This window comes from Nyctereutes procyonoides, unplaced genomic scaffold (genome assembly GCF_905146905.1).
Source record: "Nyctereutes procyonoides isolate TBG_1078 unplaced genomic scaffold, NYPRO_anot_genome, whole genome shotgun sequence".
NCBI classification, from domain to species: Eukaryota; Metazoa; Chordata; class Mammalia; order Carnivora; family Canidae; genus Nyctereutes; species Nyctereutes procyonoides.
In genome coordinates this window covers 12,149,143-12,293,321 of record NW_026575030.1, presented here as the reverse complement: position 1 = coordinate 12,293,321, position 144,179 = coordinate 12,149,143, and the positions used below count along the sequence as shown (strand labels likewise).

At 36.2% G+C, this 144,179-nt stretch overlaps 1 pseudogene; it reads left to right on the top strand.

The window, feature by feature from the left end:
- The first annotated feature begins 138,566 nt into the window (after positions 1-138,566).
- Positions 138,567-140,494, top strand: LOC129503819 (heat shock cognate 71 kDa protein-like; annotated as a pseudogene).
- Positions 140,495-144,179: the final 3,685 nt, after the last annotated feature.

Here is a 144,179-nt window from a genome sequence, read left to right as displayed (position 1 = left end):
CAATAGGTTAAATCTGGCCACCTACTTGTTTGCATATTATGTAGAACTTCCTTCACATGATAACAAAAGTAAGTTTTTGTGACAGTGATTTTTGTGGCCCAAGAGGCTAAAAATGTTTACTACTATCTGGCTTTTTACAGAAATAGTTACCCATGTTCACATTAAACTCTTCCGGAATCTCATTTTTGTTGGTCTATTTCCTGAGATTACTCTTGTTACTAATTTCCCTAATCAAGCAGGACCTAGGTTAGAGACAGAAACCATATTAGATATTTTATCAGAGGGGAAAAAAAGTAATTATAAAGAATTAAATAAGTATAAAGATTAAAAATATAGAAAGACAGCACTGAGATTTTGATAAGGTAGTTGCCACCTCTAGGGCTGGCTAAGCAAAGCAGATGAAGCTAGGATCATTTAAACTTAGAAATGTGGAGTAGGAACTCTACAGTGATGAAACTCTGGTTTCTATGAATGGGTTGGATTGGGACTGATGTCTCTGCAGGTTCCCTGGGGATGAGACATCTGAGGAGAGGGCCTGAGGGGATTCCACAACACTAGTCTTGCAACTGTTGGAAAATTGAATTAAACAGAGGCTCCTACTGTAAATCACAGCCACCAAAGCAAAGAAACAAGGCTGGTGTGTTCCTCACAGATTAAGAAGAGAAGAGGTTGAATAAGCCCCTTCTCTCTCTAGACCTTGTCGGGTCCTCTACGTTCTCCACAGGCAGAGCCAAACAGAAAGCAGCTGGGAAAGTGTCAATGTAGTTTTGAGTCTCAGTTCCAGCATCACATAGCAGAGTATAAACTGCAAGCTTTAAGCTGAGAGAGAAGAGCTTAAAACTAGCACACATTTCATGGACTAGATCATAGGATCAGCTTGAGGAGAGGTACCCAAGAGAAAAAAAAAAAAAAAAAGAGCTACTTAAAGGAAGGTATAATCTGTGCAAAAGAGGAGGAAGCACATATTTATTTCAAAGCCATAATCATTACAAAATGGAAATAAAACTCATATGGAATGAGAAGTAAGCCCTGGAAAGTGAGGTATGTCTGCCAGAAGAAGACAAGCTGCTGGCAGGGGGACTGGTTGCAAGAGTGCAAACATTCAAAACATGGTCCAGCTATAAAATTAGATGGTGCAAATATGGTTTCCCAGGAGCCCATAGCAACAGGGAATATGTAATTTGTGACTATTCTTTTTCACAATTAATGAGAATTATATGAGAGTACCATAAGATTTATAAGCATTCCAAAGTGAGAAGTGTTTTGATACAAACATCTAAACAGAATTAAAGGATGTGTAGCACTGTTTTTAAAGTATAAGAAAATAGTGCCAACTTTACCAGGGATTGTCTTCACAATCAGAGAGCCAATGAGTGATATGGCAGTGCAGCTATGAAACATCAATGTAGATATGCTTTTCCTCCTGGATGTATTCTTGTAGCACCACATTTCTGAACTGCAGAGGATAGGAAAGCCAGGAGCAATTCTCAGTGCAATAAGGATATATGATTTCAGCAATATTATTATTATTATTATTATTATTATTATTATTATTATAACTATTATTATTATTATTTTGGTCACTGAGAGTACAAATATGACCTCATTTTTACTTTTAACTTTGAGCCTTTTAAAGCAATTCCACTTCCATTGCTTCACTGACTCCTTGAATTAACTATGTAAGTTGGATACAGAAGATCATTTATCCATTTACAAAATGCTTTTCAACACTATATCCCAGAGCCAAGGAGGTAAATATAAATTATGTAATTCCTGTCCTTGTGTTTTATGCCATGTTACAAAGACTTAAGTTTATGTTGTGAGAAAGGAGATTTCTGAATAGTTACATCCAGGGATTTATATGATAGAGCTGGCACTTTTTTTTTAAGATTTTATTTTTATTTATTCATGAGAGACACAGAAAGAGAGAGAGGCAGTGACACAGGCAGAGGGAGAAGCAGGTTCCCTTTGAGGAGCCCGATGTGAGACCTCATCCCGGGACTTTGGGATCATGACCTGAGCCAAAGGCAGACACTCAACCACTGAGCCACCCATGTGCCACTAGGGCTAGCATTTTAGAAGGATAGAACTGCAAGCATCTTTCACCTTTAAAAATATATTTGAAACATTATAGAAAAGAAGATGCAAATGAACAAGTAGAGGGAGTTACCACTACTATATGTTTCAAAACACACCAAACAATACTATAGTGATTGTGATCACTTGTACATGGAGTAAACTTAGTTAAACATACAGAGAGACACAGCAGCACCAGCTTCATACACCTGCTATTTCTGGAGAGGATGGGAGGGAAATGTCAATTCCAAGAGTTAAAAAGCACTTCCACTGGTGTGTTTCTTTATTTTATTTTTTTTAAGATTTTATTTATTTATTAGAGATATAGATATAGATATAGATAGAGAGAGAGAGAGAGAGAGAGAGAGAGAGAGAGGCAGAGACACAGGCAGAGGGAGGAGCAGGCTCCATCCAGGGAGCCTGACATGGGACTCAATCCCGGGTCTCCAGCATCCTGCCCTGGACCAAAGGTGGCACTAAACCACTGAGCCACCCAGGCTGCCCTGGTGTGTTTCTTTAAAAGAAGAATCAGAAACACTATTACTAAAGGCAAACACATGTCATATCTGCCTGATATGTACTTGTTATATTATTTCCTGTAACTGTATATTTGAAATAATGTGCCAATTCTTTAAAAAAAAAGTTTCTATATCAAAGAGGAAGTGTATACACTGGATTAGGTTTAGGGGATAGGACAGTGAAATTTAAAGCACTTGAAAAAAGTAGAGGGCGATTATAAGAGTTAATGATTTTGAACAGAAAAGAAAAATGAAGACGCAGTATCTTTCCACACTGACTGCCACAGTTACTGCTGTGAATGTAACTCCTCAGTTCCTGTTGCATCAACTTGTCTTCTGAATCCTAATCTATCCCTCCAGTGTCCATGGACTCAACTCTGGACAGCTACATTTTCTAAGAAAATGACAATCTCCCCATCCCACTCTCATTTTGTGTTCTCATTGGAACAACTCATAGATTTCATGCCTGGTCCAGCCCCAGAACACAGGAAGCAATTATTAATAATACAGCAGCATTGTGGCAAAAAGAATATTGACATTCACTCATTCTGTTGTAAAGAAACCTGGCATGATGGCAATTTTGATTGTTAAGGGAAAGGCAAAGACAGATAGATCTATCTATTGACTATTTGTCTGCCTCAGGAGATTTCTACATAAGATCGTGGGCTTAATTTCTTAAATGTATATTAAAGAGACTGATTACCTGAGTCCAATCGAAGAATCCAGCTACTCTGATTTTAGTGCTGGAGTAATAAAAAGAGCAATCATAGCTCTCAGCAAGCAAGCCAATGTGTCTCTTACTTGAAGAATGCTATATGGATGATGGATGAGGTACCCCATGGTTATTAAGAAATGGAGGTCTGAGTGCACCAGGAAAGATGAAGTGTGCCGTTCCAACATTCCATGTACGTATGTCCCTCTAGGGCGCTTAGTTTCCTAGTGTAGTGCCACCATGTGCCGCTTCTAACTTCCTCCTCTTAAGACTTTTGTGAATATTGACAACTCATCTCTAGACAAATTAACTTGAACAAACCTTTCATTAATAAAAAATAACATCTAGCAAGTATCGAGGCAGTCATGACACATGGAACCAAATTGTTTGAGGCCAACAATTGTCCTATTTTCAAAGCCAGCATGTATCACTGACTAGAGAAGAAAGGCTTTGGATGTGAGGATGATCCTTTTGGAACCACCATCATAATACAGTTTATGGACGAAAGTATTTATCTGCCACCTGCAAATTCTTTCTGACCTACCTACTTCTAGATAAGACTCATTCTGACTCACAAATTCATTCTAGATATAAATTTGCTTATATAAAGCAAAAAGATTTATTCGTTGAAAATATAGATAGAACCTATCACTTGATCTATCATTGTATCTATCATTTATTTATTATATCTATCATCTATCTATCATCTATTTATCTATCTATCTATCATCTATCATCTATCTACCATTTTTCTCTATCAGTGACTTCTGAACACATGCTGTTCTAGGTATTAGCAATACAGCATAAACATGCTCACAATATCTGTCCTATCAGAGAGCTTCAGTGAAACCAGGCTCTGACTGGGGAGAATTTAGCTTGAATCACATGTTTCCAGTGATGTTCATTCCAGCCAGGAAGTGGGACACTCCAGGAATAATGTCAAAGCCAAGAGAAAGGTGCGTCTCAGGTGCTTAGGGCCGCTAAGAGCAGCATGCAATTCCTCTGGCAGCTAACTCTTGTGAGAAACTTATAGCACTCCACTGCCCAGGTGTGCTTAAGCAAGACAGGGATAAAGAGATAACCCCTGGAGAACTGAAGGTGGGAAAATCAATCTTCATTTAAAGAGAATATTATAGGGAACCCCGGGTGGCGCAGAGGTTTAGCACCTGCCTTTGGCCCAGGGAGTGGTCCTGGAGACCCGGGATCGAATCCCACATCGGGCTCCCGGTGCATGGAGCCTGCTTCTCCCTCTGCCTGTGTCTCTGCCTCTCTCTCTCTCTCTCTGTGTGTGTGACTATCATAAATAAATTAAAAAAAAATAAAAAAAATAAAGATAATATTATAGGCATTGAATTAATGTATTACCTAGGGTCCTAGAGAGAAACAGAACCAATAGGAGGTGTGTGTGTGTGTGTGTGTGTGTGTACGTGTGCATGTGTGTGGATATGTGTATAAAAAGATTTATTATAAGGAATTGACACAGTTATAGAGGCTGGCAAGCCCCAAGATCCGCAGAGTGGATCAGCAAGCTGGAGGCCCAGGAGAGCTGATGGTATAGTTCTAGTCTGAAGGCACCAGCTATAAGCCAGGAAAGATCTAGTTTCAGTTTGAGGCCAAAGGCAAAATCAAAAAACAACAAGCAGATATACTAGTCTGAAGTTAGGCAGGCAGAAAGAATTCTTTATTACTTGGGAGAGGATCAGATTTTTTGTTGTTGTTGTTCAAATCAGGCCTTCAACTGATTAGATGAGGACTAGCCACATTAGGGAGGGCAATCTGATTTACTCAATCTACTAATTGAAATGTAAATCTCATCTAAAACATTCTCATGGATATCTAAGAACAAAAACATCTAGAACAATGTGTGACCAAATACCTGGCCCACTCAAGATGACACATGAAAAATTAACCATCACAGCTACTTAGATCTTACTTATCTCTATCTTAAAAAACTACTATGCCACTTGGCACACTGGATACTTATTAGATTCCTATTAAAATTTATTCCAATAGAATAGAATAAATTAATTATAGCCTGTTGCTACCTTACAATGCCTGTAACTTCAAAGTAACTGCAATGTTCTGTGTTTCAGTCATTTTTTAGTAGAACGAGGTATAATAATTATTAAAAAATAACATTATTTTTTTAAATAAAACTATTTTGAGATAATTATAAATTCACATGCAGTTATAAGAAATAATACAGGAAATCATTCACAAAAGCACATGTACCCTTTACCCAGTGTTATGGGCTGGGCTGTGTCCCTCAGAATTCCTATGTTGAAGCCCTAATACTCAGTGCCTCAAAATGTGTCTGTTTTGAAGATACGATTATTAAACAGGTAATTAAGGTAAGCTGAGATCACTTGGGTAGGCCCTAACCCAATCTGATTGGCATCTTTATAAGAAGAGGACACTAGGGCAGAGACTTAGAGGAAGGATCATGTGAACTCAGAGGGACAAGGTGGTCATCTGCAAGCCAAGGACAGGAGGCAGAACCCTGGCCAAACCACACCTGCTGACACCTTCATCTCAGACCTTTAGCCTTCAGAACTGCAAGGAGATACATTTCTGTTGTTTAAGTCATAGAGTCTGCAGTATTTTGTTATGGTAGCCCTAGAAAACAAACAGGCCCAGTCTCCCCTTATGGTAACATCATGCAGCAGTACAGTAAAATACCACAACTGCAATATTAACATTGACGGAGTCAAGACACAGAACAGATCCATTACCACAAGGGTTTTTCCTCTTGCTTTTTTAGCAGTACATCCATCTTCTTCCCACCTCTTCTGGTCCCTGAATGCCTGCAACTACTAATTTGTAAGAATGTCATATAAATAAATCATAGGATATATAAACTTTTGGGATTTTGTTTTTTGTTTTTTTGGTCCCTGCTCAGAAAATTACATAGAAATTTACCCAAGCATTGTGTGCATCAACAGTTTGTTGCTGAGTAATATTCCCTGATATGGTTGAACCCCAGGATATGTAACCAATCAGTCGTTAAAGAATGTTTGTATTATCACCCACTAAAGAATGTTGTATAACAAATGGATCTGCTTTGAGTAATTGTGTACAAATTTTGGGGTAAACTTAAGTTTTCACTTCTTGGGGATAAATGTCCAATTATGCAATTGGGTCAAATGGTTGTTACATAATTAGTTTTATAAGAAACTAACAATCTGATACACCAGGGTGCTCAGTGGTTGAGGGTCTGCCTTTGGCTCAGGGCATGATCCTAGAGTTCCGGGATCGAGTCCCACATTGGGCTACCCACAGGGAGCCTGCTCCTCCTTCTGCCTATGTCTCTGCCTCTCTCTCTCTCTCTGGGTCTCTCATGGCTAAATAAATAAAATCTTAATAAAAAGGAACTAATGATCTGTTTTTAAAATCACTGGACAATTGTATAGTCCCACCAACAATGTATGAATGATCCAGTTTTCCTATATCCTCATGAATATTTGGTGTAAAGACAACTGTTTTCAATTTCAGCCTTTGTGGTACATGCAAAGTGAAAATTCATTGTGATTTTAATTTACATTTCCATGATTGATGATGATGTTGTTGAATATTTTTGTGTTTATTTTATATTTATATTCTTTGGTGAAATGTCTATTCATATCTTTTGCCCATTTTCTAAATGAATTATTTCCATATTGTTGAGATTTGAAATCTTTTTTATATTTTAGACAACAATCCTTTGTCAGATATGTGATTTGCCAATGATTTATCCCATTCTGTAGCTCCACTTTTTTTCCCCCGTTAACACGGTCTTTTGTAGAACAAATATTTTTAAGTATGAGGAAGTACAATTGTTCAATTCTTACTTTTATGGATCATGCTTTTGGTGTCAAATCTAAGAAGCCTTTGCCTAGATTTTGGATCCTAGAATACTTTTCTAGTTTTGTCTAAGACTTTTATAGTTTTAAATTTGGGGATACAGTTTGCACTAGTTTTTTTGTACAATGTTGAGATTTAGGCTGTGGTTCTTTTAAAATTTTTGCTTATGTGGGCACTTATGTGGCTCAGGCAAATAAGTGCTCAACTCTTGATTTGATTCAGGTCATGATCTCAGGGTTGTGAGATCATGTCCCACGTTGGGCTCCACACTGGGAGTGGAACCTGCTTGAGAGTCTCTCTCTCTCTCTCCTTCTCTTTCTGCCCCTCCCCCTCCCTCTCTAAAGAAATACATAAAGATAAAAATAAAAGTAAAAATTTTGCTTATGGATGCCCAACTACTCCAGTGCCAATTGCTGAAAAAAATCTCCTCCACTAAATTGTATTTTGTTTGTTTGTTTTTTCTTTGCATTTTTGAAAACATATCATTTGAGCATACCTGTGTGGGTCTGTTTTGGGGTTATCTTGTTTTATTTCATTGATCTATATGTTTTTCATTCTTCCAACATCACATTGCCTTGATATATAACTATAGATACATATCACACCTTATATTTGGTACAGTGATTCCTATCACTATATTTTTGTTTGTTAAGTTTGTTTTAGCTATTGCAGGATGTGTGCCTTTCCATGTAATTTTATTATGAGGTTTATCTTTGCAAAAATGCTTGCTGAGATTTTGATAAGAATTGCATCAAATATAATGAACAATTTGGGGAGAATTAACAGGATCATTGAATCTTGGACACATATTTGTTTAGATTTACTTTTTTTATCATCAGCATTTTCTAATTTTTAGCATATACATTCTATACATGTTTCATTAAGTTTATAACTATGTTTTTAATTTGCTGTGCAGAATTACAAATGGTATTGTGTGTGCTTAATTTTGGTTTTCACATTCATTGTTAGTATATAGAAATGTGATTATTTTTTTGTGTTGGTCTTGTATCTTATGACCTTGCTGAACTACTAATTAGTTTTAGGGTTTTGTTGTTGTTGTTAGTTCCCTATGGATTTTTATGTTTTTTTTTTTTAAGATTTTATTTATTTATTCACGAGAGACACACACAGAAAGGCAGAGACACAGGCAGATGGAGAAGCAGGCTCCCTGCACGGAGCCCGATGTGGGACTCGATCCCAGGACCCGGGGATCATGACCTGAGCTGAAGGCAAAGGCTCAAAGATTGAGACACCCATGTGACCCCTCTATGAATTTTTAATAGACAATAACACCATCAGCACATAGGAGTTTTATTTACTTATTTCCAATTTGTATATTTCTTTTTTATTTCATTGCAGTGGCTAGAGCCTCCATACTTTGCTGAATAAGAATGGGTGAATAGGGACACCTGGGTGGCTCAGTGGTTGAGCATCTGCCTTTGGCTCAGGGAATGATCCCGGAGTCCCAAAATCGAGTCCCACATCCGGCTCCTTGAATGGAGCCTCCTCCTCCCTCTGCCTATGTCTCTGGTTCTCTCTCTCTATGTCTCTCATGAATAAATAAATTCTTAAAAAAAAAAGAATGTGGTGAATGGATCTTTTCCATGTTGCCAATCTTGTTAGAAGCACTCAGTCCTTCCACTATTAAGTGTAATGTGGCTTATAGGAGGTTTTCATAGATAGTTTATTAAGCTGAAGAAGTTCCCACCTGTGTCAAGTTTGGTAAAAGTTTTCACATGAATGGATTTTGGATTTTATAAAATACTACTCCTACATCAACTAATATCATAATATGATTTTTTTAGTCTGTTCATATATATGGTAGATTACAAAGATTGGTATTTGAATGCTAAAACACTTAAGCATAACTGGAATAAATCCTGCTTGATAATGGTACACATATGTTTTTGTAGACATAACTGTATTGAAATTGCTACATTTTGTTGAGAACTTCTGCATCTAAGTTCATAAGAGATATTATCTCTGGGTTTTTTTTTTTTCTATTTGTACCGTTTTAGTCTGGTTTGGGTAACAAAATAATACTAGCCTCATGAAAATGAATTGAGAAGTGTTTCCTCCTCTCCTATTTTCTGGAGGTAATTGTATAAAATGGGTTATTCTTCTTTAAATGTTTGGTAAAATTCTCCAGGGAAACAATCTGGGCCCAAAGACTTCTTTTTCAGGAACTTTAAATTAAATGGAGGTAATGTGAGAAAGACTTTGCTTGCTTGGGAGGGTGAGAGAAGGGGAAGGAGAAGAAGTGGAAGAAAAACCATCAGCTTCTTGCTTAGTCCCAATGAAACCACAGTGGGGAGGGAGGGCCACATCCTGGTTTTTCTGCTGATATTTATCTGGAGTAGGAAGTAGATTACCATTAAAACACCTCCTATTGCTGGGTTGTCCTATTTTGGGCCACTTGACTAGGGTTAGCAGGCTTTCTTGGAGACTTTTCGGTTTGTAATTGGTGGTGGTTCAGGATTGGATGCTTCTGAAGGGCAATAAGGAACCCAGGGAACTCCCTGCCATGCTATTCCTCAAGTCCTCCATTCTCAAAGCAGCATACATTCCCCTTCCCACCTTTCAGAGAATTCCCATGTGCGTTTGTTGCTTTATGCACAGGGCTTTCTAGTTGTACTGAGGAAGACCCCTGAGGAATGGGACTACTCCACTCTGACAGAACTAGAAACCAAAAAAAAAAAAAAAAAAAAAAAAACTAGAAACCCATCTGCTTCAGCCTATTTTTGTGAGAAAAACAAAACAAAAAACAAAAAAGCGAGATAATGTTTGTGAGGATTACATGATGTGATGCTCAACTCAAAGCCTGGAATATTATAAATATATGGTGTGAGCTCTCAGAGGTCTCCTAAAGACTTTGGTGAGAAATAAATTCAAAAACAAGAAGGGTGGGGAAGAAATGAGAAAAATGGAGAGAGAGCAAGGAAAGCCAGGGTATGCAGTGCAGGTTAAAGCTGTAAGGGATTGAGGTGACAGAGGCCTCCCCATTGTGGTACCAGATACTCAGAACCAGAGTACATCTGGTGACTGGAAAGTGCTGGCAGGACCGGACAGGCCTCTCTCTTGTCTTTGAGTGTTAATCCACTTCCCTGACATCAGATATTTTGCAATGGAAGCTAATGGCTAATGAGAAGAAAGTGAAGATGAGTTTTTATTTTCATCTGAGGGTAAATAAAAACGAATTATTTTAAACATTTGCACTTTCTTCTTGCACAAACTCACATCCAAAATATCTACTATAATCTAGTAGTGAAAAACTTAAATTTATAAGTTATGTCAACAATCATGCAATAATTCATAGAGGTAGGAAAACACCCAAAAACCTGAGACTTGAAAACAAAAAATTAAAGTTTGGAGATTTAGCACACTACTAATAATTACAATAAAGCAAATTCAGGAAATGTGAACATAATCTCTGTATCAATATTTAATCATAATATTTTATGAATCCATAATTCTTTTCCTTTTTCTTGAATTCTGATCGAAATTTATTTGAACTACAAAATTCTCATCTATCTTTTATAAGCTTCACTAATGTATACAAATGCAAATATTGATAGTAAAATTAATTTTGTAAGTACATCAGATAAATGTCTTTTTTTTTTTTTTTTTTAACCCAGATATAAGTTCACTGCTAATAGGCTGAGGAAGCTTTCAGCAACCTTTAAGGGTCATTGAATTCAACATCTCCTCTTTTTAAAAAGGACCATAATATCCACATGCTGCTAGATAAATTAAGTTTTCCTTTCCTTTTTTTTCCACTTGTTTTCTGACTTTATGGCAAGCATTTTTATTTTGAAACAACTTTAAGCTTACATAAAAATGACAAGAAAAGTATCAAGAATTTTTTTATGCCCTTCACCTGGATTCAGCAATTGCTGACATTTTGTCACATTTGATTTTACTCTCTGATTCATTAGAGAGCAGGCAGGAATCACTGGACTCCCTTCTAATTAAGTATGTCAGTGCAACTCCCCAAACTATTCCAAAACTGAAAATTTAATATTGATATAATACTATTGGCTACAGTACAGATTTCAAGTTTTGTTAATGTCTCAATAAGGTCTCCTACAGCAATTTATATTTCTGCTCCATGATCCAATCAGGAATCACACCTCACATTTAAGATTTGGCATCTTTTTATAGATATGTAATTCACATACGATGACATTCACCATTTTAAAGTATATGGTTTTGCATTTTTTATGTTTTTAGTATATTCACAGGGTTGTGTAACCATCACCACTATTTAATGCTCAGAATATTTTTATTAGTCCCAAAGAGAAAACCCATATCCACTAGTGGTCATGTTTCCTTCTCCCCTCCCCCAGCCCTGTCTGCTGCTATTTTGATTTCAATCTCTTAGACCTGCCTATTCTGGACAATTCATTTATATGAAATTATACCATTTGTGGCCTTTTATGTCCAGCTTCTTTCTCTTAGCATAATGTTTAAAAATTAATCTATGTTGTAGTGCATATCAATATTTTATTTCTTTTAATGGTCGAATAGTATTCCACTGTATGGATATACAACAAATGTTAAGCCATTCCTAAGTTGATGGACTTTTGTGTTGTTTCCATTTGAAGCTATTATGAATAATGTTACTATGAACATGTGGTTTTCTTGTATGTGAACATGTGTTTTCAATTCCTTTAGAAATATACACCTAGTAGTAGAATTGTTATGTCATATGAAAACTCTATATTTGACTATTTGAGGAATTGACAATTTGTTTTATAGAGGAGCTTCACCATTTTTTGTTTTAACAATGAATAGATGAGGATTCTAATTTCTCTACATACGTGGCCACACTTTTTATTTGCTGACTTTATTGATGATTGCCATCTTAATGGGTATTGAGTGACATTTCATTGTGGCTTGTATAAGTATTTACCTAATGGCTTGTGATGTTGTGCCTCTTTGCATCCCCTTGTTGGCTATTTGTATGTATTTTTTGAGAAATGTCTATTCAAGTCCTTTCCTCATTTTCTAATTGGGCCATTTTTGCTTTGTTGTAAGAATTCTTAATATATTCTGAATGTGAAATTCATTAGATATATGAATTGCAAATATTTTCACCCTTTCTATGGATAGTTTTCATTTCCTTGATAGTGGGGAAGTTTTTAGTTTTGGCGCAATCTAATTTACCTGTTTTTTGTTTGTTTGGGCTTTAGGAATCATATCTCAGAATCCATTATCTAATTCAAGGAAAAAAAATATTTACACATATGTTTTATTTTTTTTCTTTTTTTATTTTTTTTAATTTTATAAATTAATTTTTATTGGTGTTCAACTTACCAACATACAGAATAACACCCAGTGCTCATCCCATCAAGTGTCCCCCTCAGTGCCCGTCACCCATTCACCCCCACCCCCCGCCCTCCTCCCCCTCCACCACCCCTAGTTCATTTCCCAGAGTTAGAAGTCTTTATGTTCTGTCTCCCTTTCTGATATTTCTCACACATTTCTTCTCCCTTCCCTTATATTCCCTTTCACTATTATTCATATTCCCCAAATGAATGAGAACATACACTGTTGTCCTTCTCCGGTTACTGTGGCCAAATTCAAAAAGGGTGTTGCCTGAGTTCTCCTCTGGGATTTTGATGGAATCTTGTCTCACATTTAGATCTTTCATCCATTTTGAGTTTATCTTTGTGTATGGTGCAAGAGAGTGGTCCAGTTTCATTCTTCTGCATGTGGATGTCCAATTTTCCCAGCACCATTTATTGAAGAGACTGTCTTTCTTCCAGTGGATCGTCTTTCCTCCTTTATCGAATATTAGTTGAGCATAAAGTTCAGGGTCCACTTCTGGGTTCTCTGTTCTGTTCCATTGATCTATGTGTCTGTTTTTGTGCCAGTACCACACTGTCTTGATGACCACAGCTTTGTAGTACAACCTGAAATCTGGCATTGTGATGCCCCCAGATATGGTTTTCTTTTTTAAAATTCCCCTGGCTGTTCGGGGTCTTTTCTGATTCCACACAAATCTTAAAATAATTTGTTCTAAGTCTCTGAAGAAAGTCCATGGTATTTTGATAGGGATTGCATTATACGTGTAAATTGCCCTGGGTAACATTGACATTTTCACAATATTAATTCTGCCAATCCATGAGCATGGAATATTTTTCCATCTCTTTGTGTCTTCCTCAATTTCTTTCAGAAGTGTTCTATAGTTTTTAGGGTATATTTTGAGAACCATTTGAATGGTAAATGGTTCTCCAACCTTTTATTTTCAGGTTGTAGGTGTCCTTCTGTCTAAAATGAGTCTCTTGTAGACAGCAAATAGATGGGTCCTGCTTTTTTATCCAGTCTGAAACCCTGCGCCTTTTGATGGGGTCATTAAGCCCATTCACGTTCAGAGTTACTATTGACAGATATGAGTTTAGTGTCATCATGATACCTATTTAGTCCTTGTTTTTGTGGATTGTTCCACTGAACTTCTTCTTAAAGGGGAATTTTAAGAGTCCCCCTTAAAATTTCTTGCAGAGCTGGTTTGGAGGTCACATATTCTTTCAGTTCCTGCCTGTCTTGGAAGCTCTTTATCTCTCCTTCCATTTTGAATGAGAGCCTTGCTGGATAAAGTATTCTTGGTTGCATGTTCTTCTCATTTAGGACCCTGAATATATCCTGCCAGCCCTTTCTGGCCTGCCAGGTCTCTGTGGAGAGGTCTGCTGTTACCCTAATATTCCTCCCCATGAAAGTCAGGGACTTCTTGTCTCTTGCTGCTTTAAGGATCTTCTCTTTATCTTTGGAATTTGCAAGCTTCACTATTAGATGTCGAGGTGTTGAACGGTTTTTATTGATTTTAGGGGGGGATCTCTCTATTTCCTGGATCTGAATGCCTGTTTCCCTTCCCAGATTGGGAAAGTTTTCAGCTAGGATTTGTTCAAATACATATTCTGGCCCTCTGTCCCTTTCGGCACCCTCGGGAACCCCAATTAAACGTAGGTTTTTCTTCCTTAGGCTGTCATTTATTTCCCTTAATCTGTCTTCATGGTCCCTTAATTGTTTGTCTCTTTTTTCCTCAGTTTCCCTCTTTGCCATTAACTTGTCTTCTATGTCACTCACTCGTTCTTCCACCTCGTTAACCCTTGTCAGACTTTAGTTTGGATTGCATCTCATTCAATTGATTTTTAATTTCTGCCTGATTGGATCTAAATTCTGCAGTCATGAAGTCTCGTGAGTTCTTAATGTTTTTTTCTAGAGCCACCAGTAGCTGTATAACAGTGCTTCTGAATTGGCTTTCTGACATTGAATTGTAATCCAGATTTTGTAACTCCGTGGGAGAGAGGGCTGTTTCTGATTCTTTCTTTTGAGGTGAGGTTTTCCTTCTAGTCATTTTGCTCAGTGCAGAGTGGCCAAAAACAAGTTGTATTGGAACACGGGGGAGTATCACTGGTCCGTCCAGCTGGTCTTCTGGGGGAGGGGCCTGCTGTGCTGATTTTCAGGTGTTAGCACTTGGGGGAGCTGCTCTGCCCCTGCCTGGTGCAGGGCTCAGTGGGGCTTGTTTACCCGTGAGGCCCCAGGAGGAACAATCGCAGTGGCGGGGCCAGCTCTGCAGCCTGGAGTCAGCCCCCGTAGTAACTCCGGAGCTCTCCGTCCGCAGGGCCTGGAGGCTCCGGGGCGGGGCCGCTGATCTGCTCAGCTCGGGGCGGGAGCGTCCTCGCTGTCCTGGGCCCTCCCGGCCTCTGCCTGTCCCGGGGGAGGCCGGATCCTGGGCTGTGTCCCGGCGCCCTGTGCTCCGGGGCCTGCGCTGTGGGATTCGCGCTCCCGCCCTGCAGCCCCCTCCGCGGAGCCGCTGCCCGAGCCCCTCCGAGCTGCTCCGGTCGGTCCCGCCGTGCGCGCTGCAGCCCTTAGGGAGCTCGGCGCACTCCCCTGAGCTCGCAGGTGTCTGTTAGTGTCCCAGGGAGCCCGAGGGCATCCCCGCCCTCCTGGGTCCTGCTCCAACTCCCTGCGAGCCCCTTTCCGCCCGCCGGAAGGTTGGTGCAGCTCCTGCTCCTCCGGGACGGGGCTCTCCTGTCCTGGGGACACTCGCCCCGGCCTCAGCCCGGCTCCTCGCGGGGCCCCTCCCCCTCGGAGGCCTTTTGTTCCTTTATTTCTTTTTCCCCGTCTTCCTACCTTGATAGAAGCGCGAACTCTTCTCACTGTAGCATTCCAGCTGGTCTCTCTTTACATCTCAGGCCGAATTCGTAGATTTTCAGGATTATTTGAAGGTTATCTAGGTAATTTGGTGGGGACAGGCGATTTGGGGACCCTGCTCTTCGGCCATCTGGCCCCTCCTCCTACACATATGTTTTATTTTAAGAGTTTTATAGCTTTAACTCTAATTTTTTTTTTCATTTTTAGTTAATTTTTGTAAATGATGTAAGGTAGGATTCCAACTTTTTTTTTTTCATTATTGTTTTGACTATTCTAGATCCTTTGCCTTTCTATATAAATTTTGAAGACTGGCTTATTAAGTTCTTAAAACTTAAAAAGAGACCCACAAAACAAACTATATATGGGATTGAGAGAAATTATATTGTATCTGTATATCAATTTGAACAGGATTGCCATTTTAATAATATTAAATCTTCCAATCTATGAATATAGTATATCTTTTTATGTATTCAGTATTTTAAAAATTTCTCTTACTGATGTTTGGTAATTTTTACTGTACAAGTTTTGTATATCTTTTAAGTTGATTTCTACTTAATTTATTATTTTTTGCTATTGTAAATTGTTTTCTTAATTTCATTTCCAGATTATTCATTGCTAGTGTATAAAATCACAAATAATTTTTGTATATTGATATAGTATCCTGAAAAGTTACTTATTTATTAGCTCTAAATGTTTTTTTTTATATTTTTATATGTTTCTGAGGACTTTCTATACACGAGATCATGTCATATGAAAATAGAGATAGTTTTATTTCTTCCTTTCTTATCTTAATGTCTTTTTTTCTGTTCTTGGATAATTGCCTTATCTATAATCTTTGTAAAGTATTAAATATAATTAATGAGAGTGGCCATCCTACTGTTGTTTTTGAATTTAGTGGGAAATTCTAAATCTTTCACCACTGAGTATGATGTTAGCTATTCACTTTATCAAGTGATTTATCATCATGCATTGATACAATTACATTTTCTCCCCTAATCTATTAATAATATGTATTACATAAATATATTATCTTTGCTTGAAATACATTATATACTTGGGATAAAGCCTATTTGGTCATGGAATATTTTTTTTCTAAATATTCTGTTGTCTTTGGTTTAGAATATTTTGTTTAATATGGAGTTGAAATATAATAAGTAAAAACAAACATTTTTCTTAGATTACCTGGTTTTATCAAAAGTAGGTGGTACAACAAAAGTATTTAATCTCCTTGTCACATATGTCTCTCCTTTATAAAAAGTAAAATAATATATTTAACTCACAGTGGATTTTTAAGGATTAAATAAACTAATATAGATGAAATGTTATGTGTTTTCTATTTCTGTAATTAATTATTATTAATGCATTTTTTCAGGAAGAGAGTTGGTCTAATATTTATATTTTTAAACTATTTTGTTGGGTTTTTTTATTTTGTTGGTTTAGATCATATTCTATCCTTATAAGGTTTGGTAGCTATTTCCTATTATTTATTAAATATCAAACAGTGTTTCTCTGAAAAAATTGTATCATGTAGGAATTGCTACTTTTCTTGTTTTCCTAACGCTTGCTTATAAAACATTTTTGAACGTGTAAATAACATTTACTGGTAACTTTTACTTGCTGTTGTAATTTTTTTATGGCTCGGATATGTTTAGATTTTATATTTTTTGTCTAGTTAAGTTATAATCTTTTTTTAGATATTTTTCTTTAAGATTTTATTTATTTTTTCATGAGAGACACAGAGAGAAAGAGAGGGGAGAAGTAGGCTCCATGCAGCAGCCTGATGTGGGACGCGATCCCGGGACCCCAAGACCATGCCCTGAGCCAAAGGCAGATACTCAACCACTGAGCCACACAGGAATCCCTATAACCATATATTTTGATAGAAACTGTCATTTTTACTTTTTTATATATCATTTGAAGTTAATCATAATTTTTTCTTCTGATTTTTAAATCTCAACCAAAAATCCCAAATTATTTACAATTTTCAAACCCACTATTTTTCAGTCAGTTCTAATAGGAGTTTGTCTGTGTGCAGGTCTTCAGTCTTCTTCCGGGCTTCACACATCTATCAGTGTACAAATGGCAGTTTACTGTTTAACTTCTATATGCATATAACTTGTGTATGTGTATAGCTTCTGTGTTGTATAACGTGTGTGTGTGTGTGTACAACTTCTGTGGAGTTCAATAGGAGATGTGCTCTTTATTAACTATAAATCTATATTATCTGTTTCAATGACAAAATATCCTTAAAATCTTATGCACAGTGGGACATCATTTTTATAACATATACACTTGTGTAATAGTACAATGTACTATACACATGAAAAGAATCTCGATTTAAGTGCATGAAAGCATTAGTACTCATTACTTTGCTGTAGTTGAATTAGAGATGATTTTATTTACCTCTTATCTCAATTTAACATTTCTCAGGAGCAACCATTACTGATTTTCATTTTAAGTGGGAAAAAATTCTTTTGTGTTGTTGTACTGATATTTTCCAAAATGATTCCTTTTAATTATATCAATCATTTTCTCAAAATACTTCAATGATTTGTTGTTGCCTAAAGGGTAGAGTTTAAATTCTTTATTCTGATATTCAAAGTCCTCTGTCAGCTGGCAGCAAGCTGCATTCCCTCTCTTTCCCTAATTCTCACACTCAATACAACAGTTCCAACCAAATGTTTTTACCAGCTGTTCCCACAAATTTCCCTCTCCTATCTTCATCCTTTTTTTCACTCTGTTTCATCTACCCAGCTGAAATTATTTCTATGATTCTTTCTACCTATGCAAATCCTACCTATCCTTCAAAATGCAATTACCCTTTCTTTATCATTTATAAAGTCTTGCTGGGGGGGGGGGAGCCTAAAGGAGTTTTTCTTTGAATATCTCAAAGCCAATATTGCTTTACTAATTTTCTAATTAATATTTTACTACTCTGGCATCCATTTCAGTGGCACTAACTCAGGATTGCACATACTCCCCTGTGTTTTGGGACTTGTCCAAGGCTGCCCAGCCAATAGGGTGAGTGGGCAAAGATATACAGCACATATTATTAGCTATTCAAGCTGTGTGTCCTAGTATAAAGTTGCATCTACCCAGAGAAAGTAAGGACTATTTTAAAAAATTTCCATCTATAGAAGAAGTCATGTTGCAATTATAATCTGTCCAAAGACTGCACCCTTATGTACTCCACAGGATGTTCTGATAAACAAATGATTTCATAGTTCCTCATAATTATTTTAAATGTATTATACCTATTGCATTAAATTAGGATATGGAGTGTGTTCTAAAATTTTTTGTATATAACAGATCACCTAGCACAATGCCACATGAATTGTTTATGAACAGATATGCACAATTCAGATATGCCTTATAAGGAAATGAAATCTCAGGAGCATCCCTGAGAGAGATTCTTACATTTCAAGCAAATTGTAGCCGCAGAGACTTTACCGTCTACTTTTCCAAACACCAGTGAGCAGATGAGAAGAGTTTGGAAGATAGTAATCACCATAACCTTTACTCATACTCAGGCCTGATATTTCCATTATTCTTGTTCTAGTTAAAACATAAGCATTGTCTAAGAGCGATAACAATAGTAACTAGTTTTTAAAGGCTATTTTGTAGGTTTAAGGTCATCATCATTGGATAATAAGTGTGTCCTTTCCATTTTCTTCTTTGATACCTAGGTTGGTACCTGGAATAGTAGCCACCCAGGAAATATATCTTAAAGGAATAAAATAAACTCAATATTAATTATCACTACATTTACAAGTCAGACACCGTTGACTTTTTCATACAGTTAAGTATCCTGACATGGGAACAGGAAACATCAGTCATAAGACCAGCAAATGGAACGTTCTTTCTTCTACAGCTTCCCTACTAAAACAGGGAGTGGAGAAGGCACATTGCCTACCAAACATAGGTAATAAAGAGTATACTAGGCTATAAAAGTCACTTAAACATTCCCTTTTAAAAAAAAGATTTTATTTATTTATTATTCATGAGAGACAGAGAGAGGCAGAGACACAGGCAGAGGGAGAAGCAGGCTCCCTGCATGGAGGATCATACCCTGAGCCAAAGGCAGGCGCTCAACCGCTGAGCCGCCCAGGCGTCCCAAGCATTCTCTTAAGTGTACAAAATGGGACTTGAAATCAAATAGTTTATTTTCCTCCAAATCAGAAACTTTTGCTGGAGAGGCAATGCTGTCTGTGTTGATTCGAGCAATGAGCACAAATTAATATGCCTGTAGTTAGGGAGCTTCAACCAGTGACCCTAAAAAATTATAATGACTATACATCGTGCTGACTTTTGTGATCAATGTTATTAGAAATAGCTACTTTGAAAGCCTTTTCATATTAATTGTGGAGATGTCATCAAATCTGCCACATATGTTTACAATGACTGAAAAGAATACAGGTTGAAGAGCTCTTCACACAGATGTGATGCAGGATCATACTCCAGTTTCCTGCTGTTGCCAAAATAATATATACAGCTCCTTGCAGGGAGCCTGCACTTTATTCCACACATTGTCACTAAAAATGCCTTCTTGCTTTGAAGCACCAGAAAGTGGTACTTATTGACAACACAAAACTTGTGACCTCCAGTTGTTCTATTGGCATTAGCATCTAGGAAATTCTGAACTAACTTAATATTCCGTCATTAAGAATTATGCAAGTCCTTGCTGCATGCAGATGCTTCTATGTACTCACTTTCACTGTGGTCGAATACTTCACTTTGATTTTACTTTGAGTTAAAAAAATAAGTTTGATCTTAATTTTTCATGTTTTTGGAAAATTGCCTACAAGTCCTTTGGAGGAACTGGTTCAGAAGACATGCAGAGAAAGTGTTCTCTAGTATAAGCTATCACGTTAAAAGTAGAAACAGAAAAATGTGGGAACCTGTTTTACAGATAAAGAACCTGAGGCATTGAGCGATAACATGACCTAAGGACAACACAGATTTCTAAGCTGTAGTTGCATGAGTCTTCACAGTCCCATTCATTTTCCTCTTCTCACAGTGACATGTGACAAGCACTCACAAACTTGCACAGTTTCCCCTTCACTGCTTTCCACTCTGTCCTCAGCTTTGCCCTCCACCCTGTTTGCAACAGAAGCTGCAAAGAGACAGAGGAAGACTCTTGACCTAGCTTAGACTGTGCTCCCAGTGTGTTTCCAGTTAGAAAACAGGCTGACTTATTTTTGAGTTCGTGCTCCCAGACACCCAGTGTGTTTCCAGTTAGAAAACAGGCTGGCTTATTTTTGAGTTTGACTTTTCTTTTGTAAAATTTCAACTAGGAATATTAAAATATGCCAAATATTAAACTTTGAATTTGAAATATTTTCTGCAGATTTCTTATTGCTGAGTAATGCTTGGGACAGGGTTTACTTAATGGAAAATATTGTTCCATAATCCCCAAAGCCCACAAGTTAAAGTTCCCCAGTTTGACCAATGTGGAAAAGGAAACAAAAAATTACATCTGCATCAGGACTATGTCAGAAACCGTGCCAAGGAAGGTCTGAAATGAATGAAGATACTACCAAGTGCCCCAAAGCCAATTAGCATGCTGAATCTTCCCATAGAAGGAAATTTGCTGGCATCACCCCTGGGTCCTAATTTAAGAATTACCTCAAGTCATACTCCCCAAGGTATTGTTAAAGAAATACTATCTCAAGGACCCACAAAGCAATATTTATCTTCTCCTTACATAAATAAGTTGGTTTCTTTAACTGTTAAAGCTAAATGGTTTATTTTTATTACAGTTTTCTTTTTTACAGACTGCCTGAATATGTTAATAAACACTGTCAGTCTCAAAGAAAGAAAGACGATGATCAGTCCGTGTCTAGCTTCTATGGCCAAAGATGAAACTTCCTGGTAATAGTGCCCCAAAAATCAGTCTGTGAAATACTAAGACACATCAGAGGTGATTAAGTCACTTTACTTATTCATATTCTAAAAAATAAAAATGTAAGCATGTAGATAGTCTTAAATGCATATTTAATTTTATCTTGCTGCTTGGGTTTGTACCCAGTTCTACCTCTTACTAGTTGTGTGAACTAGAATAAATAATTTAGCTTTCTGTTCTTTGGTTTACTCATAGGAAAAATAAGGATAATGTTAGAACCCATACTACAGGCTTGTTATAAAGGCAAATTGCAATGATACATGCATTTAGAGGCTATAGGTGCACATTTTTCACATTCCAATTCATTTTTCCTCCTCTCATATGAACATATGTGTGGTGTGTGCATTAACTTGGCAGACTCCTTCCCCTTTTCACTGCTTTCCACTGACTTTTCAAGTGTGCCCTCCTCCTCTTTTGCTAGACAGAATTAGGTTGTTTTGATGATTCTTATTTATAGAAGAGCCTAGAAATATACTCAGTGAATATTAGCTAATGTACACATGATTTCTTTTTCTTATATATACACTTTATATGTATTGTAATTATATATAACATTATTTAAATATGTATGTTTATTTATATGTTAGTATACTATTATAATTTGTTATGTATTATAATTTACACATTATAACACATATTTAATATTTATATTTTATTATAATTATGTATGGCATAAATATTTCTACAGTCATAAATGAAATAATTTTTAAGATAATTAGATTTAGGGACAACTGGGTGGCTCAGTTGTTGAGCATCTGCCTTTGGCTCAGTTCATGATCCTGCAGTCCTGGGATCGAGTCCCACATCAGGCTCCTGATAGGGAGCCTGCTTCTTCCTCTGCCTATGTCTCTGCCTCTCTGTGTCTCTCATGAATAATAAAATATTTTTAAAAAAATAATTAGATTTAAAAACATCTCTGAGTCATTTAGTTTTTATTTTCATTGTTGTAACAAATAAACATTAAGTATGTATCTTTAGTTCTATAAAATCTCTCTATCATGCCTTCAAGGCTCAGAGGTCTTTCCAGAGTTGAAGAAGTCTTGCAGCCATAATCTTTGCATATTTAGCCTCTATGTACTGTTCTGAGAATGAGTCCAAGCATGTGTCTCCTTAGGAAGCATTTAGCACAGCATCTGCTACCATCAACACAGTCCATGTGATGTGCACGATTCTTTACACTTGCTATTTCTAATCCTCATATTAGTCCTATAATAGGTCAATAACTTCACTTTCAGTTAAAGAAACTGGGGCCAGAGGAAGTTCCACAGCTAGTAATATATGAAACTTGAGTTTAAACTAGGACTTACTGATGTCAAAATTTATATCTTTGAGCTCCCCACTGCAGCCATAGGAGCTCTGAAATCCAGTCCAGCCACTTCTCACAAGGAGAGTCTAGGTGGCAAGGAAACAGAGGCACACCAACCAAATTAAGTGCAGCAAAACATGGAGGCAGGACTTATCCCAATGAATCTGAATACTTCATGTCATCCTGTAGGTTTAATGTGAAATGTGAGAAAAATTACTAAGGATTATTTTCCTGATTTTCTATTCATTAGAGTTTTGAAAAAAATCTTTCTAAGTTCTCCCCATAAATCAATTGTATGTCTTGGTTTGACCATGAGGCTCACTTACTTGGTTGTGTTACTTGTTATGTGAAATTGCGCAGACATACACATATTAGCACATTTTCTTTTTTTAAAGACATTTTATTTATTTATTTATTCATGAGAGACAGAGAGAGAGACAGAGAGAGACAGAGAGACAGAGAGACACAGACAGAGGGAGAAGCAGGCTCCATGCAGAGAGCCTGACGTGGGACTTGATCCCGAGGCTCCAGGATCAGGGCCTGGGCTGAAGGCGGCACTAAACCGCTGAGCCATCTGGGCTGCCAGCATTTTCATAAGAAGAAATAAAGTATTTCATATTTTACCTCATTAATCTCCTTAGTACTCCTAGAATTTCTAAGGAAGTATCCAGTTGTACATACAAATCAGGTACATTGGGCTCAGTAAGAATTGATATTAGTAGAAGCTTTAATCTGTCAAGTTGACAAGGGTATTTCCTTGTTCTCAATTCCATATCTAAAACTCAGGCCTTCTTTAGTGGTCACGTATCATTAAACAGATTATAATGAATCAGGTTTGGACATAGAAGAGACTATCATGTTTTCAAACGATGTGTTACTTATTTACACATTTTATAATAGTTACCAAACACCTATTACGTGCAGGCATTGTTTGAAGGATTGTAGATACAGCAGAGGACACAGTAGGCAAAAATCCCTGCATGTGTGAAACTTACATTTAATGGGGGGAAGAGGATAATAAATTGGTAAATTACACACACACACACACACACACACACACACACCTCCCATACACCATACCACCTTATGTATAAAGGTGATTAAATGCTATGGAGAAAATGAAAGCAGGGAAGAAGAGCAAATATATTTCAAAGACAGAGAGGTCTAATTTTAAATAGTGTGGTCAGGAAAAATCACTGAGAAGATGCTTCCTTTTTAAGTTTTTTCCCTTTCTTTCCTCCCTCCTCCCCCCACTTTTTTGTTGCTCTTGTCTTATGTTTGTTTTAGTGTTTTTAAAATTTGAAGGAGGTCAAAGTGTTATCTATGCTGATATTGGCCAGGAGTATTCCTGTCAGGAGAAATGATTGTAAAAGTAAGGAATGTGCCTGGTGTGTCAGAGGACTAGCAGAGAGATCAGTGGGGCAGAATGAGTTACTGGTGAGACTAGGGACAAATGAGATCAGACAGTTAATAGAAGCCCAGCTCTTACTGGTCTGGAGGACATTTCTAAAGATTTGGTTTCCGCTTAGAGAAGATAAGCTACCTAGTAATAGATTATCTAGTAAAGCCTTTGAGAAGAATCATGTGATAGGATTTTTATTTTAAAAGATCACTCTGGACCTTTTTTCCCCCTAATTTATAAAAAGTGGCAGAAGACTGGCCCACTGATCTTATAATGATAAAAAGATACTTAATCAGAAGACACAAAGAAACATACATAAGCTAAATTTCTGAAGGGACTAGGTTGTTTGTAGGAGTGTAGAGACCCAAGGATGTTTTTATCATTGGTCCAGAGCTAGATAGAGCAATCACAACAGAGGATTTGAAGAAAAAAACCCAACCCACCTTCAAATGACCCAGAAGCCTGGCATGAAGAACTGGGTTTCCAAATATCCTGACCACAGAGTGAGTCTATAATAATCAGCACTTTCATTTATCCCCTGGGCCTTCCACTGTGGGCAGCAGTACAGAAGAGACTCAGGAGTAAGCAATAAAGTTGATAGAACATCTAAGACCATTGCTTGGTACTTGGCAGCAGGCTAATGAAGGGTTTTATAATGACTATGGTAAATATATAATAAATCCAAGTGGAAAAGAAAAGGGATATATGAGACCAGATGAAGAATTTCAGAAAGTCAAGGGAAACCGCAAAAGGAAGTAATAGAATTAAAAAAATACATTAGAAATGAATAGTCCTTTGATACACTTGACAATAGGCAGGACACAACAAAGAAAAAGATCAGGGAACTGGCATGCAAATACCAAAATAGAATTTTAATAACCTGAGGGGCACCTGGATGGCCCAGTGGTTGAGCATCTGCCTTTGACTCAGGTTGTAGTCCTGGGGTCCTGGGATCGAGTTGCACATCGGGCTTCCAGTGGGAAGCCTGCTTTTCCCTTTGCCTCTGTGTCTCTGCCTCTCTCTCTGTGTCTCTCATGAATCAAAATTTTAAAAAATTTAAAAAATAAAAACAACTCAAAAAAAAAAAAAAAACCACAAAAACACCTGAACTGACCATCTGAGACTTGTGTGAGAACATTAAATGGTTTAGCACACATGTAACTGAAATCCTAGTAGAAGATGTGAAAGGAATAGAGATATAAATTTCTTTTTTAGTGATGAAGGAAATAAATCCACAGATCCAAGAACAGCAATAAACTCCGAAACACACTTAAGCACATTAGAGATGAACTTTGAAAAACCTATGATAAAATGAAAACCTATAAATCAGCCAAGGAATCAGACACATGACATTCAGGAAAACAAAAATAAAACAAAAATAAATAATAAAAATAAACAAAATACTATATCTACTCAGAAATAGTAGACGCCAAAAGGCAGTGGCATGGAATTTTTACCTAAGGTAAGAAACACTCAATGTATATACAATGGACATGTCTTTCAAAAATTTCAAAAGGTGATATAAAATTATTTTATGACAGACAAAAGCCAAATAAACTAATTTTCAGGCTAATGAAGATAAATATATTCATACAAATTAATGTAGAAAAGCATTTAACAAAATTAAAAACCTATTTATAATGAGCAACTTTCCACAAATTAGGAATAAAGAGAAAATAACTCCATTTTCTTGAAGAGTGTCTACAAAAATTCTAAAGATAGCATCCCCCCCAAAAAAATAAATAAATAAAAATAAAGATAGCATCCTCCTCAATAACAAAAGACTGAATGCTTTTCTCTCTTGAGATTGGGAACATTGGAGGATGTTTGCTCTCACCATTCTCATTCAACACAGTATTGACATTTCTAGCCACTGCATTAAGATAATAAAAGTAAAAAGCATACAGATTAGAAAGGAAGAGAAAAAACTACTTATATTTATAGATGACTTCAAAGTCTGTGTGAAAGATCCCAAAGAATCTGTAAAAAACAAATCCTAGAATGAATATATGAGGCTGTCCAGGTCATATGATCCAAGACCAGTACACTAAAATCAGACACATTTCTGTATACTAAAAATGAACATGTGGAAATCAAATTAAACAAAATACTAGGGCGCCTCAGTGATTCATTTGGTTAAGTGTCTGCCTCAGGCTTGGGTCATGATCTCAGGGTCCTGGACTGAAGCCCTGCATCAGGCTCCTGTTCATTGGGGAGCCTGCTTCTCCCTCTTCCTCTGCTGCTCCCCCTGCTTGTGCTCTCTCTCTTTCTTTCTCTCTGTTAAATAAATAAAATATTTTTAAAAAATGTTTGCGATCATAGGAAAATGGAATAGCCAGGTATACCCTTAACAAAACCTGTGTAGAATATACATGCTAAAAAAATATGAAATGTTGATAAAAGAAATAAAAGACCTAAATAAATGGACAAATAAAAGAACATCATGTTCATAGGTGAAGAGACTTGATATAGTAAATATGCTAATTCTTCCCAACATTATCTATAAGTTTAATACAATTTCTACTAAAATCCCAGAAAGATGTTTTTCTTTTGCAGACAAAACCAAGTTTTTGATTGTGTTTATATGAAAAGGCATTAGAATTTATATGAAATCTATATGACAAGGCACTAGGATAACTAAAAAGAAATTCTTGTAAAAGGAAAGTAAAGTGGAAAAAATGACTCTCTCCTTATGAAAGAGCTAATATTTATCTAGACTAATTAACATAGTGTAGGTTTGGTAGAGGGAGAGGCATTGAGGTCAGTGAGACAGAAAAGAGAACCCAACAAGAGACCTGCCCAAGAATGCTCAGTTGAGTTTTGACACAGGTACACAGGCAATTCAGTGGAGGAAAGACATCCTTCTCAGGAAGTGATGCTGGAACAATCAGAGCTCCTTAGGAAAGAAAGCAACAAGGAGAAGCTTTTGTGGAGAGGTTGGGCCAAAAGCCTAACTGCAGTGGCTGCAAGAGAGAACAGGGGAAAGACATTTGAAAACCAGATGAACAAAATTATGTTTGGAACATATTTATAATAAGGACCAGAAAGAATTATAAGAATGGCATGAAAAGCATGTCAGATCGAGAAAGTAACACTAACACGACTTTTGTTCTCATTTAGAAAAGGGATTATAGATACCAGGCTCTTGTACTCATTAAAAGTCATGCTTATAATCCATTTAATTAATAGAAGCTATTTGCTCCTACCAATTTCTGTTATTGCACATTGTCATTATAATTGGATTTTACTACTTTTAGCTGATCGTCTCCTCTGATATACTAAAATATTATTTAACAACCTTTACTGTGGTTTTCTTCTTCATAGTTCTAATGTGTAGTAACTACCAAGCACATAGCTGGAATTGGAGAAATATTCATTAAATGCATTTAAACTAAATGAAGCCAAGTTACCAAATGGCTTGATTTCAGTTTTAAAGCCATTGCTCTTGTTCCCTTTACCCCTGACAACTTTACTTAAGCAATTTTCTCCAGGACTCTGTCCAACTGAATCTGACTTCAGCTATAGGTCTTCTTTGCTATCTGCAAACAAGTTCAACTTAACTCTTTCAAATTCATCTCTTGTAGTTACTAACAAGGTTCACTGCATGATTTTCTCTGTAAAATGTAGTGCTTATCTCTCCAACTTATATAACATCCCTAGAACTGCCTGAAAGTTCCCACAGCCCTTAGATTTTGTTGGCTGAGCTAGATTTTATCTTCCCAGAGAGGAAATATGAATATCCCATTTCCTCTGTTTTTTTGTGTTCATCCTTTCTTCAGTGTTTCATCAAAAATGAAATCAATGTTGTGGTTATTCCATTCACGTACTAGATATTTGACTCTATGGTGAAATGGTGGGAGAACATAACATTCCAAGCCGTGAGTCTAATGAAATAGACTCCTTTTTTGGATAATTTATCTTAGCAATATTTTTTTTCTCTATATGTCTACTGCTTATCTTCACTAGATCATTCACTTAATATTCACATAACATTTTTAATAGCTACTTATAATCTGGTTAAGATATGTAGTGTTAATATAGTTTCTTTTTTTCTTTTTCTTGTCCCTATCCACATGCCTCTGATTGAGTAGAAATAACTGTGGGCTGTTTAAGCCCATAGACTAACAATGGCATGGAATTCTTTCTAGGGACAGCATATCTCAATGACTGTGATTGGATTGTTTATAGATAAACTTTTGTTTATTGTTGATTGATAGACAAAGGAAACAAAACAAGGGCTAACTAGGTCTACATAGTAACTAATGGCATTTATGAGCTATATGTTTGTATTTTTTAGATGGTTGATGAGAATCTAAACAGTGAATGAAGAGAGAGTATTTCAGGGCAGAGTAAGAACAATCCGAGGAAAAAGTGATAAATTAGACCTCAAAAAATTAAAAATTCTTGCTCTGTAAATGATTAAGCAGACAAAGATAAGCTTAAAGAGTAGGAGAAAATATTTGCAAAAATATTTAGCAATTAAAACATATAAAGAACTCCCCAAACTCAACAGTGTGAAAAAAGAAAAAAAAAATCCACAAATAATCCAATTAGGAAATGAAAAAATAAAACAACATAAACAGACATTTCATGGAAGAGGAAATACAGCTGATGAATAAACACATAAAAAACGTTCAACACTGTTGGCCATTAGGGAAATGCAAATTAAAATTACAATGAGATATCACCACACACCTATCAAAATGGCTTTTAAAAAATAGTGATAACCAAATGTTGCCAAAGATGAGGAAAATCTGAATCACTCATGCATTTCTTAAATGCACCAAAATAAATTCTTTATGGCTCAAATATTTGCATAAAAATAACATATCTTGTATAAGGTGTTTAGAAAAAAATTCTAATTATTTTGATCCCTTGGTATCAGGAGAAAAGAGAAGAAATTGAAGATAAATAGAGCATAAACTATCAGATTCGACTACATTAAAATGAAAGACAAAGAGTTTGCATGCTCACTCTACAAAAGACCCCTTAAAATTGTGACTAGACAAGACAAGCAGCTTATTTGCATATTGTTTTTTCTTTTGTGTGCCTGTGTTTAAGATTTTAGTTATTCATTTGACAAAGAGAGAGAGCACAAGCAAGGAGAGAAAGGGTGGCAGGCACAAGGAGAGGAAGAAGCAGACTCTCTGCTGAGCAGGGAGCCCAATGTGGAGCTCAATCAGATCCTGGACCCTGAAATCATGACCCAAGGCAGAGGCTTAACCAACTGATCCACCCAGGCACCCCTTATTTGTACATTGTATAAACAAGAAAGAAGCCAATAAAAATGAAAATGTGATTTCACAGAGGCACTAGAAATATAAATTAAAATAAATAAACAATGATGTTTGCTTTTCAGCTATTTAGCTTTCTATTCTATATGTTCTTTGATTTTGCCACATGGACATCCACTCAGTTCTTAGTGCATGTGAAAAAAATGGATGGTTATATGAGAAAGTGTTTGCTGACCTAGAGGACACATGAACATGGGCAATAGGAACTGGTAAATAAATGACTCCCTTTCCTGTTAACTTCTCAGACAATTCTCAGCTGCATTCTCTATAGGTTCTCTAGCAGGATCTAGTCATAGCTGTCCACAGTGGTAATCAGCTGTATAACATATCTTTGGATAAATTTCCTATACATAAGGCTATTTCTCTGTTTTTGCTTTTTTCAGGAAACTGAGCAAAGACATCTGTCTTTATTATAAAGCAACATACATTAATTTTGTAACTATAGTCACTTAATCAGCTATAAAATTATATATCTATATCTATATATGTATCTGTATTTCATTCAAAACAAAATATTTCTTAAATGCAAGTCCAGAATTATGTGACATATGGATATAGTAGTAAGCAAAACTAAAAAACAACAAGGAAACTTTGTTTTGAAAGAGTGTAAATCTAGTGGAGAAAGTGCACTTTTAACAAAGAATCACACAAAACAAATTAGTAAATGTGAAAAAGTAAATATGAGGGGCTATAGACTGGTAAAATAAAGATAACAGATCCAGTCGTGGAGACCAAGGAAGGCTTCTCTGAAGAAGTGGTGATTGGTTGGACAGAAGCCCAAGGAAGAGTAGAGGTTATTGAGACTATGAATGTAAGATTAGGGGAAGAAAAGACATTGTGGAAAGAACAGCAGGTGCAAAGACTTGGAGGCTGAAGGATTAATGATACACATATTATGAACACACAAAATGTGAAACAAACAAAAATAAACAAACATAGCATCTGAGGCTAGGTATCAAGAGGAAGCTTTGTGCAATGGAATATTAAGGATATAAATCGGGACAATGCCAGGTGATCTTGTAGGCTATGTTAATGACTTTTTTAAAAAAAATCTTAAGAGCCATGAAATTGATTGAAGCATATTCTTTAGTAAAGAGTTGAAATTATAGATTTCTGTTTTCAAAAGACCATTCTATTATGGCTAATACTCAGTAAGAGTTTACCCTATGCCAGATACTGTTCTGAGCACTATGAACATATTACACTTTTGATGCTTGTGACTTCCCTACAGGGTTTGTAAGAGTGAGGAAATTGAGGAATAGAGTATTTATCTTGTTCAAGTTCACACAGAGAAAGTGTGGCAGAGCAGATCCCAGCTGTCAGACTTCATCACTCACACTGTGAACTCCCAAACTAAACTTCCTCTACAGTGTGAGAAGAGGGAGAGTGTATAACAGTAGATGTGGGAACCCAGTTAGAAGTCTATTTTTGCCATCCAGAGAAGGGAGACGCAAGCTTGGTCTATGTGACCAAAGTGAGTTGGATAGAAATGGATGGATACACTATGATTCTCAACCAGAAGCAATTTTGCTCTATACTTCCATCCCAGGACATTTGGCAACGTCCGGAGTAATTTTGGTTGTCAGAACTTGGGAGGACCTCTAGTGGTAAACCTCAGGGATGATGCTAAGCCTATAATGCATAGGAAAGTGCCCCAAATATAGAATCATCCAGCCCAAAGATCAATGGTGTTAAGGTTGAAAACTCTGGCATAAAAATATTTTAGGTGAAAAATTGATAAAACTTGATGGTGGATGGGGTATGTGGGATTACAAAGGAAGAGGTATCAGGGATTTTGTGTAAAAGAAAGACTGCTATAACACTATAGGGAACACACCAAACATACTGGGTTTGAAGGAATTTAAATTGCTGAATTAGCCAATCAAAGAGAGGTGTCATGTGATCAGTAAGTTTTAAAGAATTGTAGAGCACAAAAGAAAATTCTGCATTAAAAACATATATTGTAAGTCATGCGAGTATAGACAGCATTTGAAATCATGAGGACAAATAATGTCTCTTAGGAGTAGAACATGAGGTAAAAGAAAATAATGTTTTAGGACTAATTGTTAAAGAGGTCCGATGTTTAATGGCCTTTAAATGAAGGAAAAAAGAAGTGCAAGAAAGAGAGCAAAAGGAGAGAGAGAGAGAGATCAGAGGAGTAGGAATAAAAACAAAAGAATTTGGAAGGGGCGGGGCAAGACAGCGGAGGAGTAGGGTCCCTAACTCACCCAACTCCACCAACTTACCTAGGTAACTTTCAAATCATCCTGAAAACCTATGAATTCGACCTGAGATTTAAAGAGAGAACAGCTGGAACGCTACAGAGAGAAGGGTTTTTGCTTATAACAAGGTAGGAAGGTGGAAAAATAAAATAAAAAAGAACCCAGTGGGGGAGGGGCCCCGCAAGGAGCCGGGCTAAGGGGGGTGGCGAAGTCCTCCAGGACAGGGGAGCCCAGCCCCCGAGAAGCGGGAACTTTAAAAAATTTGCACCTGATTCTTCCTGGACAGAAAGGCGCTTAGCAGGGAACTTGGGCAGGATCGCAGGAGGGGCAGTGGAGCCTCCAGTCTCCCAGGGTCACTACCAGAGGGAGTGCGCCCCGGGGGAGCGCGCCCTGCACCCCGCGAGCGGTGGAGCGGGTAAAGGACTGGAGCGCGGGGAGGGGCCTGCACAGCCCTGGTGAGCGCGATACCAGCGGCGCAAGGCCCCGGAGCCCAGGGTGCCAGGGGACACAACCCAGGATCCTGTTCCCCCCCCACCCCCCACAGGTGGAGGCAGGGAGGACACAGGACAGCGAAGACGCTCCTGCCGCTGGACACACCCAAGCTGTGCAAATCAGTGCCCCCTGCCACCCCGGGAACATCCAGGCCAGTGCAGACTGGGAACTGCGGGAGTTGCTGCGGGAGCTGACTCCAGGGCTGGAGAGTGGGCCGCCGCCAGTGTTACTGTTCCTCCTGGTGTCACCCTGTGCCTGGGACGGAGCGGCTGCCAGGGAACAGGGGCTTCATGTGGTCAACAGCTCCCATTGATCCCAGCACCGGGCAAGGGGCAGGGCAGCTCCCGCAGGTGCACACACCTGAGAATCAGCACAGCAGGCCCCTCCCCAGAAGACCAGATGGAAGGACAGGGGAAGAGCGAGTTCTGGACCGAGCAGCACTAGAAAGCTCCAGGGGGAGTCGAGGGATTTACAGTATATAGAACGAGAGGGTACCCTTCTTCTTTTTTTTTTCCTTCCTTCTTCCAGAACAATTCGTTTTTATATCAGACTGTAAATTTCCAATTTTCTTTTCTCTTTTCCCACCTTAACTAAAATATTTTACCACCTCTTCACTTTTAAGATTCTTCCTTTTTGACTTTCATATTTCTACAATTATAGACCTTAGATATATTTTCCACATCTAGATTCCCTTCAACATACTCAACTTAATTTTGGGAGATATACAAGATATGTTTTTTTGTTTTGTGTTTTTTGTTCTCCCTGCCTTATTTTGTTCTACAGTGGTGGAAGTTAATACCTTCTAAAACATGACCCGCATTCACCCAGAACCAAGTGGTATACTGTACTGTGTTGGTTCATTCTGTGAGATTCCTCATTCCTATTCTGCCCCTGTCTTTTTTTTTTTTTTTTAAGATTTTATTTATTTATTCATGATAGACATAGAGAGAGAGGCAGAGACACAGGCAGAGGGAGAAGCAGCCTCCATGCAGGGAGCCCCACACGGGACTCTATCCCGGGTCTCCAGGATTGTGCCCCGGGCCAAAGGCAGGCGCCAAACCACTGAGCCACCAAAGGATCCCCCTGCCCCTGTCTTTTATTTAATTTATGTTTTGGTGGTCAATGTTTGGGACCTCTACAAGTATTTCTGGTTTATATAAATTTGGGACTGAGCATCTTCTAACAGACAGAACTTAATATACTCAGAAACAAGAAGGTCACCCTCTAGAACCTCTCAGGTGGACTGCATTCTCCCTCCACTACAACTTCGTCACCATCACCATCTCCCAGTCCCCTGCCTGCCTTTTTTTTTCTCTTTTTTTTCTTTTTTCATTTTCTTTTCTTTTTTTCCTCTCTCTTCTTCTTTAGAATTCCTAGCCTTTTATTTTTTACTACTTTGTTTTAAAATTTGTTTTTCACTTTACTGCTCCTTTTGTTTTATTTCGTTCTGATCTTTGTTTTCAATTTCTGGTCTCTGACCTTGGCAGAATCATCTAGGGTGAAATTTACTTAGGTCGTAGTTGATATACTTGATGCAGCCCACTCATACAGCCGTTTTGCACTGAGCAAAATGACTAGAAAGAATAACTCACCACAAAAGAAAAGAAACAGTACCCTCGGCCACAGAGTTGCAGAATTTGGATAATTATTCAATGTCAGAAAACCAATTCAGAAGCACAATTATAAAGCTACTGGTGGCTCTGGAAAAAAGCATAAAGGAATCAAGAGACTTCATGACTGCACAATTTAGATCTAATCAGGCTGAAATTAAAAATCAACTAAATGAGATGCAATCCAAACTGAAGGTCCTAAGGATGAGGGTTAATGAGGTAGAGAGAGTGATATAGAAGGTAAGTTGATGGCAAGGAAGGAAGCTGAAGAAAAAAGAGAAAAACAATTAAAAGACCATGAGAAAAGGTTAAGGGAAATAAATGACAGCCTCAGAAGGAAAAATTTACATATAATTGGGGTTCCAGATGGTGCTGAGAGGGATAGAGGGCCAGAAAACATATTTGAACAAATCATAGCTGAGGACTTCCCTAATTTGGGGAGGGAAACAGGCATTCAGATCCAGGAGATAGAGACATCTTCCCCTAAAAATCATAAAAACAGTTCAACATCTCAACATTTAATAGTGAAACTTGCACTTTCCAAAGATAAGGAGAAAATCCTTAAAGCAGCAAGAGACAAGAGATCCCTAAATTATATGGGGAGAAATACTAGATTAACAGGAGACCTCTCCACAGAGACCTGGCAGGCCAGAAAGGGCTGGCAGGATCTATCCTGGGTCCTAAATGAGAAGAACTGCAGCCAAGAATATTTTATCCAGAAAGGCTCTCATTCACAATAGAAGGAGAGATCAAGAGTTTCCAAGATAGGCAGAAACTGAAAGACTATGTGACCACCAAACCAGCTCTGCAAGAAATATTAAGGGGGACTCTGTAAAAGAAAGAGGATGCCCAAAGAAATAATCCACAAAAACAGGGACTGAAGAGGTATTATGATGACACTAAATTCATATCTTTCAATAGTAACTCTGAACATGAATGAGCTAAATGATCCCATCAAAAGATGCAGAGTTTCAGACTGGATAAAAAAGCAAGACCCATCTATTTGCTGTCTACAAGAGACTCATTGGAGATGCAAGGACACCTCAAGCCTGAAAATGAACGGTTGGAGAACCATTTACCATTCAAATGGTCCTCAAAAGAAAGCTGAGGTAGCCGTCCTCATATCAGATGAATTAAACTTTATCCAAAGACTGTAGTAAGAGATGAAGAGGGACACTATATCACACTTAAAGGATCTATCCAACAAGAGGACCTAACAATCATGAATATTTATGCCCCTAATGTGGAGCTGCCAAGTATATCAATCAATTAATAACCAATGTAAAGACATACTTAAAATAATACACTAATACTGGGAGACTTCAACATGGCACTTTCTGAAAATGACGGATATTCTAAGCACAACATCTCCAAAGAAACAAGAGCTTTAAGTGATACACTGGACCAGATGGATTTCACAGGTATTTACAGAACTTTACATCCAAACAAAACTGAATGCACGTTCTTCTTAAGTGCACATGGAACTTTCTCCAGAATAGACCACATACTGGGTCACAAATCAGGTCTTAACAGATACCAAAAGATTGTGATTGTCCTCTGTATATTTTCAGACCATAATGCTTTGAAACTTGAACTCAATCACAAGAAGAAATTTGGAAGAAACTTAAACACGTGGAGGTTAAAGAGCATCCTGCTAAAAGATGAAAGGGCCAATCATGAGATTAGACAAGAATTAAAAAGATTCATGGAAACTAATGAAAATGAAGATAAAACCATTCAAAATCTTTGAGATACAGCAAAAGCAGTCCTAAGAGGGAAATACATTACAATACAAGCATCCCTCAAAAAATTGGAAAAAACTCAAATACCCAAGCTAACCTTGCACCTAAAGGAACTGGAGAAAGAACAGCAAATAAAACCTACACCAACCAAAAGAAGAGAGTGAATAAAAATTCGAGTAGAACTCAATGAAATAGAGACCAGAAGAACTGTAGAAAAGATCAACAAACCAGGAATTGGCTCTTTAAAAGAATTAATAAGATAGATAAACCATTAGCCAGCCTATTAAAAAGAAAAAAGTCACAAATTGATAAAAATCACGAATGAAAAAGGAGAGATCACAACCAATACCAAGGAAATACAAACAATTTTAAAAACATATTAGAGTAGCTATGTGCCAATAAATTAGGCAATCTAGAAGAAATGGATGCATTTCTGGAAAACCACAGACTACCAAAACTGGAACAGGAAGAAATAGAAAACCTGAACAGGCCAATAACCAGGGAGGAAATTGAGACAGTCATCAAAAACCTCCCAAGACACAAAAATCCAGGGCCAGATGGCTTTCCAGGGGACTTCTATTAAACGTTTAAAGAAGAAAAAGTACCTATTCTACTAAAGCTGTTCAGAAAGATAGAAAGGGATAGACTACTTCCAAACTTGTTTTATGAGGCCAGCATCACTTTAATTCCAAAACCAGACAAAGATCCCACCAAAAAGGAGAATTATAGACCAAAATCCCTGATGAACACAGATGCAAAAATTGTCAACAAGATAGTAGACAATAGGATCCAACAGTACATTAAGAAGATTATTCACCATGATCAAGTGAGATTTATCCCTGGGATGAAAGGCTGGTTCAAGATTCGTAAGGCAATCAACATGATAGATCAACAAAAGAAAAAAAACAAGAACCATATGATCCTCTCAATAGATGCAAAAAAAGCATTTGACAAAATACAGCATCCATTCCTGATCAAAACTCTTCAGAGTGTGGGGATAGAGGGAACATTCCTCAGCATCTTAAAAGCCATCTTTGAAAGGCCCATAGCAAATATCATTCTCAATGGGGAAGCATTGGGAGCCTTTCCCCTAAGATTAGGAACACAACAGAGGTCCACTCTCACCACTGCTATTCAACATAGTCCTAGAAGTCCTAGCTTCAGCAATCAGGCAACAAAAAGAAATAAAAGGCATTCAGATTGGCAAAGAAGAAGTCCAATTCTCCCTCTTTGCAGATGACATGATATTGTACATAGAAAACCCAAAAGACTCCACCTCAAGATTGCTATAACTCATACAGCAATTTGGCAGCGTGGCAGGATACAAAATGCCCAGAAGTCAGTGGCATTTCTATACACTAACAATGAGACTGAAGAAAGAGAAATTAAGGAGTCAATCCCATTTACAATTGCACCCAAAAGCATAAGATACCTAGGAATAAACCTAACCAAAGAGGTAAAGGATCTATACCCTAAAAACTACAGAACACTTCTGAAAGAAATTGAGGAAGACACAAAGAGATCGAAAAATATTTCATGCTCATGGATTGGAGGAATTAATATTGTGAGAATGTCAATGTTACCCAGGGCAATTTACACATTCAATGCAATCCTTATCAAAATACCATGGACTTTCTTCAGAGAGTTGCAACAAATCATCCTAAGATTTGTGTGGAATCACAAAAGACCCCGAATAGCCAGGGGAATATGAAAAAAGAAGACCATAGCTGGGGGCATCACAATGGCAGATTTCAGGTTGTACTGCAAAGCCGTGATCATCAAGACAGTATGATACTGGTACAAAACCAGACACATAGATCAATGGGACAGAATAGAGAATCCAGAAATGGACCCTCAACTCTATGGTCAACTAATATTCGACAAAGCAGGAAAGACCATCAACTGGAAAAAGGACAGTCTCTTCAATAAATGGTGCTGGGAAAATTGGAAATCCACATGCAGAAGAATGAAACTAGACCATTCTCTAACACCATACACAAAGATAAACTCAAAATGGATGAAAGTTCTAAATGTGAGACAAGATTCCATCAAAATCCTAGAGGAAAACACAGGCAACACCCTTTTTGAACTTGGCCACAGCAACTTCTTGCAAGATACATCAATGAAGGCAAGAGAAACAAAAGCAAAAATTAACTATTGGGACTTTATCAAGATAAGAAGCTTCTGCACAGCAAAAGAAACAATCAACAAAACTCAAAGACAACCTACAGATGGGAGAAGATATTTGCTAATGACCTATCAGATAAAGGACTAGTATCCAAGATCTATAAAGAACTTATTAAACTCAAGAGCAAAGAAACAAACAATCCAATCATGAAATGGGCAAAAGACATGAACAGAAATCTCACAGAGGAAGATAGACATGGCCAAAAAGCACATGAGAAAATGCTCCGCATTACTTGCCATCAGGGAAATACAAATCAAAACCACAATGAGATACCACCTCACACCAGTGAGAATGGGGAAAATTAACAAGGCAGGAAACCACAAATGTTGGAGAGGATGTGGAGAAAGGAGAACCCTCCTGCACTGTTGGTGGGAATGTGAACTGGTGCAGCCCTTCTGGAAAACTGTGTGGAGGTTCCTCAAAGAGTTAAAAATAGACCTGCCCTACAACCCAGCAGTTGCACTGTTGGGGATTTACCCCAAAGAAACAGATGCAGTGAAACGCTTGGACACCTGCAGCCCAATGTTTATAGCAGCCATGTCCACAATAGCCAAACTGTGGAAGGAGCCTCGGTGTCCATTGAAAGATGAATGGATAAAGAAGATGTGGTCTATGTATACAATGGAATATTACTGAGCCATTAGAAACGACAAATACCCACCTTTTGCTTTGACGTGGATGGAACTGGAGGGTATTATGCTGAGTGAAGTAAGTCAATCGGAGAAGGACAAACATTATATGGTCTCATTCATTTGGGGAATATAAAAAAATAGTGAAGGGGAATAAGGGGGAAAGGAGAGAAAATGAGTGGGAAATATCAGTGAGGGTGATAGAACATGAGAGACTCCTAGCTGTGGAAAATGATCAAGGGGTGGTAGAAGGGGAGGTGGGGGGGGTTGGGGTGACTGGGTGATGGGCACTGAGGGGGGCACTTGATGGGATGAGCACTGGGTGTTATACTATATGTTGGCAAATCGAACTCCATTAAAAACAAAGAAAAATAAATAATTAAAATAAAATAAAAGTACCAATTTTAAAAAACAGAACTAATTTGGAATGAGAGCTTTTTGGATTGGAATTTATTTAGCGGTATGCTCCCCACTACCACCACACATATATCATTGCATAAACAAGTCTAAATACTTTATTGAATATTATGTGGTTTAGTATGTTCTAGATGCTCTACATGCAAAAATGACAAATGTTTACACAAATAGTACAAGGCATGTGTTGGAATCCCCATTTCACAGAGATGAAATGAAATGCTCATTGATGTCAGGTGATTTGTCAGAGGCCACATAAAGGCATAACCTGGTTCCTAACCCAAGATATACAGTATCCTATGCCCACATTCTTTCCCTTCAACACGACAATAAGGAAAAGCTCTACACTCAATGGCACCTGTCTGTTGACTTTAATTTAATTTTATTTTTTTTAAATTTTTATTTGTTTATGATAGTCACAGAGAGAGAGAGAGAGAGGCAGAGACACAGGCAGAGGGAGAAGCAGGCTCCATGCACCGGGAGCCCCATGTGGGACTCGATCCCAGGTCTCAAGGATCAGGCCCTGGGCTGAAGGCAGGCACCAAACCGCTGTGCCACCCAGGGATCCCTGACTTTAATTTTATTTGCAAAATTTGGATTCATCTCACTTAGATACAAGATTGTTTTCACAATGTTTTCTCCCTTTTGTAAGCAAGGTGGACCATGGGGCCATTAATCATTGCTACAACAGATAAAGCTGACTTGTAAAAAACAATCTCCATTATTCATTTGGAAACACTTTGTGGACTGAGATACAGTATCACCCAAGGAAACAGATGGTCTCTGTTCCGGGCAAAAATGCTTTATAAAGGCATTCCTATCTGCAGTTCGTAGGTTCTGAATCCATTCCTAGCAAATGTGATACTCACAAGGTCATCACCTACAGTTGACCTTTAATTACTTTGCAATGGAAAATACAACATATTTGTAAGTGACATTAGAAAAAAAACTCAGTAAGTTCAGTATTGATACATACAACAATTAAATATGGTGTATTCTGATTTCAGGTCTTACAGTGAGAAAAAGCTAATGAAATGACTAAAATCTGTTCTATAAAATCTGTTCTATAATTCTTCCTAACTGTCCTTTGTTTATCCAACTGGCTTCCTCTTGGTTAAGTTCAACCTCTTAGTTAAAAAAGATTTTTCTAAAATGCAAATCATACTACTCCACTGTTTTGTTTAAAATCTTTGACTGACTCCCTATCACCTACAGGGCGGATGATCTTGAGCAAGCTACTTAAGCTCTCTCTATTGAGCTCAAGATTACAAAGATAATAGTGACTGTGTTGTGAGTAAATCCCATGCCATCAGCCTTCTGCATTAGCTTTCAACCACTAAGTTGTCATGATTTTCTAAAACAGGAGTTGGTAAACTATGTTCTGAGGACCAAATCCAGCCCACCACTGTTTTTTACAACCTACAAGCTAACGAACTTTTCTACATTTATAAGTAATTGAAAAACAAGTCAAAAGAAAATAAAATTTCATAACATGTGAAAGTTACATGAAATTCAAATATCAGAGTTCATGAGAAAAGTGTTCTTGGAACACAGCCATGCCCATATGTTTATGTATTGCCTATGGCTGCTTTCATGCAACAATAGAGTTGAGTAGTCACAACAGAGATTATTTGGCCCACAAGCTCTAAAATATTTACTATCTGGTCCTTCATAGAAAAAATATGTCCACACCCAATTAAAGACTATCATTAGGGAAGAGGGAAGTAGGAAGAAGAGAGATAAGTGGAGTGAAGTTATCAAAGGTCAATTTCTTCAACAAGAAATTTGGACTTATAATAAATCTGGGCTTTATGCATCAAAATATATTCTTTTGATTTTTCACTTCTCTTAAATCTAATTGCCTAAAATACATAGATGAATGTGTACTTCAATGTTGCATATTGTAGTTAAACACGTGTAAATTATGCAGAGATAATCACTTGGGTGCCTTTTGCTGTTTATATCTTTTGCCTTCAAAACACTATTCTTTATTCCTGAAATCTTCTCCTTTACTATCTCATTAATACTGAATTTTTTCAAAATTTATTTTAAATAGCACCTCCTCTAGGAAGGTGTCCCTGGCCTCTCCTTCCCCTACTGTTTGGTATCCCTTTTATATGCTCTTATAGCTTATGCTTCTGTATGATGGATATTTTCAAATTGTTTTGTCATGATTGATTTTCATAACAGCTCCTAAAAGCCTAAGATTTTTAAAAAAATTATCTCTTGTGATTAAAAAATTGCCTAGCATATAGTAGATACTAACACAAATTTGTGAATTAATATTCACGAAAGGCCACACACATCTTTTATCCAATATGATCCTGTTTTCCCTCAAAAGCAAAGACTGAGATCCATTTCTAATAATTGCTCTGGAGATGTCAGAGAGTCTAGTCAACTGCTTGCAACTTCAGGAAAACTAGGAGCCTCTTGGGAAACTTATAAAGAATCTCCATAAGGGGCTCGAACTTTGTTTAAGCTAAAATATCTGTACACATGGTGGGGGAAAAAAGTTGTTAATCGTACTTCATATTCTCCATTGTCCATCAATAGATAAATGATAAAGATGTGGTGTGTATATATACTATGGGATATTACTCAGCCATAAAAGGAATGAAATCCTACCATTTGAACAACATGGATGGAGTCAGAGGTTATTATGCTAAGTGAAATAAGTCTGACAGAAAAAGACACATATTTTCAGTTATATGCAGAATCTAGAAAACAAACAGGCAAAACAGAGAAAGACTCATAGATATAGAGAACATGATGGTTGCCAGAGGGAAAGGAGGGTGAGGTGGTGGGGGAAATAGGGAAGCAGAAGGTACAAACTTCCTATTATACAATAAGACCCAAGGATGCAGTGTACAGCATAGGGAATATAGTTAATAATATTCTAATACCTTTGGTAACAGACAGTAGCTAGATTTATAATAGTGATCACTCCATTATGTATATAAATAAACTATATTGTACACCTGAAACTAATATAATGAAATAGGTCAGTTAGCTTCAATAAGAAATATAGTCACCAAAAGCTTACCACATAGGGGTAAAATAAATACCAAGAAGAGAGCTTGTGCTATCATATAGCACTCAATATGGATGTGGCAAGTGCATTTTTTGGATCAATAGATCCAGGCATCACTAATTACAGATATAGTAGAGTTATTGTAGAGTATCATGAAAGTTTAGGCACAGAGAACATCTTCATGAAAGTCTATAATTAAAAATACAATAATGATTATTTTCATTAGCATTTTCTGACTTTGTCCTTGGAACCAAGCACAATTCTAAGTGTCATAAATGCACTTCTTAAATTTTTGCAAAATACCTGTGAGGCAAGTACATGTATCACACCCAAACTGCAGATGATTTCTTTCTTTTTTTTTTTTTTAAGATTCATTTATTTATTTGAGAGAGAGTGGGGGAGGGGAGGCAGAGGGAGAGAATATCAACCAGACTCCCTGGGGAGTGTAGAGTCCATGAGGCTGAATCCCAGAGTCCATGAGATCATGACTTGAGCTGAAACCAAGAGTCAGTCACTTAACTGACTGAGCCACCCAGGCACCCTGTAGATGATTTCTTGTAAGCACACATACTGCTTTTTCTTCTTGTATCTATCCGGCTTCTGCCTCAAACACCAAGCACTTACTCTCCATATATCTTACACCCAGACTCCTGAGAAAGATTTTTTTGGTTCATTTAAACACAGTCTTCTTGCTTTTACCTATGTTGGGTCAAGTTCTTCATGCAGGACCTTTTCATAAGCTCCTTTCCATCCTACAGATTGGCTACAGAGTTATCTATGGAAGACATCCATGAATATGTTCTTCCATTTACCCACTGTTTCACTAATATACCATATATTTAGCTTGTGCATGACAGGTAGTGGGAATTCAGAAATGAAAAAAAGTGGTCCCTCATAGCCATGGCCTTCCTAAGCTCATAGGCAATCAATATGGTAATAGGTGCTCTGAATGAAGCTTCACGGATCAAAGCTCATGATAGAAAGTGTGTCTAGGCCAGACTGAATGGCCACAGAAGTCTTTATGTAAGCAACAGAATCTGAGTAGAGAAGCATCAAGGGAAATGAAGTGTTGGCGGTGGTGTCTGGAATAGAGACAGAAGTTCTACAAATATATAGAGGCATGAGTCAGCCTCACGTAGAAGTCCTGGTAGTTTCTTGGTCATGGAGTGAGAAAAGGGGGACATGCAGTGGGAAGGAGCATAAATGGAGGAGAGTGGTACCTGATCAAGGTGGACTGATAAATAGACCTGGCTGTCACAGCTAGGAAACTGACAAATGGAGAGAGGTGGCCTGGAAATGTGGCAAGCAGTGTTGTCCAGGGATCATGGTGCCACATGGGAGCTGATCATCTTACGCAATTTTGTGTTTTGCTGCCCTGGTAAACAGTCAGGGCTACAATCCCCCAGGAGACATTATTCTATCTGATGTGGGAGGTGCTGAAATAGCATGGTTAAAGGTAGGTAAGATTACAGAAATGGGATTTGAAAGGTGAATCATTATCTGGGATTTCATAAGCAGTTACTTAGAAGAATGTGTTGTTTCACTGAAATGTTTTCTTTTTAATTGTGTGAGTGTGTGACAACTTGCTACCAATTTTGTAGTTTTCTACTTTTTTTTTCTCTTATTCTCATTTGGCACATCACTATAAAATTGAGTAGATGTTTCAAATTGTGGGTGGACGATCAGTTGACTGAAATAGAAAAATTAAAGGATATTTTATCTTATAAGCACATGTTTTCAAATGTTGAATCATTAAGAAAAAAAGGTCTTTTAGTTAATTTGAGTAAAATGTCCTTCTTTGTAATAACCTGCTACTATTTTTAAATATAAAAAGAATATTCTTAGGAATGAATGAATCAGTAAATGGATGGAATGAATGGATGGATGAATCTTTTAAAACATGCACTTCTTTATTTGTTCATTGCGGAGTGCCCTGAAAAGACCTGCATATAGGAATGAATGAAGCTTTCCAACCTCAACTTGTTGGAAATTTAATTAAAATGGAAACTTATGTAAGAGAACATTTTTACTATGTAATTTCATTCTTATAACAAACTTCTAACACATTTGTAAGTCAGATCATGTTATATCTACTTCATATATAAAGTAACTGAGGAAGGCCCAGGGAAATTAACTGTCTTACCTAAGGTCAAATGAAGGTCTATCTCCAAAGTCCAGGACTATTTCTGTGTTGCCCAACATGCAGAGAAATTGGTTTCAGGCAGAGATACCCTGCTTTTTACAGCCAGAGCTTGAATGTAAATACCATAACTTCAGGGCTTTTTGAGATTTTTTTTTAAAAAGGTTCTATTTAATGTCAAAAATAAACCTTCAGCTATTAGAGGGTACTTATGTGTGTGTAAAAAATGTTACCTGCCCCCTGCACATGGATTATCAGTAGCAGCATCATTGCACCAGAACCACACAGAATCGAAGTCTGTTTAAGAGACAGTTTATAAACCTAGCATTGTTTTAAGGTGAAACTTCATGATTTTTTAAAAGCTTCCAATTCACAAAAATCATATCATCTTAAAGCCAGAGAAGACCTCTGAGGTCACCTCTTCATAATGCCATAATTTTCCCCTGCTGATGAAACCAAGAACCAGAAAGAAGGAGAAATTATGCAGAATATTTGATTTCAGCCCATTTGGTCAAAATATGTACTTAGAATTTGCTAAGTCTTTTATGAATCACATTTATAGTGCCACAACATGTCAAGATTGATACTAATATCTTTATAATGGAGATAAAGGCCCTGAAGCTGGAAAACTTTGGTGGCTGTCTCAGGGTTGCACACCTAGTCCAATGTTACACATCTACTGCATTGACAAGGCTTGTATTGACACTGACCTTGTTTGGTTCTAATATTTGCCTCATCGGATTAGAATCACGAGCAGAACACAGATCATGTCAAACCCTAAAGTTCTTCGTTTCCCATGTCACCTGCCACGTGACAGGACGGGGCAGGAGAGATGAGCAGGGACAAGGAAAGATCATAAATAATAATCCTAGTTTATTGTAATTGTGATCCCCCTCTATTTCAAAGCCTCCACCAAAATTTATTCCTGGTGAACTCCACTCCCCTGCCCCACACACATACCCTAAATGCACAGAACTATTGGTCACCAGTTGTAAGTTCTGTGCTTGGCTTCACTGGTGATTCATTCCACAACCTTGACTGAACCACTAAGCCTTTCTTTATCTCAGTGTCTCCATCCATAATGTGATTATAAATAATACATGCTCCCTTACTACTTCACGGGGGTCACAAAGGCATTAATAATGTAATTATTTCTAAAGTACTTTGAAATCCTTGAGTGAAATATGATATTAAAAATATCACCACACTCAAAATATTCCCTGACAGGCAGACTTAAATGAGAAAACTATTGCTCTCTGAGTGGAAAATATGTCTGACAGGGTACATAGTTTTCCTGGAGAAAAATGCCATTCATACAAGGGTCTCAAAACCTCATTAGCTTTGTTTAAGGTACTGAGACTGTGGTTTGTGCACGGTGGTAAGAGGCCTCAGTGGGCTCTGCTCTTTTCTGTGTACCTTTACAACTCTATTAAAACCAGAAGAGAGAAAGAGATTATAAAAAGCCCCCAAGCTAGGGTTGTCAGATAAAAATACAAGACACACAGATACATTTGAGTTCCAGATAAACAACAAATAATATTTTATATAAGTATAGCTCAGGTATTACATGAGGCATACACTAAAAAATTCATTACTTACATGATATTCAAATCTGTTGTGTGCAATTTTTATTTGCTAAATTTGGCAAGCCTACCTCAGATCCTCCTTATTTAACAAACTTGATTAGTTGTCAGTGTGAATCGGTAAAAACCTTGTGTGGAAAGACTGTAAAGATAGACAGCCCCGTTAGTTTCTGATAATATAACAATTAAGCACAGTATATCAGTAGTCTCACCAAGTTGTGATTTCTGAAAGGCAAATGCTGTGTTAGATTCTCCTCTATATTTCCTGGATTCGGCAGTTTCTGTAACACTGTAAACAGCAGATAAATGAATGAATAAATGGTGGAGCTTGAATTAGACTGAAGAATTTAAAGCACTTTGGGAAGTTATTTAAAAAAATATATTTGCATCATAGTCAGTTACCATGATAATTCTATGTGGTAGTTTCTTCTAAGATAACTAATTTAGTTTAGTCACTTGCTTTCCTTACAAGCTTTTATTAAATTCAGCAAACATTTATTGAAGGTCTTTTTATGTATAAAGTGTTTATCTTGGTGTTAGGTTACACTATTTATTACCTTCCACGTTATTTGTTATGAATTTTGCGGCAAATTTTACCATCTTCGATTATAGAAATAATTACTTCATAATATCTGCTTACTTGTAATTCATTGCAGAGTAACGAAATCCTAAACAAAAGCAGGAGTGGTGAAACGGAGGGTATGGAAAGATTTTGAAAAACTATTTTTCCAGCTTTATTATGATAGAACTGATAAAAATTATATATATTTACTTTGCAAAATATTTTGATGTATGTGTGCATCCTGAAATGATTACCACAATCAAGCTAATTAACATTTTCATCACTTCACATAGCTATTTTTGCGTGTGTGGTGAGGACTTTTAAAGTCTATTCTCAGTAAATTTTGAGTATACAATGTAGTTATATTAACTATATATAACTATGGTTTTATACAGTCATCATGCTGTAAATTAAGTCTACAGAATTTATTCATCTTGCATAACAAAAACATTGTATATTTTGATCATCTCTCATTTCCCCCACAGCCCCTGAAAATAGCCATTCTGCTGTCTTCTATGAAATTGTTTTTTTTAGATTCCAAGCATGAGTAAGATCATGCAGTGCTTTTGTTTATTTCTTTGTGTTTTCCTGTGCCTGGATTATTTCACTTAGCATAATGTGCTCAAATTTCACCTATCATATGGTTGCAAATGTGATAGACACTTAGGTTGAGCTCCATGTCTTGGCTATTGTAAATAATGCTGCAATGAACATGGCAGTGCTTTTATCTCAAGATACCAATTACATATCCAGAAGTAGTATCACTGGATCATAAAAGTCGTAATTATTTTAAAATTTCTGAGGAATTCTTTTTTAAATTTAGTATAGTGTTTTCCACAAGGGTATACTAATTTACATCTTCACTAACAGTTTGAAAGGGTTCCCTTTTGTCCACATCCTTGCCAATAGTTATCTTTAATGTTTCTAACAGGTGTGGGGTGATCTCTTAGTTTTTAATTTGCATTTCCTGAGGATTAGTGATAGTTGAGTTTTTCATACACTTGTTGGCCATTTATATTTCTTCTTTTAAGAAATGACTCTTCAAGTCCTTTACCTATTTTTAAATTTTTATTATTATTGCTATTGAGTTATATGAATTTCTTTTTTTAATTTCCTATATATTTTATGAGATGTATGATCTGAAAATAGTTTCTTCCCTTCTGTAGGTTGTCTCTTTACTCTGTTGATTATTTTCTTTACTGTGCAGAAGTGTCCTAGTTTGATACAATACTACTTGTCTATTTTTGCCTTTGTAGGGTCATATCCGTGTTGTCACAGGAAAAATAAGGTTTTCCCAAATGTTTTATTCTAATAGTATTACATTTTTAGGTCTTATATGTAACTCTCTAACACATTTGAGCCAATTTTTATGTATGCATGAGATGAGAAACAATTGCATTCTTCTGTATGTTGATAACCAGTTTTCCCAACATCACTTATTATTAAGGAGACTGTCTTTATCCCTTGTGTGTTCTTGGCAACTTTGTTGAAAACAAATTGTCCATAAAGGTGTGGATATATTTCTGGGTTCTCTATTCTGTTCTATTGGTCTATATGTCTGTTCCTATGTCAGTACCATGCTATTTCAATTACTATAGCTTTGTAGTATATTTTGAAATAAGGTAGCAGGATGACTCCAGCTTTGTTTTTTATGCTTGAGATCCCTTTGGCTGTTCAGGGTCTTTTATGATTCTACATCAATACTGATATTATTTTTTTTCCATTTTGTTTAAAATGACATTGGAGTTTTGATAGGGATTACATTAAGTCTGTAGGTTTCTTTGCGTAGTATGACATTTTAACAATATTACTTATTCCAATCTATGAACACAAGATATCTTTCCATTTATTTGTATCATCTCCAATTTCATTCCAGTGAACAGTGTTTTATGGTTTCCAGTAGTTTTTTAAATTTAATTAATTAATTGATTAATTAATTAATTAATTAATTTGGTTTCCAGTGTTTTATAGCCTCCAGTGAATGGATTTTTCACCTCCTTGGTTAAATTTATTTCTATTTTACTATTTTTTTAAATTCTTTTTTTATTTATTTATGATAGTCACAGAGAGAGAAAGAGAGAGAGGCAGAGACACAGGCAGAGGGAGAAGCAGGCTCCATGAACCGGGAGCCCGATGTGGGATTCGATCCCGGGTCTCCAGGATCGCGCCCTGGGCCACAGGCAGGCGCCAAACCGCTGCGCCACCCAGGGATCCCTATTTTACTATTTTCATATTATTATACATAGCATTATTTTCTAAATTTCTTTTTTGGATATTTTCTTGTTAGTGTATGGAAGTATAGTTGATTTTTGCGTATCAACTTTTTTATTCTGCAACACTACTAAAATTGTTTTATTGCTAACTTTTTTTAGCAGAAACTAAACTGCTACAAAACTTTACAGTTTTCCATATATAATATGACATCATCTGCAAACAGGCACAATTTTACTTCTTCCTTTTCCATTTGGATGCCTTTTATTTATCTTTCCTGTCTAGTTGCTCTGGCCAGGATTTCTAGTGCTATGATGAGTAGCACTTGTCTTATTTCCAGTCTTAGAGGAAAAGCTTTGAGCTTTTCACCTTTCTTTTTTTTTTTTTTTACGTTTAACTTTTTTATTTTTATTATTTTTTAATAATAAATTTGTTTTTTGTTGGTGTTCAGTTTGCCAACATACAGAAAAACACCCAGTGCTCATCCCATCAAGTGCCCCCCTCAGTGCCCGCCACCCAGTCACCCCCACCCCCCCTCCTCCCCTTCCACCACCCCTAGTTCATTTCCCAGAATTAAGAGTCTTCATGTTCTGTCTCCCTTTCTGATATTTCCCACACATTTCTTCTCCCTTCCCCTCTATTCCCTTTCACTATTATTTATATTCCCCAAATGAATGAGACCATATAATGTTTGTCCTTCTCCGATTTACTTTATTTCACTCAGCATAATACCCTCCAGTTCCATCCACGTCGAAGCAAATGGTGGGTTTTGTCATTTCTAATTGCTGAGTAATATTCCATTGTATACATAGACCACATCTTCTTTATCCATTCATCTTTCGATGGACTCCGAGGCTCCTTCCACAGTTCGGCTATTGTGGACATTGCTGCTAGAAACATTGGGGTGCAGGTGTCCTGGGGTTTCATTGCATCTGTATCTTTGGGGTAAATCCCCAAAAGTGCAATTGCTGGGTCGTAGGGCAGGTCTATTTTTAACTCTTTGAGGAACCTCCACACAGTTTTCCAGAGTGGCTGCACCAGTTCACATTCCCACCAACAGTGCAAGAGGGTTCCTCTTTCTCCGCATCCTCTCCAACATTTGTGGTTTCCTGCCTTGTTAATTTTCCCCATTCTCACTGGTGTGAGGTGGTATCTCATTGGGTTTTGATTTGTATTTCCCTGATGGCAAGTGATGCAGAGCATTTTCTCATGTGCGTGTTGGCCATGTCTATGTCTTCCTCTGTGAGATTTCTCTTCATGTCTTTTGCCCACTTCATGATTGGATTGTTTAACTTTTCACCTTTCACTATGATGCTAACTGTGGGTTTGTCATATATGGCCTTTATTATGTTGAGGTACATTCCTCCTTTAATTTGTTGAGAGTTTTTATCATGAAAGCATGTTGAGTTTTGTCAAATACATTCTCTGCAACTATTAAGATGATCATGTGATTTTTATCCTTCATCTTGTCAAGGATGATATTTATTGATTTGAATATGTTGAACCATCTTTGTATTCTCAGGATAAATCCCACTTGATCATGATGTATGATCATTTTAACGTGTATTTCAATGTAGTTTGTTGCTTTTTTGGTGAGGATTTTTGTACCTGTAGTTATCAGGGGGTATTGACATGTAGTTTTCTTATAACCTTGCCTGCCTTTGTTTTTAGGGTAACTCTGACCTCATTAAATGAGTGTAGAAGTATTCTCTGCACTTCATTTTTTGGAGGAATTTGGGAAGGATTGGTGTTAATTCTTTTATAAATTATTGGTAGAATTCACCAGTGAAGCCATTAGATCCTTAGCTGTTCATTTGGAAGTTTTTGATTATTGCTTTAATCTAATTTGGTATTGTCTTTCAGATTTTCTATTACTTCCTGATTCAGATTCAGTATGTTTCTAAGGATGTATTCATTTCTTCTAGGTTATTTGATTTGCTGGCATGTCATTTTTTATAGCAATCTTTTATCATCCTTTGTATTTCTATGGTATCAGGTGTAATGTCTCCTTTTTCACTTGTAGTTTTATTTATTTGAGGCTTCTCTCTTTTTTTGGGGGGGTTAGCTACAAGGTTACTAACTTTATTTTTTTAATGGGAAAATTCAAATTTATATAGAAATTAAACAATACACTCCTTATGAAGTAGAAAAAATAATCTTAAGACAAATGAAGACAGAAACAACATACCAAAATTGATAAAATGCAGCAAAAACAATTCTAAGAGGGAAGATTACATCTATAAATGCCTATTTTGGGATGCCTGGGTGGCTCAGTTGTTGAGCATCTGTCTCTGGCTCAGGGTGTGATCTTGGGTCTGGAGATTGAGTCCTGCATCAGGCTCCCTTCGAGGAGCCTGCTTTTCCCTCTGAATATGTATCTGCCTCTCTGTCTGTGTCTCTCATGAATAAATAAGTAAAATCGTAAAAAAAAATAAGTGCCTATATTAAGAAACAAGACAGAACTCAAATAAACAACCCAATCTTGTAACTCAAGGAACTAGAAAAAGAACAAAATAAGACCAAAGGTAGCAGAAGGAAGGAAATGGCAAAAATAGAACAGAAATAAATGAAATAGAGACTAGAAAAACAATTGAGTTCAAAGGAGAACTCAGAAATAAACATGTATAGGTGAGGAGAGAAATCAAAGGAAAATAAAACCTCCACTGGGATGTGAAATGGAGCCTGGCATTGTAGGCTGACAACCTGGGTTCAAATTCTGACCCCTTTTAACATTTGCAATCTTGAGTTTACTTAAGCTCTCAGTGTGCATTGTTCTTAACTAGAAAGTGAAAATAACAGTGGAATCCACCACATGAAATTATTGTGATTATTGAACAAGATAATGCAAGGGAAGCACTTCATCAGGTCCCTGCGAGGAATGACACACTCTGCTTTCCGATTAGTTTTTGTTACCATTCATTGTAATTGAAGCCAGTGGGTAAAGGCAACATGTTTTTGATTACCTATTTACTTGAGCTAAGTAATTTTAAAAAATATATTTTAATAAAAACAAATAGAATCATATTTCAGAGTTATAATTCACATAAAAATTAACACAAGAAACATGTATTCATATAAACCTAATGCTATCTATAGGTCTCACTGGGCTCTGTCTCTGGATTGTTGTGGTATCATTTTTATCCCCTTTGCTATTAAAGCTATTACAGTGGAAATGTTTGAGAAGCTCTAGAGCAAAAAAATATTAAAAAATAACTAGTGTAGAGTAGGTGCTCAATAAACCTAGTTATTATTTTGTTCCATGCTGTTTATATCTGTTATCATGTTTGACTCCCACAAGCAATAGTTTTGTTAGGATTCATTATTCCTGATGTACATATTTGATAAGAGAGGCTCCAAGGAGCCTCATTAATGGACTAAAGACCTCTATTTCCCTGATGCCAAATCTCATTGCTTTTTTATTTTACATCATATTTTAAAAGGGAAAGTGTGACTGGGTTCTCTGGGGTGGGGGTGGGGGGTGGAAAGTGGCCCTCCCTGAATATATAGAAAAGGATCCAAGGTGGAGCTCTTACATTTATTTTACTCCATAACAAGCTAGATGATTCAGATGTGTTCCCTTTCCTAACACTAACCAGTAAAATAAACTCATAAACTGAAAAGTGATCATTACAGACCTTGAAAACAAGCACTAATAACAAAAAAGGATAATGATGTTAGGAACCTAATTGTTTCTGAGTCTATCACGCAGCTACTCTGGCAGCATCACCACTGACAGAGGAGCATGAGGATACTCTGTAAAAGGACACTTTCTGCCAGGGCTGGAGGCACCGTCTGTGAGTCTCGGTCTGACGACAGTGTTAATTTCAAGCTCTGTTAAATACATAAAATAATAAGTGTATAATATCTTATTCAGAACAAAATTACACCACCATTAACTGCTTCACTAACAGTGAATAAATTACCTTTTGACACGTAGTTTCCATTGATCAAGCAGAAAGAAGATGCTAGAGGAAAAGAAAACCGATGTACCCACAACTATTTTCCCTAAGCCTGTCTTGATTTTCTGTAGGTTCCTCGTTTTACTTTCCTGCAGCCCCACATTTTAGCCTGGCTTGCTCCCTGCATTTCCCTTGCTCACCCAATCCACTTAATTACTAATTACTTCCTTTATGACCTCTCTCCTGTCCTCCCTCAGAGCCCAATTTTGTCTCCAGTTCAGTAGTTTAACTTCAGCGTGCATCTTGGTCTCCTGGAGTTTGCTAAGATAAAGCCTGCTCTGCTCCATGAGATCCTCTTTCTTGAGCCCAGAGTTTGCAATTTATGACAAGATCCTAAGTGATGCTGTGGTTCATGGCACACTGAAAATCATTGCCTTGGCCAGGGAGATGCTGGCTCGGAAGGGCTTTGGGCTCACTGTTCAACCGTTTGTTGTGGGTAACTTACTCTAATCTTTTGCTATGGGTAAACCACTTTTAAGGATTCTGTTGTCAGAATCCAAAACACTTGCAGTCTTGACCTTTATAACTCCCTGCTTAACTCATACTAACTCTTCACTGAGCCTTCACACCTTGGTGGGTTATGTAATACCTCTGCACCCCTTACATCCATACCAGATATTTATAGTGCCTATTGGGAATCAGTGTGGGAAAAATCAGACAGGAAGCAGGTTCTAAAGCAATCCAGATCTGGGTGTAAATATTAGCCCAGAGTTAACATTTTACATGTTCCCTAATCTCACTGAGTTGCTTCCTTATCTTAAAAGTCAATGTAAACAATCCTCAGCCCGCAGAGCTGTTATAAAGATTATATAAATTAACACTGAGTTTCTCAAATTAGGGACACATCAGAATCTCCTGAAGATTTGTTAAAGCAGAAATTTCCAGGCTTGCCCTAGAGGTTCTGAATCCAGGTGCGGGGTAGACCATGAGAATTTGCAATTATGCTAAAAATTTAGCAATGCTGATACAGCTGGTCCAGAGATCATGTTTTGAGAGCCCCTAAACTGATAAAAACAAAGGCCTTAGCACAGGGTCTAACCATCTGTAGAGTGTAAACATTTGATTTCCCTCTCTTCCTTTCTATTTTGACTGATCCTTCTGGTCTTTATGATTTGGATAGATCTTTCTAAACTTCCTTGTCCCAAGGTTTGCTTAACTTGATTTCTCTAAATTTGACATTCCCACTTTACCAGTTCAAACGTACATTCCATTTTTATTCTTTATCCTTATGACTAGCCTGGTCCTATTGCAGTGCATTTCTTTGATAGTATGCCTTCTTTATTCAAATTGCAGACTCTTACTATCCTCCCTGTTTTTTACATTTTCAGCTACATGCAGCCTCACCTCAGAAACTCAGTCCCATAATTAGTCACACACCTTTGCAGTAGTGGAGGTGTGAGCCTGGGTTATTTTCCGCTCCAGGTAAAGGCGGAAGATCATCTGAACTCTCACTGTTGGACAGACTTTGAATGCAGTGTTCTGTTAAAACAAACAGACTGTCTCAATGCAGACAGCTATGCCTGCCCCTAACCACTTTCAACTATTGAAAAACAACAGCAAGATAAAAGAGAATCAAAATCATTCGTAAATTTGTCTGCTGGCAAGAGGCTTCTTGTTTCACAGTCTGGAAAGAAGCTTTTGAGCCTCCACTTCTCTTTTCATCGCTCTGGGCCCATTTCCCTTCCCCACACTGTGTGCCTGTGCACTCTCACACTCCTCCCCTATCTCATTATGTCTGGATGAAGAAATGCAGAAAGCAAAGATCAGACTGTCCTTTTAAAAGATAAAAGCCACCGTACTCCATTTATAATGCTTTCCTCTTTTACTACAGGTTTCATCTCAGGATCTCCAACCACTCCATAAATGCTTTACAAAACTTGCTATTGTCCTTCGTTCCCAAAGGGGAAATTGGATGCAAGCCACTCTCTTTATGATATTGCATTGCCTGAATGCATTCTAGACTAATGGAAAGAGTCCATGTGCTTGCTGGAGCTGTTCCTGTTTCTTTAAAATGCATGAATTGTTTAAATGGCATTGTAGGTAAATATTAAAATGTAGTTTCTGTGTAAGAGTAGTGTTTTAAAAGGGCTCTTGGAGGATGAAACTTTAGGACCAACTATATATGATAAATGAAATATGATAGATGGAATGATTACTTGAAAAAAACCCAATTCTTAAAAAGCATGTTATAACAGAATCCACAGAAGGGAGTCAAGAGACCTAAATACATTAAGAATCTAAAGCCCGTCATGAAGTTGAATAGACAGATGCACTTTAAATGTACACACACACATGCACACACACACACACACACACACATACGCGGTGGATTCTTTAGAGAATAAATAACGGCGAGAATGTCACCCTTCTTGTGCAGTGTTTCAAGGTGTGTTAGACATCCAATGTGGAACTCGACCTGCTCTGCCTTCCAAAGACTTATGGAATGCTAAAGAATGAATCTGGAAGCAAAGACCTAACCCCAATGTTCAAAAAGTTTCATCTGCCTTCTCACTAATATTTCCTGTCACTAATCGTTCTTTTTCTCTTTTGTGTTAATACAAAGTAGAGCGTATAGAGCAGATTTCACCTTAAATGATTCTGTCTATAATTAGCTAGAAGTGGATCAATCTACAGAACTTATTGTGTACTTACTGAGATGAAGCCACACAGACACAATTCCTACAGTCAGTGACATGAAGTCCATTTACAGAAAATTATCCGTCATTGGAAGTACAGTGACCTTCGTTGGCTGTCTGCTCTGGGGCATGGTAGTGTATATATACATATATATACTAAACAAAAATTCAGTGTACCAAAATTCAACAACCCAGTCTATCAAGTGGTCAGAGGCTTAGGGAGGATATGTAACTTGATTGATTTTATATCCTACTGAGAGAATCAGATTAAAAACCAAACGAATAGATCAAAAACCTATATTCCTTATTCTTGGCAACTACTGCTTCTATCATAGATGATGTGAGAGATATTGACCCTAGCTTTATCAAATTTAGTTGTTTATTCTTATACACACATCATGGTTTTGTCTATGTGATTTATTTGGACTGAGCAATTAGATGTTGGTATTCACTCAGCTTGAACAGTAACTGGTTAGTGACTTGTAAGGTTAAGATTTAACTACACTTAAAATAGTAGTGACATGTTTAGATTTGATTTCAAGGATCACTTAGCCAAGCCAATAGTTTTCCAGATCTGGGAGATGTTTTGGTTTATTGAGGGGTGTTGCTGCTGGTTTCATGGACAGAGACAAACATAGTGGAGCATGGGGGAGATCACCCAAAATGAATTACCCTGCATTCTGCATCATTTTCAAACCCCTGAATGGACATTCATACAGGAGGAAAAACTCATTCAAAAATTTTGATCCTAGAAACTAAATCCATTTTACATTTAGAAAACAGGTTTTTTTTCATGGTTTCAATATTACTAGTTTTTTCAATAATGTAACTAACCTGTAAATTGAGGCAAGGTTTTACTTTCTTTTGTTAAGAATGCTGCCAGGAATCGTTCACTCTTTTGGAAAAGCACATCATGAGGAACAATGCTGTAATATTTGAATTGCTAACAAAATACACCTGTTTCAGGCAGCTTCCATAGCTGTTGTTTCATTATCATTCTATGCACAGATGGGAGCATTTATTACTTTATGTCTTCTTTACTAGAGTTTCCTGGTCATTTGCAAGTTGAAAAGCATACTATTTCATTATGAATTACTTTCCTTTTGTTTCTCTTTTATATTAGTCTTAGAGCATAGTTTAAAAATATTGTGTTGGTAAGTTACATTATCTATAAATTTCACTTGAAAATAATAAAGGAGTATTATGAAACATTTATTATGAAGTGGTATATTGGTCATCGTAGGGTTGGAAGCCACTATGCTAAGGTCTCAATTGCTTGCTTGAGGTCTTTGACTTTTGCCTTCTTTTTATCTTCCAAACCAAAATGAATTAAATGCAGACTTCAACCTTCCCCTTGGCTAGAATAGTCCTTATCTGTTTTATCTTAACTGGAACCATAGAGTTGTGGTCCTTAAGAAACTATAACCTGCATAATTCAATTAAAAAATTTTGAGATAGTTAAAATAATACCATCTAAATAATATCATCTAGAATCACAATACCATTGAAATACTAGGTTGTAACCTATTAATTTGACAAAGATTATAAAGATGGTGAAACCCCAGTGTTTGCAGTGGTTATGGACAGTTTCATTAAATATATGCATATATTTGACTTGACAGTTCTGCTTCTGGGTAAGTATCTCAAATATATCCCAATAAATATACACCAAATAAATTTTCACCTAGGTCCATAAAGGAATATATACAAAAATGCTAATTGCAGTAGTCTCTATAGTGTCTGAGAATTGGGGGCAATCTGTGTGGCTAAAACCAGGAGAGTGGGCAGGTAAACATTTGGAGTTTTTTTGCAGCATTACATTAGCATAACTAATGAAAGCACTACATTAGGAATATACATAGGAATAAGGATGAATCTTAAAATCTAAGTGATTAATAAAAACATTGAAGAAATCATGTACTATATAACCATATACTATTAAGTAAATTAAAGAGTATGCAAACAACATATGCATTTTGTATTAATATATAACAACAAAACTATGTTTTATGCACACTGAAAAAGTGGGCTATACTGGACAAATGCTTTGGTAAGGTAATATCAGGCTAAAAAAGAATGGAAGGTTAAGCCTATTCAATCAAATGGAATTATAAATTTACGTGTTCTATTTGTGTTTCTTCATAGAAAAGATGCACAATTTCACAACAACAACAAAAATAGTCCTGTTTTGTAAGCTTTTTAAAAACCAATTGCTTCCCCCTTAAAATAAAGCCAATACATGCTACATGCTAAGCAAGTTCTTACAGGGTGGTTTCACCTGGGCTACTCTCCTCAGTGATCTTGAAAAACTGCCCCCAGCCCTGGCTCTCACGCACTCCCAGTGACCTGCTACCTTCTCTATTTTCACTCTATTTTTCATGGCAAAAGTTTAAGAGTCAATGTCACAAAGTCTGGAGAGACAGGAACTGCTGTAGAACAGGTCTGGATTCTCTTAGTGGGAACAAGAGAGTGTCAGGGGCATCCTCCCATGGAACACCCATCCAATCAGTACCCCTGTAGGTCAGGGCAACTGCATGGACGCCTACAGACTCCTTCCACAGGGAGTGAGTTACAGTCAGTCGCAGAAATCTTCTGCAAAGAAAAAAAAATAGAAATGAGTAAAATGATTCTCGAGCAGTGTTATCATTACAGAGGCTATTATTTATAAAAATGCAGAGGATTGTCTTGACCTAAATATTCCGAACCCTATGGTCGTATATCCTATTGTGGGGAAAACTTTTTCAACAAAGCTTACCTTAGATCTGGTAAATATTACTGAGACTATCCATTTTCCTTCGCTTCAAAATTTTGATTATGAATTCAATTTTCAGTGGCCCTAACTTCAAAAAGGAAGGGTCAAATATTTCAGTTATAGGAAAGGAAAAAAACCCAATTATAAAAGTCACCCTGAAATGTAATTTATATATGCGAGTCAAGTAAGTTCAGTTTCCGACACCTGGGTGGGTGGCTCAGCAGTTGAGCGTCTGCCTTTGGCTCAGAGCGTGATCCTGGAGTCCCTGGATCGAGTCCCACATCCAGCTCCCTGCATGGAGCCTGCTTCTCCCTCTGTCTGCTTTTCTGCCTCTGTGTGTCTCTCATGAATAAATAAATAAAATCTTAAAAAAAAGTAAGTTCAGTTCACATAAGTACACTTGAATCCAATCATTAATTTCTCTGATGAAGTCAACTTATGAAATTCCAAAATTGAAACTCATAATTGGAATGAATGTATGACCCAGCCGGGGGTTGACTAGAAGTGAATCTATGCCTGTATGGTCAGTTCACTTTTGGATGTCATGTCTCCTTCTCAGCCTTTTTACTGTGGTTAAGGGAGCATTTAACAACAAGCAAGCATACCCATAATTGAAAACTGTCTAAATAATGGAATTGCCTTTGTATCTTACTATTTTCTTTCTTTTTTTAAATTAATTTATTTATTTATTTATTCATGAGAGACAGAGAGAGAGAGAGAGAGAGAGAGAGAGAGAGAGAGAGAGAGAGGCAGAGACACAGGCAGAGGGAGAAGCAGGCTCCATGCAGGGAGCCTGATGGGGAAACCGCCCTGGGCTGAAGGCAGCGCTAAACCGCTGAGCCACCGGGGCTGCATTCTACTCTTTAAATGAAAGAGACTATTTAATTTAACTGTGCACTCTACCATATACAGTATATGCCTATACCGTCTACCAAACCTAGTATACTGCTATACTGTGTACTTAATGAAAATTTGAAATGAATCGAAAGTTACCAGAGCCAAACACTGTGTTTTCTATTTAGTATCATGTTCCATATCAAGAAAATTCCTTAGCTGTTGTAGATGAAAAGAACACTGCAAGTACTCACCTTAAGAAAAAAAAAAAACAAAGAAATAAGATAAAGAGCTATAGGGTATTCTAAAGATTCCTTAATGATTGCCCCCTAACATTTTCTGTAGGTCTTCACTTCTCCCTGTGGAATCATCTGAGTCATCCTGGCTTGAGATGGATTTGATTTACATATTTCTTTTCAGAGTGGGTTCAGAACACCAGGTGCTCACTAGAGTGAGGGACACAGGGTTGCCAGAAGGCAGGTTGCTTTCTTTGGTATAGGAGGTAATTTAATTAAAATGAAACAAAGCTCAAGTTGAGATTATGAATGATCTAAACATGTGACCTTCACCTCTTAGGCAGTGAGGAGTCAGTGATGGATATTTTATTGGAAAATTGGATGGGGGAGAAAGAATGTTTTAGTGACCATAATTTTGCAGTGCTGTGTACTATGAAACCTCTGAGTCTAGGGGTTAGGAAAACAAACTTAAAGTCTAGCTCTGTTGGTTTCTGGGTGTGAAATATTGACAAATTATATATACCCTTTGAACCTCAATTTTCTCATTTGAAAATAAACATACTAACCTTTCAAGATTGTTATAAGGAATTAATGTGTTAAATATATATAAATCATTTAATACATTGCCTCACACATGGGTATTTTTTAAAACTTTTAAGATATTATTGAATGGAAGCATTGGTGTTCAAAGTATAAGCTGAGCTACAGCAGAGGAGAAACTGCAAGCAGGGAGAACACATGGTCCAACCCATGCTTTACTCTTTATCCAAATTGTTTTAAGTATCTGGGCTTGAAAGGGAGATTTATCTAGTTGAATCTGATCCAGGATACATAACTTATTTGGATTAAATGAGTAAACCATATTGATGACTGTTTTATGTCATCAACAACTGTGCAATCATATTCATGTCTGTTTCATGCAAAAAAAATGAATGTGCTTTTGAGTGCTCAGTACTTCAGGGACAGAATGTGAGATCATAGTTAGTTAGGATATAACTGAGAATGTCAGCCAAATAAGCTGAAAGCAAATGTTCCTACCTAAGAAATAGCAGCATGTGCCAATAACAGTACATCTGCTAATTAAATGAGGATGCTAATAAAAAAAAACCCTGAAAATTTATAAGGATTTTGTGATGTCAAATTATGCATCACTTAAAGGCACAAAACTTTCAAAATATATTTTTTTTCTGCAATCCATTGCAACAGTAGCTGTCATTGAGCCCTTACTACATTCTAAGCTCTTGGCACACATCGTTCCATATCATCTTCAAAACCCCTGTGTGTGATAAGCATGACCCCATATTGCTATACAGGAAACTATAACAGGAAAGGTGAGTTTCCTTCCCAAGGTCGCACAGCCATTAAATGGTAGAACTGGTATTTAAATCTCATTCAGTTTTTTTTTTCTTTTAATGTCCATGTTTGCTCCACCAAATGGTAGTGTTATTTTCTGCTATTATTTTTGGAGCCGACATTACTAAGTACTATAAAGTATAGCAAAATATTAAGCAGGAGTGATGAAAGAAAAAAAATGCAGACAAAACCACTGAATTATTTAGTAATTATTTTTAATAGCATTTTGGTCTATAAGAGGATCATCTGGGAAACTTTTTGCTTCACCAACTTTGATTTTATCATTCTGATTTCCTAGTAAATATGAAACTTTCAGTCATCATCCAAGAATGTCTAAGACCTTCATACACATGTATTTAAATATCCAAAGTATATATCCAAAGTATATATTCATGCTTTCTTCTTTGATTATCCCGAGGACAGATCTCTGGAGCTTGAAAGAAACATTTTTATATATATATACCACAGCACATAAAAGAATAACAACATTTAAAATTTCTTGTAGAGATACAGTTGCTTTCCACTGACATTAATTTCTATGTGCTCATTACACACAGTATTCCATATTGTCTTAAAGACTGCAAATGGCAGTCTTGATGTGATCATCTCCCTAGCATGCACATACAGTGATATCCTTCAATGACTGTGGGAGAGAAGCTACTAACAGGAAATAATGATATCATCCTGTGATACCTGCCCATGCTGGTGGCCCCTAGAACTCTCTGAACCCTGCCTAACCCCCACATATCACTTGGATAGCTTTGGAGAATCCATTGCTCTCACATTCCTAATGTATAGTGCCAGCCCTAAGGTTCCACCCAATCCTGCATTTTCTATTGCTTACATCACATCCATTGACTTCTTTACCATCACCTCAAGCACACTGAATCAGAAACTTACATCATTCTTCTATCTTCTCTGCCAATGTGAGCTCATCTCATGACTAATTGACTTGTGTCAGTGAGAGCCTCATTTTGTTTTAAAGAAATGAATGGACGAGAATTTGCAACTATGCAGTCACTTCAATATGTATATTCTAATTTTACCAACTCAAAGCAGATTGGCATATTTTAGTACCAGGAGAGATTAAGTGGGTTTGACAGCCTTGCCTGTGACTTAGGAAGTCACCTGAGTTCCATACTGAAGACAGTGGAGGGAGTTAAGGATTTCCTAAGTAAATCGGATGCCAGGTGGAATGAATACAAAAGACCTATATTCTTTTCTGTTTTCAAAATGTATTTTAAAATAAAGGTATTATATTTCATACAAATAAAGATACTATAATTTTATAAAGATGACTCCTGATCCTTATTAACAACAATAACAAAATCTCAACAGTATTAAAAAGTCTAAAAAAGAAAAAGAGAAAAAAATTTTGTCACCTAGCATAAATTAGTATTAACATTCCAAAAATCTTGTCATAGGTATATACTGAAAGGGATCTATAAGTATTCATAAATAGCTTAATAGGTATTTAGAAATAATTTTATAAAAGAATAAAATTATATCACTTCATATACATCATCAAATTTGAAAATAAAACAAAGGTGATTTTTAAATAATGGATAAATATAAATATTTAATCAAAACAAGAAATATTAAAAGAACAAAAAAAAAACAAGAAATATTGATTTCTAAAATACCTCACTATCATAAAAATTATCATAAAACTATTATAAAAACATTAGTATCTTACATTTACAATAATTTCACATTAATTACATATTTCAATTTTACACATAGCGATTTTTTCCCTACTTCAGAACTTGAGAAAATAATCACCATAAGATTTCTCACCTCTTCCACCCTCTGACCTCCATATTTTTTTAGTTAACTAAAAAGAAAAAAAAATGTTAGAGTTCAGAACATTTGCATTTGTTTCTGTAAGTATAATTACCAGATGGTTTTAATCCTATTTCAATGTCTCAGAGGATGAAATATTCACTGCCTGCTTGTTTGCCATAGGTTTTTCACTCTTCAGTCATTTATTTTGGCTTATATTTTTCCTAGTTCATCACAATATAGCTATTATAAAAATAGATTAGATCTGGCATATTCTAATTTCTTGTGTTATTGGCTTTGTCTGCATGTTGTTTTTATATAAGGAAAAGCTGGCTAAATATAAATTTATTCAGCCATTCACAATTGCTTGGACACTTGGAGGTGTGGCTTCTTATGCTCTGTAGTTAAGATAGCACTTTTACTGCAGCCATTTAGGTTGTTTGGATTTTGCCAATTTTCATTTCTTTTAAAGAACGTTACATGCATACTATATATTTCCAAGTTCTTACACATTAATTATAACTTTCATGTCCACTGTCAATCAATAAAAGATTGGGAGTATTTTTGCCTACGATTTTCTCTCCTGTCATTCCACTTTCTTCCTGCAAACTACACTTGTGTTTCTCTTATAAGTGACTGTTTCAAACATTTCTTTATCATTATTATTTTAGAAATGAAACTGCTCATAAAAGTTCCCTATACTTGCTTTCTTCACTTCACTCGTTCTCCTGTAGCTACTGTCCATTATGGTGTTCTCTCCACCCTGCTCTAGAGGAACAGTTCTGGTCATTGGTCATCCCCTCAGCACATCCAAGGATCAATTTTCAGTGCTTATTATATTTGAAGTGCCAGGAGCTAGGGATACAGTTCTTCCTTGTCCTGACATCTGTTACAGTCTATTTTTATTAATCTCTTGTCTTTTTCCTCTGCATTTACTTTGTTTAAAGACTCTTTCTATTTCAACATTTCCATTTTTAGCTCACATCTCTTTCCTTATTTTTTTTTTAAAGAGAGAAAGAGCATGCATAGGGGCATGCATGAGTGGGGAAGGGTAGTGGGAGAGGGAGAGAGAGAATCTTAAGCAGGTTCCATGCATAGGGTGGAGCCTGTGGGGGAGTTGGATACCAGGACCCTGAAATCATGAGGTGAGCTTAGTGGACTGAGCCTCCCAGGGGCCTCATCTTTCCTTACTACTTTTAACTGTTATTCCTCTTGCCATAATAATGCCTTGTTTTTCACTTTAGATCACGTCTGCCAAAAGAGAAACTAGTTTTTTAAAAAATTAACATTTTTATGTTAAGCACTTTTTGACTAAATTCACGTTACTAATTTCTTCTGAAGTGCGCGCGCGCGCACACACACACACACACACACACAAATAAAAGGTGGAAAAAAATCTAACAAGCCAATAATGACTATAGCTATGTTAATGATAGTAAGGCAAAATATATTTACAAAGAAGAGGACTAAATGCTGAAAATAATGGATAAATAAAATAAAAAGAAAAGTAAAATTTTATATGTAAAACAATATAATATCAAACTACACAAAGTAAAAAGTAACAAAATTTGAAGTAGAAATTAACAAACCCACAATTAATATTATTTCAGTAATATTAATTTCCATATTACAACAATCTATTCAACCAAGCAGGGCTAGTAGAAGATTTTAATAACCCTATCATCAAGCCTAATATAGCATAGATAGAGAATTATAACCAACAATTAATTTATAGAACACACATTCTTTTCAAACACAAAGGGAAAAATGATCATGTACTAGGTCACAAAGAAAATATCCAAAAATAATAAAGGATAGTTATTCATATAGATCTTGTTTTCTAATCACAATGAAATAAAATTAGAAACCAATAAAAACTTCTCTGAATTATTTAGAAACAAAGATTTTCTAAATACTTATGGAGAAAAATAAGAAGCAATCTTTTAATAATTTCAATTAATGGTATAATTTTTCTTCTAAGTACTATTTTAGCTGTATGTCATTGTAGTATGTGATACATTATGGAGCTTTATGAATGCTTTCTAAATATCCATTAGGAAGAAAACTAAAGAGTTGTTTTTAATTTGACCTCAAACTCAAGGTCTTGAATTGTATGGGAAAAACAATTCAAAGACAATAATTCTCAAATACTGGCATGGTGTGGTGTCATAGGGAGAACTTATTAAATTGTAGATGATTGGGTCTCACCCTAGAGTTTCTGATCCACTAGTTCTTGGATCGAGATGAAGAATTTGCATGTATAACATGTTCACAGGAGATATCAGTGATGCGTATATGGGAACCACAATGTGAGAAGCCACTGGAGTAGAATGGTGAATTCAAGGTGATAAAGTGAAGAGAACAAATAGAAATTATTCTCCCAAGTGATGAAAGATATTTTGAGTTATTAGGAGGATCAAGAAAATGTCTGTTGAATAAGGGAGATTAAAGACATATTAAGCTATAAAAAAAAAGAATGATAGAAGATAGGATGTGTTCCAGACAAAGACAGGGAATAATTTGTCCATGAATAAGCATAGAGAAGGATAAGAAATAATTTTTGCTTGTTTGTGTGCATGATACAACACATATTTATTGAGAACTTCCTCTGTGCCTGATACTATAAAAAGCATAAGAAAGACCAAAGGCAGCCAACTATTCTCTTCAAAAAGATCACAAGTGAGTGGAACCAGCAGTGTAACAGTGAGTGGTAATTACAGTTGAGTTTGCTAAGGGTCAGCATGTGGTCTCTGACTGCACAGAAAGGGAGAATCCAAGTCAGCCTAGAAAGTTCAGAGAACACTTCTCAGAAAAAAGTTACACCTGATTAAGACTTTAATTCCCATTTTAGGAAGAAGAGCGACATTTACTTCAAGATAGAAGGGAATTTGCATTAGATTATAAACCCCGGGATTAATAAACCTCAGAGCAGATGCTTGTTAAATTTAAATAAAAATAGAAGGAAACACAGAGGAGAAACTGAGTAGGGTAGAGAAAAGAAGGATTGAAGAAAATATAAAATGGACAAGGAAGATCATTTTGAAGTAGAAAAGGTATATAGAAAGGCCTTGATAGTCTTTGGGAAGCACTAGTATATTTTCATCTGTGGCAAGTGAAAGGATTTTATCATTGGAAATAGTGAAACCCCTTTGCCAGAGGTATGTTGAGAAGCCAACTGGAGATGAATAGAGGGATACTAAGGTTCAGTGGGGCCCAGCTGTGGTTAGCACAATTTTATGGTGTTACCAGTTGTGGATGACATTTTCCAGCATAATCCAATAGCCTGAGGTTGTCTCTGAACTTCTCATGGCAATCAACCCTGCGGAAGGGCTGCCAAATGAAAGCCTAATAATATTGGATGCTTTTATGAGGTCAGTGGGCAGTGTATGATGTTGCTCATTAAACGTCTGTGTCCAAAATGGAACACTCTGAAGTCTGTCAATAGATTTGGCCACTCTCTACTGGAAATCTGAGCGTCCATAATTTTGGTTAGTAACTAGAGGATTTGGGCCACTGAAGGCAACATCTGGAGATAAAAGTAGGTGCTTTTAAAACTCTTGGAGACAAAGTAAATATTGTTGCCATTTCTCCAAAGTGAATTCCTAATACCTAGGAAGAGTCAGAGCATTTCCTAAATGGATAGACAGCTACTTGCTTATAGCTTAAGTAAGCTTAATGTAACTAAAGAAAGACTGTATCTGGTAGGGACATGGAACATTAAGAACAAATAAGCAAAAAGAACAAAGGCAGCCCAGCATCCTACACCATGAAGAGAGATGCTAAATGTGGCCAATATGAGCTTTTGAGTCAACAAATAGTTCTTCTCCAGGTAGTTGATATGCTACCTGGAGCTTGTATGGAATTCTCTTTATTACTAATCGTTCCTTTTCTCAGGAAGTACAGCCTCAGAGTGAATCATTTGGAAAGTCATCATAGATATGCAATGGAAGTTTACACCTTTCATTTGCGTATATTGCTTGCAAACGTGCAATAAGCAAGACTCTGAGCAGCAATCTGGCCTCATTATCAGGCACACAGGGTTACCTGGCTCTTTCTCCAGGATGACCTCACCATTGCACAGCCCTGCAGAAAAGACACTCTCTCTTGGCTATATCCCTTGAACTAACCAGGTCAGCCACCTGCCCTCTATTTGCAGCATAGGTTGACTTGTAATCTTCCTTCATCTATCTCAAGCCTTTTAAAAAAACATAGTTTCCAACTCTGCCATCCACTTCATCTCCTTTTCCTTAATCTCCAGTATGCTCTGTGATAGCCCAAAGAATCAGATCCTGATACAGTTTCAGTGATGTGGATTTACAGTTTTGACTCTGACCCAGCTCTAAATCTGATCCTCTATTAAATATCCAACACACACATGCACGCTCATGCTTAAATTTAACAAGAGAATAACCAATTCAGTTGGTCTTTTTTCTACCAAAGTGGCTGAACTTTCAGGAAGATGAGAATCATACCAGATAATACAGGACAATAAAACTTGCAGGAATGTTTGTTTTGAGTATCAAAGTTGAATTTCCTGCAGGAATTATGATGTGCATGAAGCTAACTGCATTAGAGAAAGGAAAATATATGCGACACTAAGACATTCATTTACAGGAAAACTAGTTATAGCTTTATGTGTCACTCTCTGTTTAATTTCAACAACTTCTAGCCAAAAATAAAGCAAAACATTTTATGGATAATGAACAAGGAATTTAATATTGTATGGGTGACTAATTTGGTTACTTAAGAAAAAAATTGGAAATGAACCGGATGTTCTAAACTTGATTAGTGTTTCTGTCATAAGGATGCAGCATTAGCTTGACAACAATTGAAACTCATAGCTCATTATTTCTGTATGGCTTCTCCATTAGCTATACTTCTTAGAATTTCACTGCTCTGTTGGAATTGTTAATGTTTGCTTCTTGCAGAAGTTTTTCTTGGTAAAGTCAGTTATAAGAAGCCCAAATAAAACAGAATTGAACCAATTATATAGATCATTTAGACCTAAATTCTATCCCCTTCTCTTTTCCCTTAAAGCTACCTCAAATTTCATATCTGCTATGAAGACCTAGACTAAAAATGAACACTTGCATTAAAAAATGAAATTTAGAAAATTGTAGGCAGGTACTGTCCTCCTTTCTCATATAAAATTTTTTACTTCCACTATCATTGTCAGAAAGGTGTTCATTAAGATTCAGCACCCATTGGTGCATCAAGTGAGTTATGAGTCATTCACACCTTAACACAAACTATTTTAATCAACCATATTTCTCTATAACACTTTACCAAAAAATGAGCATTTGAGAATGAGGAAAGGGGAAGATAATTTTTAAAACAGACACATCAGTGAAGAGGAGATGCCTGAGTAGACATCCAGAGCAGAGGTATTTAGGGATTGGGGATAGTAGCTAGGTCCCCTCTCCCCAACCTGAGCTAGACATATAGCAACTAGAAGAGAGAGAATAATTGAAATGTATCAGTGTCAAACATATTTACTGTACAAAACTAGCAAGCAAGAGTTTTCTGCTGATCACTTTTGTTTTACATGTCTTAAAAGAAAAAAAAAGGATGTGGAAAGATCTGTCTTGTCCCCTGCTTTGGTAGAAGTAGAACAATTTGCCAACAATCTATAGGTTAAAAAATAATTCTTCACATGACTAAATCACCAAATAACTACTTCATGGGACACTGTATCTAGGGCAGTTTGGGTACTTTGCTCAAAGTTTACCATGGGGGTCTAGCTAAAAGTGTCCCAGAAAGCCCCTCGTTTGGTTTCAGAATGTGTGTGTGTGTGGGAGTGTGCATGTGCACACACATGCAGGTATGTACCCAGGACTCCTAGGGAGAAAATGCAGAAACCAGGCCCAAGAGGCTGTTCCAGGGCACTATAACATTTTGGTTTTATTCCTGATTTTTCTTTATAACCTTAACCACTCCCCCATCAGGTTTAGAGTCTAAAAGGTTAAAGCTCATTGTTCTCAACTCAGTTTGACTTCCCTTTTCTCCCGACAGGTTGACAATCACAGATCTTAGAGCCAATTAATAAGTTCAGTAAATCAATATCAGCAAAATGGCCTTGGAGGTATTAGAGTTTTCTGGAAGTCCTTTGGTCCCCTACTTGGAGTTCTATCCCAGGGATGAGACTGGAGGAGTCCTTTTAGGAAATGGCAAGTTAGTACCCAGAGTCTCCATATCAAGTCAGCCCATGTGGATCACACACTAATCATCTTCTCTTCCTTCAGTAAATGGAAGATTGCCTTTCCCAGTTCAGTTGCTACATTTTCACAAAATTAGTTCCTTTTTTTTTTTCACATATTAGTATCATTGACTAGGAGTGTCATTTTTTTCTAATATTGGGGGGGGCAGGGAATGAGGATGACAGAGCTTCCTTCTGCACCCAAATTGCTACTCACAGTCTTCTTTGGGACCACATTCCTATGCAAATATCTATGCTCCTGAGTCTACTAAGCATCCACCTCTGGTTTGAATTCTCTGTTTATTTTCCATAGGCAGACTTCTGAGAGTTGGTGCTAAACTCTTACCAAGACCTACTCTTAATATCTTCTGTTCACCTCTTCATGTACTGCTATCCTACTTCTCAAAATTGAGGGAAGGAGAAAGGAGAGAAAATTGTCATATACCAACCTCCAGGCCCTGCTCTTCATATACATTATTTGCCAGAGGGTATTATGCTAAGTGAAATAAGTCAATCAGAGAAAGGCAATTATCATATGATCTCACTCCCATGTGGAATTTAAGAAACAAAACAGAGGATCACAGGAGAGGGGAGGGAAAAATAAAACAGGATGAAATCAGAGGGAGACAAACCATAAGAAGCTCTTTATCATAGGAAACAAACTGAGGGTTGCTGTAGAGGTAGGGGGATGGAGTAACAGAATGATGGGCATTAAGAAGGGCAAATGATGCAATAAGCATTGGGTATTATATAAGACTTATGAATCACTGACCTCTACCTCTGAAATTCATAATGCACCATATATTAATAATTGAACTTAATTTTTTTAAAAAAGAATGTTACACCCCCCCCCCAAAAAAAACCTTATCATAGCTCTAGTTGTTAACTGTTTGTCACCCTTCTCCTACTGTTGTGACTTGCTGAGAGATTATATTCTCTACTGCATCCCCAGTGCCTACCGAAGTGGTTGGAACATAGTGTGATTGGTACCTATCATATAGGTAGTATGATAAGTTTACAGAACTTATAGTCTTGAGAATTAATATTTGGGAAATGCCTGGAGTTGTTAAATGATATGGTAACTGTATATACTCAAGCATACTTCGGACAGTTAGCAGTCAAAATTACCTATATATTAAGCCAAAAGCTATATTAACCTATATATTGGTGCTTCCCAAGTGCATTTCATGATATTCCATCTCGCTGCCCTGTTGGGTGGCAAATGGTTCCATGCTACAATAACATCAGTAACAACAAGTTAAACAAAATCAAGCATGTTCATTTACAAAAGGACATCTCAGACCCTTAATGTGCTAGAGTGTATGGTATGCTCTAAGAGAAAACATATTTCCTATATCCTTTTGACCTCAGGGCATTATCTGGAACTAGTGTCCTGTAGAACACAAATTAGAAAAGTCTGCTTTCATGAATATATAATGATGTAGTTCCGTGGAAACTATAATGTACAAGAAAGGGCTTACATCATTGCCGAAGTTGATCTGACTCTAAAAAAAGACACCACAGGCACAAACTGTACTCAATTTTCTAATATTAGTGTGCCATCAGTGAGCGTAATAGAAAAACTTTCATTAAATTCCAAACTTTATCAAAACTATCTGGATTATTTGCAGAACTAAATCTCCAGCCAGGATACACCTATGGTTTTCTAATTCAACATTGAGTGAGCATGGTGGGTGGTAGACAGAAAGTGACTAACAAAGCAGTTTGAATAACAACCTAAATATAGTTCCTGTTTTTTATTTTAAGTAATAATTCCCTTCTGTTTCCTCATCATGAATTCTTTTTTCCCCAAAAGTTAATCCTTAATTCTGATATTTTAAAAAAGAAAATACATGCACGCTTGGGTTGAAATTGGCAAAAGTTTTTGTTATATATAAAAAAAAAACATACCAGTGTTATCAATTAAACACTGAGTATTATAGAATAATGTCAAAAACAGATATCACTTGTGGGTTTAAAGAAAAAAACTATCAGTGTTATCTATTAAACACTGATTATTATAGCATAATATAAAAACAGATATAACTTGTGGGTTTAAGATATCAAGAACAGACTTCACTTAAGGGTTTAATATTAAGAACAGATATCATCTGTCGGTTCTAAAAGAACAGTATCTTACCTGGTAAACCAATTACTTTAAGTAACCTGTAAATAGAGGTGTGGTTTGGATATTTTGCATATAAACTTAAAAAATCTAGAATGTATTATTCTTGCTTATTTGGAAAGAGATTGTGACTTACCTATATCGACACAACCTTACAATGATGACATAATAAGCTATATGCAGATATGTTCTGTAGACATCCATATTCAAACATCTGAAATAAAAATAAAGTGGTGGCTAGAACCCTAGCAGTAATGGAGTCCAATTATAGTTACCATGGAGGATCATCTGTTCTATCACCTTATTCCTTTATAATCATCCATCATTCACCCAGCTTTGCTTTGAAATAGTGATTCCAAAATTTGGGAGTGCATTAAAATCATATGCCCTTGTTAAAAATTCTTAGGGCTCAAAGCAAAAAACTCTGATTCTATAGGTCTTGGAAACATTTCATCAATAACACGATATGCTTCAAATGCCAAAAGTCACTGACAATTTTAGTGGAATGTGTAGACAGACCATCCAAAGCCTCAAGTTTTACTGAATAATAAAACAACGTCACAAAACTCTTCAAACATTAAATGAAATAATTTATATGAGATTCTTAACATAGTATCAGTCATGGAGACACTATAACAAGAGTTAGTTTTTTCTGTTCAAGTACTTATTGACCACTGGCTATATGAGACCAGTACTTTGATCAGGATATTTTAGAGATACAAGTAGAATATAGGTATGATATGGCCTTTGCAGAATTTGCAATTTTGGGAAGGAGGCATGAGGGCAGCAGAATAATTTCTTCCACTGTTTTCTGTATACTTATTAAAGCAATTTCTTTCTCCTGATGGTTTTGACCAAAGACCTTGTGTCACTCTTTTTTTTAATAAATTATTTATTTATTTATTTATTTATTTATTTATTTATTTATTTATTTATTTATTTTAGAAAAAGAGCATGCAACCGGGAGGAAGGGCAGAGAGAAAGGGAGAATCTGCCTCCCTGGTGAGGGTAGAGCCCCATGCAAGGCTCCATCTCAGGACCCTGAGATCATGACATGAGCCAAAACCAAGAGTTGAATATTCACATTTTATGTCTAGTGTATCTGCACTGTATCCAGATTCTGACCCATTCTAATCCTTCTACTGCCCAACCCCCCCCCCCATCCTAACTAGTGTTCTTGCTAGTCTGTTCTCACAAGACAGCCAAAACTACCTTATTAAACCTATCACCTGTCAGGTGACACTACCTCTCTCTCTGTTTAGTTCCCTTCACTCTTCCCGTGTTACCTAGAAATAAAGCCAAAGCCATTAAATTTTTTCAAAGACTTCTATTTATTTATTAATGCAAGACACAGAGAGGCAGAGACATAGGCAGAGGGAGAAACAGGCTCCCTATGGGGAGCCTGATGCGGGACTGAATCCCAGGACCCTGGGATCAGGACCTGAGCCTAAGCAGACACTTGACTATTGAGCCACCCACAGGCGTCCGAAAAACATTAAATTTTAACTGTTTGGCCACACTCCCTTTCTCAAATCACCTTTAGCTTTCCCCAGCTCCCTGTATTCTGACAATGCCATTTTCTTTGCTGTTTTTAGATGAAGTCTGGCCAAACCCACCTCATGCTATAGCACTCTTCTTTTCTCTGACTGGAATGTTCTCTCTGACCTTGAATGGCTCAGCCTTTCATCCTCTTTTTTTTTTTAATTGGAGTTCAATTTGCCAACATTTAGCATAACACCCAGTGCTCATCCCGCCAAGTGTCCCCCTCAGTGCCCATCACCCAGGCACCCCAACCCCCCATCCACCTCCCTTTCTACTACCCCTTGTTCATTTCCCAGAGTTAGGTGTCTCTCATGTTTTGTCACTCTCACTGATATTTTCACTCATTTTCTCTCCTTTCCCTTTATTCTCTTTCACTAATTTTTATATTCCCCAAATGAATGAGATCATGAAATGTTTGTTCTTTTCTGATTGACTTATTTCACTCAGCATAATACCCTCTAGTTCCATCCACGTCAAAGCAAATGGTGGGTATTTGTCATTTCTAATGGCTGAGTAATATTCCATTGTATACATAAACCACATCTTCTTTATTCATTCATCTTTCGATGGACACCGAGGCTCCTTCCACAGTTTGGCTATTGTGGACATTGCTGCTAGAAACATCGGGGTGCAGGTGTCCCGGCGTTTCATTGCATCTGAATCTTTGGGGTAAATCCCCAACAGTGCAATTGCTGGGTCGTAGGGCAGGTCTATTTTTAACTCTTTGAGGAACCTCTACACAGTTTTCCACAGTGGCTGCACCAGTTCACATTCCCACCAACAGTGCAAGAGGGTTCCCCTTTCTCTACATCCTCTCCAACATTTGTGGTTTCCTGCCTTGTTAATTTTCCCCATTCTCACTGGTGTGAGGTGGTATCTCATTGTGGCTTTGATTTGTATTTCCCTGATGGCAAGTGACGTGGATCATTTTCTCATGTGCATGTTGGCCATGTCTATGTCTTCCTCTGTGAGATTTCTCTTCATGTCTTTTGCCCATTTCATGATTGGATTGTTTGTTTCTTTGCTCTTGAGTTTAATAACTTCTTTATAGATCTTGGATACTAGTCCTTTATCTGATCCATCATTTGCAAATATCTTCTCCCATTCTGTAGGTTGTCTTTTAGTCTTGTTGACTGTTTCTTTTGCTGTGCAAAAACTTCTTATCTTGATAAAGTCCCAATAGTTCATTTTGCTTTTGTTTCTCTTGCCTTCGTGGATGTATCTTGCAAGAAGTTACTGTGGCCAAGTTCAAAAAGGGTGTTGCCTGTGTTCTCCTCTAGGATTTTGATGGAATCTTGTCTCACATTTAGATCTTTCATCCATTTTGAGTTTATCTTTGTGTATGGTGTAAGAGAATGGTCTAGTTTCATTATTCTGCACGTGGCTGTCCAATTTTCCCAGCACCATTTATTGAAGAGACTGTCCTTTTTCCAGTGGATAGTCATTCCTGCTTTGTTGAATATTAGTTGACCATAGAGTTGAGGGCCCATTTCTGGGTTCTCTATTCTGTTCCATTGATCTATGTGTCTGTGTTTGTGCCAGTACCACACTGTCTTTATGACCACAGCTTTGTAGTACAACCTGAAATCTGCCATTGTGATGCCCCCAGCTATGGTTTTCTTTTTTAATATTCCCCTGGCTATTCAGGGTCTTTTCTGATCCCACACAAATCTTAAGATGATTTGTTCCAACTCCCTGAAGAAAGTCCATGGTATTTTGATAGGGATTGCATTAAATGTGTAAATTTCCCTGGGTAGCATGGACATTTTCACAATATTAATTCTGCCAATCCATGAGCATGGAATATTTTTCCATATCTTTGTGTCTTCCTCAATTTATTTCAGAAGTGTTCTGTAGTTTTTAGGGTATAGATCCTTTACCTCTTTGGTTAGGTTTATTCCTAGCTATTTTATGCTTGGGTGCAATTGTAAATGGGATTGACTCCTTAATTTCTCTTTCTTCAGTCTCATTGTTAGTGTATAGAAATGCCACTGATTTCTGGGCATTGATTTTGTATCCTGCCACACTGCCGAATTGCTGTATGAGTTCTAGCAATCTTGGGGTGGAGTCTGCCTTTCATCCTCTTAAAAGTGTGGGCTTACTGTTAGTTTTTAGGGAGTCACTCCCTAACTACCTTATTTAGAGTTATAACCCCTCTGCCTCTGACACTCCTGTGGTTTCCCCTGCTTTATTTCCTTTCCCCAGTAATTACCATTTATATAGATATTATATGGTTTACTTCTTTATTTCACTGTGGTTGTTATTTCCTCTCCTTCTCTCCAACAGAATATAAGCAAAGGAGAGTAGGGATTGTTTTTTACTCTGTTTAATTTATTGATATATTGCTAGCACATAACAATAGAACTAAACACACATAGTTATCACACAATATATAAATAGGAAATACTTGAATGTCAATGCATAACTGAATTATAATAAATAAAATATATGAATTATGAAAAATGCATTTATTGGTGCTAATATATGCTGGATACTATACTCAACACCTTAAATAAATTATTTCTTTTGATCTTAATAGTAATTCTTGGAGGTAAGTATCACAAGGTAGGCATTTACAGATGAGAATCAGGCTCAAACATGTTAAGTACCTTCTGAAATAGTAAGTAGTAAAGCAGCTATTTGAAAGACCATCTGCTTCCAATGCATATTCTGGCTTTTCTGGAGGAAGTTATCTCTAATATCCTTGGAAATATCCTAGTCAGATCATATAGTAGTGGGTAGACAAGTTCTAAATCTTCTTATTTGGTAAATTTCTTTTATTGGCTTTGGTAGAGATTACATAAATTGAACTAAATTATCATTGTCTAAGTCATGTTTATGAAACCTTATGTATTTCTAGATAATATTGCCAAAGAAATTTTATTAACTGCTAATTTTCCTCATTGCTACATCTTGTGGAGTGTGAAAAGTCTATTAACAAATCTGTATTCCCATTTAGCACTAATTAGACAAGTAGAGATTAACCTTGTGTAAAGACTGTTGTAGAAATTTGTCATTGCATCACTAGGCAATGACTGTGCTTGATTGATTAAAATGTGAGTATTAACCTATATCTCTTTAATGTTTCTCATAATAAACCATCAAGAGCCTATAAGATATGGCATGTGAATCACACGTAGGTTTCCCTGTTCAGACTTGCCCAACCCATATGGTAATATCCCAAATGATGGATCTTCAAATATTCCAGCTTCATTCTCACCAATATATCATTGTATTAGTTGTCTCCCACTTGAAGTTCTTAGCCCTTTCCTTGATGTCCATCCAAATTTAGGGTCTTCCAAGGTCCAGTTAATACCTTCTCATTATCTAAAAACATCCTTTGTTGTTGTTGTTTTAGTTAATGTTAATATTTTTCTTCTTTATTATTACATTAATGGTTCCCCTCCAATTTACCTTCCATTCATTCACATTTATTCATCAAAATTATTGAGTTCCACTCTGTATCAAGCTCAAAATCCTCTAATGCCAACATGAATATAACACAATCCCCACCTATATAAATTGTACAAGTTAAGTCCAAGGTGGCAGAGGAGTAGGAGACCTTAGTGTGTCTGCTCTCCGGAATTCAGTTAGATAGCTATTAAGTCATTCTGAACACCTGCAAACTCAACCAGAGATCTAGGAAAAACGAAGCTGCAACTCTACAAATAGAAAAGAGTCCACTTTCTGCAAGGTAGGAAGTGCAGAGACATGAATTCAAAAGATATACAGGAAGATAAACCCTGGGCGGAAGTATCCTGGAAAGTGATATAGCGGTAGAGCACAAAATTGGAACTTTTAGAAGCCTGCTCCCATGAGGGATGTTCCTGCCTGAAAGGTGCTCAGGCAATGAAGTGGGTGCAGAATCCTAGGTGGTCTCAGGTTTCTCAGGGTGATAGGAAGATTGGGGGTGCCTGAGTGCAGCAGAGTTCCCAGAAATTGGGGGCAGGGAAGCCAGCTGCAATCAGTGAGCCAAAGATTGGGCTTTCAGATCAGGGATGACATAAGTTATGAACCCTAGCACAGCTCATGTGACTGCTCTCAAAGCAGTGGCCCAACAAACCGTCAGAATCATGGAGAACCCCCATCGTTCCCCAGGACAAGCGCCCTAGTGCACACCATAGGGGTCTGCAGGGTTTGGAGGCTCAAAATGGGGTCATGTGCCTGAGAAAGAAATGCTGAGTCACAGGCTGGGTGAGAATGGAGTGCCAGCAGAGACCAGGGAGACGGGAGTGATTGATGGCTTTCCTCTGAGGGCGCACTGAGAAGTGGGGCCCTGAGCTCTCACCTCCTGGGCTGGAGATTAGGAGGCTACCATTTTCACTCTCATCCTCTAAAGTAGCCTGGAAAGCCTTTAGGGAACAAAAGCCACCTAGAGCAATCCAGAGCAGATTGGTTAGCCTGGCCCACTGGTAAGGGTGGTGCAGTTCCACCCCTGGGGGCAAAGACACTTGAGAATCAGGCAACAAGACCCTCCCACTGAAGATCAGCAAAAACATTTGGCAAAGACCAAGTTTACTGGACCATTTAGAACTGCAAAACTCCAGAGCTGGGAGAATGTAGCATATAGATTTCATGGGTTCCCACCCCATCCATTCTTTAGTCTTTCAATTTTAGGGTTTTTTTTCTCTTTCCTTTTCCAAACCATTTCTTATTTTATCAACTCTTTTTAAAAAATCTTTTTTAATTTTCATTTTTACAGTTACATGCTATCCTTTCATTGTATTTAATTATGTGTGTGTGTGTGTGTGTGTGTGTGTGTGTATGTGTGTGTTTCTTTTTATGCAATTTTGGGATGCAGTTTCTTTTAACAGACCAAAATACACTCAGAATCTAGCGTATGGTTCTGTTCTCTTCATCTGTATGATCCTACTTGCTTTTTCCCTTCTTTTTCTTCTTTATTTTTTCTGTTTTAAGTCTTTTTTTTAAATTGTCATTTTACAGTTACGGTCTATTCTGTCAACATATTTAATTTTATTTTTGTAAAAATGTTTTTCTCTCTTTACAGTTTTGAAACGTAGTTTCTTCTAACAAACCAACCAAAATACACTCAGAATTTAGTGTATGGCTCTGTTCTTGTTCTCTTCATCTGTCTCATCATACTTGCTGTTTTTTTCTTCTTTATTTTTCTGTTTTGCTTAAATCTTTTTTAAATCTTCATCTTTACAGTTACATTCTATTCTGTCAACATATTTAATTTTATTTTTGTATATATGTTTTTCTCGCTTTACAATTTTGAGATGTAGTTTCTTCTAACAAACTGGCCAAAATACACTCAGAATATAGTGTATAGCTCTGTTCTCTTAACCTATTTATATTCCTTCTTTTAATTTTAATTTTTACAGTTACATTCTACCTTTAATTGTATTTTTTTAAGATCTTATTTATTCATTCATGAGAGACACAGAGAGAGAGACAGAGGGAGAAGCAGGCTCCGTGCAGGAAGCCTGATGTGGGATTTGATCCCAGGACCCCAGGATCATGCCCTGAACTGAAGGCAGACATTCAACCATTAAGCCACCCAGGTGTCCCCTTTTATTGCATTTAATTTTTTTTCTACATATATAAGCTTTTATTTCATTACAATTTTGGGATCTAGTTTTCTAACAAATGGACCAAAATATACACAGGATTCATTGTATTGCTTTATTCTGTTCAGCTGTCTGATTATAGTCCTTTTTTTTCTGGTCTCTTCTGGTTTGTTTATTATATATTTCCCTGGAGTTGTTGCCATTTTAGTAACTTCCTCATCTATTCTTTCCTAGACAGAATGACAAGATGGAAAAACTCACCTCAAAAAAGAGAACAAGTGACAGTATTGACTGCCAGGACCTAATCAGTTGGAACTAAAGTTCAGAATGATGATTATAAAGATACTAGCTAGGCTTGAAAAAAGCATAGAAGACACTAGAGAATCAATTTCTGAAGAAATAAAAGAACTAAAATCTAATCAAATAGAAGTAAAAAAGGCTATTAATGGGATGCAATAAAAAATGGAGGCTTTAACTGCTAGGATAAATGAGACAGAAGAGAGAATTAGTGATATGAAACACAAAGGAATGGACAATAAAGAAGCTGAGAAAAAGAGAGAAACAACTACTGGATCACAAGGAGAGAACTTGAGAGATAAGTGACACCACAAGGTGAGATAATATTAGAATAATTGGGATCCCAGAAGAAATTTAAAGAGGGGGAGACAGAAGGTATATTGTAGCAAATTATAGTGGAGAGCTTCCCTAGTCTGGGGAAGGAAACAGGCATCCAAGTCCAGGAGCCACAGAGCACCCCCCTCAAAATAAATAAAAATAGGTCAACACCTTGACATAGGATAGTGAAACTTGCAGAACTTAGCAACAAAGAGAAAACCCTGAAAGCAACTCAGGGCAAGAGGTCTGCAACCTCTTGTAGAATGTAATGTTTCTGCCAGTCTATCCATAGGCAGCAGAACTATCCGCAGAGACCTGGCAGGCTGAAGAGGACTGGCATGATATATTCAAGGTGCTAAATGAGAAAAATATGCAGCCAAGAATACTTTATACAACTATGATGTCATTCACAATAGAAGGACAGATAAATAGCTTCCAAAACAAACAGAAACTAAAAGAATTTGTGACCACCAAACCACCCCTATAAGAAATATTAAAAGGGATCCTTTAAGCAAAGAGAACCCAAAAGTATCATAGACTAGAAAGGAACAGAGACAATATACGGAAACAGTGATTTTATAGGTAATATAATGGCAATAAATTCATATCTTTCAATATATACTCTGAATGTAAATGGGCTAAATGCCCCAATCAAAAGACAGAGGGTATCATATTGGATAAAAAAGCAAGACCCATTGATATGCTGTCTGTAAGAGACTCATTTTAGACCCAAAGACACCTCCAGATTTAAAATGATAAACTACATTTATCATGCTAATGGACATCAAAAGAAAGCTGGGGTGGCAATCCTTAAATCAGAAAAATTAGATTTTAAACCAAAGACTGTAATAAGAGATGAGGAAGAACAATATATTGCAATTAAAGGATCTATCCAACGAGAAGATCTAACAATTATAAATATGTATGCACCTAACATGGGAGCAGCCAACTATATAAGCTAATTAATAACAAAATTAAGGAAAACAGATAGATAATAATACATTAATAATAGGTGACTTTGACACCCCACTCACTGCAATAGACAGATTATCTAAGCAGAATATCAACAAGGAAACAAGGGCTTTGAATGACACACTGGACCAAAAAGACTTCACAGATATATTCAGGATATTCCTTCCTAAAGCAATAAAATACACATTCTTCTCAGGTGTACATGGAACATTCTCCAAAATAGATCACTTACTGGGTCACAAATCAGGTCTCAACCAGTACCAAAAGAAGAGGATCATTCCCTGCATATTTTCAATGCTTATGCATATTATGCTTTGAAACTAGAACTCAATCACAAGGCTAAATTTGGAAAGAACTCAAATACATGGAGGCTAAAGAGCATCCTACTAAAGAATGAATGAGTCAACCAGAAAATTAAAGAATAATTTTTAAAAATTCATGGAAACAAATTAAAATGAAAAAAAAAACTGTTTAAAACCTTTGGAATTCAGCAAATGTGGTCCTAAAAGGGACATATATACAGCAATACAAGCCTTTCTCAAGAAACAAGAAAGATCTCACATACATAAACTGACCTTACACATAAAGGAACTGGAGAAAGAACAGCAAATAAAGCCTAACCCAGTAGGAGAAGAAAAATAATAAAGATTAGAGCAGAAATTAATGAAATAGAAACCAAAAGAACAGCAGAACAGATTAATAAGGCTAAGAGGCAGTTCTTTGAAAGAATTAATGAGATTGATAAATCCCTAGCCAGATTTATCAAAAAGAAAAGAGAATAAATAAATAAAATCATGAATGAAAGAGGATATCATAGCCAGGACTGAAGAAATACAAACAATTATAAGAACAAATTATGAGCAACTATATGCCAAAAAATTAAGCAATCTGGAAGAAATGAATGCATTCCTAGAGACATATAAACTACCAAAACTGTAAAAAGGAAGAAATAGAAAACCCAAACAGGAGCATGACAGCAAGGAAATTGAAGCAGTAATCAAACATCACCCAACAAACAAGAGCCCAGGGTGAGATAACTTCTCAGGGGAATTCCACCAAACACTTAAAGAATTAATACCTATTCTTCTGAAGCTGTTTCAAAAAATAGAAATGGAAAGAAAACTTCCAAAGCCTTTCCATGAGGCCAGCATTACCTTGATCCCAAAACTAGACAAAGAGCCCATAAAAAAGGAGAATTACAGATGATTATCCCTGATAACATGGAAGCAAAATTCTAATCAAGATACTAGTCAATAGAATCCAACAGTACACTAAAAGGTTTATTCACCAGAACTGAGTGGGATTTATTCCTGGGCTGCAAGGGTGGTTCAATGTCCACAAATCAACCCATATGCTATACTACATTAGTAAAAGAAATGAAAAAAAAAAAACAACATACGATCCTTTCAATAGATGCAGAGAAAACATTTGACAAAGTACAGTATCCTTTTGATTAAAATTATTCACAGTGTATGGATAGAGGAGACATTTCTCAATATCGTAAATGTCATCTACAAAAAGCCCACAATGAATCATTCTTAATGGAGAAAAACTGAGAGCTTTTCCCCTAAGGTCAGGAATAGAGCAGAGGTGTCCACTATCATTGCTGTTCAATGAAGTACTAGAAATCCTAGCCTCAGAAAGCAGACTACAAAAAGAAATAAAAAGCATCTGAATCACCAAAGAAGAGTCAAACTCTGACTCTTTGCAAATGGCATGATACTCTCTATTAAAAACCCAAAAGATTTCACCCCCAAATTACTAGAAGTCATATAAGAATTCAGCAAAGTTGCAGAATTTAATCAATGTGCATGATTTTAATCAATGCGCAGAAATCAGTTGCATTCCTATACACTAGCAATAAGATAGCAAAAAGAGAAATTGCAAAATTTTTCTGTAGCAAAAAGAGTCAATCTCATTTACAATTTCATCCAAAACCATAAGATGACCAGGAATAAACTTAACCAAAGAGGCAAAGGACCTGTACTCAGAAAGCTATAGAACACTCATGAAAGAAATTGTGGAAGACACAAAGAAATGGAAAAAAGTTTCCATGTCAAGGATTGGAAGAACAGACATTTTTAAAATGTCTATGCTACATAGAGCAATCTATACATTCAATGCAATCTCTCTCAAAATACTATTTATTTCAGAGTTGGAACAAATAATCCTGAAATTTGTATGGAACCGGGAAAGACCCCAAATAACCAAAGGAATGTTGAAAAAGAAAATCAGGGATCCCTGGGTGGCGCAGTGGTTTGGCGCCTGCCTTTGGCCCAGGGCGCGATCCTGGAGATCCGGGATCGAATCCCACGTCGGGCTTCCAGTGCATGGAGCCTGCTTCTCCCTCTGCCTGTGTCTCTGCCTCTCTCTCTCTCTCTCTCTCTCTCTCTCTGTGACTATCATAAATAAAAAAAAAATTTAAGAAAACCAAAATTAGTGGCATCACAATTCCAGTCTTCAAGCTACATTACAAAGTTGTAATCATCAAGACAGTATGGTACTGGCACAAAAATAGACACATAAATCAATGAAAAAGAATAAAGAACTCAAAAATTGACCCTCAACTCTGTGGTCAACTAATCTTTGATAAAGCAGGAAAGAATATTCAATAGAAAAAAGAACACCTCTTCAATAAATGGTGTTGGGAAAATTGGACATCCACATGCAGAAGAATGAAACTGGATCATCTCCTCACATTATACACAAAAATAGACTCAAAATGGATGAAAGACCTAAATGTGAGACAGAAATCCATCAAAATCCCAAAGGAGAACACAGGCAACAACTTTTGTGACCTCTCTTACTAGACATGTCTTCAAAATAAGGGGAAACAAAGGCAAAAATGAACTACTGGAACTCCATCAAGATAATAAGCATTTGCACAGCAAAGTAAACAGTTGGCAGAACTAAAAGCAACCAACAGAATGGGAGAAAATATTTGCAAATGACATATTAGATAAAGGGCTAGTATCCAAAATTTATAAAGAACTTAATCAAACTCAACACCCAAAGAACAAACAATCCAATCAAGAAATGGGCAGAAGACATGAACAGACATTTCTCCAAAGAAGACATACAACAGACACATGAAAAAATGCTCAACAATACTTAGCATCAGGGAAATACAAATCAAAACCATAATGAGATACCACCTTACACCGGTCAGAATGGCTTAAATTAACAAGTCATTATGGATATTGGTGAGGATGTGGGAAAGGGGAACCCTCATTCACTATTGGTAAGAATGCAAACTGGTACAGCCACTCTAGAAAACAGTATGGAGGTTCTTTCTTCAAAAAGTCGAAAATAAAGCTACCCTATGACTCAGCAATTGTATTACGAGCTATTTACCCCAAAGATACAAATGTATTAATCTGAAGAGGAACCTACACCCCAATGTTTATAGCAGCAATGTCCACAATACCCAAACTATGGAAAGAGCCCAAATGTCCATTAACAGATGAATGGATAAAGAAGATATGGTGTATATGTATATACAGTGGAATACTACTCAGCCATCAAAAATGATATTTTGACATTTGCAACAATGTGGATGGAACTAGTAACTATTATGCTAAATGATAAAGGTCAATCAGAGAAAGACAATTATGTGATATCACTCATAAATGGAATTTAAGAAAAAAAAACAGAAGATCATATGGGAGGAAAGGAAAAAATAAAGTAAGATGAAATCAAAGAGGGAGACAAACCATAAGAAACTCTTAATCATAGGAAACAAACAGGGTCACTGGAGGGGAAGGGGGTGCCTGATGGGCTAACTGGGTGATGAGCATTAAGGAGGTCGCATGATTTAATGAACACTGGAAATTATATAAGATTGATGAGTCACTCACCTCTACCTCTGAAAAACCAATAATACATTATATGATAATTATTGGAATTTAAATGATAAATAGTGCAACAATTGGGCACGTGTTTAATTTTCTTCAGTTATTTATTGTGTGGACATCTACAGCACTCTACATTCTTTCATTCAGAATGTAAAAAGTGTAAAATAAAATATATTCCTTGACCTTCAGAAGTTCACAATCAGATGAGAGAGAAAGACACGTATTATTTCAGTCTGATGTAGTCAGTACTATGGAAGTATGTAAGAGTGACATCAAGGGCACAGAGGAAGAACATAGTATCCATTTGGGAAGGTTAGGCCAAGAAAGGCAGAGAAGATGATACCTGAGTTGAATCTTTAAAAAAATCGTAAGAATAAACACAACTAAGGCTAATTGAGGTGGGGTATTTTACAGGCTGAGAGATAGGCTGGTATTTGGTTTTTAGGTTTTCCCCCCTCCAACCTTAAGAGATATGAGGCTCTAAATGAAGAGAGAGCTTAATGGTCTATCCAAAATAGTAACACAATATAAGACTTACTGCTAAGTACTCAATTACTATTTTCTGAATGACTACTTTAACTGCTTATAAGAATGCCATTTAGGTAAGGGAAAACTATGTATTATGCAAGGTAGGAGCCTTAGCTTTTTGAAGACACAAATAACAAAACTAAAACTATACTTCCAATCCAATATGTGCATCCTTTCATCAAAAACAGAAAGAAAAAAAATACTCTGTTCCTCTATTGTGCTAACATATATTCTGGAAAGAATGAGAGAAAAAACTAATAAGTCAATATATTTTTTTGTCTAAGTTTCTATCTAAAGAATTCTTCCAACCTTGATTTAAAGTTTTGTTTTCTCTATTTAGTGACCCCACAGGTGAGCTGACTTCTTTGCATTGAGGTTTTCCTGTCACCTGTGGGTTTTTCCTAGTAGGGTCAATTGTAGTGTAACCTTCTGAGGATACATGGGGACAGGGAAATGAATCTATTCCCAAACACATTTGGCAGCACAAAGCCTTGAAAAAGACTCTAGGATAAGAACATGTCCCTAAAATACCTCACCATTATGTTATAGGCCTTTTACTTTTTCTGTATGGCTTCAGTTCCTGCCACATGCTGTGGAGTTAGGAGGCAGAAAGTCTGGTTCTGGCTAAGGAGCTAATTAGTTGTGTAGCCCTTAGCAAGTCACTTGACCTCCCGAGGTCTCAGCAAATTTTTGTCATAAAATGAAGAACACGTTGCTGAGATTCTGATTATGAAATTATATGAAAATTTCTATGGAAGATATTCCTGATCTTCTCATTTCCTTGTGTTCCCAGCCTTTTTTGCTTAGGTGTTAGGTGTGGCAAGAATCTCAGTGAGAATAATGCCATCTACTTCTTTTAGACTTCTTTTAAGTGTCTTTTTCTTTATAAAGCCTTCAGGACTCTGTCTACTATAGTTTCCCTCTTAGGTGTCTTCTTAAGGAAGTTTTATGTGTAGCTGTCTTTGTGTGGTAATGATGTGTCTGTCTTTATATGGCACCCTCACTTCTGTAGTAAAACCTTTCATACAATAAATCTGACTCTTTATTACATCTTGTGTATGTATAACACAGTAGCTTCTTAGTAAATACTTCATAGATGAACAAATGAAGGATATGGTGTTTGCTATGCATTGAACATATATTACATGCATTGTATTATCTCTCCAATACATTAAAGAAGAAATATTTTATTACATTTCCAGTTAGTTCCATTTTCAACTTCAGTCTCCTAATATTGTATTGTATTATTGCTGAGTTAGTTTTTTTTTTCTTTCCAAATATGTTTAACATGGGTGATTGGTCACTAATCAATGTAAATGTGTCTATTATCAAATTTCACGACAAAACTATGCCAGTTGAGCTAAGGTCTGTAGATTTTTAAAGAATATACATGTTCTATGGCTTTCTTTTTTTTTTCCAGAAGACTCTGTTTGATGAGAGAGTAGCAACAAAGCTCTTCTTTTACCAACTCTCTGACATGTGGTTGAAATGTCATATATCCACATTTGTTCAGTTTGTGTGTGTGTGTGTGTGTCTCCTTTACTGATATTTGAGTTCCATTAGAGCCTGTGTGTTCATCATATATTCAAAAATAATAAAAATAACATAATTAGTTCCAACAAGAAACCAAATACTGAGTGTTCTTCATAAATGAAATAAATCATATAACTATTACACCAATATAATTCATTTTCCGAAATCTAGTGAAGATAAAATATCAACTTGGATTAATTGGCTTATTGGCACAATGGAACCAGAAGCTCCTATTGGTACCTCACTGATTTATGCTGATGGTATGTTTTAAAATAAAGTGTGTTACTAGAAAATTGAAGTATAGCAAGAACAATAGATTATGAGAGGATTGTCATTGAAAAAATAGTTTACTTATCACAGATTCCAAGAGGAAGTGTACATATCATGGCATGGATGTGAAAGGGGGTCATAGAGCAATCAGGGAATCACCAGGATTGATTATAAGACAGAGGGAAAGGGGAGAACTGTGGGTAAGAGTCTTAGTCATTATTTATGAAAGAAAAACAGGTAAGGCAGGATGAGTAGTCTTAGGATTGGCTACTTTGAATAATTTCAACAGGCTCTGAAGCCTAGGGGATGTTCCTTGTTGTCTGGTACCTAACCTCAGGGTAAATAGTACTGATATATAGTAGCTAGAGTTTGAGAGCCTGATAAATGAGGAGGTTGGAGTGTGAACTCTGGATTGGTTGGTTTGTTTTTGAAAATTATGCCTTTTGGAGGAGGGCTTCTCCTGAGGAGGAAGGGAGCCATATAGAAGACAGGAGGTCAAGGGCAGATAACTCAGGCATATTATCATATTGTCCCAGAGCAAGTGTATCCAGCATATGTATGCAGGGCAGATGTTAAAACACATATTTACAGAAGCTAGAAACATAATCAACACAATTGTTTTCCACTAGAAGTGAATGCAAGTTGGCTGAAGGGTAACAAAGACAGAATACTCAGACTCTCAATAAATCAAAATTTTCCCTGTACATTGACTTGATGGCTACAAGGAGCACCTAAAACTTTTCATCTTATACTTTTTTTATTCATAAACTATATACATTGAAGAGAAAGAAGAAACATAATTGCATTTTGATTTCTTACCTTATTTAATCCTCTCATTATTGAGACATATAAAATAAATTTGGCCAATGAAGATACTAAAGTGCAGAATAGTTAAACGATTTACTCCAAATTCATTCAGTAGGCAGCTAATAGAATCTAGATCAAAAGCTTGTTTTTCCATCGCATTCTACCTCCTACATTCTGCTGCTGCAACCAAAAGGACAACATATGTTCTCTTAGCATGCAGAACAGTCCCTGCCTACCAAGAGTAGTGTGTTTAGAGTGCTATTTTAAATGAAATATAAGATTCAAAGGAGTTTAAAATATGATATCATTCATAAAGAATATAGAGTCCATCTGGGAGACAAGGTATATATATGACTTTTATTGTTAAATCATCTGTTTATTTACATACCATGGAAAAGTAAGACTGTATATCATCTTGAAGTTCATGTCTAAAATTTTTCTTTCTTTTAGAAATATTATTAAATGATACTTGGGGGAACAAATAAAACTCTAGGAGCTTAATTTATCTCTAGGCTAGACAAAGGAACAAAGATTCATATGTGAACAAATCATTTGACTGGAAATGGATACTGGAACCTGGGGATTAGAAGAGAGAGTTGAAACAAGGAAGGAGGGTAAAGGACATGCAAGAATCCATTATCTAAATTTGGGAAATGACAGTAAAATTTTTATTGAAGTATAACGGACATGCAATATGATATCAGTTTCAGGTATACAACATAGTGATTTGACAGTTATATACATTACAAAATGATCACCCTTATAAGTCTAGTTACCATCTATAACATACAAATTTAATATGATATTATTGTTTATGTTCCCCATGCTGCACATTACATCCTCATGACTAATCTATTTTATAACTAAAAGTTTCGACTTGAACCTCTGTTCTCTGTATCTGTCAATGTTTCTGTTCTTGTTTTGTTGTGCTTATTTGTTTTGTTTTATAGATTCCATATATCAAGAAAATCATGTGATATTTATCTTTCTTTGTGTGACTTATTTGACTCAAAACAATCTGCTCCAAGTCCATCCATATTGCTGCAAATGGCAATATTTCATTATTTTTCATCGCTGAGGAATGTACATATTATATATATGTATATAAAATAGGGAATATATATATGTTTTAATTGTTTTCTAGGTTTTTTCCTTTATTCTTGTCTTACTGTCTTCCCTTGCAGTTTAATGACCTTCTTTAGTGTCATGTTTAGATTTCTTGGCTTAATTTTTTGTGTATTTATTCTAGGCTTTTGGTTTGTATTTACCACGAGGTTCATATATAATAACATGTATAATAACGTGAAAATATATATATATATTCAGTCTATTTTAAGTTGGACCACATTATAAAAGCATGACTTTTTACTTCTTCCACCTACATTTCATGGTTTTGGTGACATATTTAAATCTCTTTATTGTGTTTATCCCTTATTTAATTTTGTGGTTATAGTTAATGTCACTATATCTGCTTTCAGTCTTCATACTAGCTATGTAAGTGGTTGATTCAATACTCTTACCATATATTTGCTTTACCAGTGACATTCTTTTCTTTCATATATTTTCTTATTTCCAGTTATGATCTTTTCATTTTAGCTTAAAAAAGTTCCTTTAACAATTCGTGTAAGTCTGGTTTAATAGCAATGAACTCTCTTTTCTTTTCTGAGAAACTCTTTAACCTCTCCTTCAATACTGAATGATCATAGATAATATTGCTGTATATATGATTTTTGGTTGGATTGTTTTTCCTTTGGCACTTTGAATGTATCGTGCCATTCTCTTCTGGTCTGCAAAGTACTGAAAAATTTGCTGATATTCTTGCAGGGCTTCCCTTGTATTCATTATCTTTCACTTGATGCTTTTAAAGTTCTTTCTTTATCCTTAGCTTTTGATATTTTAATTATAATATGTCTTGCTGTGGATCTCTTCGGAGTCATCTTACTTAGTACTCTCTCTGTGCCTTATGAAGGTAGGTGTCTGTTTCCTTCCTCAGAGTAAGAAAGCTTTTAGTCATTATTCTGTCAAATAAGATTTCTGCCCATTTGTCTCTCTTTTCTCCAAGACTCCTATAAAGTATATGTTAATACACTTGATGATGTCTCACCAATCGCTGAAGCTATTCTCACTTTTTCAATTTTTTTTTCCTGTTCCGTTTGGGTGATTTCCATTACCCTGTCTTCTAGGTCACTGATCCATTCTATTGTATCACATACGTGCTACTGGGAACATATTTCTCCAATTCTTTATTTTTCTTGATTCTCTGTGTTTCTGTAGTAGGTGAAATAGCTGTCCCTCCCTGTATTAAAGGAATGGCTCTGTGTCAAAGATGCACCTTATCATTTAACCTTTCCATAGTGCTTTGTTATATCTTGTGTTCACTCTGCTTGTTTCAGGCTTGTGTGGCCCAGCAATACAATTCTCCCTGAGTCTGATCCTGAAGGGGAGTCTTCTATGAGCACTGGAATACTTGTTGACTCTGTTGAGGTTGCAAGAGCAGCACAGGGAGGCAGAAATTCTCACCTGCTACATCTATCAGAGCTGCACGAGTGTTATGTGGTGGGGGATCCACATGTCTCCTCACTTGCTGTGCCTGTTGGAGCAACACAAGCAGCATGGAGGTGTGAAACTGCTCACTCTCCATGCCTGGCAGTACTGCGTGAGTGGTGGGGGAACAGGAGGATTCACCTGCTGCTGTTAGGTCATAAGAGAAAAGGTGAACAAATGGTACCCACCAGCACCAGTGTTGGTAATGCAGAGGGGGCCCAGAAAAAGTGTCATCTTCCAGTATTCTGTCACTGGAGAGAGTGCCAACAGACTTCTGCCCCTCTGGCAGATGCTTTAAACTTAGTAAGTGAATCTTCTTTACTTACAGTCTTGGCTCTTTTCAAACTGATGCTTTTTGTGCTGAGTCCTGAGGTAAATGGGTCTGCACACAAGCCCTCAAAGAAGAGAATCTTCATTCTCTACAGCTCTATATTTACTTTGAATGTAATAATTATAGATTTTCAAAGCCAGATGTTTTGGGGGCTTTTCTCTAATGCCAGAATTGAGGGTTGGAGTGCGTAGTGTCGCATTACTCTGTAATATAGAGTAATATGAGACTCCATTTATATATGTATATATTTATGTATTCTTTTGAATATTTGCTTGTTTTGTTGAGATTCCTGGAAATTGTGAGCTGCCACCCCAGGGGTGGAGTTTTGGGCACAAATGTTTCTCTGTTTCTCCTACCTATCTCAGTGTGGTCCTTCCATCCTTTGTTGTGGAACAGGTGTTCAGCAAGTTCTCAAGGTTTTTTTGGAGTGAATTACTCCATATGTAGCTGTGTATTTGTTGTGTCCACTGAAGGAGCTAAGTTCAGGATCTTCCTACTCCACCATCTTAAACCATTTCTAAGAGTGATTTTTAAACTATAGAAATGTCTAATACCGAATTTAAAGTTGTTTGCATTGCTACAACATTTTTAAGTTTTGAGTTCAGTGGCAGTCAGAAGAAATAGCCTAACAGCAGGACCAATTGAAAGGGGCCACTGAGAAGATAACCTTGAGTTGACACATTAGTAATGGTTTCAGCGGAAAAAAAATTAAAAAACCACAACAACTCAGAACCAGAATAAACATAAAACTATAACATTGTTCAGAATATACAGAAATTCAGAACATTTCTACAGGGGATGAAATGAGAGTGCAAAGAATGCTCTATAGACTGTAATGATGGAGAAACTGACATCAGGGTCAACCTATTCCACCATAACCTTAACAATATAGTCCACAAATTCTATCCTGACTTTTGAATGCTTCAGATAAATTAAGTTCTTCAGTTTTCTCTGCCCTGCCAAATTTCTCCAATACCTAAACTTTAGATGAGAGGAAATATTGAGGGTACAATATGGAATTCTAGCTCATTTCAGCAGCCCATCCTGGTTCCAGAACTGGCCTGCAAATATTTCCATCCTCTCACACTAAGACAAATATCAATTGCAAGGAAAATCATGCTTATCTCTACTAGACGAGAGGTTCTGCCAGAAGCAAGCTGTCTGCTTGGTCGTTGCTGAACCCTCACTGCCAAGCAGAATGGCAGATGCCTGGCAAAGGCACCAACACCAAATGGTGTTGAACTGAATTATGTTGGGGTTGGGTAGATTTGACAAAGTGACCAAATTAAAGGGGGAAGTCAAAGAGAATTAAATTCGTTCTGAGTTAGCTAAGTATAAACACCCAACACTTGTTTTTCTTCTCTGGAACTTTTATTTGGAGGACCGCTTTGAAGCTTATTTGAAAACAGGCCAGGGATGCCAAGCTGGCTCAGTCGGTTAAGCATTTGACTCTTGGTATCAGGTCATGATCTCAGTGTCATGGGATCAGGTCCCATATCTGGCTCTGTGCTTAGTGGGGAATCTGCTGTGATTCTCTCTCCCTTTTCTTCTGCCCATCCCCCCCATCAGAAATAAATAAACATTTAAACAAATAAAAAACAAAATAGGCCAAACCCTCTATTCCTCAAAATTTTTATTTTTTAAATTTAATTTAATTCAAATAAACAATTACAATTATTTGACTATGATTATGTAATTACAGCAGTTATTACAAAATAGACTGTAATTATTATAAATTATGACTGTGATTTTAAAATTTTACAACCTAGCCCTTTTTAGCGTATGAAGGGGGATTATCAGTGTTTTATGTACAATTCACTTCATTAATATGTTTCAGCATTAGAAAGAAACAGACACTAAATGCATTCCACTATGCACTCTAAGCCCAAGACATTTCAAATTTCAAAGTGGAAAGGCCAGTCCTGGAGTCTGTTTTAAGTGTTCAACATGTATGATTTTTTTTTTTTGAGTTGGGCATCACTATATAATGATCTCCACCCAGTCTGTTTGCTTAAAGAAAGCTGGCTAGCTGGCTGTTCCAGAGCTAATTACCAGCCCTGGTGGTTCTATAATCCTTTTTCATTCACCATGTCTTTAAATAGGCTCATTTGCTTTCTAGGTATTCTGTTTTGTGTTTCAGAACAGAAATAATTTTCTATTTTTATTTTTAATAGTCTCGATATTTGAGAACAATTTATAGGAATTTCCCTGAGAATGAATACTGACTTCATAAAACTTAAATCTTTGATATTTAAAGAGGCCATTTACTTTGATTTTAAGGCAGGTGTCACAAAAAGAGCATGGACATTTCTGCTTTCAAAGTCAATTTCTGCTTTGTATTATCTGTGATGTCTGTACCTGGCTTGGTTCATTGTGTGAGCAATGGTTTATCCATCAGAGAAGCAGGTGTAATAATTACATAATAATGGGCCTTTAAGACTCTACAGAGCACCAAGATGATGTGTGAAGCAGTAAGAAGATAATCAGTAAATGATGAATATTATAGTCATTAATTTCAAACATGGGTTGATTTTGAAGTGCAAAATATCTTAGCTAATTTGGGTCAAATGATTTGTTTTTCCTTCTATCTGTCACATCTTTTACACAGACTGAAGGCCTTGACAAAGTGGGAGGTTAGAATATTAGAGACAGAAAACTAATATTTATTCCTTATTGACTTCATAGCAACTTCTTATTTTAAATACATTATCATGTGTACCAAGTTATTTAATATTGGATTACCATCATTTTAATAAGATTTTTATGTACATTGTCTCATTGATTACCTACATAACCTTTTTGTCTGTTCTTTTCAGATGAGTAAAGTTCTCTGCAGTTAAATTAGGAAGTAGGTTTGGAATTTGAACCACGTCTGCCTGATTCCAGAATAAGTATATTTCCTGCAGTTAGAAATTTACTATTTCTTTTCTGTCAAACATCCTCTTTTTTAGCATTTTACATGAATTACTCATTGGCCTCTTATAAAAAAAAACTTGATCTAACTACTATTATTATTATAGATTACTTTATAGATGAAGAAAATAAGACACTGGAGGAGGCAAGCAACATTCCCAAGGTCACATAGTTAGAAATGTTAACTCAGGGAGTTAATTCCAATCAATCTCACTCCAAAACTAATATTGAAGCCACATTGAATTCTGGGGAAAAGAAGCGCTGGCTTTAGCATATCACTTTGTGAAGGCTTCTTTGCTACAAAATCTCTCCAAATTTATGCTGTCTATAATTCTAAACACTCAGTTATTAGATTTCTATATTCTTTCTCTTCTTAAATAGGAACATATTTTCAAGAACTATCTATAGGTAAAAAGTATATTCCTATGAATTAGCAGATTAGACCCCTAAGAACACAGCAAGGATGGCACATGGTATATAAAACTTGTCAAAGGACTCAGTGCAAGCAAAGCATTGTCTACAAGCTCAAACTACCCCTTACTTGAATTAGAATGTTGGTACAGGTGATGAGGGTAAGCAAGTACAGGATTGAGGGGAAGAAGGACTCTCTCTAGGAATGAGTGATGCAAAAGACCCCAGAGAGATGTGGGTCAATCAAGAAATGAATTTTATATTGATTCTGATGGACAAGATGGGATGGGAAGGAGTCATGGGCATGCTGTTCCTCTAAAGGTTTTTCTCAAATGAAGATAAAATGTGAGAGGCAGAAAGCTCTTATGTGTACCTCTTGGACATCATTTCTAACAGCACATTGATAGCCTTGACTTATTTTTTTTTTTTCTGAAGCAGACAGGAGGCAAGATTGCTAAGGTACTTTCTATAATGGCCTAATCAGTATATTTCAAATGTCATTATAGTGAAGTATCCACTATAGAGGGAATTCTATAATTTTCTTTATTAATAGACAAAGAAATAGGAAGGGCAAGTTTAAAATTTCTTCTTAAAGAATGGTAGAACTGAATGAATAATGGTACAGCTCTGTTCATGCCTGAATTGTACCTTTGGGAGTTTAATTTTACTGCTTTTACACAGTGACCCTTTAAATTATAAAGACTGAATAAAATGTCTCTTTATGTCACATTATTAACCCCAGAGAGATGCCCATGTGAGCCCAGAATGGAGCACAAGAGAGCAGTGTTTAGGTTGAAAATTTTTCACATTAAAAGATTTCAGGCTAATTTGGGGAATTGTCAATTTAAAGCTTAGGTCTTTAGCTACTGAGAAGCAGGATGAGCTAGCTGTCAAGGAATTGAATCAGGAATGCCAAGAAGTGATTATACAGATGAAATTCAGTATATACAATCTAATACTTATTACTTGACCATCTAGCAAAAGACTGATCTGCATTGCATCAGATATGGAGGGGAGCAGGATTGGACAATCCAGTAGACCACAGTAGTGGAACTCAGCCTGTCTGGAAAACCTGGCTTCCTTCCCTGGAGGGACCTCTCTTCCCCCTGAATGCAATCAGTATTTTATCATTGCAGTTTTCCTTCTAATTACCTACATACCATACCTTTCACACCTGTTTTTTTTTTATCTTTTTAAAAAATGTAAATCTAGACTAGAAGGGTTAAATGTAAGACTTATGAGTTAAGTATAATCATGGACTTGTTTTGTTTATGTATTTGTTTGTTTAAATTTGAATGCTAGTAGGTGGGAAACCCATTCTTTGTTTATAACATCATCCTTACTATCCCATTGTCTTTTGTTGCCCAGTGCTGAATGTCTGTGAGTTTGCAATTCCGAATAGATTATAAACTTAATAGGAGTTACGTTTTTGGATTGTGACTTTAGGCCTTCTCACCTTGTTGTGCAACCATCACCTCCATCCATCTCCAGAATTTTTTTTAGTACCCATTAAACACTAATAACTCTCTCCTTTCTCTTGCTCCTGGCAACCATCATTCTATTTTCTTTCTATACAGTTATTATTACTTTAGATATCTCAAATAAGAGGAATATTGTACCATTGTGATTGATTTGTTTCACTTAGCATGATATCCTTAAGGTTCATTGATGTTGTGGAATATATTAGATTTTTTTTATGTTTTAAGGTTGAATAAAATTCCATTGTTTTATATACCACATTTTTAAAAATCTACTCCCATATTGGTGAACATGTGGGTTATTTCTACCTTTTGGCTATTAAGAATAATGCTGCTATAAACATGAGTGTACAACTATCTCTTTGAATACATACTTTTAAGTATTTTTAGGTATGTGCTCCAAAATGAAATTACTGGGTAATATGTTAATTCTATGTTTAATTTTATGAAAAACTGCCACACAGTTTTCCATAGCAGCTGCACCATTTTACATTCCCACCAGCTGTACACAAAATTTCTGATTACACAGACTGAACAAGACTTATTTTCTCTTATTTTCTTGTTCTTATAATAGCCACCAATCCCAGTGTGTGTGAAGTGATATCTTGCTGTAGTTTTGATTTATGTTTCCCTAATGATTAGTGATATTGAGCACCTTCTCATGTGCTTGTCAGCCATGAATAGGTCTTCTTTGGAGAAATGGCTATCTAAGCCCTTCGTTCACTTTGGAATTGTTTTGTTGTTGTTGTTGTTGTTGAGTTTTACAAGTTCTCTATATATGCTGGATATTGATTCTTAAAATACATGTGATTTGTAAATGTTTTCTCAAATTCTATGAGTCATCTTTTTATTTGGTTTATAGTGTCTTTTAATGTGGGAAAGTTTTACATTTTGATGAGGTCCAATTTGCCTATTTTTTTCTTTTGTTTTCTGTGCTTTTATTTTCATACCCGAGAAATTATTACCAAATCCAGTGTCATGAAGATTTCCCCTTGTTTCAGTCTGACGGTTTTAGTTTTAGGTCTTACATTTATGTCTTTAATTCATTTTGTGTATAGTGTAAGATAAAGTCTCAATTTAATTTTTTTGCATGTGGCTATCCAGTTTTCTCAGCATCATTTATTACAAACATGTTTTTCCCCCATGGAATGGTCTTGGAACTACTGAAGAGAATCATTTGTCCATAAATGTAAGGCTTTATTTCTGGGCAATCTATTCTAGTCCATTGGTCCATATTTTTTATTCCAGCACTGCACTGTTTTGATGACCATAGCTGTGTAGTAAGTATACAAATCAGGATGTGTGAGGCCTACAACATTGCTCTTTTTCAAGATTGTTTTGGCTATTCAGAGTTCCTCAAGGCTTTATATGAATTTTCAGGTGGATATTTCTAATCCTGCAAAAGAAAAAAATTATAATTTTTGATAGGTTTAGTATAGAATCTGTGATCATTTGGGTACTATTGACATCTTAACAATATTAAGTATTTCAACCCATGAACATAAGATGTCTTTCCATTTATTAGTATTTTCCTTACAATTTTTTCAATAACGTTTTGTCGTTTTTAGTGTAGGTATGCTCCTTGATTAAGTTTACTTCTAAGTATTTTATTCCTGTTGACATTCTTATGAATGTAGTTGTTTATTTAATTTCATTTTCAGATTATTCACTGTTAGCCTATAGAAATGCAGCTGAATTTTGCGTGTTGAATTTCACAGAATTCATTTATTTTTTTTCTGTTGTGTGTTATGTGTAGAATATTTAGTTTTCTGCACGTAAGTTTGTGTAGTTTGCAAACTGAGATAATTTTACTTCTTCCTTTCCAATTTGAATATTTATTTATTTATTTATCTATTTATTTATTTATTTATTTGCCTAAATGACCTGGCTCGAATTTAGAGTACTATGTCGAATAGAACTCAAAAGTAGTCACATTTACATTGTTCTTTATCTTAGGGAAAAAATCATTCAACTCTGATAACTGGGTTTTTATAAATTTCCTTATATTATGTTGGAGAAGTTTCCTTTTATTTACAGTATACTGAATGTCTTCTTGTTTTTTGATTTGCTTTTTTTTCTTAATTAGAATAGGATGTTGAATTCTGTAAAATGCTCTTAGTTTCAATTGATTTTAGTGTTATTCAAATACTCTATGTCCTTATTTTTTAACATTAATTTTGTTCATTTCATAAATAATACACATTCACTGCAAAAACTTAGAAAATAGAGAAATTTGAATAGTATAGCCATTGTTAATACATAGGTGGACAATTTTTTCTGAACACAGATAAACATAATAACATTATGTTGTAAAGGTATTATGTAACATCTTTTTATCCATACCCCCTCTAATTGGTCTAGCCATTATTGAAAGTAGGGTATTGAAGGCTTTTCTATTACTGTAGAGCTATTTATTTATCTCTTCAATTCTGTCAGCATATACTTTATATATTTTGGAACTCTAATATTTAGTATAAGTATGATTTTAATTACTATATCTTTTTGGTTAACTTACACTTTCACCATTATATAATTTTGTTTTTTGTCTCTTACTACAGTTTTTGACTAAAAGGCTCTTTGTCTGATGTTAACATAGTCATCTCTGCTCTCCCTTAATTAATATTTGTGTGGAAATTTTTTTTTCATTTTTTAAAAATTTCAACCTACTCATGTCCTTAGTTCTAAAGTTAGACTCTTGCAGACAGCTGTAGTTGAATCCTGTTTTCTCATTCATTCATCCAGTTACATCCTTTGATTAGAGAATTTAACATATTTACATTAATTACTGATGGGTAATGACTTACTTTTGATATTTGTTATTTGCTCTGTATCTTTTAGCTTCTTGTCCTTCATTTCCTCTATTACTGTTTTCCTATTCATTTCATTTTTTTTGTAATGACATATTTTGATTCCATTTTTGTTTCTTTTGCATATAGTCTATAGATATATTCTTTATATCATAAATATTAGCACAGAGATTTCATATAACTTCCTAAAGTGTTAAATCCTATTTTAAATTGATACCAAATTAATTAATTGCATATAAAAACTCTACTTAAAATTAAACCTCTCCTGCACTTTATGATATTGATGTCACAAATTACATCATTATATATATGTACCCATTAACATAGATTTTGCATATTTTATATGTTTGTCTTTAAAATTCTGTATAAAATAAAAAGTGGAGTTATAAATCAAAATTATGATTGCACTGGTTTTTGTATTTACCCATGTGTGTATAACTCTAACAGAGAACTCATATTTTCATGTGACTGAACAATAGTTTAGTTTTACTTCATTTCAACCTGAAGGACTACATTTAGTGCTTCTAGTAGTACAGGTGTAATGGTAATGAAAACTCTCAACTTCATTTTGAAATGCTTTAACTGCTCTATCATTTTTGAAGGACAGTTTTGGCAGAAACAGAATTCTAGGTTTATACTTTTTCTTTAACCCTCTTAACAGATCATCTCACTGCCTTCTGGCCTCTGCAGATTTTGTTGAGAAATCTCTGATAAGCTTCTTAAAGATCATTTTTTTTAAGTGACAAGTTACTATTCTTATACTGCTTTCAAGATTCTCTCTTTGCATTGTCTTTCAAATTGTTTGATTTTAGTATGTTTTCTGTGTGGATCTCTTTGGGTTTATCCTATTTGAATTTCATTGAGCTTCTTGGATTTGTAAATTCATGTCTTCCCTCAAATTTGGGATGTTTCTATCACTTCTTCAAATAGTCTCTCCCTATCTGTCTCTCTTCTTTTGCTACCATAATGTATGTATTGGTTGACTTGATCATATCTCACAATCGCTTAGGCCCATTTTACTGTTCTTTTTTTTTTTCTGTCTGAGGCTCAGTAATTTTAATTTTTCTATCCCCAGGTTTTCTGATTCTTTCTTCAACCTATTTGATTCCTCTCTCATGAATTTTTAAATTCAGTTATTATATTTTTCAGTTCCAGAATTTCTATTTAGCTTCTTTTTCCAAATATTTGTTTATTTATTATTTTTTAAATATTTTATTTACTTATTCATGAGAAACCCAGAGACAGAAAGAGGCAGAGACACAGGCAGAGGGAGAAGCAGGCTACATGTAAGGAGCCTGCCATGGGACTCAATCATGGGACTCCAGGATTACACCATGGGCTGAAGGCAGGTGCTAAACTTCTGAGCTACCCAGGAATCCCCCCAAATATTTATTTTTGTTGATATTTGTATTTTCTTCATATGTCATTCTCATAATTTTTTTAGTTCTTTTTCAATGCATTCCTTTAGCTATTTAAGCATATTAAAACAGTTGTTTTACAGTAATTGTCTAACAAGTCTGATGCCTGTGTTTCTTCAGAGATGGTTTCTGGAGATTTTTTTTTAAATAGTTTCTAATTTCCTACTTCTTTGTATGTCTGAAGATATTTTGTTTTGAAGTAGGAAAAACAGTTACTTCTCAGAGTCTTAACAGATTGGCAGGAAAGAATTTCAGTAATTAACTGGGCATGTTCTGACCTTGGGATCAGTTTTGGGAGAATGTTTAATATAGTCTCATGTCTCTTTTCCAGAAAAATATTTCATGGAACTGTGCGTGTGCTTTAAAAACAAAAACAAAAACAAACAAACAAACAAACAAAAAAACCCCTCATATACACACTGGCTTTTAAAGCGCTTAATTTCCCAAAGACTAACTTCAGTTCCTTCTCAGGGCCTTAGGGGCTTGATTGTATTTCTCTAGCCACAATCTCTTGTTCTTTTTTTGAGAACACCTGTTCAGTCCTCCTGAAGCTGTCACAAATGGTAGAGTAAACCGTTTCTCTCTGTGGCCTTTCCGCCTGAAATCTGAGCTATGCTGTCTTTCCTCATCTGAGCTCTCAGTCAGGCAAAACAGACCAGTCCCTAAGGTACACACCATGGAAAGTTTAGATTTTTGCAAATAAATTCTGCTTTACTCCTTCCTGTTAAAAAAAGTGAACCAGGAACTGGGCTTCTTCTTCATCACACCACAGGAGGGAGGGCATGCAATAAGGGTGAATAAAATTGCCACAATCTTTCCTATTATTTGCTTGTAGACTTTTCTTTCTTACTTTTTAAAAAAGATTTTATTTATTTATTTTTAGGAAAATATAGAAAAAGTGCATGAACAGGGGGAGGGACAGAGGGAAAAAGAAAATTTAAAGCAGACCTGCACTGAGCATGGAACCCTATGTGGAGCTTGATTTCACACCCCTGAGATCATGACCTGAGCCAAAACCAAGAGTCAGACACTTAACTGACTGAGCTACCCAAGTGCCCTAGCATATAGCTTTTTTCTTGGCTGAGCATTTGTGTGGTTATTGCAATCTTTGGCTTCTGTAATAGCTATATTTTACCATTCTCTAGCTGTTTTTGTTTGTTTGCTTTTATGCTTCCTTTGGAGAAGGAGACCTGGAGCTTCTTAGTCTGCCATCTTGCTGATGTCCCATTGTAGTTACATTTTTAAAAGTTGTCTATGTAACAAAAATATAGTGTCTGAAAAAAAGTACATTTCAATTAAGTAGGAATTATTTTTTTTTAAATTGGTCAGTAAATGAAGAGCAAGAGCAATACTGTGAGAAAGTCATGCATCAGTGAAGTCTTAAAGAAGAAAGAAACAAGGATTTGCAGGTAGACCAAGACTTCAATGAAGGGAGCAGGGAAGGTTCAGAAAGAAGTATTGAAGTGAAAATAATTTTTATTGACAGATTTGTCAGAGGGGCTTCCCATTAAAAAAAGTACAAAAAAAGGAAGAAGAAAACAGGGAAATCTATTTTTTAAAGGGACAGTTTATGTGAAAGCATATTACGAATTAGCAGACATGAACATTATTGTCTGGTTTAGAAGACTTTGAAATTTTAAACTCATTTAATCCTTAGAAGAAGCCTATGAAGTAGGTATTATTCCAATTTCATACTTAAGAAACTGAATTACATAGTAAGTATGGAGAGGCTGGGATTTGAACACAAAGATCCAGGTACTTTATATATAGCACATGGTCACAGCAACAACTTTATAACATAGGCATATCTTTTATATACATTATTTTTCTAGTCAATGTTGGAAGCACAGAAAACAAATAATTAGCCCCACATGACCACATGACCTCAGAGTAGGCTTTTTGTTTGTTTGTTTGTTTTGGTTTGTGTTCTGAGACACCATGTTTTACTGCTATTGGTAAGAAATCAAGTAGAAAATCTGGTGGGGAGTTTTATGAGAAAATCTATTTGAATATGAGGCTGACAAGACTCAGTCCTGTTCTCTACATAATTAAGGACTTTTAATTTTTGTTTTTTTGAATGGGCATGAATTGATCTGTGCTTTAGGAAGAATAACCTGATAATATTTTGAGAAAGAAGGGATACTTGTAAAAAGGCTATCTCTCTAGGGCTTAGGTGGTACAAAGAGACCTACAAGAGGAGGATAGCAAAAGGATTGGAGGGCAAAGGGGAAACACATCATAGCATTGAAGAGCCTTGAAGAGTTGGCACATGTTGAGTGCAGAATACAAGGGAGAAATGCAATGGGCAAGATATTGAAGTTTTGCTTTCAGGTTATTTTCAGATTATTGGCCTATATAAGAAAGATGCAGTACTAAATATTATGGTAGGCATTACCAGTGTACAGAAAGTATGAGACACTGAAAATTTTTGCCTTCTTCCTCTCTCTCCTCTTTTTTGTATTCATCCCTTTCTTCCTCTAGTCTTTTTTTTCTTTTTTTTTAAGATTTTATTTATTTGATGCAGAGAGATGCAGAGAAGAGAGAGGCAGAGACACAGACTAGAAATGGAGATCTAGTTTTAGAGAGAGAAGCAAATTCCCTGCTGGGAGTCTGATGTGGGACTGGATCCCAGGACCCTGGGATCATGCCTTGAGCCAAAGGCAGACGTTCAACCACTGAGACACTCAGGTGTCCCTTTTTCTCTTCTGTCTATTTCTAATTTCCCTTCTCATCTTCCACCTTTTTATTTTATTTTTTTTAATAAATTAATTTTTATTGGTGTTCAATTTACCAACATACAGAATAACACCCAATCTTCCACCTTTTTAAAAAAAATTTCTTCATCTTTCTCTTTTATCCTTCCTGCAAAATATGTATATAATTATTTTCCATTCTGTGCCAGTCACTGTCCTCGACACTAGGAATTTAGTGATAAATGCACTTAAGTAAAGCATCCATATAAAGTTTGCCATCTCAAGGGAGATGAGAAAATAAATTAATTTAAAAACCAAATAAGCAAGTTTCAGGTACTGACATATATTTTGAAAAGTAAAAAAAAAAAAGAAGGGTAAAAGCAAACATGATGGCAGATAAGTGCAACTTTATGGGTAAGACAATTGAGAAAGACCTCTTTGAATTTCAGGAATATTCCCCAGCACGGCTAACACACAGCCATATATATGGTAAGTGTGAACAAGTGGTTTTTGACTAGTTTTTTTTTTGTTGTTGTTGTTGTGTGGGTGTATTTTGTTTTTTGTTTTTTTTTTAGGTGTGTTTTTGTTTTGTTTTGTTTTGTTGTTGCTTGTTTGTTTTCTTGGCAGCCCTCCTAAAGCCAGGTAAAAGACTCCAGGTCCATTTACTCCCCTACACTTATATTTTAGGGAAGTAAGACTTCATTGATGTAAGATAATTTTTAAAAATCTAAATATTTACAGATAGCAATTATACTGAACAATAGGAAATCTAACTCTGCAAAAATATTTTAAAATGTATTTACATATAGCTCTATGACTTGATAACCATGACTTCTTTAAACTAACATTAACAATGTATATTTTTATAAACTGTAGTAATTTTATTTATAAATCTGTACAAACAAAAGGAAGCATGAACTTATCAAAAAATTAGGGTTCTCAATAAAACACATAATTTTGACCTTCATTTCTAGAAATATTATAAGTTTTGGTTAATAAATACCAAATTTTAGAAAAACTAGCTTAAAATGTTAATGTTGGTCAAATGATATAAACTTCCAAGTGTAAGAGAAATAAGTTCTGGATTACTGATACATAGCAGGGTAATTATAGTTAACAACACTGTCTTATATACTTGAAGGTTGCTAAGAGAGCAGCAACATAAATGTTCTCACCACAAAAAGGAATTGGTAATTATGGGAGGTGATAGGGGTGTTAACCAACCTCACTGTGGTAATCATTTTGCAATATATAAGTTCATGAAATCAACACACTGCACACTTTAAACTTACACAATGTTATGTGTTAATTATATCTCAATGAAGCTGGGGAAGGAAAAAGAACTTAATGGTAAATTGCTCTAAAGAGAGTCTCTTCCAAAGGAATCCTCATCCTTATAGAGGATTGAGAGGCTAAAACTAGCTCTCCATTTCTAGAAAAAAACACTATGTGTCCAAAAATTTCTCAAATTTGGCATTGCAAACACAACTTTTGAGAGGTGCTAATGAATGCTCCCAGGAAATCAGGATGACGGCATTTTTTATCAGAGGAAATGCTGTGTTCTGTACCCCAACTTGCCTATTCATATGAACTGGATTAGCATAGCATAAGTGCTGAGAAGCACCTTTAGTAAGAAGTAAAATAAATAATTCTGAATGACTCTATTATATCCAGAGTGTCTCAAACTGACATGAACATGCTTTTAATTTTTTTTAGTATATGCCTTTAGTATTCTTTTGAATAATATTCCTGGGGACATTGACTTGGGCCAGATGCTTTAGGTTCATCTCTTTCTCCTTCAGCAGGAATTTTCTCTTCCTTCTAACAAGTATTCTAAAGAATATATTTGTTTTTATATTCTTCAAATCCACTTTTTTGTTCATCCTGTATTGTTACTCAAGACTGTTGCCCTCATGTCCCCATTATTGCCATATCAGATTAATGGAAGAACTCCAGAGGCTGCAAGTTCCAAAAAGACTGATACTCTAATCTTTCTCCCACATATTCCCAAAATACCTAAATAAATAGAATAAGACTAAATCATATTTAAAAAGTATTTTTCCCAGGGAAGTTTCAATAGCAAAATTCTTACTTCTTTGGTACCTCTGCTCAGCTGGTATCCTAACTGTGTGCTTAGTCTGCCAATCAAAAATGCACACTACTCTGTATCTCACATTCTTAGCATTATCCATTTAGGCTCACAGTAAAACAAATGCCAGTTCATGGACTTCTATCCAAGAGAAATAGGTGGCAATATATTTGGATGGTGCAGTTAGATATCTGCTTTAAACCTAAATTTATATAGCAAAAACAGTATTACTACTTAAGGTTTCATCTTGATAAAAAAAAAAAAGAGTTTGGAAATTCTCATAGAAATTTAGGAAGCTCCAAAAGCTCCAAAAAGAGAAAGGGGTGGGTAGGGAAGAAAAGAACACTTTGGGAGGCAAAGGCTCTATTCTCAAACCATCTTTACATATTGCTGAGTGTGTGTGTGTGGGGTGAGATAGAGAGAAAGTTCTGTATGTATATAAATATCAATATGAATATCAATATATATAAAATATAAACATTTAAAAAGACAAATAAATATGTATACACATATATCTTGCTGGCTGACATGCTTGCTTCTAGCTGTCCTCTGTCCACATTATATTTCTAAAGCTGTGTATTTTTGCATATAAAATTCAGAATGACTACCAGCCACTCAGTTATTGCTTTGTGAGTTTCATCCAGCTCTCCACTCTGTTGCTCTTACCACCAATTCCCCATCCAATCCCATGGGACCATGGCACGATTATGGTCTACTTTCAGAGTTATAACACAACAAGGTCAACAAGGTGCTATGTGAACTGCTTACCTCAGTGATTTAATTTCCTTCCACTTTCTAGCCATTTCTGGCACCTAAAATTTTTGTTGTCCCTTTAATGAGCCAAGTGTACTTCACCTACAACACTGGTACTACCAGTTGTGATTTCCCTCCAGATAGTCACATAGCTTTTTTCCTCACTTTTTGCAAGACTTTGCTCAATATTTACTTCCTCAGTAAAACTTTTCCTGATAACAAAAGTAGAATATTATCATTGACTTTTGTCTTCTATTCAAACAGAGTTTAAATTTTATAGTTTGAGTATTTTGCTTCTCTCTACTGCTGCCTTTCTAACACCCAAAGAAGTGCCTAAAATGTGGTAGCTACTCAATAAGCACTTTTTGAATAAATGAGTGAATCTTCCTAAATTCAACACAGATGACCTTTACAATTCTGTTTCTTATCTGCAGACCCTATATCAGCTTTCTGAAAAAAACAGTGATTTATATTTCAAACTTGGTGGAGATAATGCTTTTCTGGGACTCTTTCCTGACATCACCAAAACACATACTGACTTCTTTACTACCCCCTCATGCCCATCTCCTGTATGTTTTTTTTCCTATGGCATCTCTCAAACTATAATAAAATGTGTTTACCTGTCTGTGAAAACTTCAGATGTTAATTTTAATCTGTGAAACACTTTAGACGTTAATATTAGCCTATCTCCCCTTATATACTTAATTCTCAGCACAATACCTGGCCAATTCTCTGGTACTCAAAAAAATGGCTGTTGACTTAAACCAATCCATCTTACAACATTGCAATAAGAAGTACAACAAAAGATCACATCTTTCCATTCATAGGTACAATTTGTTGCAACTCCATATGTGCTATTGCTAGAAATATAGACACATACACACACACACACACACACACACACAGAGCAGTAGCAACATGTTTTGGCAAATGCCTTCCTCATAATTATTTCAGTAACAAGACATATGTTTAGGCTAGTTGGGGAAGTGATATCAGCAAAATGCCAGACAGGGAAGCTCTAAAGCTTTATTCTCCCATTAAAACATCACAAAATAATAAGAAACTGACTGAAGCAACCCGATAGACATTCTGACAAACAGTGAAATGTATATAACAACCAACCAACCAAATGCCCAATAAAGAAAAGTCACCTTAAAAAGAACAGGAAATTTTTGACATCTTTATTTGTTTTTGCCCCACAACTTCTCAGTGTGGTAAGGAAGAGAATCTGGTAACCCAGTTCCTTTCTACATTATTGAGCCAGACTTTATTTTCAAGGTTTTATCATGTCCGGGGGCCTCCCGAAAGACAGATTTCTGGCACGCTTAACTCAAGTCTCAGGCAAAGAAAAGCAGACATCCCTGGCATGAAAGTTGTAGGAGCACTACAGACACCTAGAACAAAAGACCAAGAGATAATGGTTAGAGGCATATAGTTGACCATCTGAGGCTGTGAGATGCTGGACTGAGACATCTTAAAGTTATGTTGTTCAAAAGCAGTCGTATATGTGGGGAAATTAAGAAAGCTACATGCAGACTCAGTCAAGAAATATGTTCAGAACATATTTGGGAATGTTTCAAGTTCTCATTTTGGGTTGATCCCTAAGCCTAGAGGAGTCCCAGCTAATCAGACATGTACTGGATTGGCATGGAACCAGTCTGCAAAAACTAGGAATTGTGGCTACTGTTTTCTCAAACCAACCATTTTCGCTAAACACACATACACTTACACACTACAAAGAAACAAAATGATTCATTCAAAGGGACAAAATAAATTTGTAGAAATCATCTCTGAGGAAACATAGACATTAAATTTACTAGACAAAGACTTTAAAACAATTGTCTTAACTTTATTTAAAGAGCTAAAGGAAACATAGAAAAGAACTACAGGAATCAGGAAAATAATGTCTCAACAACAAAGAAATAGAATTGATAAAATGAACCAAACAGAAAATCTGGAGCTAAAGTAATAATAATAACTGAATATTTTGATTGGTGGGCAAGGCAGAATTAGTAAACTTGAGGATAGGAAAATTAAAGTTATTGAGGCTAAGGACAGAAAGAAAAAAGAGTGAAGAAAACAAATGGACTTAAGGGATACTATCAAACAGATCAATATATGCATTATTGAAGTCTCACAAATAGATGAGGGAGAGGAGGGCAAACATTATTTGAGAAAATAATGGCAGAAACCATCTTCAAATTAAGGAAAGATATGGATCTAAAAATTCAAGACACAGTGAAATCCAAGTGGGAAAAACCCAAAGTTCTTCATGCTGAGATACATTATAATCTAGCTTTCAAAGATAAAAATAAAGAGAGGATCTTGAGGGCAGCATCAGTAGATTTCATACCAAAGGCCTTAGGGCCACGTGATATTATGTTTAAAGTATTGAGGGAAAAAATAATTCTATATCCAGGAAAACTTTCTTTAAAAATCATGAATAATTTAAGACATTCTTTGATAAACAAAAACTTTGTCACTAGAAAAAAAACTACATACAAAAGAAGGCAGTAATAAGGAAAATAAAAGACAAATTTTGTAAGACAAACAAAAAATAATAAAATGACAAAAGTAACTTCTCCTCATTAGTAATTACTTTAAAAGTACATGGATTATAATCTCCAAAGGTCTTAAATTGATGGTATGTATAGAAAAAAATTCAATGCTATGATGACTACATAAGGGAGTAATTTTATATCTAAAGACACAATTAGGTTAAAACTGAAGGAATGGAAAAAGACACATCACGTATATAGTAAGAGAGAGAGAGTGCACAAAGGAACGAGGCCTCTATTCTAATATTAGATGAAATAGATGTTACGTCAGAAACTATTAGAAGAGACAAAGAAAGACACTGTATATTGATAAAAGGGACAGTAATCAATAAGATGTAAGAATTATAGAAATAGATACACCCAACATTAGAGTATAAAAATATATTGAGAATTTAATGGAGAAACGGTCATTTCTGCATGACCATTGAATATCCCACGTTTAATAATGGATAGAATTACCAAATAGAAGATCAAAAGGGAAATAGAGGACTTGAACCACACTATAAACTAATTGAATCTAACAGACACATACAGAATATTCCACAAAACAACTAGTGTATTTCTCTCATGTGTACATTGATAATTTTTTTGAATTGACCATGTGTTATGTCACAAATGAATCTTAATACATTTGAAAAGATTGATATTTTTCAAACTATCTTTCCATATCACAATGGCATAAAATAGAGATCAAACAGTAAGAATACTGGAAAATTCACAAATATGTGGAAGTTATACAACACATTCAAACAACAAATAAATCAAAGAAAAATTATATGAAGATTAAAAAATACTTTAAGACAAGTGAAAATAAAAGACAACATATCAACTTATTGAAGCCAGTGAAAATAGTTCTAAGAAGGAAATGTGTAAGAAATATCTCAATTTAGAAACTTAAATTAAAACTTCACAAAGTAGAAAAATAGGATCAAACTAAAACCAAAGTAACAGAATGGAAGAAATAACAGATGAGAGGTAAATAAAATAGAGAATAGAAAATAGTAGGGAAAATCAAGGAAACCAAAAATTGGTTCTTTGAAAAGATTAACAAAATTGGCAAACTTAAGTAGATTTATTGAGATAAAAAGAAGACTCATATTGATAAAATCAGAAGTGAAATTAGAGATATTAATTCCAATCTTACAGAAATAAAAAAAATAAGACAGCACTATGAGTAATTATTTGCCAATGAATTAGGTAACCTGGATGAAATGGACACATTTTAGAAACACAAAACCCACCAAGAAGAACCCATCATGAAGAAATGGAGTATCTGAATGTACATATGTCTAGTAAGATTGAATCAGTAACCAAAATCCTGAAGGACATTTTGGTAGCTTCCAGTTTGGGCAGTAATAAATAAAGCTGCTATAAAAATTTGTATGCGGATTTTTCTTTCATTTTTGGCACAAGATTTCAAATCGGATGAGGACAAATCAATAAGAAGACAATTGCTAAATTATATAGTATGTCTACATTTAGCTTTGTGAGAAATACCTTAAATGCCAAAATATCTTCCTAAGTGGCTGTACCATTTTTCATTTTCATTCCTGATAGCAGTGAATGAGAGTCAGTGTTCCTCCTCATCCTTGCTAGCAATTAATATTGCTGATGTATAGCAATAATAATGTTGTTTGTCTATTTTAGTCATTCTAATAGGGGTGTAGTGGTATCCCATTGTTATTTTAATTTGCAATTACTTAATGGCTGACAATATTGAACATTTCTTCTTATATTTATTTCCTATCTATTTAACAATTTAGTGAAGTATTTTTGCTGATTTTGTATTATGTTTTTATTATTAAGTTATAAGAGTTGTTCCTACAATCATATATTTTGGAAACAAATTCTTTTTCAAGTATATATTTGCAGATAATTTATCTGATTCTCTGGTTTGTCCTTCCATTCCCTTAATAGTATTCTTTCTCAGAGCAGAAAGTTTAAATTTACTAAAGTTCAAAATATCAATTTTTTTCAGGGATCAAGTTTTGGGTGTTCTATCTAAAAATTCATGGTGCATATCCACACAAAGGATTTTTTTTTAATTCTCATTGTGAGAACTTGGTGGTGTGTCTGGAGGTAAAGCATGTGAAAGTGTAGGGGTCCTCTTTAGACTGTAGCCTTAGAAGTTTCTCATTCTCACACTAACCCTATACTTAGCGTCCAGCAATTTATCAAAATTACCAATCAAATGCTCCTATTAGTTGATTCCTAAGAGGCTTCTATTCTTTTAAAGATTTTTAAAGTTTACTTATTTATAAGAGATACACAGAGAGAGGCAGAGACAGAGGCAGAGGGAGAAGCAGGCTCCTTGTGGGGAGCCTGATGTGGCACTCAATCCCAGCACCCTGGGATTATGCCCTGAGCTGAAGGCAAATGCTCAACAGCTGAATTACCCAGGTGTCCCAGCTGCTTCTGTCCTACCTAAGTAGTTCTTAGCTGTGACTCTCTGGAGGTGGAGTTTTGCCTTGCAGCTATAGTTTTCTGGTGGGTCCTAGAAATACTAGAGATTTTCAGTTCATCTAGCTTTTTCTTACAAGGATGTAATGACTTCCATGCCCTTTACTTGTCAGAGCTGAAGCTCTCCATTAGACTTTAAGCTTTATGAGAGCAAAGATAACGTTTCTTAATTACATTGCATGTCCAGAAGCTAGTACACTGCCTGGCACATAGCAGATATTTAGGTTTTTTTTTTTTTTTTTTTTTTAAGATTTTAGTTAAAGAGAGAAAGCATGAAGAGAGGAGAAAAAGAGGGAGAAGCAGACTCCCCGTTGAGCAAGAATCCCTATGTGGGTCTCCATTCCAGGAGCTGAGATCTTGACCTGAGTCCAAGGTGGACACTTGACCAACTGAGCCACCCAGGCACCCTGATATTTAGTATCTTAAAAAAAGTATTAGGGGGATGGATAGTCACTATTCAGTTGGTATAGGGTTTCAGTTTTACAAGGTGAAAAGAGTTATGAGAATGAATGATGGTGATAGTTGTACAATAACATGAATCTATTTAATACTACTGAACTGTTTACTTAAAAAATGAATAAGATGGTAAATTTATGTATATTTTACTGCAATAAAAATGAAACAATGAACATCTCACTTTCCCTTCCACTTATACAATTTTTAAAAAAATGCATGTGTACATTGTTAATTATAAAAAAGGATGTATATTGTAGAAAAATTGGATAACACTGTTGACAAAGAAAGAGACTATTCAAATATATGTGATTTAATTTTTGTGTATTTTTAAAGATTTTATTTATTTATTTGACACAGAGAGAGAGACAGAGTGAGAGACAGCACAAACGGGGGGGAGGGCAGAGGAAGAGGGACAAGTAGACACACCAGTATGGAGCCAGACATGGGGCTCTATCCTAGGACCCTGGGATCTTGATCTGAGCTCAAGCTCTTAACTGACTGAGCCACCCTGGTGCCCCAAATCTATGTGATTTTAAAGAGGTGCAAAAAGCAATCAAAACTTTCTAAAACTGATTGCTAAAACTTGTATGCAAGATTTTTTTCCCCGTCATCAACATTGAGCAACACCCTTTGAATATATGCTCATTTGACAAAGGGGAAGAGAACCTCATTTCTTCTATTTCTAGTGAGGTTTTATGGTTCTTCACATTTTAGGCCTCTTTTACTTTGTGTCTGTGTGTGTGTGTGTCACACACTAATGTCTTTTTCTCATTTAATTCAGCAATATATTTCTTCCAGATTTGTAAAATTGTGTTAAGAATATTAACTTTATTGCATTATCAAATATTTTCCCTAATTTCCTTTGTTTATAGTGCACTTCCTGAAATCATCTGCATTTGGATAGGATAAGAGCCAATCATGTACAAAATACATTAATAAATATTAATATGAGAACCACAGATAAGAGACTGGAAAATGCTTTTTTTGGGGGGGGAGACTTATTTTTTAAATTGAAAGATCAGCACAGCTGGTTAATTAAATTTGACTAGCACAGCTCCCAGACTAGAGGAAACCTCTATACAAACAATGCAGCCATTCTGAGCCCCTGGACATGATGCCATTTCCAATTTAGAAGGCAGTTATGTATATTTGTTGGATGTAAGTGTAGGAGTGAGTGTGAAGCCAAGACATGCTATTAATCTCTTTACTACTGATGAATTATTTTTTCTATTTTGTAGCTAGAATTCCCAATTTGGAGATAGATCTACAGGACAAAACTGGGTTAGGAACACCAATCCATGCATAATATTTTTGAATAATTTGTATGAAAACATCATGATGTGGCCTTTTCCTGCAGCATCCTAACATACATTGGGGAGTTTAGCTGTGCTTATTATACAGCAAACAAAAGGAAATCTCAGAATGCACATAGTGTCTTTTTTTTTCTAATTGCATATGTATTTTGTATATTACTAATCTAGTTCTACAGAACTAAGAAAGATAGTAGTAGAGCTAGGGTTTTCTCTTCCAAAAGGCTAGCATTAAGTTAAGTTACTCATATGCATTAAATTAGATAAAATAAATAGTGGGTGGAAATCCCATGTCCCCTGGGAAGCTAAGGATCAATCTGGGAAACGGTGGATTTCAAGTTAGTAGATGTTTCCAAGCATGGCTGTATGTGACACGAGTCAAGTTGATTTTTTTCCTTATCTAGGAAAAAAGAAATGTATCAAAAATGCTTTAAAAATGCATATGTATTATTGATAGTAGCAAAATAATCTCATTTAAATGAAGGTGGAACTGAATCAGAGAAGAAAAAAAGATTACTAGCAAAGTAAGAAGGGTCCAGGACAAATAACTGTAAGGAGCTGCGTCCTCTTAAGCTTTATTGTCCTTCAATTATATTACCTGTGGATGACGAGACAAGATTAATGGTGGGCATCAATCTCAAGTTATTTACACTAATGTGGTCCTAGAAAGCTATGTATGTTTCAGTGGAACAGTAAGTACACATACGAAGCTTTTATTTCAATAAATATTTAAAAGACATTTTTATAAACTGAGTACTTGTCCCCATTACTGCTTAGCTTCTTTGGATTGTTACAGAGTGGGGTTTTATAAAGAAATGGAAACAGGCAATGTGCACATGAACACACATATATGTGAACACAAATGCATACAGAGTTGGACATAGTAATCAGATCCTAAAAAAAAAAAATCAGTTTTTACCTCTTTCTTCAGAAACTTTTTTTTAAAATAAATTTATTTTTTATTGGTGTTCAATTTACCAACATACAGAATAATAGCCAGTGCTCCTCCCGTCAAGTGCCCCCCTCAGTGCCCGTCAACCATTCACCCCCACTCCCCGCCCTCCTCCCCTTCCACCACCCCTAGTTCGTTTCCCAGAGTTAGGAGTCTTTATGTTCTGTCTCCCTTTCTGATATTTCCTACCTATTTATTCTCCCTTCCCTTCTATTCCCTTTCACTATTATTTATATTCCCCAAATGAATGAGACCATATAATGTTTGTCCTTCTCCGATTGACTTATTTCACTCAGCATAATACCCTCCAGTTCCGTCCATGTCGAAGCAAATGGTGGGTATTTGTCGTTTCTAATGGCAGAGGAATATTCCATTGTATACATAGACCACATCTTCTTTATCCATTCATCTTTCGACGGACACCGAGGCTCCTTCCACAGTTTGGCTATTGTGGACATGGCTGCTAGAAACATCAGGGTGCAGGTGTCCCGGCGTTTCATTGCATCTGTATCTTTGGGGTAAATCCCAGCAGTGCAACTGCCGATCGAAGGGCAGATCTATTTTTAACTCTTTGAGGAACCTCCACACAGTTTTCCAGAGTGGCTGCACCAGTTCACATTCCCACCAACAGTGTAAGAGTGTTCCCTTTTCTCCACATCCTCTCCAACATTTGTTGTTTCCTGCCGTGTTAATTTTCCCAATTCTCACTGGTGTGAGGTGGGATCTCATTGTGGTTTTGATTTGTATTTCCCTGATGGCAAGTGATGCAGAGCATTTTCTCATGTGCATGTTGGCCATGTCTATGTCTTCCTCTGTGAGATTTCTCTTCATGTATTTTGCCCATTTCATGATTGGATTGTTTGTTTCTTTGGTGTTGAGTTTAAGAAGTTCTTTATAGATTTTGGAAACTAGCCCTTTATCTGATACGTCATTTGCAAATATCTTCTCCCATTCTGCAGGTTGTCTTTTACTTCTGTTGACTGTATCCTTTGCTGTGCAAAAGCTTCTTATCTTGATGAAGTCCCAATAGTTCATTTTTGCTTTTGTTTCTTTTGCCTTCGTGGATGTATCTTGCAAGAAGTTACTGTGGCTGAGTTCAAAAAGGGTGTTGCCTGAGTTCTCCTCTAGGATTTTGATGGAATCTTGTCTCACATTTAGATCTTTCATCCATTTTGAGTTTATCTTTGTGTATGGTGCAAGAGAGTGGTCTAGTTTCATTCTTCTGCATGTGGATGTCCAATTTTCCCAGCACCATTTATTGAAGAGACTGTCTTTCTTCCAGTGGATAGTCTTTCCTCCTTTATCGAATATTAGTTGACCATAAAGTTCAGGGTCCACTTCTGGGCTCTCTATTCTGTTCCATTGATCTATGTGTCTGTTTCTGTGCCAGTACCACACTGTCTTGATGACCAGAGCTTTGTAGTACAACCTGAAATCTGGCATTGTGATGCCCCCAGATATGGTTTTCTTTTTAAAAATTCCCCTGGCTATTAGGGGTCTTTTCTGATTCCACACAAATCTTAAGATGATTTGTTCCAACTCCCTGAAGAAAGTCCATAATATTTTGATAGAGATTGAACTACATGTGTAAATTGCCCTGGGTAGCATTGAAATTTTCACAATATTAATTCCTCCAATCCATGAGCAGGGAATATTTTTCCATATCTTTGTGTCTTCCTCAATTTCTTTCAGAAGTGTTCTATAGTTTTTAGGGTATAGATCCTTTACCTCTTTGGTTAGGTTTATTCCTAGGTATCTTATGCTTTTGGGTGCAATTGTAAATGGGATTGACTCCTTAATTTCTCTTTCTTCAGTCTCATTGTTAGTGTATAGAAATGCCACTGATTTCTGGGCATTGATTTTGTATCCTGCCATGCTGCCAAATTACTGTATGAGTTCTAGCAATCTTGAGGTGGAGGCTTTTGGGTTTTCTATGTACAGTATCATGTCATCGGCGAAGAGGGACATTTCTTCAAATCTCCTTTGCCGATTTGAATGCCTTTAATGTCTTTTTGTTGTCTGATTGCTGAGGCTAGGACTTCCAGTACTATGTTGAATAGCAGTGGTGAGAGTGGACATCCCTGTCTTGTTCCTGATCTTAGGGGAAAGGCACCCAGGGTTTCCCCATTGAGAATGATATTTGCTGTGGGCTTTTGGTAGATGGCTTTTAAGATGTTGAGGAATGTTCCCTCCATCACTACACTCTGAAGAGTTTTGATCAGGAATGGATGCTGTATTTTGTCAAATGCTTTCTCTGCATATAATGAGAGGATCATATGGTTCTTGGTTTTTCCCTTGCTGATATGATGAATCACATTGATTGTGTTACGAGTGTTGAACCAGCCTTGTGTCCCGGGGATAAATCCTACTTGGTCATGGTGAATAAATTTCTTAATGTATTGTTGGATCCTATTGGCTAGTATCTTGTTGAGAATTTTTGCATCCATGTTCATCAGAGATATTGGTCTGTAATTCTCCTTTTTGGTGGGGTCTTTGTCTGGTTTTGGAATTAAGGTGATGCTGGCCTCATAGAACGAATTTGGAAGTACTCAGTCTCTTTCTATCTTTCCAAATGGCTTTAGTAGAATAGGTATGGTTTCTTCTTTAAACGTTTGATAGAATTCCCCTGGGAAGCCATCTGGCCCTGGACTTTTGTGTCTTGGGAGGTTTTTGATGACTGCTTCAATTTCCTCCCTGGTTATTGGCCTGTTCAGGTTTTCTATTTCTTCCTGTTCCAGTTTTGGTAGTTTGTGGCTTTCCAGGAATGCGTCCATTTCTTCTAGATTGCCTAATTTATTGGCATATAGCTGTTCATAATATGTTTTTAAAATCGTTTGTATTTCCTTGGTGTTGGTAGTGATCTCTCCTTTCTCATTCATGATTTTATTAATTTGAGTCTTCTCTCTCTTCTTTTTAATAAGGCTGGCTAATGGTTTATCTACCTTATTAAGGACCAACTCCTGGTTTTGTTGATCTGTTCCACAGTTCTTCTGGTCTTGATTTCATTTAGTTCTGCTCAAATCTTTATTATTTATTAGGAAAGTTTTCAGCTATGATTTGTTCAAATACATATTCTGCTCCTCTGTCCCTTTCGGCGTCCTCGGGAACCCCAATTAAATGAAGGTTTTCTTCCTCAGGCTGTCTTTTATTTCCCTTAATCTGTCTTCATGGTCTTTTAATTGTCTCTTTTTTCCTCAGTTTCCCTCTTTGCCATCAACTTGTCTTCTATGTCACTCACTCGTTCTTCCATCTCGTTAACCCTCGTCGTTAGGACTTCTAGTTTGGATTGTCTCATTCAATTGATTTTTAATTTCTGCCTGATTGCATCTACATTCTACTGTCATGAAGTGTCCTGAGTCCTTAATGCTTTTTTCTAGAGCCACCAGTAGCTGTATAATAGTGCTTCTGAATTGGCTTTCTGAAATTGAATTGTAATCCAGATTTTGTAACTCTGTGGGAGAGAGGACTGTTTCTGATTCTTTCTTTTGAAGTGAGGTTTTCCTTCCAGTCATTTTGCTTAGTGCAGAGTGGCCAAAAACAAGTTGTATTGGGAAAAGGAGAAAAAGAGAGGAGAGAAAGAAGGAAAGAAAAGAGAAAAAGAAAAAAGAAAAAAGGAAGAAAAAAGAAAAAAAGGAAAAGAGAAAGAAAAAGAAAGGGAAAAAAGGGTGGGGGAAGCAAACAGAAATAAAAAAAAAGAAAAAAACAAAAAACACGGGGGAGTATCTTCTGATTCTGTAGATTTTAAGTCCCTTGACTTCCCCTGGAACTGGTCCGTCCAGCTGGTCTTCTGGGGGAGGGGCCTGTTGTGCTGATTCTCAGGTGTTAGCACTTGGGGGAGCTGCTCTGCCCCCTGCCTGGTGCAGGGCTCAGAGGGGGGGTGTTTACCCCGTGAGGCCCCAGGAGGAACAACCGCAGTGGCGGGGCCAGCTCTGCAGCCCTGGAGTCAGCCCCCGCAGTAGCTCGGGAGCTCTCGGTCTGCAGGGCCTGGAGGCTCCGGGGCGGGGCCGCTGATCTGCTCAGCTCGGGGCGGGAGCGTCCTTGCTGTCCTGGGCCCTCCCGGCCTCTGCTTGTCCCGGGGGAGGCCGGATCCTGGGCTGTGTCCCGGCGCCCTGTGCTCCGGGGCCTGCGCTGTGGGATTCGCGCTCCCGCCCGCAGCCCCCTCCGCGGAGCCGCGCCCGAGTCCCTCCGAGCTGCTCCGGTCCCGCCGTGCGCGCTGCAGCCCTTAGGGAGCTCGGCGCACTCTCCGGCGCTCGCAGGTGTCTGTTAGTGTCCCCGGGAGCCCGAGGGAATCCCCGCCCTCCTGGGTCCTGCTCTAACTCCCTGCGGGCCCCTTTCCGCCCGGGAAGGTTGGTGCAGCTCCTGCTCCTCCGGGACGGGGCTCTCCTGTCCTGGGGACACTCGCCCCGGCCTCAGCCCAGCTCCTCGCGGGGCCCCTCCCCCTCGGAGGCCTTTTGTTCCTTTATTTCTTTTTCCGCGTCTTCCTACCTTGATAGAAGCACGAACTCTTCTCACTGTAGCGTTTCAGCTGGTCTCTTTAAATCTCAGGCCGAATTCGTAAATTTTCAGGATGATTTGAAGGTGATCTAGGTAATTTGGTGGGGACAGGTGACTTGGGGATCCTACTCTTCTGCCATCTCACCCCTCCTCCTTTCTTCAGAAACTTTGACCTAATTTGTATCAGATTTATGTTTTCTATCACCAAGAATACTCAGTGATTCAAAAGAATAATTTTGGCCAACTTATCTCACATCTGACTCAGCTACTTTGCCTTAAACTTGGAGAAAAACATTATGGAAAGCTTGTCTCACATCTTGCAGATCTCATATGAAAGAATGCCACACACACACTAAATAGAATGCCACATGTAGGGCCTATCATCCTAGTTGTGTGCTGATGATGTGCTGAAATCACTCTGGCTGCTGGAAGATGGGGTTTCCCACACTGAGGTATCATCCCGAGAGAAGAAAATTATCCTTTCTGGATTTAGAACAAGGTTTATTCACAGTCAGAATACATTTGAGGCTTCTAAATTCATTCTTTTAAATCACTTAGAGGAATGCCTCCTAACTGAGTTCATTTCCAGAACAATTTCAGAAAGCTAGAGCTGAAAGGGCAACATATGGTTATTGGTCATTTGCAGTAGAAGCTCTCTGAACTGACTTCCACTTAATAATGCACTGCATTAATCTACACTCCATAAACCTTATAGACTGATGTTAATGGAATCCTGAATACTCCCTGCTAGTAAGTCCTTGTCTAATATGGCTGTACCATGCTTCTCCTACTAGATGTGGTTGTTTCCAAAATTTTCTGTGCTTTACATAATTTAATATTACATGAACAAATTCCAAATGGGTCCAAAAAAACAAAAACAAAAACAAACAAACCCCACTTTCTTTCCTTCCATATTTCTCTCTCTCTCTCTCTCTCTTTCCATTTCCCTCTCTCTCTCTCTACCCCCATCCCCATTTTTGCTTTTTTATGTTATAAAAACTACTAACTTGAATTATTTGGAAAGACTTGATGACATGGATTTGCCATTTCTTTCTTCTTTGTCCATTTCTTTTTTTCATATGAAATCTTCTTTTTCCCTCTTTTTGTCAATGGTTTCTGGAATTCACATTTCATGCTGATAAACTAGTATGGTTCAGAAAAAAGCCCTGGACTGTGAGAGAAAACATCCTGAGCATAGTCTTATGTTTGCCACCAATTTGCTATGAATCTAGGCAAGTCAGTTAACCTCTACTGCATGTAGGTGTTCCCATCTCTAAAATACAGAAGATAAACTTTGAATCTTTCCAGATATGGCATAGCTCTGATATGCTAGTACTTTGAAAAATATTTAACGAAAAAGGAGTTATTATGAGCAACTACTTTTCCAGCCACAGAGAAGTGGTTTGGTTAGAAACTGAGTTTAGGAGACAGATAGCACTTCTAGACTAGATCTATTGAATTAAATGAAAAATCTTGTGTATCCAGTTCTCTCAAGAGCTGTAGGGCTCTGAACTTGCCTTGGGTGATTGGCAAAATGAACAGATGCTGTCTACAGCAATGGTGTTCTGAGGATCTCTGTCTCTCCCTTTGCATGGATTTTTAGATTTATTGAGTCTAAATTCTTGTATGGCTGCTTGCCACACACCTACCTGATGATTCAGGTAGTATTTTACTTGGCTAGTAAGGTCTGCATTTCATTTTTCCATCAACACTGAACAGAATAAAATAGCCAGGATCCAAATTTAAGGCCCACAAAAAACATTTCCAGAGGTGACAGGATCAGGCTGATTCTATCTGTATTTTATTATCTTTTGCTATTTTTTCACAATTATGACATTTCTGGCAACAAAATGAAACTACTAAATTCAATAAATACACCTAGGGAAAGCTATTGGTAGTCAATCTTGCAACTACACTGTAAAAGGCTTTAGAGGAAAAAAAATCACATTTAATGGAGATGGAAGAATTTTAGTTTTTCCAAAATGATCAAAAACTTCTTTTTCTATCACTGCATATCTAGGGGAAACATCATTCCTTTGTTGTTTTATATCCACAATTTATTTGGAAATAAATATCTGAAGGTCTCAAGCAATAGTCAGGTAAAGAGACACAAGTTAATCAGGAAATACTTTGAAGTTCTGCCTAACTGATGCCTTAAAACAATGAGTGATAGATAAGCAAAATATTTTTTAAGTCTTTAATCTTAAATTCATGAATACGCAATAACCACACATATATATGTTCATAGACAAATTCTGGATTTCACATGGAAATTTCTGATAAAATTCAAGGATACAGGCAAGCATGATCCTAAGATTTACTCATCTACAGGTATTTAATAATAGTCATAAAAAGTGATTTAAAGTCTGTTTGTAGAGCACAGACTTCTCAGAAAAATGTTTCCTTTCTGCTCTTTTTATTTAAACCAGCTTTTCTATCAGGGGCACCTGGGTGGCTCAGTAGTTGAGCATCTTCCTTCACCTCAGGTTGTGATCCTGGGGTTCTAGGATTGAGTCCTGCATCAGGCTCCCTACGGGGAACCTGCTTATCCCTCTGCCTATGTCTCTGCCTCTCTCCTTGTGTCTCTCATGAACAAAAAAAATCTTAAAAAAATAAATATACCAACTTTACTAAGAACTTATTTTCTGCAGTTTGAGATCACCTCTGTCCTTTCATAATGTACAGTACCTGCCTATTATTGGATAATATTGTTTTATGATTATTGATCTTTTTTCATTTTTTTTACAGGATAGACATATGCTTATGTTAAGAATGATACAGAAAAATGTGGAGCAAAAATAATAATAATTTTTATCAGCTCCCTTCCTATTCTCTCAAGCCCATTTCCTCTCTTCAAACACAAACACTAATTTTAGAGATACCTACTGTTAATAGGACTACATCTTCCCAAACTTTTCTGTTCTAAGAACATATGAATCTCAGTATTTTTATTGCACTATCACTCTGCTTTTAACATAAAGTTTACCTAACTTTTTTTTTCAAAATATACAGACTTCATATACTCTTTTTAATGACTCCTTACTATTCCTAATAGATATATTATTTATTTTACTATGTTCAATTTGTTCCTACATAGATCATTTACATTTTTACCTGCATATATATTTCTTTTCATGAACTCTTAAAAATAAAATTTCTAAGTCAAAGGCTATGCATGTTGAAAACCCAAAGTGACTGAAGTAATTTTTACTCTGCATCTACAATTTATAAAATAGCCACTCTATTTCCACATCCCAATGACAACACTCAACATTATCAAACTTGGAAAACTTTCACCAATCTGGACAGACACTGTTATTTTAATTTGCTTTTCTTTAATTACTAGAAAATTGGGGCATACTTTCACATATTCAGGCCTTATGCATGTCTTATTTTGTGGAATTGTCAGTTTTTATCTTTTGCAAATTTATATTTTGGTTTATTTGCCTTTCTATATTATTGGTAGAACTCCTAAATTTGAGATATTAATTCTAGTATTTGTTAGCTCTATCAGAAGGAATGTATCTTCCAGTATATAGTTTTTGTTTGTTTACTTATTTATTTATTGCATCTTTTGCTGTTTACCATTAGTTTTTTATATACTCAAATTATAGCTTCTGAATTTTTGTCTTGTTCACTAATATTTATTTATAAGCTCAATGCAATTTATTAAAATTTTCTTGATGCTTTTATGATTCTATATTTTACATCAGATTTTTAATCCATCCATGATTTAAACTGAATATAGGTAACATAGGAACTGATATTTTTTCTATTTAACCCAAGAAGCTTTCATCTCATGCTGATTCATATGACTGTTAAAACACCAAACCCGGGATCCCTGGGTGGCTCAGTGATTTCGCGCCTGCCTTTGGCGCAGGGTGTGATCCTGGAGTCCCAGATTGAGTCCTGCGTCGGGCTCCCGGCATGGAGCCTGCTTCTCCCTCTGCCTGCGTCTCTGCCTCTCTCTCTCTCTCTCTCTCTCTCTATCATAAATAAATAAAAATAAATTAGAAGAAAACAGCAAACCCATGGGAATAGGAAGAATCTGATTCAAATGTCCACTTTTCAACATAAAATTACAATGCATAGAAAAAAAAAACAAGAAACTTTGATCCATTCAAAGGAAGGTAGTAAATCTATGGAAAATATACTTGAGAAAGCTGAAGTGCTAGAATTACTAAACAAAGACTTCAAAACAACTGTCTTAAAAATGTTCAGAGAGCTAAAGGTTGACATGGACAAAGGTGAAAATATGTATGAACAAAATTATAATATCAGTAAAGGGATAAAAACTATAAGAGAAAGCCACAAGTAATTTTGTAACAGAAAAGTAAAATAACTGAAATGGAAATTATACAGAAGGATTCAAAAGAAGATTAGAGCAAGCAGGAGAAAGAATCAGTAAACACAAAATAGGATGACAACTGGAATTATCAAGTCTGAGAAACAAAAAGGAAATAATAATAATAATAAAGAAGTGAAGAGAACCTAAGGGACTCGTGGAATTCTGTGGAGCAGAACAATATACCCATTGTAGGAATCTCAGAAGAAAAGAGAAAAGGTGGCAGAAGTATTTTCAAAAAATAACGTCTGGGGATTCCTGGGTGGCGCAGCGGTTTGGCGCCTGCCTTTGGCCCAGGGCGCGATCCTGGAGACCCGGGATCGAATCCCACGTCAGGCTCCTGGTGCATGGAGCCTGCTTCTCCCTCTGCCTATGTCTCTGCCTCTCTCTCTTTCTCTCTCTGTGACTATCATAAATAAATAAAAATTTAAAAAAAACCTTTATAAAAATAACGTCTGAATACATTCCAAATTATATGAAAGACACAATTCCACAAACTCAAGAAATCTGCAGTTGAATACTCGAAGATACCCATACCAAGACACATTACAACCCAAATGTCAAACATCAAAGATAAAGAAAAAAATTTGAAAACAGCAAGAGATAAGTAACTCACATAAAAAGGATTGTCAATAATGTTTTCACTTTCTCATCAGAAAACTTGGAGGCAGAAATTTGGTGGAATAATATAGGTAAAGTGCTGAAGGGGAAAAAAATCAAAACCAAAACCAAACAAATGAAACCTGTCACTGAGAATCATATATCCAGCAAAGATGTCCTTCAAAACTGAAAGAGAAATTAAGATAATTCTAGATAAACAAAAGCTGTGTGAGTTCATTACCACTAGACCTACCTGATAAGAAGGATAAGGATGTCTTTCAGCTTCAAATAAAAGGATATCAAACCCATATAAAAATATAAAGATCTATTATAAAAATAAATACATAGGGAAATTAAAAAGTAGATATTGTTGCAATTTTGTTTTATAACTCCACTTTTTATGTACTATAGAATTTACAATAAAATATATAAAATAATTATAAATCTGTTATTAGACACACAATGTATGAAATGTTATTTGTGACACCAAAACCACAAATGGGTAAGGGACATATTTGAATGGGGATTATAGTTTTGTATGCAATTGATGTTAAGTTGGCATCAATTTGAAATAGATTGATATTATTTCAGGATGTTATTTGTAATCTTCACAGTAGCAAGAAAGTAAGTATCTATAGAATATCCACAGAATAAAATGATAAGGGGATCAAGATGTATCACTATTAAAAAAAAAACCCTAAACATGAAAAGCAGTAATGGAGTTAATGAAGGACAAAAACTATAAAGCATACATAAAACAAACAGTAAAATGACAGAATAACTCCTTCCATATTGGTAATAGCTTGAAATGTAACTGTTTTTTTTCAATAAAAATGCAAAGATTGCTCAAATAGGCAAATGCTCATGATCTAATTCTCTTATCTACAAGAAACTGCTGTAGACCTTAATAGGTCAAAATAGATAAAACACATCGAAAGTGAGAGTATGAAAAAAGATATTGTATTAAAATAGTAACCAAAAGACAGATGTGGTGGCTATAGTAGTATCAAACAAAATAGACCTTATATCAAATATTTTTAAGAAACAAAAGGATATTTTATAATAAAAAATGTCAATTCACCAAGAAGATATAATAATGATAGGTATAGATGCATCAGATATCAAAACAAAAAATATGTAAAGCAAAATAGACAGACTTGAGAGAATTAATTCTACAGTAATATTTTAAAAACTCCCATACACTACTTTCAAAAATTGATAGAATATCTAGTCAGAAGATCAATAAAAAAATAGAAGACCAAACAAAATCTATGAACAAAGATGAACTAGTGGGCATACATAAAACACTCATCCAACAATATGTTTTTTTTTTCCAAATGCACATAAATATTCTCCAGGAAGACCAAAAAACAAGTTAGACCACAAAGAAGTCTAATGTTTGTTAGGCCACAAAACACATCTCAAAAAAATTTACCAACATTGAAATCTTACATTGTATCTTTTCTGACCACAATGGAATAAAAGTAAATTTAACAACAGAAAAATACTGGACAATTCACAAATACATAATATTAAATGGCACACCTTATACAACTATTTTGTCAGAGACAAAATCACAAGAAAAATTAGAACATATCTGGAGACAAATAAAGTGAAAACACAACACATGCCAAAATTTATGGAATGCAGTGAGCATAGTGATAAGAAGGAAATTTATACCTGCAAACACATACACTAAAACTAAATTTACACCTTAATGAACTAGGGGGGAAAAGAGCCAACTACACCCAAAGCTTGCAGAAGAAAGAAAACAATAAAACTTAATCCAAAGATAAATATAATTGAGATACAAAAATAGAGAAAAATCAATACAATCAAAGTTGTCTAGTGAAGAGATCAACAATATTTTAAAAATTATTAGCTGGATTGACTAATAAAAAGGAGACAAGACTTTTAAAATCAGAAATGAAAGTGAATACTTCACTACTGAATTTAGAGAAATGACAGGGATTTTAAGAATATACTATAAACAAATTTTACCCGAAAACATTGGATAAGAAAGATGAAATGGACATGTTCCTAGAAAAATAAAAAGGAATGCTATATACCAAAACTAAACTTTAAAGAAATACAAAATTTTAATAGATTCATAAATAGTAAGGAGATGAAATGAGTAATCAAAACCTCTCAATAAAGTCTTTAAATAGTCTTACTTCATTTAAAGAATTAACCACAATCCTCCTCAAACTCTTCCAGAGTATTGAATGAAGTAAAACACTTTTTCACTCATTCTACAAGGCCTGTATTACCCTGATCCCAAAGTTACACAAAGGCATTTCATGAAAAACAAGTAAACAAAAAAACATAGAGCAATATCATTAAGAATGTTGATTTATTTTGATGAAGTCCTAATAGTTTATTTTTGCATTTGTATCCCTTTTCTTCAGGAGGCGATAACTAGAAAGAGTTTGCTATGGTTAATGTCAAAGAGTTTGCCAGCTTTGGTCTCCAGTAGGATTTTTATGGTTCAGGTCTCACATTTAGTTCTCTAATTCTATTTTGAATTTATTTTTGTGTTTGGTGTAAGAAAGTGGTCTAGTTTCATTCTGTTTGCTTGTTGCTGTCCACTTTTCCCAGTACCATTTGTTGAAAATAAAAAGCTTCTGCATAGGAAACAATCAACAAAACTAAGAGGCAACCTACAATATGGGAGAAGAGATTTGCAAATGATGTATCTGATAAAAGGTTAGCATCTCAAATATATAAAGGACTTATAAAACTCAGTGTCCAAAAAAGAATAATCCAATTAAAAATGGGAAGGAAATATGAATAAACATTTTTCCAAAGAAGAGATCCAGATAGCCAACAGACACATGAAAAGATGCTTAAAATTCACTGACCATTAGGGAAATACAAAGCAAAACTACAATGAGATATCACCTCACACCTGTCAGAATGGCTGAAATTAACAAAACAAGGAAAAAGAAGTGTTGACAAGAATGCTGAGAAACGGCAACACTTTTCTACTGTTGGTGGGAATGCAAACTAGTGCAGCCATTCTGAAATTAAAAATAGAAGTACCTACAATCCAGCAATTGCACTATGAGGTATTTATTCAAAGGATGCAAAAATACTAATTCAAAGGGATACATGCACCCTGATGTTTCTAGCAGCATTACCTACAATAGCCAAATTTTGGAAAGAGGTCAAGTGTCTATGAACTGATGAATGGATAAAGAAGATACACACACACACACACATATATATACATATGTTTGCATATATGTGTGTATATATATTTACACACATATATATACACATATATACACATGCAATGAAATATTACTTAGCCATAAAATGAATGAAATCTTACCATTTGAAGGACATGGTTGGAGCTAGAGAGTATTATACTAAGCAAAATAAGCAGTCAGAAAAAGACAAAATACCTTAAATACCTTATCATTTCACTCAAGTGTGGAATTTAAGAAACAAAACAAATGAGCAAAGGGAAAAAAGAGAGAGAGGGGCAAACCAAGAAATAGACTCTTACCTATAGAGAAAAGGCTGATGGTTAGCAGAGGGGAGATGGGTGAGGGTGAGGGGTAGAGATGGGTGACACAAGTGATGAGGATTAAGGAACGTACTTGCTGTGATGGACAGTGAGTATTGAATCACTATATTGTACACCTGAAACTAATATTACACTGTACATTAGCTAACTGAAATTTAAATAAAAACTTTTAAAAAGAATGTTGATTTTAAAAATTAGTAAAATGTTAGCATACCAATTCAGCAGTGTGTTGAAAGGATTATAATCATGGTCAAGTTGTATTTATTCCTATAATGCAGAGATGGTTCTACATATGGAATTCAATAGATGTAATATATTACATTAATGGATTAAAGACAAAAATCCTACATGATACTCTAAATCGATAAAGAAAAAAAAAGACCTTTGATAAAATTCAACATCTTTTTTTAAAAGATTTTATTAATTTATTCATGAAAGACACAGAGAGGCAGAGACACAGGCAGAGAGAGAAGCAGGCTCCTCGAGGGCAGCCTGATGTGGAACAGGATCCTGGGACTCCGGGACCACGCCCTGAGCCGAAGGCAGACGCTCAATCAATGAGCCACCCAGGCATCTCAACAGTTTTTTTGTTTTTATTTTTGTTTTTGTTTGTTTTTGTTTTTTGATAAAACTTTTCAACGAACTAGGAATAGAAGAAAACTGCCTAAACATGATAAAGATCATATATGAAAAATTGATAGATACTGTCATGCCCAGTGGTGAAAGAATGAGTTATTTCATTCTAGTTTAGGAATAAGAGGATGTCCACTTCCACCATTTCTATTCAACATAGCATTGGAAGTTTTAGCCAGAGCACTTAGCTGAAAAAAGAAAAGAGCAAAAAAAGAAAAGAAAGAGAAAAGAAAAAGAAACCTTCAAACTGTAATTAAGTAATTAAAATTATGTTGCAGATAATCAGTTCTCATATGTGGAAAATCCTAAAGATTCCATTAAAAAATGTGGGAGTTAGTATATAAATTCAGAAACTTTTCAGGATATTAAATATAAACAGAAAAGTCAGATCTGTTTCTAAACACTAACAATAAATAATCTGAAAGTAAATTAAGAAAGCAATTCAATTTAACATAGCACCAAAAAGAATAAAATCTGTAGGAATAAATTTAAGGAATTGAAAGGTACACACCACTAAAAGCTATAAACCACTGCTGAAAGAAAGAAGATGTAAATAAGAAGATATCCTATGCTCATAGATTGGAAGATTTAATAATTTTACAATGAAATTACTGCCCCAAGTGATATACACACTCAATTCAATTTCTATCAAAATCCCATTGGCATTTTTTTTTAATAGAAATCGAGAAAACCATCCTAAAACACATGGAATCTCAAGCGACCTACAGTAGCCAAAAAAAAACTAGAAAAAAGAACAAATTTGGAGGATTCACACTTTCTAAATTTCAAAACTTACTAGAAAGCTGCAGTAGTTAATACAGTGTGGTACTCGTATAAGAACACGTATATACAAAGGAAATAGAATAGGGAAAACAGAAATAAACCTCATATATATGGGCAAATTATTTTCAACAAGGACGCCAAATCATTCAATAAGGAAAGGATAATATTCAACAAATGGTGCTTAGAAAGTTAGATACCCACATATAAAAGCACACATTTGAACACTTACATGATGGCACACAAAAAATTTAGATGAAAATAGATCTAAGCCATAGAATAAAAACTAAAAGAGTAAAGTTCTTATACATACACAGGGGAAAACATTTATAAAATTGAATTTGCCAATGATTTCTTGGCTTTGACACCAAAAGCATGGGCAACAAGAGAAAAATAAAAGATAAAGTGGACCACATCAAAATTAAAGAGTTTGTGCCTCAAAGGGCATCAAAGGACATTGTCAATATTGGAAACATAATCCATGGAATGGGAGAAAATATTTCCAATCCTACATATAATAAACATTATTATCCAGGCTATATAAAAACTCAAATTCAACAGCAAAAGCAAAGAACCCAAATTAAAAATAGGCAAAGGACTTAGACATTTCTCTAAATATGACATGCAAATGACCAATAAGCTCATGAAAAGATGCTCCATATCACTAGTCATTAGGAAAATGCAAATAAAACCATGATATGATACCATAACATACCTATTACAATGACTATTATCTTTTCTTTTAAAAAATATTTATTTATTTATTTTAGAGAGAATGGAAGTGAGTGGGGAGAGGGGCAGAAGGAGAAGGAGAGAGAGAATCCCAAGTAGACTCCCCACTAAGCACAAGAAACCGCCCCCCTGCAACTCAGGCAGGGCTTGATTTCATTTCATGACCCTGAGATCATGACCTTAGCCAAAACCAAAAGTCTGATGCCTCACTAAATGTGCCACTCAGGCACCCTTGGATGACTATGATCAATAAAATGGATAATGCCAAGTGTTAGTAAAGATATGGAGAAATTGGAATGTTTGTGGTGTCATAGTTCTGCTCTTTCTCAACAAGCACAACATTTAATAACCGTGTGATTCAGCTTCAAAGAAACTGAAAGCAGGAACTTGATGAGATGCTTGTATGCCAATGCTCATAGCAGCATTACTCACTATAGCCCAAAGTTGAAAACAATTCAAATGCCCAACGATAGATACATAGATAAGCAAAATGTGAAATATGCATATAAGGAAACATTATTCAGCCTAAAAGGGTATAAGACTCTGATACTTGCAATTGCATATATAAATCATGAAAAGGTTTGCTAAGTGAAATAAGCTAGACACAAAAGGATGAGTATTATATAAGTCCACTTAGTTGGGGTAAATTCAAAGAAGTGTAAAATAGAATAGAGGTTATGAGGTCCTGGAGGGAGGGGAATATTGTGTAATGGGTACAAAATTTCTGCTTGGAATGATGAAAACTGTCTGGAAATAAATAGTTGCACAACATTATGAATGTGCAGATTACCCTTCTAGCAAAGCCCCACTGGAGAAAATAAAATACAAACAAGCACTCAGGTGGGAGACTGCCTGTGATTGGAATCCAGTCTGAATGGGGTAGCAAAGAAGAGTTAAGGCCACATAAACAGAGACAGAAAGATAGGCAGGGGGCATGCTGTTTAGAGTCTTTTTTACCATAATAGAGTTTTTGTGTTTACTCTAAATGAAATCAAGGTTCTTAGGGGCTTTTAAGCAAAAGGATCACATAAAATATGCTTTCATGTTTTAAAAGAATAGTGCTAGGTCATCCATTGAGAAAGAGGGTAGGGCTGCCATGCTGGGAACAGAGATAAGTTTAGATGTTATTGCCAACATTCTGGCAAAGAATTAGGGAGGCTCCAATTAGGCTGGTAAGAGAGAACATAGGGAGTAGTTGGCAGACAGAAAACACAATCTGAAGGCAAAGCTCCCAGCATTTGCTGATGGTTTCAATGTATAGCAGGAGTGAAGAAAAGGAATCAAAATAATTCCAGGTTTTTGGCCTTTAAGGCCAGCTGGTGAACTAAAGTTTTCCTTTGCCAAAATGGAGAAAACCAGTAAAGGTGAACTTTTGAGAACCCCTGTTCTTGTAAAATATTATCTACTGGTGTTCTGGATTCCAAAATATCCTTTGTTGCAGTTCCTTCTGTCATGAAGCTTGGCAAGACATGGTCATTATTATATCCTGCTTAGTCTCTGTAGTTTACAATGACCTTCACAGCTTCGCAATTCTGGATAAACCTCAGGAGCTTATAAAATCTGTGTAGTCAGGAGAAGAATTGGGCTCTGTTTATGAAAAAAGAAAAAAAAATCTTCACATAAAAAAGGAATCCAATGTTACTCCCATTATCCCTTAGCCTCATTGCTCATGAAATTCTATGATTAAATAAAGTTGACAGTTAACCTGAGAACAGAAACATGAGATGTGTGTCCACAAGAAAAGGAATCATAGTTGTCTTCGGCTGACAGAGAGTGTAAAGGAGATCTTGGGAATGGAAGATGAGAGAACAGAGTAATCCCTGTTTCTCCTAGAAGCAAGAGATTCAGAGGTACATGTAGAGATGGCTTTGCCATTTATACTTCTCATTATAATAGTTAATGCTTTGTGCCTTTGTAGTATGTGTGGTGTGCATGTGATCTGACTACCTTCATTTGTTTTATTTATGTTTTATTTATAATTGGGTGTTTATATTCTTATCTGTAAAATGCAGATGGTGTGCACAGAACTGGTGAACTCCCTCCACTGCAAATGCATCTTAACTCCTTCTCCTAGAAATAAACAGCATGGTCTTATTATATGTCAACAGCATGCATTTGCCATTCCTGTGTGGATCCCAGTGTTTAGGTGAAAGAGTGCTGTCTTGTAGTAGCTGATGGGGCTTCAGCCCACCATGCAACTAACCCCCAGGGAAGCCTGCTATGTCAAATGCTAATAGGTTGGTGAAAATGCCATACCTGATCTTTCTAAGGACACAAGAAATAAGCCCGGGGGCACAGCAGGAAAGGGTATGCAGCTGATTCTGTTGGCTTTAAACTCTTGGCTCTCATCCGATGCCTGGCTGTGTCCCTGTGTTAACTAATGAAAAGATCAACTGATTCGATTTTATATATGGCACTACTGGGTTTGTTTCCACCTCAACTGCCTCAACAATATTTCTCTTTCCGCCAGGCATGAAGTTAGTCGGCGCCATTTATTGAGTTTCCACAGTATGTATAGACACTTGAAGTGATGTATGAGTATTAATTGTGGCAGGCTGTTTTGAAGGAGGTACTGAATAAATTATTATTTAATTAAAGCTCAAATCAAGGTTGATAATAAAATGAATGTCTGAGTAGTTGGACAGTCCCTGCCTGATCCAATTGGACTATAATTATATATGACCATGGACAAATTACCTCAGTGGAGCATGATGCCTGTAAAAGTGACTTGCCCTAACTAATGGCTATTGTAAATCAGGGGATGGTGATAGCTAATCAAATGGAGACCTTCTCATAGTGGGGACTTGAAGTTCTGTGAAAACAATTCCCAATATAGGACAAAGTGAAAATAGATTGTCTTCTTTCTAAAGGTGTCATGAAGGAAGTCTTGAGCAATGTCACCTTGAGTTTCCTCATTGTTACTATGAAGATACTGGCTTATGAATGGATGAACATTCCACGTGGACAATGAAGTGAAGATGGAGTCACACAGACATAGATTTGAATCCAGGCTTTTCTATTTAATTGCAATATGATCTTGGGCAAGTTACTTAAGTTTTCCAACCTTTAGTTTTCATATTTATAAAGAATATATAATAATGCATATTGGTATGAGTGTTTGAAATTAGAGATAGAATATGTAGAGGACTTATAATATACTGGGCTCTAAATATATGATAGTGTTGCTTGCTACCTGTCTTGTAAATATATTACTTATTGCTAAAAATAGTTTAAAATTATTGTAATGTTTTATTATGTTTAAACCCTAGGGCTTGGGGGCTTATTTGGAACAGTACCTGAAGTTATTACTTTAACTAATGTGCTTTAACAAAATCCATATTAACATTTTTAATTAAATATTTTTTTTAGAGAAGTTTTAGGTTCACAGCAAAATTAGAAGGATGATACAACGCTTTCTCATATCTGCCCTGCCTCGGTGCATGCATAGCCTTCCTCATTATCAACATTCCCCACCAAAATAGTACATTGTTACAAGTGAAGGATTTACAGTGACCTATGAAAATCACTCAAAGTCCATAATTTACAATGTAGTTCACGCTTGCTGTTATACATTCTATGGGTTTGGACAAGCATATAATGTCATGTCTCCATTGCTGTTGTATAATACAGGGTATTTTTAGTGACCTGAAAATGCACTGAGCTTGGATTTTTCATCTTTCCCCTCCTAGCCCTGTCCCCATCCCTGCAATCACTGATCTTTTTACTGCCTCCACAGGTTATTAGCCTTTTCCAGAATGTCATATAGTTGGAATCATCCAACATATAACTTGTTCAGATTGGCTTCTTTTATTTAATAATATACATTCAGTGTGTTGTCTGTATTGCTACTACATACTTTATTAAATATTTGTTAATACAATTAGATAAGAATCCTCAAACCAAATAACATCATAATTTGATATCTAAACACAACCACTTAACTCTATGTAATTATACATCATAATTACTTTCACATGTAATTATTATCAGATGTGAACAATCACTTGAATCAACAGCCTGATAGTTCACTGGTATATATGCTGAAATACATTTTTGTTGTTAGACACTTAGTTTCTTTCTAATTTTATACAATTACCAATAATCTTGTCAATACTCATGGGATTTTTAAAAAAGTGATACATAGTTGTTGATATGAATAATTAAATGTAGGTGTATGAAAATAAAACATAATTAAAGCATCTCTTACTGGGGATATGTTAGCTTAGGTTTCAGACTCTCACTGGTGGAACGAGTGATAATGATGAGGATGGAGGTCCCCTGTCCTTCAGAATTATTTCCTTGGGCTTGTGTCATTCTCTCCTCACGTTATCTACACCTATATGAAATGTCCACTTTCAGAAATTCCTGGTTTTCTGCCCATTCTTCACACCTAGCCCATCAGTATGTTTCCAGTGAAGTGTCTGTTTTAATGATTATGTTTCACTCCCAAAGACATTTTCAACTTTGATTTTTCAATGTTAGTGTTTTAACAATGGTTTTGATAGGGGTTTTTCTGTACTTAATAATTGTTTTCAGCATTTGATATGTTAAGTATTTTTTTCTAGATCCTTAAGTTTTTGTTACTTACATGCTAAATTCATATAGTTTGGAAGATCTTCTCTCTTTTTGAAAGAAAGATCTAGTAACCTAAGAGAGCACATACATTTTCCTAAATATTTTAGTATGTTTAATTTTCTACAAGAATGAGAAAGTGAGATAAGCTTCACTTTCCTGTGTACATCAGTACACAACTGTCTTAGTTTGGGAATTTTGCAGGAGGCAGGACAAGCACGGACTGCTTTTAAATCACTCCAGAAATGCTTACTGCTAAGGCACCCTGTGTATTGTGGCTGTTCATGGCCATGCCTTCTTGCAAGTTTACTTTCACTGAAAATAAAATTAACAAAAATAAGTTTCCAAAAAGCACACTCCATAAAGTGTGGTGAAGTTTGACTGCGGTTTATAATAAGCCTCGTATTAATTTACTGGCCAATTTAAAATGAACACTAATGGATCAACCAACTAAGTAATGCATGAAGTTATTTTTCCTTAAAGTCTTAGAAATGACATCTTTGCTAAATGGCCTTCTCAATCATTCTGTTTCTCTTCCTTCATCCCAATATGACCTAGAATTTAACGCAGATTTCTTTCAAAGGATTAATTCTTCACAATGATTCTATTCATGGAAGAAACTTTCTGCCAAAGTAGAAATGGTAGCTTGGGTCTTAGGGACAAGAGGTTATTAGAATAAGATGTACAGATATTGTATATTTTCTAAAATGTCAAGAGACTCTAAACTGATCTTTCATTATATAATTGTGTTCAAAATGATTAGGTCAAATTTTGGAATCATTAGAATTTACCCCATTTTGCCATGAAAACAACTACTGAATTTGCTTCTTCAGCAGTATTGTATTCTATTGGGAAAAAAATGCTTATTTCTAGATGAGGTAATTTCCATTCAGAACAGATTTTGTTCAATTAAAAACCAACCAATCCCTGGTACGCACATAATCTAGACATCATATTGCAACAGTTTCAAAATATGAACCTGTTTTTTTTTTTGTACCAGGTTACTTTATTTTTTGAATATTTATTTATTTAGTTAGTTATTTTAGTAGGCTCCATGCTCAGTGTGGAGCCCAAAAGGGGGCTTGAACTCACAACCCTAAGATCAACACAAGCTAAGATCAAAAGTCAGATGCTTAACCAACTGCGCTGCCCAGGTGCTTCTATACCAGATTACTTCAAAGAAAGCAGTAAATATTATTATAGGTTTAATCTTTAAAGAAATCATGAAAACATGTGTGGTGAGCATGCATAAATGCATTGAGTTCTTAAAATACTAGATTGCACACCTGAAACTAATGTGACATTTTGTATCAATTATACTTCAATAAAACATCATGATGAAAGTCAGATGGAAGGAACAAATGGCACAAATTAGAATGTAGAAACAATAGAATTCTAGATAAATTATTGATAATGCTTTTTATGCACTAATAAAGTTAAATTCCCTAAGGAAAATCATAGAATATTTTTTTCCCTTTGTGATGAGATACTTTAATTTGCATTAGGGAGATATTTTGGAAAATTCTATTGTGCTTTAACCAAAGTTATTAATAACCAAAACCTATCACATCACAAACCACCCTTAGAAATAAGGTGAAGAAAGGTGGTAATGATGGTGAATAGAAATGTAATTCATGGAAGAAGGGCTGTCTTATATCATGGACTGCACTTTTGTCATTGTCACTTTTATATTTAGCACTTTAATAAAGAAGCTAAAAGGATGTATAGAAAGCCTGAAATGCAAAACACAAGGGTAGAGGTTGTTTAAAAAAATTACCAGAATAACCGAAATATAGTGTAGAAATTGTCACAATGGTCTGTAAGACTGAGCTAAGTCAACCTAATGAATTACAATCAAGTAAAATAGTAAAACGGTAACTTCCTGAATTAGCATAAAAATTGATGTATAAATAAATGCCACTTTTTAAAAAATATATAAAACTAGTAATATCAGGACCAAATCCCTGAAAATTGCAATTTATTTACAAGGAAGGAAAGGTGTGAGATCCAAAGAGAATGCTGAGAAGTTCATACAGATCCAGATGTGGGAAAAGCTTGGGAGGAAGTAGATTCCAGCAATAAAAAATAAGAATATGAAAATAATACTGCTCTCTGCTGGAAAATAAGAATAGGTGATGTTCCTATACCACTACTTCTGAGAGAGGACAAGACTGAAATTCTTTTTTTACGAAGGCAGGAATTAACTAAAAAAAAAAAAAATTCTGAATTCCATGAGTTCTCTAGAATTTATAATTAAAAGAGGAGGCTGAGATATCTAGAGAATGTGCCACTTGGATACAGTGAATAAAAGCCATAGAGGGACACCTGGGTAGCTCAGTGGTTGAGCATCTGCCTTTGGCTCACGGCCTGATCCTAGGATCCTGGGATCAAGTCCCACATTGGGCTCCCTGCATGGAGTCTGCTTCCCCCTCTGCCTGTGTCTCTGCCTCTCTCTCTATGTCTCACATGAATAAATAAATAAAAATTTTTAAAAATATATAAATAATAAAAGCCATGGAAATGGTGGGCTGTGGAATCAAGGGAATGATTTTCCCCAGAGTAGAAATGTGCTGCCCTAGTGAACAGGCAGTAGCACTTGGACCAATGACAGTCAGATTTGAGGGGGATTAGATCTTGGAGGTCCAAGGAATGGGCCCCAGCTAAAAGGAGGGTATTAGCTTTAGCTCTTGATGGAGAAAAAGTAGGATATCCTTGTTCTTTAGATGGCAGGGGGCAGTTCACAGATGGCGCTGAAAAATGTGTGCAAAATAATCCAGTGAACTCAGGATTCACTAAGTCATGAATCCATGAATGATGGAATGCTCCCCTGTGGCATCTTTGGAGACATGATAGTGTTCTTTTCTGGTGAGACAGGTGTTAGCACAGGGAGGAAGCCACCAAACACACTTGATGGGGGGTTGGAGAAATAACAAAAGTTTCTTCAGAAAGACTAAATGCTATTCATTAATACTAAAGGTGATAGTAGCAAGATAGCATATAAGCTTCATGAGATTTGGTGCCTGGCAGGGGTCATGAATTTCCCCTGTTCAATTCCCTATGACTCTGGCCCTTTGTACATGTTCTGGGCTGCTGAATCAGCTTCCCAGACACAGATACAAGAGAAGACATCTAAATGTAAATGTGACATATCAAAGACAATTATCCTTACTTTGTTTTAGGAGCAGACACTAAACCTTAACAGTTATCTCATTTTAAAAGGATGAATAAAGATGGGAAAAATAATATTAAACCAAAGGAAATCTTCTATTATGTCAAATAGACAAAAAATAACAATAAAGGCAGAAGTACATATATTTCAAGAGCTTCACTGTAGGGAAGAGGAGTAAACTTTAAACAGCATCTGCTGTTATCTTAGTCAAATTTATGGAGCATGGATTTTACAAAATGAGAGATAAGATAGGATAACAGTGTGAGGTGAAAAGTTAATTGAAAGGCAAGCAGAAATTTAAAACAAATAAACTAGATAATATAAAGAATGCTATAAAATCAAATATGCATCAACATAATTATAAACATTTCACATTACGCATACCCTTAAAAAAGATAATTCAAAAGGCAAATTAGTGATTTAATGAACATTGCTGTGTGTGTCTTCTTCAGTTGCCTAGTCAAAAAGCACTCTTTAATTTGGGGGAAATCTGAAGATGAGAAAGACACAAAGCTTTGCTCCTCTTAAAGAAAGGCCCGTATTTCCCCCTTTGTGTCTCTGCCACATAGTGAAGTAATGTGGCTGAAGTTGGCCTAGTTGAAAGCATAGTTCAGGAATTTGAATGGAATACTGTTGCATAGATAAGTTAGGGGATTTTTGGAGAGATTTCAAATCCAGCATTCAGCAGTGTGGCAGCAAAAGTCCTGGAGAGTAGAGCCACAGAGGACACTTTTGCATGTCCAGAAGCATTGGAAACATTGAGCCAGGTGGGTGTCCAGAAGCCATGGTGGCCATGCATCATCGAAGTCAGATGATCTCTGGTGGTGCTCTCATCTATGCTTCGCCACCTCTGTCCCTGCAAACTGTTTGTGTCTAGTCCTGCTGCCCACTCACTGATTCAGGGCACAAATTTAGTATTTGAATATGCTTTCTACAAATACCTTTTCTGCTGAATTCTGTGAAAAGTTCATTTCTGTTATCTAAAACCAAGAAATCTAATTCATGTGATTTTGGGGAATGGACTTCATTCAGAAAGTTATGGAAACATACAAGGAGGAAATAATGATTGAAATAAAGGAGAGGAAAAGGATGTCAAATGTTGCTTCAAAAAAAAAGAAAAAAAATGGGAACAATAATTGATAATGTAATAAAACAAAGCTTTCCCATTGAAATATAATATGGGGATTTATATATTGTAAAAGCTTACAAGGTACCAAAAATTACTCAAAAGGTACTAATATCTATAAAACATTTCTTAAAAGAATGGTCCATGGATGTAGCTAAAATGGATAGGAAACAAGTGTTTGAATATTTAAAAGAGTTTGGAGAACATTGGATAGAGCCAGGATTCACTGGGTTTCCAGACTGGATTTCTTACAACTTGACAAGTTAATGTGTATCATAGTTCTTCAGGAATGGTGATACAGAATAATCCATTTATCAAATTATGAGACCGTGAAAATTTTTTTCCTAGGAGTATTGTTTCACTGCACACATCAGCAAATGTGCAAACAGATATAACCGGGTGAAAGCCATGAACTTCAAGGTTAAGTAATGAGTTCTTCAAGCATGAGGCAGAAACTCAGAGAGAAAACATCACTGTGATGGTAGACTTCTCTACATCATTATTTCCAGGAAAGCAATGAATCCATTTATAAATGTTGAGAGCAAAATGATGTCTCAAAAATGCTCTATCTAGGGCAGCCTGAGTGGCTGAGCGGTTTAGCACCGCCTTTGGCCCAGGGCGTGATCCTGGAGACCGTGGATCGAGTCTCACGTCGGGCTCCCTGCATGGAGCCTGCTTCTCCCTCTGCCTGTGTCTCTGCCTCTCTCTCTCTCTCCTCTCTGTGTTTCTCATGAATAAATAAATAAAATCTTAAAAAAAACCTCTATCTAACCAAGTTGTTATTCATATGAGAAAGTTACATAAGGAGATTCTCAGGTTTGACTAGTTTCTGATAGTATAATATGCAACTGCCGTGCCTTATTTTTGCTTGTCTATGAAAGATATGTTCAATTAATTCTAAATAGCTAAAGAAATTTTTTAAAGGTTTATTTATTTATGGGGCAGGGGCAGATGGAGAGAGAATCTAAAGCTGACTCCCTGCTGAATGTGGAGTCCAAAATGGGCTCCATCTCACAACCCTGAGATCATGGCCTGAACCAAAACCAAGAGTAGGATGCTTAACTGACTAAGCCACCCCAGTGCCCTGCCAAAAAAATCCTTAATGTAATGGGATAAAATTACAATGTGTTATAGGACTAAATATATGCTACAATAATAGGGAAATTAGAAATATTTTGGGACATCAACAGAGGGCTCATGAACTCCTAAATTTCATGTACACTTAGAGAAGTTGGACAAAAAAAAAAAGAAAAGTTGGACAATATGCTCACATGGTCATGAGTGACCAAGATGATATATGAGCTAACATAATATATTATTAATAGTAGTGTATGTATGACTTCATTAATCCTTAGAAAGTCTAGAAGAAAGCTGAAAATTAATGCAACCAGTAAGGGTTTGCTGAGGCCAAACCTGAAAGTCACATTCTACTGGGTGCCATGGAAAATATAAAATGGGTTGAAGGCTATTCAGGTTCATTCTCCTGAGACCTTTTAAGTTTCAGAAGTCAGGGGCGCCTGGATGGATCAGTTAGCTAAGCATCTGCTTCAGTTCAGGTCATGATCTAGGGGTCCTAGGAACAAACCCCATGTCAAGCTCTGTGCTCAGCAGGGAGTTTGTTTCTCCCTCTCCCTCTGCCCCTTTCTCGCTTATGCTCTTTCTCAAATAAATAGATAAAATGTTTAAATAAATAAATAAACTTCAGAAGAGTCAGAGGCTGCATAAAATCATTGCAAACGCTTCCCTATATTTGACATCTTAACTATTTTAAATGATATGGAAATACATAGAGATCTTTCTAAATTTATAAAATAATGATCTTGCAAGCACTGGAGTGCCAGTTTGTAAGCAGATGGTTTGAGAACAACGCTGTGGGCTCTTCTTCTGGTTTCTAGTTAGTACTTGCTTTTACAATCTCCTGGCCATATGCAGTGGTCTCCCCCAGCTCTGTGTTTTTATCTCCTTTTAACAAGATATGACAGTCATAACACACTTGTTTATTCAAACTGCTTTGCTGGAGTCATGATTGAATGTAACAAGGTTAGGTAGAATTTGGTGTTGTCAACCAGATTGGAAGTTAACAATATTTGGCTCTAGATGATGTAAGGTGTATAGAAATAATTCCTTTTCTCTGTTTGAAATGCATTTAATTAGATATTTTGACTGCTTTTCTTGCTCTGACTTGGATAATAATGCTATTAAATTCTTATAATTATATAGCACAGAGACATAATCTTTGAAACTCCTGAGACCATAAGTATTTCAGAATTCATATATATATAAATGCATATATTGTTTTAGAATGGTAATATGGTGTATATATAATATATTTTATATCCACCTTGTATTAAAAATAAATCGCAAGAATATACATATTACTTAAGTGGGAAAATTTCATAATAAATACTACATATCGGTTACAGTCAATTTTACCACAAATGTCAAGTAGAGTGAGTTTCTGTTGCCAAAAGAAAGTTTTTTTGTTTTTTGAGCTTTATAGATTTCAGGATTTTGTATAAATGGCTGCAGGCCTGTATTACTTTTTGGAAAACTCTTTCATATTCATAAGTGTACTTATACACCTCATTTTATGCAGCAGCTGTGTTACCAAGAAATAGTATGTATATAAAAATCTTTTCTTATACATTAAAGCGTCAATTCTTTCTTCTCACTTGCAAATGGCACCATCCAATGAGGTACCAGGTTATAGAGATTATCTCTGAGGGTCTTTTAAAACTTTTATTACTTTGCTGACAAGCACTAAATTACATGCATGAAATTACTCAACATAAGGTATGTCCATAGCTCCCCACAAATACGAGTAGGAAGGGAAACATCTTATCAAGATCACGGGACTCTTTTGACCCTTGCCTTCATCTCTGATCTTCTCCTGCTGCTGAACCATGACCCTGCCACTGCCCCCACTCAGTTTCCCTATCCTGCATTTCCACATGCTTGTTTTTCTCTCAGGGTTCCATGGTGCCACATCTCCTTCCTTTTATTCCCACTCATATTTTAAAATGGTGTCTTGAATCCTCCTTGAAAACCCCACTTCTGAGCTTCCCTAGGATCTTGAATATACATTTTTCAAGACATTCAGATCCTCAGCTATAATTTTGTTTTTGCTTCCTCTCATCTACCTCCAATTTTATTCATACGCTTTTACATGTATAGCTGAGGAAGGCTACCTTAAGGCAGAAACTATTGTACAAACTTTTTCATTTCATCTATAAGATAGGTTATAGCTATTAGCTTCCTCATCCCATTGCACAGATAAAAAAATATTAAGACTCAAAGCAATATGCATAATCCTGTAACAACAAGTAGCCAACCCAGGATGCTGGGTATTCTATCTCTAATTTATGACTTTAACCACTATGCTATGCTCCTCCACAAATATTTAGTTACTTGGTTAATATTCTTAACCAGAGTAGGACTTGGTTATAATGGGATTGTCCCTATTTATGTAAGCTTTAGAAGGATGTTTCAATCTTTATAGAGATAGATATATAGATATAGATGTATAAATGTATAGATATAATATCCCTTGTTCCAAGGCAATGTAATGGATTGTCATAAGATTATCAATGAATAACATCTTGCTGAATTTACCTCTTGTATACTACCGTTCCACAATGAAGCTGGCTTGATCCTTGACTTTTTTCCATAGTAGAATATTATAATATCATTGTGAAAATTCCAATACTGGGCCTTACAAGGCTTTCCAGCTACTGCTTTTGCTCTCTTGCTGCTCTGAGATGCCATTTAAAGGAATCTCCTTGATTGAACACAGCGCCAGATCTGCAGACAACTGTTCTCTCCTCGAGCCAAGCCCGGCTCACACAGAAGCAACTATGTCAAACGGATCTGCAGTTGGAATTGATCCTGGCACCATCTACTCTTGTGTGGGTGTTTTCCAGCACGGGAAAGTGAAAATAATTGCCAATGATCAGGGAAACCAAACCAGCCCAAGTCAGTGATACTGAACAATTGGTCGGCGATGCTGCGAAGAATAAAGTTGCGATGAACCCTACCAACATGGTGTTGATTCCAAATGCCTGATTGGACGTAGATTTGATGATGCTGTCGTCCAATCTGATATGAAGCATTGGCCCTTCGTGGTGGTGAATGATGCTGACAGGCCTAAGGTCCAAGTAGAATACAAGGGGGAGACAAAAAGTTTCTATCCAGAGGAGGTGTCCTCTATGGTTTTGACAAACATGAAGGAAATTGCAGAGGCCTACCCTGGGAAGACTATTACCAATGCAGTTGTCATGGTACCTGCATACTTCAATGACTCTCAGCGTCAGGCTACCAAAGATGCTGAAACTATTGTTGGTCTCAAGGTACTTTGAATCATCAATGAGCCGACTGCTGCTGCTATTGCTTATGGCTTAGACAAGAAGGTTGGAGCTGAAAGGCATGTTGATCTTTGATTTAGGAGGTGGCACTTTTGATGTGTCAATCCTTACTATTGAAGATGGGATCTTAGAGGTCAAGTCCACAACTGGAGACACCCACTTAGGTGGAGAAGACTTTGACAATCGAATGGTCAACCATTTTATTGCAGAATTCAAGTGCAAACACAAGAAGGACAGCAGCAAAAACAAGGGGGCAGTCCATCGTCTACATACTGCTTCTGAATGTGCTAAGTGTACACTTTCTTCCAGCACCCAGGCCAGTATTGAGATTGATTATCTGTATGAAGGAATCAACTTCTCTACCTCTATTACTCATGCCCAGTTTGAAGGATTAAATGCTGACCTGTTTTGTGGCACCGTGGACCCTGTAGAGAAAGCTCTTTGGGATGCCAAGCTGGACAAGTCTCAGATCCACTATATTGTCCTGGTAGGGGGTTCTACTGGTATCCCCAAGATTCACAAACTTCTTCAAGATTTCTTCAATGGAAAGGAACTGAATAAGAGCATCAACCCTGATGAGGCTGTTGCTTATGGTACAGCTGTCCAGACACCCATTCTTTCTGATGACAAATTTGAAAATGTTCAAGATTTGCTGCTGTTGGATGTCAACCCCACTTTCTCTTGGCATTGAAACTGCTGGAGGAGTCATGGCTGTGCTCATCAAGTGCAATACTACCATTCCTACCAAATAGGCACAAACCTTTACTACCTACTCTGACAACCAGCCTGGTGTGCTTATTCAGGTCAATGAAAGTGAGCATGCTATGACCAAGGATAACAACCTAGTTGGCAAGTTTGAACTCACAGCCATACCTCCCGCCCCTCATGGAGTTCCTTGAGTTGAAATCACTTTTGATATTGATGCTAATGGTATCCTCAATGTGTCTGCTGTGGATAAGAGTACAGGAAAAGAGAACAAGATTACCATCACTAATGACAAAGGCCTCTTGAGCAAAGAGGACATTGAGCGCATGGTCCAGGAAGCTGAGAAGTACAAAGCTGAAGATGAGAAGCAGCGAGACAAGGTGTCTTCCAATAATTCGCTTGAGCCTTATGCATTCACCATGAAAGCAACTGTTGAAGATGAAAAACTTCAGGGCAAAATCAATGACGAAGACAAACAGAAGATTCTTGACAAGTGCAATGAAATCATCAACTGGCTCGATAAGAACCAGCCTGAAGAGAAGGAAGAATTTGAACATCAGCAGAAAGAGCTGGAGAAAGTCTGCAACCCCATCATTACAAAACTATACCAGAGTGCAGGAGGCATGCCAGGAGGAATGCCTGGAGGCTTCCCTGGTGGTGGAGCTCCTCCCTCTGGTGGTGCCTCCTCTGGGCCTACTATTGAAGAGGTTGATTGAGCCAACCTGATGACAGGTCTAGCATTGTTCCACACATTTGAAGGACCCAAATTTGTAGTAAATCCATGGCAGTTTTAAAGTCAAGCTGCTATAGTAAATATACTGGATATTCTTGATATTTGAATAAGGAATATGTGCACAGGGAAAGGAAATAAACATTGCACTTTATAAGCACTGTATTGTTAAGTGGAAAATGCAATGTCTTAAATAAAACTGTATTTAAAATTGGCAAAAGAAAAAAAAAGAATCTCCTTGAAGATGAAAAGGAATATGGAAAGAGAAACTCTTGAGGAGTAAAAGGACACAAGAGTAGAGAAAGGAACAACCAGATCCTAGCATGCCAGTCAGCTAGGATAACTGAGAGCAGATTTGTGCTCTAGCCAATCACTAGGAATGCATGAATGAGCCAAATGGAACAGAAATAAGGCATCCAGCTAAGCCTAAGACCAAATAGAAAATTGTGAAGACATAAACGGTAGTTACAATTTTAAGTCACTGAGTTTTGAGGTGTTTTTACATACATTACCGTAGTTGGTATCAGGAAATGTGATGCTGCCTGAACAGAAACCTCAAATGTGGCATTGGCCATGGGACCAGAAAGTGCATCAAAGCTGGTAGAGTGGTGAGAAACTTGTTCTCTGAGACTGGAAAAAGGGAAACTGTTGTTCAGTAGTGGCAGAAAAATTGCTGAATTTTCTCCTACAGTAGTGTGGAATATTGGTCATGTAATTAACGAATATCTGAAGCTGGCTATAGAGATTTCCAGGCAAGCCTCTGAAAGTGGTGGTTGAATATTTTTGGATTGCTATTATAAGGCATGTGAAACAGAAATGAACTTATGAAGGAAATGTTTAGTTCTCAAGCAGAATATAGAAAAAAAAATCGAGAAGATCCAGCATATGGTTGAATTGGAAATAAAGCTGTTTCTCATCTCATGTCAGCCCAGAAGAGAGTCCCAAAATAAGAATTAACCCTGAGGCAAAAAAAAGGAAATTTGAAAACAAAGCAGAAAACTCTTTATTAAGCATTCCGAAAAATTTAAGAAACACATAGTAAAACTTTACATTTAAAAAAAGTGTTTATAAAAATAGAAAGAAACAGAGTGTGCAACCACATAGCAAAATCACATATGACCCAACGTAGAATGATTGTTTTCAAAACAATTATAGATGTGTCTGTTGAGCATGAGGAAATAACAATCAGATTTCTAGGAAACCCACAGACTTTAGAATAGAGTTGAATAGTATTGAAAATAGTTTCAGTTTATATTAAAATAAACTGAGATAGTTCAAAATGAAAAGAGACTTTTTTCACCAAATTTACATGGTCAGAAAGCAGGCTGAGAGAATAATGCAGTCATAAACTTAAACTATTTTTCTTGTTAAAAAAATTTTCTTAGATGATTCAAGAGGGAATAGGCAAAAGATGTTAGGAAAATACACTAGAAAAGTACTCCTAGAAGAGACAAAAAAAAAAAAGAAAGAAAGAAAGAAAGAAAAAGGAAAGAAAAGAAAAGAAAAATTAAAAAAAAAAAAAAAGGTTTTTATCCAGGATCAGACCCTGCTCTTCAGAGTAAAGAGGCCTGGCAATATGTGTCTGACTGAATTTACAAATTACTATAAAGTGGCAATTACTAGGTTCTTCCATTCTTCTTTCTTTTTAATGTGAATGTCTAATGTTTATCCAGTTCCATCCCATCATTGTGTTTTGGGAAGGTGATGGAATATATAACTTGTTTTCTTGTTTTCTGGATCAAGAGGAACTATACCCAAGAAGCCTCATCTGTATATGAGCCAGATTCAGATCATGAGGTACCAGATTTTGAGCCCAATACCATAATTGGATGAATCATATGGATCCTGTGAGTGAATTTTTCACAAAGGAGGAATGTAAATAGTTGTGGTTGGACAAGGTCTAAGATAGATTGCAAAATATGGCCACACATTATTTCCAATCAGATACGCATGGCCATTTCAATGTGACTTTGCCACTTCTCCAATCCAGGGGTGGAGGACTGGATTTCCTACTCATTAGAGGTGGGGTGATTTTGTGATTTACCTTGACTGACCAATACAATTTAACAAAAGTGATATTACACAGTTTCTGAGACTAGACTTTATGTGACCTTACATCTTCTATTCTCAATTTCTTGGAATGCTGTCTTACGACCTTCATGAATAGAAGCCAATATAACCTATTGAGTATGAGAGACCACGTGAAGGAGAAACCAAGACTCCCTGGCCAACAGCCAGCAGCAACTTTTGGATATGTGAATGAGGTCATCTTTCCAAAGTGACCTTCCAGTAACTGCAGAGTAAACCAGGAGGAACTTACAGAGGATCCATGTAGGCTGCTGACAGAATTATAAGGTTTTTGTTTTTGTTTTGTTTTATTTTTTTGTGGGGGGATAGGGATGGCATTATGCAGTTGAGATGATTTCCTGAAGAAGGTGGCATCATTCCCTGTCTGAGAGTCACTGAGGGTTACAAGAGGTATTCTGGTGAGTCAATGGTAGGCATGTGAGCCAACTGTGGACATAAAGAGGCTGCTGACAACTACACTATGTTGAATCCATTGAATGTTGGTATCTGTGTGAAATCAGTTTATATGCAGTACCCAAGTTAACACTATTTCAAAGTTGCTTTCAAACTTGAATGTGATCATTTCTGCTAGGTATTTGGCAATGGGTGCTCACCAAACTCAATGTCATTACCATGAGTCCTACATTGTTTTAAGACATAGCTAATTCTTTTATTATTACATAGGATTTCAGATAGGAAGTATCTATAAATATCAAGAATATCAGAAGATTCCTTACATATGAACAAAACAAAAACACCTAATATCAGAAGTGCTAATTTTACTTTCCTAGTTACTTCTCAGGGAGGAAATAACAAATTCAATATTAAAAAAGAATTGAGATAATCCCCCAAACAAATGGGGACAGATGGGGACTTTCAGAGACACATATCTGCAATGTCACATGACAGAAGTTTCTAACAGCAGGTGTTTAGGATGATATTGGGTGCAAAGGGATTACAAAGGGGACAATATCAGTTCAAGTAGGTGGACATGAAAAATGTGTGTTGGTGTTGGTGAGAATTTCATTAAAATGATGTCATGATTCTTGTTAAGATGAAAAGTTATCATTAATATTTTTAAGGATTTATGAGAGAGAGAGAGACAGACAGAGAGAGAGAGAGAGAGAGAGAGTCTGCCTGGGGGAGGGGCAGAAGGGGCAGAGAGAGAGAGAATTTCAAGTAGACTCCCTGCTGAGCACAGGGAGTGGAGGCTGATGTAGGACTTGATCTATGACCCTGAGATCCTGACTTTATCCAAAAATCAAGAGATGGACACTTAACTGGCTGAGCCATCCAGGTGTCCTGAGTTGAAAAATTATTTTAGACAACAATTTTCAATATATATCAAGACCTAAACATTTCATATTTTTTCATTTGAAATTTGACCTTTGTAAATCTGTTCCTAGACAATTTAAATTTAGGGGAATAATTCTTTGTTTTTGCTTTATTTGTAAACCTATCTGTCACAATGTTAGGCATAATAAAGAAAAATCAGATCCAATACAAATTCCAAATGTAGCAGAGTGACTACTTCAAACATGGCATACTAATATTAGTAGTGTTTTGCAAACATTACAAACTATGTTTACAAGGACTTAATATTA